The sequence below is a fragment of the Psittacula echo genome (assembly GCF_963264785.1).
Source record: "Psittacula echo genome assembly, chromosome: 8".
Taxonomy (NCBI): Eukaryota; Metazoa; Chordata; class Aves; order Psittaciformes; family Psittacidae; genus Psittacula; species Psittacula echo.
Window position 1 is genome coordinate 24,241,379 of NC_137744.1, and position 105,741 is coordinate 24,347,119.

The following is a 105,741-nucleotide window of genomic DNA, read 5'->3' on the forward strand; positions in this document are numbered from 1 at the left end:
CTCCTGGAGAGGCATTGGGGCTCTCTGATCCAGCCGCCTCGCAGGCTGCTTTTGATAAATAAAGCAGGTTGAGTCTTTTAAGTTTCCCTTTTCAGGATTTCCCCCAGCTCTCAGATAACTCCTGTCCTTGTTCTCCACCTTCTCTTTAATTTTCACCAGCCTTTTAAAAGGTACGGCACCAGGTGGGGAGGCAGGAGGTGAGAAGTGAGGTCTCACTTGTCTCAAAGTAGTGACTGTAGTGACAGGACAAGGGGTAACAGGTTGAAACTTAAACAGGGGAAGTTTAGATTGGATATAAGGAAGAAGTTCTTTACTGTTAGGGTGGTGAGGCACTGGAATGGGTTGCCCAGGGAGGTTGTGAGTGCTCCATCCTTGGCGGTGTTCAAGGCCAGGTTGGATGAGGCCTTGGGTGCCATGGTTTAGTGTGGGGTGTCCCTGCCCACAGCAGGGGGGTTGGAACTGGATGATCTCAAGGTCCTTTCCAACCCTAACTATTCTATGATTCTATGAAAGGCACCAAGGTAAATGAAATTGCCTTGTGTCTTTGCAGACCCCTTTCCCGTCCCCGTCTCGCTGCTGCATGCCCTGCCAAGGGATGCTGTGGGGTCCCCCTCAACTGGGGATGCAGGAACATTGGTGCAGAAATGGAAAGATTAAGTGAAATAAACCTACCAGACAAACACCAGATTTCTGCCTCAGGGACTGAACTGGCTTCCCACCATATGCCTGTGGGGACAGCAGATCTGAGTGGCACACAGGGACAATGGAGCTGAACTCTGCTCCTAAGGAGACTCCAAGGAAGTTTGATGATGATGATCAGGGAGGACAAAACTGCCCACAATCAGTGCAGGAGGTGTCTGTGTCCCTCTGGCTCAGGTCTTCCCTGACCAAACCCAGCCTGCAGTGACCCCGCTACGCACGGGGCCGGCGCTGGGGCAGGCTCACCAGGGTGGCAGGATGCTCTCCGAAGGCAGCGCGATCCCTTCGCATGGGGGGCAGCTCCTTTCGGCCCTTCCAGCAGCGGTGGGCAGGGCCGGGGGGCGGCTGCCCTGCTCTGTCTGCACGCACCCCCTGTGTCGTTCCAGGACAGCGAGCGGAGGCTCCCCGCGGGAGCCGGGGGCAGCGCGCCGGGGACGCCGCCGCGGCTGGTGAAGGTGACGGCGCGGAGGACGGCGGCGCCGGCCAGCGTGTGCAGCCTGGTGCTCGGCTCCCGCAGCGCCCTGCCCCAGGTGAGCCCCCGAGCGCCCCTCGCCGCGCCCCACCCCGCCAGCCTGGGGGGCAGCTGAGGGGACGCGGTGTGCGCCTGGCACCGCTGGCCGGGCAGTGCTGCCTCAGGGCTGCTCTGGTGGTGCTCAGGCTGGGAAGTCCTGTGCCAGGGGTCGGTAACACCGAAACCATGGAGTCACGAATCAACCAGGTTGGAAAAGACCTTCCAGCTCCTCCAGTCGGACCATTCCCAGCACTGCCAAGGCCACCACTAACCCATGGCACTGAGGCCTCGTCTCCACGGGCTGTGAACCCTTGCAGGGACGGTGCCTGCAGCCCTGCCCTGGGCAGCCTGTTCCAATGCCTGAGCACCCTCTGGGGCAGGAATTGTTCCTCAGCTCCAGTCTATACCTCTAATTATCCCCTTGCATTAGCAGTTACCGTGGCTCAGTGGCAGCCCTCAGGGCTTGGAGGGCTATGGCACAGAAGTAAAAAGGCTGTGTGGAGCTGGAAATCCTCCCAGCCCCATCCCTCTCGCCCCCAGCGCTGGCACACTCCCACACTGCAGATTTCCATGTTTGTTTTCTCTGAGCTCTGAAATGGCAGGTCCATTCCTCAGCTTACCAGGAGCTTTTCTCTGCTGTCTTATTGACTTGGAAATGCTGTTTCTTTGGATGTGTATCCTAAATCTCAGCTTCCTCCTAGTGCAAGTGCATCGTTTGGGATTTGCATTTAAGGGGGCTTTTAAGGATGAGCAAAGGGCAAAATGCCCTTTTGGGAGGGGTGAAGTGGCCAGGATGGATGGATGGGGCTCACTGCAGATTTAAGATGATCTGAAAATGATGTTTGCCTTGGGATAGTTTGAAATGATGCTGTTTGCTAAATCAAAGTCTTCTTCCGAAGTATTTTAAGGACAAAAATTGCACTGCTGCTTTTCTCTCCTTTATAAATGTCTCCTTTTTACTCTAGACTGCAATAAAATGGGTAATGCCCCATTTTTTTTCCCTTTCTGTTTAATTTCTCCTTTTCTCTTGCTTCTCTCTCTGTTTTCAAACATTCCCCAAATCTTTACTGGTTTGGGGCGGGGGGGGGATGGTGGCTTTCTGAGCAAACAGGAGGATGAGTCTCCATTCACCAGTGGGAGGGAACCACAACTGTGGATGGGGGGATCACAGGGCAAAACCCACGAAAGCTGCAAGATCGAGGGGCTGGGAACAGTCGGATTTTAAGGGATTTTCTTCCTAAGTGTCCCAGGCTGTGGAGCACAGCGCCTCTTGCCCCCAGCCCCAAACGTCTGGCTGATCTGCAATGTCTCCTTTAGCACTCCCCACCTCGCTTTATTGTTTGGGTTTCATGTGATGGGGACTGTGCTGTGTCCCCAGCCTGGCTGGCCTAATGGGTATTTACCCTTCCCATCAAAAACCTGCACTTTGCTGCTGGATTTCTCTTGCTTTAGCTCCCAGCCTCAGGAAATTTTGCTGTCTTTGTTTGCTAGGATAAAGAACTGTGGCAATCAGAAATGTTCCCAACATGTAGGTATTTATAGATGCATCTAAGTTCCCTCTTAACTTTCCCTTAGATAAACTAAACAGATTGGCTTCTTCCCTCCCTCAGTGTGAGCAGGTTGTTCCAGGCTTGAAATAATCCATGCATTCTTTTCCGAAGCTCTTTTTATTTTCAGCCTCCTTTCCCAGCCGGTGCCGGTGCAGGGCAGGAGCCAGGGCTCAGCGCTGGCACTTCTGGGGTCTCCCATCTATGGGGGCTGCAGGTGCCAGCCCATAGCAGGGAGGAGATGGGGGGAACAGGCAGGACAGGCCTTGCAGGGGACTGTGGTTGGGAGAGCTTTCTCATCCCAGAGGATGGCCATAGGCAAAGCAGGGACCTGGAGAGGAAACAACACTGGGATGGTGGTGTTCAGTGCTGGGCTTAGCCAGCTTTCTGCGGAGATCAGCAGCTTTCCTGGGAACTGGGACCAAGCAGTGCTGGATTGCTGCAGTCAGTACTGCTTCTCTGCGGCAGCCCCTGTGCTGGGATATGGGGGCCTTTGACACAGCAGTGAGCCTGTTCCATGGGATGTCATCTTCATGGCTGAACGCAGCCCTTGTCCCAGCAGAGCAAGAGCATTTCCAGCAGTCCTCTATGTCAGCAATCTGGACCATGGCCTGGGATCAGCCGTGCCTGGGGACAGGCTGTGCCGATGGACCTTGCTTCGCATCCCTCACTCCTGCGTGAAGGCACTAAGGACATTCCATCTCCTGCCCGGCACCTCCTCCTGTGTTGGTTCTCAACAGCCCCGGCATGCAGGACAGCACTGGGGTTGGATAATATCTACACACCCAGCTTTTGCCCACCTCCACAGCGACTCCCTGCTCCCCAGCCTTTGGTGCGCACTTTTTGCCATGGGCAGTTCCAAAGTGGGTTTCAGGAGAACACCTGAAATGGCGAAGGGCACTTGGAAGAACTGGAGAAGCTTTTATAATGGATGATATTTAATGCTAGGGCAGGAGGGCATCAGCTGCAGGGCAGAGCAGCTGCCCCTGGTGCTATCAGCCCAGGAACAAGAGCTCTGGCAGACATGCTGCCACTGATAAAAGGCAGGATGATGAACTGGTTTGTCCTGCCTGCAGTAAGTGAGATTCTGTTATTGCATCCATCAATGTAAATAAGTTTTCTGTTGTCCTGGCTTTGTCCTCATCCCTGCCTGCACAGCTCTCCCCAACAGTGATAGAGCAAAAAGCCACCACAACCTGCTGTGGCCTGGAAGAGAGATGAGAAATAAATTGCCTCTCCACACAAATGCTTCTAGGAACAGAAAGTCTCCTGTCTGCTGGTGAGGATGTGTGTGTATACACTGCAGTGTGCAAATGGCCGCTGTGAAGGAATTGATCCCAGTAAATACAGCAGCAACATGTGCTTCCTGACGGCGAGGCTTTGGGATGAAACCATCCCTCCGTGGGAAAGTGGATGCTCAGCCCTCAGCGGAGCAAGAGCAGAGGGACTCCGCTGGCTGAGGTGCCCCGTGGAGGCGCTCGGAGGGACAATCGTGCCCGAGCAATGGGGTTTGGGGTGTTTCATTTGCTACGTCCTCCATTTCAACCTCTCCACAGGCCCCGGGACTGCTCCGAGGCTGCAGCGGGAAGAGCCGGAGGATGCTCCGCGGCCGGTGCTGCTGGCAGGAGGCTGCTGCTCTCGGAAAGCACCGCGCGGGGAGCAGAGAGCGCAGCTGTGGATATAAAGGAAGGGGAACAATGGTGCTGATGAGCAGGAGTGGTGCCTGCTGCGGGGAGGGACTGCTCTTCCTCTCCACCCTTGCCTGCCGCGCAGTGCGGAGCTGCAGCCGCTTCGGCTTCATCCAGGGCAGTCGCCTGTCCGAGCATCCCCCCCACCAAGGGCTTCATCACTTCACTGCCCAGCTCTGTCCTTGCTCAGCCCAACAGCCGACACTGAGTGACAGCGGCTTTTAACATGATGGAGAGGACGAGCGAGATTACTGCAGGGACAGGCATTCCTTGGAAATCACCCAGTGGACAGGGAACCTCACTCCTGGGGCTGGGGGTGAAGGGGGTGCCACTGAGCCTGCTCGCAGTGTGCCATAAACGTTCCCTTCCCTCCCTGCATCCCAGGATGACACAGCCCAGCCCTGCAGAAATGCCATGGCAGGGGCTTAGGAGCCCTCTCTGCTGCTCCTGCCACTGAAGAAGATGCATCCGTCTGCCCTATAACCCACGGCTCAAGCGCCAGAACTGTTGGAGGAGCTCCCGGAGGATATGGTAGTGAAAGGCAGGCTGTGCACGGCGACCGGCTGTCTGCCGCCCCATCCTTCTCTCAAGTGTTTATTCCTGGTTCCCGATTTGCCTTTGGCCGAAGAGAAGGGCTTTCCTGTGCTCTGCGCCTGGACAGGATAGGGCCGGCGTGTGATGGATGCTGCAGCTGCGGACCTGCCCACTCCGAGCTCCCTGCTCCCCCTGCTTTAGCCCCATCGCTCTGCACCTTCTCTGCAGGGAGAGGGGAAGCACCAGGAGGCCACTCGCTATTGCAAGGAGCATCAGGGCAATGAAGCAGGTCCCTGATGCAGAGGAATGGCTGACAGTGAACGCAGACACCCACCATAAGATTGCACGTGCCCTGCTGTCCCCCCAGTCGTGTTTCTCAGGGGCTGGCAGCAGCCGCAGCCGTCACTGCAGGCCAGGCTGGCCACTGCTTTATCTCAGCTCCAGCTCAGCAGCATCAGCCCTGCAACCCCAAGACCCTGGGAAGTGGACAGTGCTCAAGCAAGGGGAGCACAGGAGTAACCAGCTCCTGGAGGGACCCCCCTTCCACATCGTATCCATGGCCCAGAGGAGCCGGCTGCTGCCCCTGTGTCCTTTGAACTGCTCTGTGCCCACAGATCACTTCAGGGCTCTGCATTCAGATGCTCTCCAGCAGTTTTATGTTTCAACATTGCAGACACAGGCTGCAAAGTCGAAGGGCTGAAGCCAAAAGGGTGTGTGTCTGCAGTAGCGTGTTCAGACTGAACCCTACGTCAGCCCTGCACAGCATGGGCACCTGGCTGGGCAGCTGCTGCCTGTGCCCAGGGATGCTGCTGCTCACAGCAGGGTCAGCATAGGCTGTGTCAGTAAGTGTCACTTCAGTGGACATTTTGGGGTTGAATGGCCTCAACTTTACTGGAGGCTCTTGCTATTCCTGCTGCAGAGATGAACAAGGAGATGCTTAGACCTCAGTTGTCCCTGCTCAGTACAGAGCTTCAGCAAAGGATGAAGAAATCAGAAGAGTCACCAGGCTGTCAAACCAGAGGCTCATGTATGGCCACCTGTTCCTACTCCATCTGGGGACCTTCTGTCCAAAACCAGTGGCAAAAGGAAGATCCTTGGCAGACCTGAGGCTCTACTGGCTGTGCAGCCTATGGAAGCCTTGACAGACACAGGGCTATTGGTCCATCCATTCATCCAAGTCATTGTCATTGTTCTGAAGTGATGTGTGATGGTGCAAGTGCATGCAGTGCTCCCAGTGCAGCGGTGGGAAGGGGACAGTGAGGGGAAGGCTCTGGAGCCTCACAAGTCATCCAGATGAGCCTGGAGTCCATCCATCCATCCATCCATCCATCCGTCCGTCCGTCCGTCCATCCATGCATCCTCCCTCCAGATTCAGGCTGCAGCTTCGATTCCTTCCATCTCATGCCCATTCCCAGGGGAGTGCAGTGCTGGGGCAACACACAGGTATTCACATGGATGGGTTTCAGGCATAGCTCTGAAGACAAGAACTGAGACTGGTCACAGGCAGCTCAGTAGGATTCAGACTGAGCAGGGGCCAGCCCCATCAGTGCCTTGCCCAGGAGCTCCATGAGCCACCGCGCTGTCCCTGCTGGGTCTCTGCCTGCCTTGCTCAGGAAGCTTCCAAAATGAGCCAGTGCATCCTCAGTGCAGGGTCCCCACAGCAGCATGCAGGTCCCTCATTTCCTGCTTCGACTTGAGGGGTGACTGACCACATTCCTGCTGCAACCAAAGCGAAGTGCTGGAGCCTATCTCCTATAGCACAAACCAACCAGGGGCTCGCAGAGTGCAGAGCATCTGTGCCCACAGCAAGGTGTGTGCCACCCTTCACTGCCCTCACAACCACCCCAGCATTAGGGGAGGCTGAGGACACATCTCCCGGGGGCATTGCTGCAAAACAAGTGGCCTCTCCTCACCCTGTTTTGAAGGAACAAACCAAGCTCGAAGGCAGAGCCTGAGAGGCCAGCTGCTATCTGGAGCACTGGAACTGGGAGAGCATCACTGCATCTTAATGGCATTGGGCTGGACAGAAATCAGGATTCTGGTGGCAGAGGCAATACCAGCACTGTTATAAATAGAGCAGCCATGATAACTGCTCATGAAGGGTTTTAGTCTTTAGGATTTGGAGGATCAGTATCAAGTATCTATGCTGAGAGACCCATTATCCCCAGCACTGGTAGGAGCTGAGGGAATTGCATGGGCAGGAGGGCAGCGGATGAATGTGAGTTGGGAATCGTCCCTCATCTGCACTTGCAAATCCGAGCGCCCTTTGAAAGGTGCTCTCTGGTGTGCGCTGCCTGCCCTTGCTCCGCTCTGCCTGCCTGGGGGTTACAGCACGCGTGGCTGCCGCAGTGCAAAGCACCTCAAGCCAGCGTGTGCCCTGCTGCCGGAAGCCAGGGTTTGCTCCAGGGCAGCGCCTGCCAGAGCCCTGCAGCCTGCAGGCGCAAAGCACCTTGCAGGAGCCTTGCTGGCGTTGCACCTAAGGCTTATTCCAAGTACTGAGGCTTGGGCAGAGGCCTCCTATGGTCCGTGGCCTAGATAAGCTCTGGGGCTGGCACCACTCAGGCACAACAGTGCCTGTGCCTGGAGCACTGGCATGGAGAGCATCATGCCTGACTCGCTTTGCTTCCCAGCCTCACGACCAGCTCCCCACCTGCACGTGTCCAGACAATGCGGCAATGTCCGGCCAGGCTGTTCCCCTCCTGTGAGGCGTATTTTTAGAGCAGATCATCTCGCAGCCTGGGCTAGAGCAGGCTGCAGGAGCTGTGGTGGAGCAAGCGAGGGGCACTGCACTGCAGTGCAAGGGGAGAGCCAGGCTGGTCCTGGGCTGGAGTCACTGCTGGAAGCAGGGGCAAGCTCTGCCTGCGGCTTCATGAGCACATTGCAGTCCTGCTCCTGCTCTGTTTGCTCCCAGTCCCTTGGCACATACCCACAGCCAGGTCCCCTCTTGGTGGGGTACATTTTGCATTGCTGAATCTTATAGGGAGTTTTTGCAGGGAGATTTTGTAAGATCTGGGGCTCTGCTGCTGTGGGAGTGCTCCCACTTCACTGCTCTGGTTCAGAACAGGAGTGAGGTGATGAGCCCACTCTCCCTGCTGCTTGCTCTCACTGCAGTGGAGCTCAGTGGCAGAGCTCATGGCCTGGCTTCCTTTGGGGTGGAACTCAACTGAGCTGTGTGCTCTGGCCCCTGTGGATAACCAGTTGCTGGAAACCAACCATCCTATATCCAAACCAAGCCCTGAAGCCAAGACCAAGGGAAATGGCCCGTCATCCACCACATAGGGCTCGTGTTGCTGGTGTGTTGCTCCTGAGGAACACATGCCATAGAATCACAGAATCCCAGACTGGTCTGGGTAGGAGGGACCTTAAAGCTCCTCCAGCTCCAACCCCTGCCACAGGCAGGGACCCCTTCCACTGGAGCAGCTTGCTCCAAGCCCCTGTGTCCAACCTGGCCTTGAACACTGCCAGGGATGGGGCAGCCACAGCTTCTCTGGGCACCCTGGGCCAGCGCCTCAGCACCCTCACAGGGAAGAGCTTCTGCCTAAGAGCTCATCTCAGTCTCCCCTCGGGCAAGTTAAAGCCATTCCCCTTGGCCTGTCCCTACAGGCCCTTGTCCCAAGCCCCTCTCCAGGTTTCCTGCAGCCCCTTTAGGCACTGGAGCTGCTCTCAGGTCTCCCCTTCAGGAGCCTTCTCTTCTCCAGGCTGACCCAGCCCAGCTCTCTCAGCCTGGCTCCAGAGCAGAGCTGCTCCAGCCCTCGCAGCATCTCCATGGCCTCCTCTGGCCTCGCTCCAGCAGCTCCACGTCCCTCTTGTGCTGCTGCCCCAGAGCTGGATCAGGACTGCAGGGGGGGTCTCCCCAGAGCACAGCAGAGGGGCAGGATCCCCTCCCTGAGCTGTGTATGGGTGTTACACGTGTTTATGTGTATGACTGTACCCCGGGAACTCCTCATCCCGCGGCTGGAACCCGTTTGAAGGTCACTTCGGGACTTCCGAAGCGATGCTGTTCCCCTGGCCCATGGGGGGGGGGGCGAGTTGGAACCGTGCGCCTTTAAGAGAGGCCCGTGAGGAGGCTGCGGCCCTGCAGCGCACACGCTGATTGGCTGAGCCGCCGGTGGGCGGGCCGGGAGCCGGGTCAGCCATTCACAAATTTTCGAGCACCGCTTCTTCCGTTAAAGGGGCAGCGCTGGGGCTCTGTGGCCCCACCGCCGGGACACCGGCCTTCGTTCTACCCTGCGCTGCTCAGGTCGCCAGCCCGCGAAGCGTCTCCTGGCGCAGCACAGCCCCGACGAGGCACCCGTATCTCTGGGTTCTGTGAGCAGTGGGAACTGCTGGATGGGTTCTGCTTCATCTGGAAGGGGTGGATTGGAGCGGGGTGGATTGGAGCAGGGTGGAAGAGGGAAAGCGGACCCACAGAGCTCCCTTTCTTGTCCCCCATGCACGGTAGGAATAATGGAGGAAAAGGCATCCCTGGGTGTGTGGAAAGGTCCTTCTGGGCTCGTCTGTGCTGCCCAGGGCAGCTCCAGAGCTGGGCAGTGATGCTGACCTCTTAGCAATTTCAGAGCCATGTGTTGACCCACTCGGAGAATGGGACTGGTTCCTGCAGGAACCTCCTGGTTGGGAGCCCACAGGAGCTGACTTGTGGGGCTTCAAGACAAGCAGGGTGCATTTGGCTGCCAGCCACAGACAGCTCAGGACTAGTGAAAGATGCAGGGAAACAGAAGTCTGGTGGGGTCGCACTCAGCACAACCGGTTGGAGATCAAGGTACAGGTCCAGAAACATAAACCCAACCAATTCTGTTGAAGACACGAGACTTTGGAGCACCTCACTGTGCCTCGGGGTGCTGAGGTTGTGCCCTGGTCGCTATTTCAAGTGTTCCTTCTGCTCCACCAGCCTGCAAATGTGTTTTGTTCCAAAAGAAATGGGGCACAGCCAACGGCTGGGCACCCACGGCCCAGGAGACACCGCAGTGCTGTGACTGCTGTGGCCATGCAGCAGCCAGGCTCCACCTGCACCCACGGCCAGCCCATGATCCAGTGCAGAAGCCTCTGTCCGGTGATGGGGGGAGTGGCTGTGGGCGCTGGAGGCTGTCAGGAAATCCATAACGCCTGCTGCAGCTGAATGCTGCACAATAGAGCCTCCAGGCTCTGCTTTATAGGGAGAGAGCTTGGGCTCTGCTGGAGGGACCTGGTGCAGGTCTCCATCGCTCCTCTCCCCCCCGGCACAGCCGTGGAACACTTTTAGTTGGCTGCAATTTGAATTGCAGAAAGCAGCTGGAGGTGTTTGTTGAAGCCCCTGGTGCCGCTGCTGCCACAAGGAACTGCACAGTGGCACCAGGCAAAGGATGAGGGGCCGTTAATGGAATGAAAATGGTTTTGCCCTGGAGGAGAATAGTTTGTTCAGCAACTGCCCCGAGAGCACGGAGAGCGGAGAGCCTCGGTCCCTTGGTGCCTGGTTATTGTTATCCCAGCTGCACGTTTCCCAGCGTGAGTTGCTGCCAGTGGCCGGGAGGAGCAGCCGCAGGGTTGAGGTGTTTGTTATCATGCTTCTTCCCACTCACCACGACTGTACAAACCCTCCATTGCTCACAGGAGCTGCTGGCCCCTTTTGCCACCAGCGTGCAGCCAGCTCTGCAGAGTGCTGTTCAATCAGTCATAGAAGACTAAGCTGGAAGCGATCTCAAGAATCATCTGGTCCAACCTTTCTTGGCAAAAGCACGGTCTAGACAAGATGGCCCCGCACCCTGTCCAGCTGAATCTTGAAAGTGTCCACCCTGGAGGAATCCAACACTTCCCTTGGGAATAATCTCTTCAGTTTCTTCAAGTTTCCTTTGACAAGCCAATTGGAAGTTGCAGCTTCCTGCTTGATGGGGATCTATGGTAGTGCTAAGGAACTGACAAACTGCGCTGAGTTCAGCTGGCTCCTCTCTTTGCTTCTCATCTCCCTGTGGCTTGCTCCCCTCGCTCATGTACCTCCCAGTGCTCCCAGTCCTCAGCGGGTGGCTGCAGACTCTCCTGCTAACCCCACACTTTGAACATCGGGCAGCTTTTTGCAGATGGTTGTGGTTAAAAAGGTACCTCCCCCATGAAAACTATCACCCACCTCCTCCCCCCGCATAGCAAAGATGATGCCTTCCCCATCTGCACCAGGGCTCAGAGCTCATGCATGGCAGGACCCAGCTCCCAAAGGAGCAGTGAGACAGACATGGAGCTGTTGGACCAGGTCTGGAGGAGGCCACGAGGATGAGCAGGGGCTGGAGCAGCTCCCATATGGAGCCAGGCTGAGAACATTGGGGCTGTTCAGCCTGGAGCAGAGAAGCTGTGTGGAGACCCCAGAGCAGCTTCCAGTGTCTGAAGGGGCCTACAAGGATGCTGGGGAGGGACTCTTCATCAGGGACTGTAGTGACAGGACAAGGGGTGATGGGTTCACACTTAAACAGGGGAGACTGAGATGAGCTCTTAGGCAGAAGCTCTTCCCTGTGAGGGTGCTGAGGTGCTGGCACAGGGTGCCCAGAGAAGCTGTGGCTGCCCCATCCCTGGCAGTGTTCAAGGCCAGGTTGGACACAGGGGCTTGGAGCAAGCTGCTCTAGTGGAAGGTGTCCCTGCCCGTGGCTGGGGGTTGGAACTGGAGGAGCTTTAAGGTCCCTTCCAATCTAAACCAGTCTGGGACTCTGTGATTCCATGAGAGCGCTCGTGTGACTGTCATCTCCGCAAGGAGCTGGCTGCCTTCAGCCTGCCCCGTCTGCTGCTCCTAGGAAAAAGCTATAGGTGCAACAGCCCCCCAGCTCCTGGTCCTTCACACTTGCCTTCCTCTTCCCGCAGGACATCGTGTGAGAGGAAGGAAGCAACAACAGGGGCTGAAATGCCAGCAACACCAGATAGAACCTAGCTCCTTGCTGCCTTCATGCTGTGCAAATAGCATCATCTCTGGGGATTTCTTGACACTTTGCTGAAATTAGCACCTGCAGAAAGAGCAGCTGCCAAAGCTGCATTTAAATCAGATGGGCAGGCTTCTGGTAGGAAGAGGGGAGAGAATGAGAGAACTCTTGGTTTCCTTGAATTGCTTCCCTCCATGAAGACACCTGCCTGGAAATCAGCTCCCAACTCCTTTCGCCCTGTTCAATACCCACATCACTGGGGTGAGATGCCTGCAGCAGCACTGTTCACTGTGCCTGCCCTGCCAAGGCTGGGCACCCCAGTGCAAGTGCCAACACTGTCTGGACTCTGGCACAGCCACTCCCAGTAGCCAAAGCACCAGTACCCACTGAAGGAAACTGGAGGAGTGCAGGGTGCAGATGGCCCTGGCCTCCTCTTGAGCTCAGTAACGCGTTCGAGTCCCACACAGTGTTAGGGAGCATTGCAAGCGGGCAGCAGCAGACAGGGATTTTACTTCTTCCTTTTAGTTCAGGCATGTACAGTTCATTACAAAGCAGTAGCCAAGGTGGGCTTTTACTCTCATGCAGGAGACACTGGCCACCTGCATGTTTCTACAGGGCTTATTGCTCTGCTTTGGTGCAGCAGTGGGAATTAAATGACTCTGGTGGCAGCTAAAATGGGCCAGGGGGGGTTTCAGGAGGAGAACTGCAAGTGAAGAGGGAAGGTCTCTGGTAGAGCTGCAGCAGCTAAGGCTCAAGGCCCCTCCATTGGCCGGTGGTGATGAGGCCCTGGCAGAGAACTGGGGGAAGCAGCAGCAGGTTTGAGGTGATGGAGCGATCCCTGAGGCTGGCCAGGAGCTGGCAGGCAGGGTGGGGGGGAGGCAGCGGTGTGATGTTGGCACTCCAGGGCTGGCACCGAGGATGGTTCCCATGTGGGGATGCCCATTGCATGTGCAGCGGCCCCATGGGCGGGGGTGGTGGAAATGAGCAGGGAGAGGACCACAGACCTTCCCTGTGGAGGATGAACTCCAGCCTCCCATGGCAGGGGAGGGGGACCAGGTGCTTTTCTTAATTGTTCACTCAGCTCCTTATTAAAGCGTTTTTCCTTAACAGGTCTTGTCCTTTTGCTTTTGCACTTCCCCACTAAGTGAATAACTGTGTCCCTGTGGCCCCCCCTCCAGGCTGAGTGGAAGGAGGAGATGTGTCTGGAGCAGGGCAGGTGCCAGCACTTGGGGTTATCAACTCCGTGCGTGCCCCTCCCGGAGCTATCTCCCACCTGAGTCAGCCTCTTCCAGACACAGGTCTCCTGCCATCCCAGGTGGGAACTGCGATGGGCAGGAGGTTTGCAGCCAGGCTGAAGCAGTAGTTTGTTGTGCTTGTGTTACTGGGTCTGGGCACACCTCATTGATGAAGCAGCTCCGAGGTGTCACAAGGTGAGAGGCAGTGGGCAGCCATGGTGGACTTTTACTCTCATGCAGGAAACACTGGCCCCCTGCATGTTCCTACAGCAGTCCCCTACCTCAGCTTCACCCCAGCCCCAGTCCCTCCCCTCCTTCCCACTTCTGCCCTCACTGCTGCAGGATGCCCTCTCTGCACCAATGACATCCTCCACCCCCAATCCTCCCTGGCTGTTGAGGGGGTTCGGCACCTCTCCTGAGCACAGGACCCTCCTGCAGGGCCAGCACCGTGTGCTCTGGGAGATGGCACAAGGAGCAGTAGAAGATACGGAGATGATCCTCATTTCTGAAAGCCTGAAGTATAAAGCTCTCTGTTAATGCCAGCACTGCATGTTTTCCAGCTGTGCACACAAACACAGTTTTTCATTGATTAAAATAACTATGAAGAAGCTCTCTTTGCATGCAGGCATCCAATCCTTCCTTGCCTTAGTGAGCTCCTGGGGTCTGCAGCATCCTGTGGCACTGAGCATTTTAGGGCAGGAGCACTTTCTTACACACAGCTTTTGTCGTCTTCTTGCGCCATCTCTGGGTCTTTGGATAAGTGCCACAGTGTACCCAGGTCCCATAAATGACTGTTCATCAGCAGGAGGCCCTGGGAGCACAGAATGAGGCTCACCAATGGAGCTATTCCTGAGGGGTCAGCTGCAGTGCTGTGCTGGCTGCTCAAGGCCAGCATGGTGGGGACAGGTTCTCTAGACTTGCTCATCAGGGCACATTGTCACTGTCCTATCTTGCAGCTGGGGGAGTCTCAGTGTGGTGCAGCTGAGCTGCTCCATGGCATAGAGCAAGGAGCACCTATCCCGTGGTGGAGGTACCCTGAGCAGCCCAGAGGCAGTGAAGCACAGGCTGTGATGCAGGGGATGGGCTCTGCACCGTGCAGTGGAGACCACAAGGCTTGGGGACAAGGGATGACGGGGTGTCTTCTGAGCCCTCCTGTCTGCCCAGAACTCACCATTTCACTTGGCTGTTTGGGACCAAACGCTTGCAGGAGCACCTCTGTGCTGGGCAAGTGCAGCAGGGATTTGCCATTGCAGTTTGGGGAGCTAAAGAAACAAAAAATGGGCTGGGGCATTTGTTTGCCTCCTCCTGCTGCCCTGCTTGTGTGCAGGGCCGTGCTGGACCAGCTGCATGGGGCCAGCAGGAGCCTGCAGCTCCTACAGCCTGAGCTGGGCTGTTGGACCAGCACATCCTGCAGCTCACCTTGCAGCCCCCTCCTGATTCTGCCTCATTCCTTCATTGTAACCTGCAGGACCCCATTGTGCACCTTCCATTGCTCTTCTGCATAGTTATGTACCATTCCTTTAACTAATTCTTCATCCACCCTAATGTTTATTACAACCAATAAGCATTAGGAGGCTGGATCCAGGTTCTAACTGATCAGAAATGGGGTTTTGTAATGTTCTTTTCTTCCTGCCCCTCAGTTTGTGTGACTCTTTTCTGAACTTCCAGTCCAGCACTAACGTGAGAGAAGTGAGGGGCTGCCTGAGCAGAGCTGGGAGATGGCAGCAGGGGGAAGGCCCAGCAAAGGGTTTCTACACCCCCAACACACCCACGGCTCACTGGGCAATTGCAGCATTCCCAGGGCACTGTGCTAGAGCACACGGCATCTCATAGAATCACAGAATGCCAGGGTGGTTTGTGTTGGAGGGACCTTGAAACTCCTCCAGTTCCAACCCCTGCCACGGGCAGGGACCCCTTCCACTGGAGCAGCTTGCTCCAAGCCCCTGTGTCCAACCTGGCCTTGAACACTGCCAGGGATGGGGCAGCCACAGCTTCTCTGGGCACCCTGGGCCAGCGCCTCAGCACCCTCACAGGGAAGAGCTTCTGCCTAAGAGCTCATCTCAGTCTCCCCTCGGGCAGGTTAAAGGCATTCCCCTTGTCCTGTCCCTACAGGCCCTTGTCCAAAGCCCCTCTCCATGTATCCTGTAGCTCCTTTTAGGCACTGGGAGGTGCTCTAAGGTCTCCCCGGAACCTTCTCTTCTCCAGGGAAACCTTATTTCCAGCAAAGCAGAGTGAGAGCTGATGTGGGAGTACCACAGAGATGCTGCCGCTGGGCTAGCTGCCATGCTCCAGTGTGGACCATGGCAAAGCAAACCCCTCTTGGTGTCACTCTCAAAGCCGGCAGAGCTGCCCACCACCGCGGGGCCTGGAGCCGCCGGATGGGGATGGGGTGTGGGCTACCGAGTCCTGTTCCCTCTGTGTGCTGCGGGCACCCCCGGAACCCGCTCCAGGGAGCGGCCCGACCCGGCCGGGGCGGTGAGGGGACCGGGGCTCCCCACCGGGCGGGGCGGGCGCGGAGGCTCCGCAGGCGCGGATTGGGCACCGGGAAGAGCAGGGGGGGCCGGGCGGGGGATGCTCCGCGCCGCCGCAGGTGCCGCGCTCCCGAACCGCACCGGGCCGGGCTGAGCTGCCCCGGGAAGCGGAGCTATGCTGGCGGCGATCACCGCGCTGTAACCCGCACCCCGTCTTCCTCCTCCTCCTCCTCCCGCCCGCGAGTTCGGGGGCGCCGAGGGGGCGAGGAGGCGGCGGCAGGCGCGGCGCGGGGCGGGGGCCGCCGCCGCCACCCCCCGAGCATCCATCCATCCCTCCATCCATCCCTCCCTCCATCCCTCCCTCCGCGCCGCCTCCCTCCCTCCCTGCCGGCTCTATGGTGTGAGGGCAGCGATGCACAAGCACCATCACTGCTGCAAGTGCCCCGAGTGCTACGAGGTGACGCGGATGGCGGCCCTGCGGCGCATGGAGCCCCCCTCCTACGGCGAGTGGCAGCACGAGCAGTACGGGTACGGCGGGTACGGTTCGCAGACCCTGCCCGCGCCCGGGGGCACCGCGCCCGCCGCCCGCGGCAAGGCCAAGCTGGGAGGGGGCCCCCCACGGGACCCCGCCGCGCTGAAGCCGCCGCCGCCGCCGCCGGGGAAGAGCGCGCCCAAGGTGAACGGGAGCGGCCCGGGCTGGTGGCCCGAGTGCACGTGTTCGACCCGCGACTGGTACGAGCAGGTACGGGCCAGCCCCGGGCAGCGGCTCCCCGGTGCGGGGCGGGTGCGGGACGGGGAGGGCGGGGACCCGGGGCACCCCGGGGCGCGTGGCGGGGCCGTGGCAGCGTCACCCCGGCGGCTCCGCGGGCGGATGCTGACGGTGCCGGCGCGTGGTTGCGGTTGCCGTCGTTGTCGCTCGGGCTCGGCTGCCGGCATCGCCCAGGTTGGCAGCGCTGTCGCTCCCGGGTCGGCTCTCATGGGAGCTCCGCACCGGGGCCAAGCGAGGTCTCGCCTTGCACAAGGTGGGAGTCGGGCGCGGTGGTTTTGGACTCCCCACCAGGGTGCTCGCCGCTCCCGGTGCCGTTGTCCGAAGCCCCGGCGGTGCGGGCGCGTCCCGCCGTGCGCGTTCAGCGCGGGGTGCGCTGCCAGCTGGGCAGCCCCACGGGCTGGCTCCCGACCCGGCACCCGCTCCCCATGGATCCGGTGCTGCGTCCCTGCTCCCCACATCATTACGTAACGCGGCTCTGGTCGCTGGCAAGCTGTGTGCGTTCAGCCCCGATTCACTGCCTCCATTTCTTCCCACACACAGTCGTTTTATTAGTGTTGTCCTCCAGGACCCATTCTCAGGCTGCGTCTCTCTTTCTCCCCTAAGTGGAGAGACCAGTCTTGATTTGAACCCCCAGCTTAGAAAATGGTTGGATCTGTTTGCAAAGCGTTAAAATGGAGGCTAGACCCTGCCTGAAAAACAGTTTACCCTGCTTTAGGGAAAGGCATCTCAATTTGCTGCTTCTGCCTCTTTCATTCATTATCTTCAAACCTCACATGATTTCTTATTGATCCTTCTAATTATTATTTCAAGATGCTGTAGCAGGCAGACACACGGGAATCAATGGGAATTCTCTCCTCCTCTCCCTTCAGAAAACACAACCCTCTTCTTCCCTTCCCCTGTTTTTTTCTTCATTACAGTCTCAGTCTGTAGCTCTGGTTGAAATAATTAGATTCAAAGCTGATGATGTTTACAGAAAGCCACCCAAAACCCACCTTCTAATCAGCCTGGTCCTGCTTTCTGCCTCTTTCTCTGCCACTCTTTGCATCAAAATCAGCCTCAGCTCTCTGTCGTTGGCTGATTCCTGGCAAGCATTCTTCCATCTTTCCTTTGCTATCTATACCTTCCCTCTACCCAGCAGCAAGCTCAGAGAGCTGGGGAGGAGCAGGGAATTGAAGCATGTCTGCTCCCTCCTTTCCACTCCTGTTTGCATGGCAGGCCCGGCCCAGGGCTCCTGTTGCAAGGGAAGGAAGCGCTGCCAGCTGCAGTGCTGCTGTGGCAGGCTGGGCAGGGAGCTCTTCCTGGGTTTGCAGTGGTGCAAGAGAAATCATTGTCTCTTTGTGATGCTGCCACAGGGCTTGGGCTGCTCTGAAGGTGCACGTTGGGAATCTCTGCTTGGCCTCGGCCCTTCTGAAGATGAAAATAGTAATAATAACAATAATAATAATAATATCAGAAGCTCCTCACGCATTGCAAGTGACAGAGGATGCCAGTGTGTGAGGCTACATGAGCATGGCAGGAGCTGCATGTAGAGTGTGACGTGTGTGCTATGTGTGCTGCTTGTATGAGAGCAGACAGCCTTGCTCCCTGGTGTGTAGCAAATGTATGCAGTGAGTAAAGCTTTGCAGCAAATACCTCAGCAACGCTCCCCTTCTGATCCAAGGGTGCCAAGTGCCTGAGCAGTCAGGAATCCATGTTCTTCCCAGTCCTGTGGTGGGCAGAGGGACAAGAGGTGGTAAAATGGCAATGGCTGGGCATAGCATGTTCCCAGGCGGACAGGTTTGGCTCTGGGAGGCTGGGAGCTGCTGGTTCCTGGGTAGGTTTGGCCGGATGCTGTGGATGCAAAGCTGGTTTGCAAAAGCTGAGGAGGCAGCTCCAGCTTTCGTGTCCTTGGGAGCCTTGGCTACCGGCAGGGCTGCCATTTTTCAGGGCTGCCCCTTTAACTGAGCTCCCTGTCCCTGGGAGCGCTTCCAGCAGCACAGGTAGGAAGAGGTGTGGGAGCCAGAAGCCTCCCCAGGACCGCAGGGATGGGTTCGCTCCTGGGCAGCTTCACCACTTCTCATTTAAGCCTTTTTTCTCGCCTTGCCGCTCCACGTAAGCAGGGGAGCGTGCGCAGGCTGCATGCGCGGGGCTGGCCGCGTGCGTGCATGCTGACATGGGAAGCGTGCTCACGGTTGCATATGGTGGTGGTGGATGTTCTCTGACATCATGTGTGCTCACAGACCCCGTGTGCAGCGGGTGGGATGTGCCCACATGTGCTGCCCGACACATGGCATGGTCCCTGCATCCACCCACCTTCTGCCAGCCCCAGTGCCCTCTCCTCCTGCCTCAACCCTGCTCCAGGACACAGATTAGCTTGCTCAGGCAATGCCAGTAACTGAGAACACCTAATCCTGACCGCAGTGAAGGAGGAAATCTCTGAGCTCTCAGTTTCTCATTTCTCTTTGCTTTGCCTTTCCTCTCCCTTCTGAGATCTCTTTCATTTCTTCTCTCTTATCTATCCATGTTCCCTGTTCATCAGTCCCTGCTCCGTGCCCTTGCTGTCATTGCTGTGCTCCATTGTTCCCATAGCCATCCCTCTGGCTGGCCCTGCACCCTCCTTGTCCTCCCTTGCTCACTGATGCCAGAGAGGAGTGAGAGGAGAACTCCAGGCTTTAGGGAAGCAATGGCAGTGCCGCCCAGGAAAGCATCCCTGATGTGCGGCACTAGAGGACAGAGCACTTGGACCACTGAGGGTTCAGCAGCAGCGGACACATTTCCTTCCCACATCCCTCCACAGGGAAGATCCAGCCCTGTGGTTTAATTCACCTTGAGGTCCCTGGTGCTGGGCACAGTGGCTGGAGCCAAGGGTTTCATCAGCGTCTTCATGTCCATGTGTGGCTGGGGCACAGGTGCTTCCTCTAATGGCTGTGGAAGGGGCCAAAGGCAGAGCAGGTTCCAAGCATGTGGTTGGGAAGTGCCCCAGGTCTGCTGGCCCTGCTTGGCCAGAAATGCAGTGTCCTGCTGACCCCACTTCCCGCAGCCCCCGTCTCCCTCTTTGAAGGATCAGGAGGATGCAGAGAGGGGTTAGAGCAGCATCAAAATGAATCCCTGACCATCTACAGGTGCCCAGAGCATGGAGGCTTATGTGGCTCCCCTGGAAGAGGTCATGTCCAGGCAGGTGGAGGAGCGGGACAGGTCCCCCCTGCCCATTTCCAGCAATGAGTTCCACCAGAGGCAGTTTCCTTCCATGCACACACATTGCTTGGTGTAGTTCCTCCTGTGCACTGGGAATTACCTGGAGGAGGTGGGCACAGGGCAGCTCACCTTGTTGGAGTGTGGAGTCTCCAGGTGCTGCTGGATTTGGGGCTCCTGGCTCTTGCGGCAATGGGTGGCGAGGGGAGGACGGAGCCTTGTGGAGGCCACCGGGCTGGGTGTCCGTGTGAGGAGCAGGCACGGCTGGAGGAGAGGAGGGAGGGCGCCGAGGGCAGGCGGGACACGGCTGCTCCGTGGGAAACGGCTGAAGCCCCAGATGTTCCCTGGGGAGGTGCGAGGGAGGGTGAGAGGAACAGGGTGCCGGGACACGGAGGCAGTGGAGGTGGTGAGGTTGGCAGGGTGATGTTGCTATGGCTACTCCTGTGCTATTCATAGAAGAAATTAGCTAAATCTTTGCACTGAAAGGTGGAGGAGGAGGGAGGAGGAAGGCGTTCTCCACGTTCGGAGGGAAGGAGAGAAGCCAAAACAGGAAGGGGGTGAAGTTTTCCTCCTTTGCTCCATGCCTGCACGTGGAGGGGCATTGGGGGAAGCGCCGCTGCCTGCCCTGCCCAGCATCCAGCATCCAGCTCTGCTTCCCTGCAGAGCACCCACACCGCGCCCTGCGCAGCAGGACGAGCTCTGCATCGTGCCAGGAGCACAGGAGACATCCTGTTAATTAAAGGCAGGCAATCTGTGGAAGGTATTTTTGGCAACCTAAATGTAGATACAACTGTAGTGAAACTTGCCCCTTGCGGCTGGCTCTGCCGCTGAACACGGCACTGCTCTGCTCCTGACCACGGCCACCAGCTCGGTCCCTGCTCTCCTTCCACCTCCAGCATCTCTTCCAGCATGTCCTCCCGCCAGCCGGAGTTCCAAAAGGGTCTTCCCTCTCCACCACTCCTCATCGCGCTCCACTCCCTCGTTGTGAGTTTGATTCCCATCCCACAGACCTGTTTGTCACCTCCTCACTCACGATGTGTAAATCTGCGTGTCTGTTCCTAATATATCTCCCTCCATCTGATTTCACCTCTCAGCTTGTTTCTTGGGCATCTCCGTCTGGTGATCCTGCTGTCATCACCCAGTTGAGTTGCTATAACCAGGTTCTCAGCTGCTGTCCTGCCCCCAGCCCCAGCCTCACACCCACTCCTGGCCCCACAGTTCTGGGGGCAGACGAGACCTCTGATGGCCTTGACCTTCCCTTCCTGCCACCCAACTGGAGCCAAAGCCCAGTTCATGCTTTATGAAGTTATTCATAATGTGCATTTCCTTGGGGAAACTCGTGCCTTAACACCCAGATGCCGGGTGAGCTGGTTCCCTTCACCCACCCCAAAGCATCCCATGTCCTGCTGTCACCCATCCCCTGGTGAGGAGGCTCAGATGTTCTCAAGTGCTCCTTCCTAAAACACACTGAGTTTACTTAGGAGTGGACAGCAGTGGCAGGGGGGTTGGAACTGGATGATTTTAAGGTTCTTTCCAACCCAAACTGTTCTATGATTTGTTTCCTTGGTTTCTTTATTCACCTGTGAGACTTCTCCCTCTTCCCCTGTGGACGTGAATCCCTCATACAAGGGTCTGTGTGATTGTGCTTGCTGACCCTTCTGACGCATCCCATTAATATGGTAAGGGATGACATTGGAATTAAGAAAGGGCAGTTGAAGGACTTGATCTTAGCCCCCCTGTGGCAGGATTAGCAGCCGTTTCAGGAGGGATATAGCCAATGTGCAGGGGGCTTGTTGTGAAGAACTGGGGTGGCAGGAAGAAGACCTTCAGCCCCCACCAGCCGTCACTGCTGCTGCAGGATTCTCCCGGCTCCCTGTGGCCGTGCTTTTCCTGGTGGTTTTGAGTGTTACACAGCTGGGACCTGCCTGAGCCCCATCCTGAGCAGCGCGGGGATGTTCCAGCCATGCTCAGCATGTGCTCCAGGGCGGAAGGTCCCACGGGTGGGGTGAGTGAGAGGGAACCGCAGGGGTGGCCCTACCAGAGGTTCCTCCACAAACCCTGGGTGCAGCTGGGGATGGGAGGTGGAAGTGAAGCAGAAGCCGTCACCATCCCTGGAGAGCTGCCTTGCTCTGGTGAGCCCCTCGACAGGGCATGTGCTGGATGGGAGGAGAGGAGCTTCCGCTCCTGCTTTAGCTGCGTATGCTCATTTAGAGAGAGAGGAAATCATTAAGACTAATCAGGCCATAATCAGCCAGGGCCGTGGCTGTGTGTTGGGTGCCTGCAGTGCACAGGGATGCAGGATGCTCTCCCTGGTGACTGTGGTCTCTGGGCCCAGGGAGGGAGTGGGGCCAGCACTGATCTGCACTGGGACATGAGGAGTTTGGTGTGGTTGAGTCATGCGGGGCTCTGTCCTGCTGCCCAAACCCTATGTGCTGCTGGGGGGAGCCGTGCATTCCCAGCTCTGCATCACAGCTGGAATGTGGGAATAGGCATAATGCTATGGGCTGTGCTAATGCTCACAGCTGGTTTTAGCACATGCAAAAGGAGATGACACAGGGATCCCTCAAGGGCCCTCAGTGCAGATCCAACCATGTGCTGTGAACATAAACGAGGGACTTGGAGGTGGAAACCTTTAATACAGCGTTTAACGAATTCAGAATAGCTCAGTTTGAAATGAAGTTCCTGGTTCAGTCTGCAGAAGCTCACATGGATGGGGCTTGCTGAAGGACTGCTCAGGGGGTGTGATTATTTAGGCCTTACATGGTGCTTCAGAGCACCTCGGACCAGGCCCCAAAATACCCTTTAGTCACCTTTGTATTAAGTGGAGTTTGGTTGAGAGCTCTATGGATGGATTTTAGTTTGATTTTGTCCCACATAAACATTTTTCTTAACAGTTTGTTAACTAGGAATTACTGAAGAAAAGGAAACGAGATATTTTCATCCCAGGACCAAAGAAATCCTTATTTTAGTGATGTCTCTTATTCACTCCTTTTTTTCCCCCCCTATACATGTGTATTTGTCAGAGGTGGGGAGGAAGCACGTGAGTCTTTCAGATGATAATAACTCTTCCCATGAAGAAAGGGAATTGAGTCCATTGCATTTGGTGCTGCGGGTCAGAGGGAAGCTCTGGAGCCCAGCAGCAACGCAAACTGGGTCACTTATTTTAGCGGGCTGAGCTGGAACAGGATGTCTGACTTTCAAGTATGAGCACACCGGCCTTAGTGTTTTCTGAATGGAAACTTGGGCTCCCCAGGGCTGCTCTCCGGGGAAGCTTCCCCCTTCCCACTGAGTGAAGGCTTTTCCAGTCCCTGTTCTCTCTAAAAAAGAAAGAAACAAAAGATTAAGAAACAGCACCAAACCCAAGGCTGACCCCGCAGCAGCCGCTTGTGCCCATGTTACGCTGTGGGCACTTCAGTGGCTTTGCCAAAGATCCTTGTGACCAGGGACCTTCCAAGTTCCCTGTTTCCGGGTGGCCACAATGCTTTGAGCTGGTGCTGAAGTGGCCTCAGAGCCTGCCCGTGCCACTGAGCCAGCCTAGCTCTGCCCCGTGCCAGGGCAGCCGGGACTGACACAGACCCAGAGCTCCAGAGCCGGCCCCAGCAGCATCCCCTGGGCTGTTCATGGCACGTTTGGAGCTGTGCAGGAGGAGGACGCGGGGTCAGGCTCAGCCTGTCCTCCCCTCCGTGCAGGCACGCTGTTGGGGGGCAGGTGCCTCCCCCTTCCCAAACGGTGGCACCCAACAGGGTGGAAGGGAGGGGAGGGAGACTCCTCCTGCCCATGAAACTCTTCAGCCTCCACAAGTTTCCTGCCTCTGTTTTCTTTTGCTGCCTTTCCCCATCTTAGCCTGTGGAAACCATGAGGGATGTAGCTCTTCCTCAGGGCTCTGTATCCCTCTGATGCTCCCAAGCATTCTTGGCTCTGGCCACCATGTAAAGAGCCCATGAAGGCAGAAAGAGGTGAGCACAGGGAGCTGTGACAAGGGGACCAGCCCCTGGCAGAAGTGGTGTCTCTGCCCTTGAGAAGGGAAGGGGTAGGAAGGCAAAAGCATGGATTTGGTGCTGAGATGGAGGAAAAACCTTACATCTCCTGAACCAGCTGTGAGCCAGGCTTTGGTACAGGAAGGTATGTGCTGTGTTTGTTAATGGGAGGTGTGTGAGGTGGCTTCCCTGGACATCACCAGGTGAAAGATGATGGGGTCCATAAGCATGCAGGCATCTGGAGGGAGCTCAAAGCAGACTGGAAGGGTGATGTCAGAACCTCTCTGCTCCATGTCCCTGCCTTGCAGCAGTGGCAGACCCATGGCTCATCCTTTCCCTCACCTCGGGCACAGGGAGCTTCAGGAATGGGTTTCTGTCTGTCATCAACCCCAGGCTTCTATGGAGGAGCTGTGTCTTCTTGGGTGCTCCGGGAGGTGATGTTTCTGGCAGTGACTTCATGTGCTCTGTGTTGGTGCAGGAGCCAGCCCCAGTGTTGGGAAAAGCAGCGTCTGTGCAGCAGGCAGGGAATGTGGCGTGGAGCAGATGAGCCTGTGGGAGTTGCTCAGGGCGAGTGGTGGTGAGCAGGGGCTCTCCACGTGTGCTGTGCTGGCAGGATCCGGGCTCGCTCCCGTGGCAGGGATTCATCATTGGCTCAGTGCATCCCGCTGCTGTGTCAGCATCACACCGCTCCTCCGTGTCCTAGAGCCGGTACCTGCGTGTTCACAGCCAGCGCCCAGCACTGCAGGGTGCTGCCAGAGAGCAGCTGATCCCATAGCTGTGAATGCACAGCTTTCTCCATGCCTTCACACCCAGTAAAAGAGAAATCAAAGCAGATGGAGCCGGGCTACAAGCAGCCCTCTGTGTCCACCTTGTTTAGATGCTTCTGTTGGGCATCTCCCTGCTTGGCCTCTGCCTCTGAGAGCTTTTAAAAGGATGTAAAGACTGAATTTCCCTTATCTGCAGAGCCATTTCCTGTTGAGTGTTACTATTCTATCTCAGATGGTGTGAAGCAAAGGATATTACAAGGCAGATTGACTTTCCACTCTGATCCAATCTGGGGAAGCTGCAGAAATAAAGAAGTTAGTACTTGGATTCTCATGCACTGGTACAATGTCACAAACAGTCACCCTGTCCTGTGCATCCCTCAGTGCGTGACACATGGGACACACCAGCCTCCTGTGCAGACCAGCTCTGCACATTAGGCCTGGCATTTGTCCCCTCGCTTGACCATCTAATAGCTTTTTATGACGACATGGCAAGGTGGGTCAACAAGGGCAGAGCAGTGGATGTCATCTACCTTGACTTCAGCAAGGCTTTTGACACTGTCTCCCATAACATCCTTATATGTAAGCTTAGGAAATGTGGGTTAGATGAATGGACAGTGAGGTGGATCGAGAACTGGCTGAATGGCAGAGTTCAGAAGGTTGTGATCAGTGGAGTGGAATCCAGTTAGAGGCCTGTAGTCAGTGGTGTTCCCCAGGGATCAGTGCTGGGTCTGGTCTTATCTAACTTGTTTATCAATGACCTGGATGGAGGGCTGGAGAGCACCCTCAGCAGGTTTGCTGCTGATGGGAAGCTGGGGCAGTGGCTGATACACCTGAAGCTGTGCTGCCTTCAGCAGGACCTCCATAGGCTGGAGAATGGGACAGAGAGAAACCTGATGAGGTTCAACAAGGGCAAGTGCAGGGTTCTGCCCCTGGGGAGGAAGAACCCCAAGGACCAGCACAGGCTGGGGCTGACCCACTGGAGAGCAGCTCAGCTGAGAAGGACTTGGGAGTGTTGGTGGATGCCAAGTCCCCATGAGCTGCAGTGCCCCTGAGCCAGGAGGGACAGGAGTGTCCTGGGTGCATCGGGAGGAGCGTGGCAGCAGTCAATGGAGCTGATCCTCCCCCTCTACTGACCCTGGTGAGGCCACATCTGGAGTCCTGTGTCCAGTTCTGGGCTCCTCAAGGAGCTACTGGAAAGGGTACAGGAAAGGCCACAAGGATGCTCAGGGATCTGGAGCATCTCTGTCATGAGGAGAGACTGCAGGAGCTGGGCCTGTTGAGTCTACGAAGAGCAGACTGAGAGGGGATCCCATCAATGCAGATCAGTATCTCAAAGGCAGGTGCCGGAAGGATGGTGCCAGACTCTTTTCAGTGGTGCTCAGTGGCAGGATGAGGAGCAATGGCCGTAAACTAAAGCACAAGTTTCACCTCAACATGAGGAAGATTTTCTTTCCGTTGCAGGTGGCAGAGCCTTGGCACCGGCTGCCCTGGGGGGTTGTGGAGTTTCCCTCTCTGGAGACATCCCAAATCCACCCTGGACACGTTCCTGTGTAACCTGCTCTAGGTTGCCCGGCCTTAGCAGGGGATTGGACTAAATGATCTCTAGAGGTCCCTTCCAACCTAATGATTTTGTTATTCTGTGATCTCTGGAGGCTCCTGTTTGAGTCCTGTTGCTGGTTAAGTTGGAAGTGATTTTATATGTGGGCACAATCCAGTTGCTGTTGGCCAGGGATGTCTGCAGTGCAGGTTTGTTGTCTGGAGGAGGTACCTAATCCTTGACCTCTGTGGGTTGGTCTGTGCTGGCTGTGGAGGAGGTGAAGCTGTTGCAAAGCTTCAGGATTTCAGCTCTGGAGAGAATATCTTGAACTTTCTGTTCAGTTTCCCCGCTTGGTTCCCGTGTGCCAGACCTGAGAGCAGTCCTTGGGGAAATGAAGCTGTGGCTGCCCCATCCCTGGCAGTGTTCAGGGCCAGATTGGACACAGGGGCTTGGAGCAAGCTGCTCCAGTGGAAGGTGTCCCTGCCCCTGGCAGGGGTTGGAGCTGGAGGAGCTTTAAGGTCTCTTCCAACCCAAACCAGTCTGGGATTCTATGCAATGCCACAGGACAAGGCTCAGCCCTTGGAAGCAAGCAAATGAGCCTCCTCTGTTTGCATTTAATCCCAGCTTTTCCTTTGGTTGAAATTTTGGCAGAATCATCGTATTCTGCAATTCCTACCTTTTTCCCAGGAGATGACAGCAATAGAACAGAGGTGAAGGGTGGTGCCTATAGAAGTCTGGCGCTTGGCTGCCCCCAAAGGACTGTGTTAAGTGCCTGTCACTCATCAGGGATACAGCCCAAGGGCAGCGGTCCCTTTCGGATGACTGCCCAGAGGTGATATCTGAAGGTGTTTGTGAAAGGCTGCATCCTGCTCCCGAGGTGTGTCAGCCGGTGTCACGCAGTGCTGCTCTCTGTCCTGCTGCTCCCTGCACATGCTGCAGTGGAAGTGCTCCAGCCCGTGGGGCTGTGGGCTGCGGGGAGGAGGCTTCCCTCTGCCCTGCATGCAGACCTTGGCAGCTTTAGCCAAGGAGGCAGTTGCCTCAGAAGTGCTCCAGGCTCTCCTGGTGCCTCTGCAGTAGCCTTGCTCTGTTAGCTCCTGGGCTGTGGCTGCCACTAGGACCACCGTGTAGTGCTCAAGCACTTGGTCGCTTGACACATGTGAATGCAAGGCTCTGCTTCTATCAGCCCCCATGAGACCAGAGAGCTCTTGAATCCTGACCTTCAAACCTCATTCCCCTTCACCGCTATTCCCTTTGACTCCTGTTGCTGCCCAGATTTTCCCAGCAGCTGTCCTCTGCCTTGCTGGCTTTGTGCCTGGATCAATCTCTCTGCCTTTGTGCAGTGACCCACCTCGCTCTCCAAGGTCCAGATTCCCCGCAGCCTCCTTGTGTAGCCCTGTGCAGCCCCTTGTGCCTCTTCCTGATGGAGGGAGTTCAGGGCACCTCCAGCTCTGCTGGGCTTTGGTGGTCTTGCTGACGTGTGGTTTGCGCTGTAGGGATTGGACCTCTTCTCTTTCCATTTGTAACCCCCCCAAGCACAAACAGGGCTTACTAAATAATAATAATGTGATGAAGCCATTTAGATGGAAGAGATCTGACAGCCCCCATTGAATGTGGCCTGAATGCACAGCCCTGTTTCCTCCTTGCATGCAGCAGCCTCCTGCTCCTTAGGGCATAAATTACTTACCATTCCCTATAGAATTGAGGGCATGGTTAATTCATCAGCATGGTCCTACTGCCCAGCAAAAAGTGATGACGTTCTCTCCCCTCCCCTGGCTAGCAAAAGGCTCAGTACGTGTGCCTGCCTGATAGCGGGAGGCAGAGGGTTTTCATTTTCAGGCCCTCTGCTTATTTCTGAGTCTTAGGTCTTGCATGACCCTATGGTAGAGTAGGCAGGGTGTACATGTTGGAATATTTGCAAATGGAAGTCAGGGACAATGGCCAAACACCTTCTTGTAGTAGCTGGAATAGCTGGCCACGGGAGGCAAGCAGGGATTTCCTGGTCTGAATTCCTCCTGACCATGTGTGACTTGGTTTCAAGCAGCCACTCACATGCAGCATCTCCTGGGTCCCATCTGGAGCCTGAGTGGGAAATTGTGCTCCTAGCAGTATTTTGAGCTGTAAGAATCACTAGTGTGGAATGGCTGCAGAGGATGCTCAGTGCACAGTGAGCAGGCTAGACAAAGTACTTCCTTAGGGTTCACCACTGTGTGAGTGAGGCAATGTGATGTGTGATTTGTGGGCTATTAGCAATTCAACAAAGAGACTGCAGTAGGGCTCAGTGGAGGACTCAGGCTGGACCTGCAAAAGCCTCTATGACATTATCATACAGAACATTTCTCCCTGGGAGGGATCCAAAGCATCATTTGTGGAGTTGAAGTCATATCATAAATCACAGGGCACGTGATGGGCTACATTCACTTAGACTGCCTCTCCTGCATCCTTCCTGGAAACTCATCTGGTAAGAGCTGACCTCTGGCACATCAAGCTCCAAACATCCATCGTTTGTTAATTGCTGGCAGTAGAAGTGCTGCTTTTTTGCCTTGAAATGTGGAATCCCTTCCTAGAATTGCACTGGGGACTAATAAAAGCCAGTGCCAGGTTTAATATATGCTCTCTCACAAATTATCTAGATTAAACACAAGGACTGTGTACTGCCAGAGAGGGGATATTCCCAGCTCAACATCGCTTCTGGGCCATGGAGATCCCAAGACACTGGACCTGAAAATCGCGATTCTTTTATGTGTGTGGGAGGGGTTTGGCAGTGCTTGGAAGTGGTCATGTCTGCCTGAGCTAGAGAATTAACTGCCATAAAAACTATGGGTTTGTAACCAATAGTTACAGCTGCAGGAAATATCAGAAAGCATCTGAATAAATCAGATTAACTCCCTCCATCCATGAGAGCAAAACCTTTCAGGGCAAGAGTTAAACTATGATCTGGTTGACCCCAAACTCTTCCACCTATGAACTGAAGAGAGTGAAAAGTCCAGAAATATGATCAACTAAACAAGGGACGGTGGGGACTGCCATGCTGGGTAACGTGAGGAAGCTCAGTCCATGTAAACCCAGAGAAGGCCAATGAGGAGGTAGCCTGCTCCTGCAAAAATACCACAGGGGAGGCCATTGGACTCTGCAACCAAACCGCTCTCATTACTGGACAGTGGTTGCTATTAATTGCTGCACTACCCCACACCTTGACTTGCTTGCTTCTGACTCTGTTTCACAGAATCACAGACTGGTTTGGGTTGGAAAGGACTTTAAAGCTCATCCAGTTCCAACCCTCTGCCACGGGCAGGGACACCTTCCACTAGAGCAGTTTGCTCCAAGTCCCATCCAGCCTGGCCTTGAACTATTCTGACACCCTAAAGCAGAGGGCTCACCTCCCCTTGTAGCTCATATCTTTTAGCATTTCCCTGTCTTGCCCTGGCTGTTCTCCACACAAGCCTTGGAATGACAATGCAAGTCCCGGCTCACTCCTGACCTTCCACGCTTTTGCACCACTTGCTATTGTTTGCCCGCAAGCGATGTCGGCTTTGTCATTAATCTGAAGTTTCTCACTTCCTGCCGCCTCTCCCTCACGCTCCCGCTCACACAAGCACTTCCCTTTGCCCCGGGCAGGGGCTGCGCGACGGGTTCCGCCGGCTCCGCGCCTTCAGGAGGTTGTGGTGCTGGACAGCTCCGGCGCGGCGGCACCCCTCCGGTCCCCGCAGCCCCTTCGGGCCTCGCCCAGCCTCTTCCTGCCTCCTCCTGCCTGCTTCTGCCTGTTTCTGCCTGCTCCTGCCCTCTTCTGCCTGTGCTTGCCCTCTGCACCTGTGTCCCTCATACGATATGCAACGAGCTAATGAGCAGAGGGAAGCTGAGAAGGAGGAAGACCCTCTGTCTGGGTCCCCCTCCTCAGGGCTTCTCATAAACCTCACCTCCTAAGAGGTTTAAAGCATGTGTGTGGTGGTGTGGGGAATGAACCGAGGCTCCTGAGCAGAGGGTTTACTCCAGGGATAACAAGGATGAGGGACCAAACACTGCCACCTCTCCAAGGGCGTGTTGGCCCCATTCTTAGGAAGGGCAGCAGCAGCTGCTGGAAGGTATGTGAAGGCTTCAAGGCTTGTCTGCTGGCAATATATCCCTCCCTCCCTCCCTCAGGACTTCCTTCCCTACTGCTCTTATTTCCTAATGTCTCATGTGGATTTCAAATAAGGTTTGGTGCTGGTGAGATTCTGGCCCAAAGCTGGGAGTTCCCAGTCCTCCCTGTCTCCTTCCCAGCAGCCAAGGCCATGGGGTGTTCAGGACACACCAGGCCTGAAGAGGAAATCGATGCCCAGATGATGTGTGTGGCCCTGCTCCAGCCCAGGGCTATTGGGTACCTGGAGGAGAGACAAGAGCAGAGCCTTTCCTGCATTGCTCCCTCCTGCCTGGCCCAGAGGGTCCATGGTGGCATGGCATGGGAGAGGCAGTGCACTGCAAAGGGCTGGGTTTGCCGCTCAGCTTGGTGACATCCCACTTTTGTCTCCTCACAGGCCAGCCCCGCTCCCATTATCGTGAACCCAGAGTCGCTGGAACAAGGGCTCTCTGTAAGTCTCCTGGTTTTGTTTTGCCTCCTTTGAACAAGTGGTGTGTTTTCCCTGCTCAGTGGTGCAGGAAAGGCTCCTTCAGCACAAGGCAGCCCTGGTGAGGTGGCAGAGGAGCCCAATACCTGCACCGCATCCCCACAGCACATCCCACCCTCAAACCTCACTGGGGCTGGGTGATGCTGAACAGAGACAACGCAAGCAGCAAGTGATGCTGGGGACTCCAGCGCAGAGAGGGCACAAGGCAGGAGGCACTTTGAGGGGTACACTGTGGCGTAAGCGGGCATCAGAGGATCAGGGGAAGCTGGGCTGGTGGCAATCCCATTTTGGGGGGATCTTACCAACCTCTACAGCTACCTGAAGGAAGGTTGTAGTGAGGTGGGGTTGGTCCCTTCTCCCAAGGAACAGGGGATGGGACAAGAGGAACCGGCCTCAAGCTGCACCAGGGCAGGTTTAGATGGAGCTGAGGAACAATTCCTGCCCCAGAGGGTGCTCAGGCATTGGAACAGGCTGCCCGGGGCAGGGCTGCAGGCACCGTCCCTGCAAGGGTTCACAGCCCGTGCAGACGAGGCCTCAGTGCCATGGGTTAGTGGTGGCCTTGGCAGTGCTGGGAATGGTTGGACTTAATGAGCTTGAAGGTCTTTTCCAACTTGGTTGACTCTATGTTTCTATGATTCAGGGCTCCCACACAGCCACTTACTCAGCCTCCCATGCAGGGTGGCTGTTGGGGCACCCCTTGGCTTCCTACACTACCTCAGCCCCTGCAGCAGCCCCTCAGGAGGGAGGCTGGGCTCTCTGGCACTCGCTGGCATCACATCCACTGGTGCTCAGGGCAGCAGGACCCTTCGGGTGCTGCTCTCCTCTCCCAGCACAGGCTGCCAGCAGCTGAGCAGTGCTTGGTGACTGTTTGCAGGCACAGTGCATTTGGCACTCTTGGCACAGTGTAAGGATAACCCTGCTCATTTGTTGCAGAGGGTTTGTGTGCTGCCGCTTCCCTTCCCAGAACGTTTGTGAATCGTTCCTGCTGGAGCCGTGGAGGGAGCAGAGTGGCCAGCACGGGTTCCTGCAGCACTAGCACCATGCTCGTGGGGGGCTCCTCAAAGGACTTCAGTTGACAGCTTGCCAGGACTGGGTGCTTCGCACCTGGTTTTCTTCTGATGCAGCAGATTACAGCTGCCTTCCACATTAATGGAGCAGCACTGGGACTGCGAGCTGGGGCTGGTTTGTCTTTGGAGCCATGCTGGAGGGCTGAGGGTGACTTCTGGTGGTTGAACCTTCCTTGTAAAGAACTGCAGATCTCAGCCTGTGGTGGGGTCAGTGTGCACCAGAGCTGAGCTGGGCTGGTTGGGCAGGGCTATGAAAGGCAAGAGGAGCACAGCTGAGACCTCTGCAGCCCTGTATGGTTTATTTATGCCTCGGGTGCTGAACTGAAGTCACCCAGCACTGGGGAGGAAGGTGATGGTGCCTATCTCAGCATGGTGGTCCTGGGTCCAGCAGCCTTGTATGAGCATGGCACAAGAGAGTTGCTGTCCTCAAAGGTTTCCTTCCAAAAATGCATGGCGGGGCAGAGTATTGGTGGTGTTAGAGGCTTTTTGCTGGGCACACCAGCCGCAGGGCAGCCGTGCCCTGCATTCACCTGCTGGTGCCTTTCTGTAGGGGGGTTGGAGGGAGGGACACACCGTAAGGTGGAACTGGGGGAAGGGAGGGCTGTGCTGTAGGTGTCTCTGGATGGGAAGTCTGCTGTCACATCTGTTCTGTACCCTCCCCAGGAGGGACATCGCCTGCTGCCACTGCAGCCACCAGCACCACATCCCCTGCCATGCTACAGCCACGCCGGTCCCTCCTCCCTGCTCATGAGCCTGAGGCCAAGGGGAGGCTCTGTCCCTCCAGGCAGGCTCTCACCAGCAGCAGGGAGCCCGTCCGTGGGCCAGAGGCTGCCTCCTCCCTGCGCAGTGCACTCGCCTTCCCCCTGCTCTGTCTCATTAACTCCACATCCTCCCACCCCCTCTCTCTCCACCTCATTAGCTCCTATCCCCATCCGCCCCTTCTCTGGGCCTTGGCCACAGCTGCTTCTTGCTGTGCTGGGTGGGAGCTCCCTTCCTGCCGCCCCTCGGGTGGGTTTGGCTGTGTTTTGGGGCAGGCACCAGCATCACCCTGGGGATGGCAGCCACCTACACCATCCATCCAACCTCAGCAGCACGTGCCGGGTGGAACCGCCGTGTGGTGGTCAAAAGGCAGGGGCAGGTTGTGGCTGTTGTCTGCTGGGTGGACTGGGGACCACCACCCCGCAGGAGCATGGGTTCAGGGCAGGGGAGACACCTGACTTCGATTCCTGTCAACCCCCAGCCTGGAAACCCTCTTGCCTTCCATTTCATGTCATACCAGCACAGAAATGAGTCCTGCTCCATCCTTTCTTTCCTTGGGGAGCCAGGCTCCAGGGAAAACACACCCCAGAACCTCCCATTCAGTGGTTTCCTAGGTCACCAAAGGAGCCATACCAGGGGTGTGCTGCGGAAGAGCACCCAAAATGATAGATCTGGAAGCATGATTTTTGTACAAACCCAAAAGGCAAAGCCTGTTTGTACAGTGTGTATTTGGAAGGGTTAAAGTGACATCTTCCAGTCTTTAATTACTTAACTATTCAATGCTTTCCTTAACGATAAACAGATGGATGTAGCCTAGTTCCTTCCTGTTCTAGCTCCATTGATTTCATTGGACTCCCTCCTGGGCTGAATTTGGCCTCGGCAGTTTATCAAGAAGTCTGCTCCTCATTTCAGTCTCTGTCCACCCACCTCCATCCCCAAGAGCGTGTGGCTCCAGCAGCACCTTAAGGTAGGAGCTGCCGCACCGGGGCCAGGGCTCAGCTCTGCTGCTGCAGCTTGTGCACCTCAGGGTGCAAGAACCCTGTAAGTCCTTATAAAATCCCTGGTGTATTAGAAGCATCCCTTGAAGGATAAGGACGGGTGCTGGGGGGGATCACCCACGCCAGCTCCGTGTCGTTGCTCACGGTTTCACCCTGGGTGCGTTCTGCGCAGCAGGTCCATAGGAGGAGGATGGAGCACAATTCCCACGGTGGATGGGGTTTCTGCCTTTCCGAGCTGCCTCTCTGAGGCTGAACCAACTTCTTGCTGCCCAGTGTGCATGGCAGCTGCTGCCAGGCAGCCCCAGGGTGAGCACAGAAAGTCACCCCAAAGCCCTTGAGAAGCTGATGCTTCCACAGCCTCACTCCTGGGTGCTCTCTGGTGCCTCACTGCCCAGCAGCGAGCTGCGACCTTCTTAGTCTCTAAACCAGGTCTGAGGAAGCCAAGCGCTTCTCAGGCCTGATCCCAGCCAGCGAGTGCCACCGGAGCCCCAGGCTCTGCCACCAGTGAACAGAGAGGTCACCTCCTTATGCAGCACTGACTCTGCTTTCAGGCTTCAGACCCCTTCATAGAATCCCAGCCTGGTTTGTGTTGAAGGGACCTTAAAGCTCCTCCAGCTCCAACCCCTGCCACGGGCAGGGACACCTTCCACTGGAGCAGCTTGCTCCAAGCCCCTGTGTCCAACCTGGCCTTGAGCACTGCCAGGGATGTTCCCCATGCCCGAGCGCAGCAGGCTCAGCCCCGTGGCCCTGTGGCACCAGGCTGACCAGGAAAGCAGTGTTTGGTGACTGTGCACCCGCTGGCACCGTGGCCATGCACACAGCAGGGTAAGGCCAGGACTCAGCTGGAAGTGCATTTGCAGGTCTTGGTGCTGCAGCAGAATGCGGAGAGGTGAAGGGAGGGAGCTCTCAACCTGTTTTCTCTGGGCCCCTGCAATAGGAGAGATGCCTGGGGCATCACCAGGCACCCTCCACCCCTGGGCCAATTGGCACTGCTGGGCACTGACCCTTCATGCTGGTGCATGGCTGCTCTATCACCACATCCCAGAGCCTGTCCCCATTGACCTAACTGCCAGGTATGGGTAGATCCTGCTCCACAAGCAGCTGCAGGCAACGCTATCCTTCCTGCAGGTGACTTGCTTTTGGTCCCCTGGGCTGTTTGAGTTGGGTTTGAGGAACCTCATCTTGGCCTTCTGAATGTGGCCTCCCTTTTTCATTTAAAAGCAAACAAACAAACAAAATCCCAAAGCAAATCCTGCCTCCATCAAACTGCACAGCGCGTTCCACGTGCACTGGTGCGGTGCTGGCCGCGGAGCCTGCAGACAGCTTGCAGTAGCTCTGGAAGGTGTGTGCTCTTCTGTTTATTAAGTGAGTGTTAACTCTGCAGCCTTCTGTTGATGATTTAAATGTCATCACCATTTCCATGCTGCTCAAAACATGAGAGGGAAGTGAAGGCCAGCAAAGGGGGCCTCTTCCTGAGCCCCCAGGTGGGTTTGCTGTGTGGGAAGGGTTTGGGAAAATATTGCCTTACTCTTTTCCATGAGCAATGATGTGGTGCTCAGGATTGGGGTACACCGGGAACAGCTAATTAGACCCCAACACCCCCATCAGCTCTGCGGGCGTTACACAGGGAGGTGGGAGCAGGGTGGGATCCACTCACTCTGTTGGGGGGATGGAGCCAGCATCTCCCCACTGTGGCAGCCTCAGGCAGGAGCTGGGAGGTGCTGGGAGCACCAGCAAGGAAGTGGGGGAACAGTCTGCAGCAGAGCCAGGTCCCGGCAGCTCCGGTGGGAGCCATGGGGAGGCTTTGCCGTCAGTGAGTGACTGGTATTCAATTTTCCAACGCTGGAACGTTTGCTTTGTTGGCTTGTTCCCTTGGTTACACAGTATATATTAAGTTCTCCATTTGGCTTCCTTATGCAATTAGCCGGCGTTCTTGTTGCATGGATTTTGGAAGTACAATCAGAGCTAAAGCTCCGTGGTCAGGCCTGGCTGTCCCTGACATGCCCGCCTGGAGCAGGCTGCCCCCAGCACGTGCCTCACTGGGCAAGCGCCTGCAACGCTTGTTTTGGGGAGTGATGCAAACCAGGGCCCAGCCGCGGGATGCAGGGAGCAGGGGTGCCCCGGGCTGACCTGCCTGGCAGCGGGTGTCCTGCCAGGGTGTCCCTGTCCCCGCTCGCTCGGTGGGGCTGGCGCTGCTGGCGCGCTCCGCGGCTCACAGATTGTCAGCGTTTCTGCACATCCCCATCCTGTAGGTATGTATGTGCTGTTCCTCTGCGGCCGTGGGTGTGCATATGGCTGGCTGTGTGGCAACTGTGCTGAATGCCAAAGCAGAGAGGACAATGTGTGTAGTAGCGAAGGGTGCCAGGAATCCGAGTTGCTGGAAAGCCGGGGAGAGGCGACGCCGTGCCCCACGCTCCCAACTGTGGAGATGAGATGAGCCTGGAGGCTGTGATGAGGGAGCCTGTGAGGGCAGCACCAGCCCGCGGCTCCCAGGATTAGTCAGGACAGCAGGATGCGAGGAGGGAAAGGCAACCCTTGGCAGAGGGGGAGCCTGCAGCGAGGGAAACGATGTCCCCCTGCCCGCAGGAACACGGGACAGGGCAGTGGTGTGGCAGGAGGTGGCACCAGGCACCACATCCCTCTAATGCTGCTGGGAATCCTGCTTTGGGTTCATCCCACTGCTTCCACTGCTTTTCCATAGCAGGGTCCTGTTTGAGAGCTGACCAAAGCTTTTCCCGGTTTGCTGGGAGGATCAGAGCATCCTAATTTTGGAGTATCTGCATGTGCTGACCCTGAACCATGCCCTGAAATCTTCTTGTGGCTAAGAGGCACCAGGCATGGAGCATATCCACAGAGGGACAATCCTCTCAGCCTATGTTCCCTGGAGCCCCCGTCCCATCTGTCCCCTCTGGACTCTTCTCAACCTCATCCTTCTTGAAGCGCAGTACCCACAACAGGGTGTGGGATTGCTTTGGCCTCACCAGGGCTGAAGTAGGCAGGGAAAGAGGGTGCACAGCCCCATCCCTGATCCTGGCATGCAGAACTGCTCTTCCAGGTGGGCACCCAATTATTCCCATGTAGAAAAACTCCTATTTCCTCTCCCTGCCTATACGTAGGGCCTCACAGCCACCTTGCTGAGCTTCCTGCCCCGTGTCAGATTTAGCTCAAATGATGTTTGCTGTCCCTTCCATCTAACAACACAGGGGTTTGGAGGGCAGCCGGGCTGTGCCTCCACAAGGCTGGAAAGCAGGGAGCTGGGCAAACAGGACAGAACTCACGTGCTGCTGCTGGATAAAGGGACCTGTATCCAAACAAAGCCACCGCAGCTCTGGATTTTGACTCAGAGCACATCAGAAGGTGGCTGCATACGTCCTACAAGCCATCAGTTAATGGGGGATGTAAAATCCACATGAGAACCCTGCACGTTGTCCGGGCACCACAGGCAGAGGCAGGGCTGCATGAGAGGAGAGCTGTTTGTCTGCTGTGCCACGGGTCCCTCTGAGTCCCAGCCCTTCTTTTCCAGAGTGAGATTTGGAGGTTGAGTCCCCTCCTCTCCAAAACTGTTGCTGTAGAGCGTAATAGCTCTGGATGTTCCAGTCGTGGAGTCACGGAACGGTTTGTGTTGGAAGGGACCTTAAAGCTCCTCCAGCTCCAACCCCTGCCACAGGCAGGGACACCTTCCACTGGAGCAGCTTGCTCCAAGCCCCTGTGTCCAACCTGGCCTTGAACACTGCCAGGGATGGGGCAGCCACAGCTTCTCTGGGCACCCTGTGCCAGCGCCTCAGCACCCTCACAGGGAAGAATTTTCCCTTTAGCCCCGCTTTAGGCATTGGAAGACTGTTACAACAGCCAGTTGCTTTGCAAATCTTGCTAAATGTTAGACCTCAGCAGCTGTTTATAGCCTGATCGTGATGACCTGGAGTAAAACTGCTGCCTTCTTTTCCTGTGCACTGTTGCTTATGGGGAAAATGGAAGGGTTTGAACTGTACATGCACCATTTCTTATTTTAGAGCCCACAGTTGCATCCCTTTTGTTTCAAGCCATTATGTTTCCCAGAGCCCTGCTTTGCATGCTGGGTAGGGGAGATTCTGAAGCCTGGGTGTCAGCGCTCTACAGCACTGAGAAGGCTCCACCATGTTTTAATCTGAAGGCATCACAATGTTTTCCCCTCTCACTGTGCCCCACACTTGCACCTTGTTTGCTTTGCACCCAGCTAATTCGGTCGAATAAATCATTCCGCACTCCCTGTTAAGAGTCATGCTCCTGAAGCATTTCAAAGATATAAGCTGCTAAGGGTGTTGATTATTTTTTTCACTGTACAGGGACCGACCCCCTTTCTTTCCTTCCTGCAGCACTGAATTCCCGAGGTTAATTACACACTGCGTAACAAAGGCGTTATTTCTTCTTGTGCCTCCGGTTGTGTTCCTTTTCATGGCTGGGGAAATGAGCCGGGAGAATAAAGGCTTTGCACTGAAGTGCATTAAAGTCAGTGGGCTTTGGCTCATGCCCAGAAAGAAAAGCAGTGCACGGTTTCATTCCAGGGCAGGCTCAAGCGGTTGCGTTTAAGCTTGAAGGCACAGCTTTTAGGTTGGATTCTTGATATTCAGCTGCCAGAGGGGAAAAGCAACTCCCCCCTGGACCAGCACAGAGCCGTAATGCGCTGTCCCCCTCTCCCCAGGTGAACGGCAGTGATGGGATGTTCAAATACGAGGAGATCGTCCTGGAGAGGGTAAGTGCTCTTTACTCACTCACCCGCAGCTTCTGCTGCCTCTTCCCACCCGCCCCCCCCCGGTATCCCCATCTCCGCGCCCTGACAGGGAGGGCCTGGTCTCGGGTCCCTCTGGGGGTGTCGGGCTCTGCCTGCCCCTGGCACGGGGAGAGGGGGCTGGATGCTGCGCACCCGCAGCCCCTCCAGAAGGGGGGGGCCGGGGCAGAGGCGTCTCCCTCGCCTCCCTCGCTCACACCCTTCACCCACACAAACCGGGGGGGGCTCATGGCTCATTGTCAACAGCAGTGCCGGGAGCTCTGCTCGTACACAGGCACCGCTGCCTCCCTGCCGCCAGTGCGCCCAGCACCCGGGCACACAGCCTGTGATGCCGAGCACCAAGGATGGGTTTTCTGGAGAACCAGGGGCAGTTTCTGCTCAAGCCTTGTCTTGTCTCTTGGTACCACAGAGCTGATGGCGCGCATCACACCAGCCGTGCCTAAAATCACCTCTCCCCATGGATGGGTCTTACCCAGGGGTGAGCCAGCACCCCATAGGGCAGACAGGGCTTTCCCCTGGTGCCCAGGAAGCAGCAGGGATGGAGAGGGAGAAGGAAGAGCTGGCCCAAGGGGGAGTTGGCAGGGGGCTGCCCATGGCACCTCTCATCCTCCTCGCTGCCTCAGCGGTGGCTGGGCCGCGCCGCGGGGCTGCGTCGCAGGGGAAGACACATCACTCATTATTCTGTTCCTCTCTGCCTTTAGTCATCTCCCTCCTCCCCTCGCTCTGCATCACGGCGGTGGGTGGACGGAAGGTTATCTGGGGCTGCCGCCTCACCCACCGCTTCCCTGCGTGCCTGACGGAGCCAGCCCAGGGGATCCTGCCGCTTGGGCTGAGCGCTGCTCGCTCCAGGCCCTATTCAGAGGCAAAAGCCTTGTTTTCAGGGATTCTTCAGAGCATCCTTTATCCACAGCAGGCACAAGGTGGGAGCCGGCAGGGCTGTGCAGGGAGGCGGCTCTCATTGCTGCCCCCATTTCAAAGCCTCAGGCAGCGAATCCCTCTCCAGCAGTGAGAGACCATAAGGGAATTTCAGTGCTTATCAGCCGGGCCAGCATGGAACATACCCAGGTCCTTCACCTGGTCCCCAGTGGGATCCAACAGCTCTATCTCACTGCAGAAACATCTGGTGCCTGCAATTGAAGCTGTCCCCTCGCTGGGGTGTTTGGCTCCCAGAGATGACCTCAGTTTATACCAGAACTGCTGGTCTGACACTGTTATTAATCATTGTCATTGCTGTAAAGCTCATCCAGCTCCAACCCCTGCCATGGGCAGGGACCCCTTCCACTGGAGCAGCTTGCTCCAAGCCCCTGTGTCCAACCTGGCCTTGAACACTGCCAGGGATGGGGCAGCCACAGCTTCTCTGGGCACCCTGTGCCAGCGCCTCAGCACCCTCACAGAGAAGAGCTTCTGCCTTAGATCCAACCTAAATCTCCCCTGTTTCAGTTTGAACCCTTCACCCCTTGTCCTATCACTGCAGTCCCTGATGAAGAATCCCTCTCCAGCATCCTTGTAGGCCCCTTCAGAGAGTGGAAGCTGCTCTGAGGTCTCCTCTTAAGGAGCCTTTTCTTCTCCAGCCTGGCTCCAGAGCAGAGCTGCTCCAGCCCTCGCAGCATCTCCGTGGCCTCCTCTGCACTCACTCCAGCAGCTCCACGTCCCTCTTGTGCTGCTGCCCCAGAGCTGGATCAGGACTGCAGGGGGGTCTCCCCAGAGCACAGCAGAGGGGCAGGATCCCCTCCCTGAGCTGCTGCTCACGCTCTGGGGGTGCACCCAGCACATGGGGGGGTGTGGGCTCAAGTGCACAAGGCAGTGGAAGTCAAAGCCAGCCTGAAGACCCTTGCATCACCAGGGGGAGAAGCACAAGCCCCAGCACGCTGCTGGTGCTCGGTGATCCTGGGGAGCTCCGTGTGTCCCTCCTGGTCACTGGTCCCCAGGAGGAGCAGTTTCCCATCACCTAATGCTGCACTGGGGCTGTGGGCAGCCGGAAGAGTGCTTGGCTCAAGCCTGTCTGTGTATGAGAGGCGGGCACGATAGGATGTGACTAAGTGTCAGCTCTTCCGCGTGAGCAAACAAGGCGAGGAGCCATCTGATTTTCAAGGCAGAGCAAAAAAAGCAGGAATTGTCCACTTGCATCAAGCACAGAGCTGGAAGCAGCAGTTGTGAGCATGTCACTGATGGGAATTCTACAAGCAGGAGCGGCGGCACAGGGTCAGGCTGCTCATCCCGGGATGAGCACCTCATTCCAGCTGGAATGGAGCTGGAGATGCAGCACGGCCCCTGCGTTCCCCTCAGGCAGACTTCAGCTCAAGTGATGCTCCAGGCATCTCTAGGAGGAAGAGGAGGCAGAACTGGAGACCCTGCCCCATCCCGCAGCCCCCTCAACCCAACCCTTCACAGTTTGGCATCAGCACTGGAGCTACGTCCCAGGGGCACGGGTGGGCTGCTGGGGACTGGAACCAGCCCCACTGCTCCGCGCACTGCAGCGCTGTGGCTCTGCTGGGGAGCAGCCAGCAAGGGGAGGTTTTCTCCCCTTGCCAAGGACCACCCCCTCCCAGCTCCCCGCCTGCCTCAGCCTCTCTCGGCAGATGTGGTGGCGAGGGAGGTCCTGGCGGCTCCCACTCTCCGGCTCCATCTGCTCCGCGCTGCCGCACCAAGCGCCTCGGCCGGGCGTGCCGGCGCCCTGCGGCCACGCACCCCTCTGCCCCCCGCGCCGTGCCCCAGGCGCTGCGGGTGCTGCAGGGGCTCCACGGCCCGGGCAGCCGCTGCCGGTGGGGGCTGCGGCGGGAGGACCAGAGCAGGGGGTGCCCACGGGGAACGACGGGTGTGTGACTGCCCACAGGGGAACTCCGGCCTCGGCTTCAGCATAGCGGGAGGCATCGACAACCCCCACATTCCAGATGACCCGGGCATCTTCATCACCAAAATCATCCCTGGGGGAGCCGCAGCCATGGATGGCCGTCTGGGGTAAGTACCAGGCCAGGGGAGCAGCCACATCTGGGTATCACCCCGGATCTCCCCAGGGACCCTCTAGGCAGCTCCTGCTCTACTCCCCTCTCATGGTCCATTCCCCACAGGGAAGACCGTGGTCCCCTGTCACCAGCCTCCTGTCTGCAGCCATCCCTCCTCCTCTTCCTGCACCAGGCTCCTGCTCCCATCCTTCCCTCTGTAGCCCCAGACCCCAGCCTTTCCCTTCACCTTTCATCTCCATCAGGGTGGACCAGCCCCACTGCCTCCCCCTTTCACCCTGGGAGTCAGGATCTGGCCAGCTGGAGCATCTCTGGGGTGTGCGTGGATGGAGGCGGGTGGCAGAGGTGTCAGGAGGAGGGGGCTCGGGCTGGTGGTTCCCCAGGGAAGCCAAGGGCCACCCTGTGCCCGCAGGGTGAACGACTGCGTGCTGCGGGTGAACGACGTGGACGTGTCCGAGGTGGTGCACAGCAAAGCAGTGGAGGCCCTGAAGGAAGCAGGCCCTGTGGTGCGGCTCGTGGTGCGCCGCCGGCAGCCCCCACCAGAGACCATCATGGAGGTCAACCTGATGAAGGGCCCCAAAGGTGAACCCCTCACTCCGCTTTCAGGACTGGGGTGCCCCACGGGATGGTGTGGGGTGACCCCTTGGTGTGGGATGCCATGGGGTGCAAAGCGGCACCACAGGGAATGTGGGATGCAAGGTGACACTGCCATGGTGCAGGGTGCCGTAGGGTGGATGCCATGGGGCACAGGGTGTGGGGGCAGATCCACAGTGCAGTGCATGATGGCTGGGCTGGCCCATTGCTGGGTTAGGGGCAGGGTGGGAAGTGCAGTGAGGCAGAGGAGCTGCAGTGCCAGCCCAGAGCTCCATCCATCTGCTTGTCTCTCACCTGCCCTCTCACTTCCCTCAAGGCCTGGGGTTCAGCATCGCAGGGGGCATTGGGAACCAGCACATCCCCGGGGACAACAGCATCTACATCACCAAGATCATCGAGGGAGGCGCTGCCCAGAAGGACGGGCGCCTGCAGATCGGGGACCGGCTGCTTGCGGTAAGCCCCATGCTGCAGCCTTCACTGTGCCGTGGTGCCGGTCCTGACCCAGCGTTCCTTGTGCTGGCAGCCTCATGCCTCTGCCCGGAGTCCAGGGGACATGTGAGCTGGGGACAAACCATGGAGATGGAACCACGTCTCCAGAGCTACTGCGGAGAACTGCTTCTACCCACTGCTGCCTGCCCCCTGCCTGCCCCCCTGCCTGCTCCCTGCCTGCCCACCTGCCTACTCCCCCTGCCTGCCCCCCTGCCTGCTCCCTGCCTGCCCACCTGCCTGCTCCCTGCCTGCCCACCTGCCTACTCCCCCTGCCTGCCCCCTGCCTGCCCCCCTGCCTGCTCCCTGCCTGCAGCTCACACAGCCCCTTCCCTCCGGCAGGTGAACAACACGAACCTGCAGGACGTGCGGCACGAGGAGGCGGTGGCCGCCTTGAAGAACACCTCTGACATGGTGTACCTGAAGGTGGCCAAGCCCGGCAACATCCACCTCAACGACATGTACGCGCCCCCCGACTACGCCAGCAGTACGTACGGCGCTGGCCACTGCTGCGGCACTGCGGGGCCAGGGGGATGGAGCGTGCTGGGGCAATGCTGGGCTGGTCTCCACTTCCACGTTTGCGGATGGATTTCTGCTCCTGATGCCCTTCTCCTCTCCCGCAGCCTTCTCAGCACTGGCTGACAACCACATAAGCCATAACTCCAGTATGGGCTACCTGGGCAGCATGGAGAGCAAGCCTGCCTACCCTGTCCCGCAGCAGGTGACTCCATCTCGGTATTCTCCTATCCCTCGGCACATGATCGGGGATGATGACTTCACCAGGTAAGTACCAGGCATGAGCATCCTTAATCTCTGCTCTTTCTCCTTCCCTCTCTTTCCCCCTCTGGCTGCTTGACCTGCTGCTGGTGCAGCCTCAGCTGAAAGCCTGTCTGTGGGTGTGCAGTGCAGAGCTTGGGGCCCCACAGTGGGCTCCAGCCCTGTGTGTCCCTCAGCCGTTCTCCTTCCCGCTCTTCCCTGAGCCCTGTGCAAGACACATTCAGCTCCCTTCTCTTGCTTGTGTTACAATATCTGGAGCTGTGTCCCAGCTGAGCTGTGCTGGGGACAAAAGGCTCAGGGGAGCACAGCTCTGGATATGAGCCCTCACTGAGGGCATCCCAAACCTCCTTGCACTGGCTGCCAGAGGCACAGCCCTCTTTTCCCTACCAGCACCACTTACGCTGCATGAGCAGGTTTGTTTCCTGAATCCAGGAAATAGAGAGGAGCACGTTGTTCTGACCCTAAATGCAGAGTAAAACTTCTTCAAAGCTTCGTGCTGAGGACAGGAAAGTGAGACCTCTCTGGTTGTGCTCTGCTTGCCTGACCCACAGCTTTCCCTCTCTGCAAAAGGAGGTTGTAGTGAGGTGGGGCTGGGCTCTGCTCCCAAGGAACAAGTGATGGGACAAGAGGAGCCGGCCTCAAGCTGCACCAGGGCAGGTTTAGATGGAGCTGAGGAACAATTCCTGCCCCAGAGGGTGCTCAGCCATTGGAACAGGCTGCCCAGGGCAGGGCTGCAGGCACCGTCCCTGCAAGGGTTCACAGCCCGTGGAGACGAGGCCTCAGTGCCATGGGTTAGTGGTGGCCTTGGCAGTGCTGGTAAGGGTTGGACTGGAGGAGCTGAAAGGGCTTTTCCATCCCGGTTGATTCTGTGACTCTGTGGATCTACGGCAATGGCTCTGTGGCGGCCCTGGTGCAGCACTTGCTGGCAGCCACTAGAGGATGGTGCTGCCGTGCCCAGGGCCCTTTTGTTACTGCTCGGCCACTGTCCCCACCACAGCCCCCTGCCATCAGACAGAGGACAGGTTCACAGCCTTCGTGCACAGCACTTCCCTCACCCATCCCATCCCAGCACTGAACACCTCCTGTGGCCCACCGAGCCCCACAGGACAGCCTCATCACAGTGGCTTGCTTTGGTCATGCATCACCAAGATTGTGCACTGGGACCAGTGAGGTCCAAATGCATCTTATTGGTGTGAGGAAGACCAGTGACACCTCTGGGAAAGGAGCTGTCTCCCAGGAGGCTCCTGCCAGTCATTCCTGAAGGAGAAGCAGAGTTTCAGGCCTGGATCCAGTTTCCTGCAGTAAATCCTGCTACCTGCATCCATGAAAGCACCAAAGCCTTCTCTCATCTGTGCAGGTGACAGCAGTGATGCCCCAGCCTGGCCTGGCGTGTTGCAAAGGATGTTTTCTTGCTCCAGTGACCCAGGAGCACACTGCCAGGCTTCAGGACTTCGTGCTGCCTGCTCAGCCAAATCCTATGCCCCAAGATTCCTGATCTGCTTATGCTGCCTGAGCCCCATTCCTTCTCTGTGTGTCACCGGCCCACCACAGTGGGTGTTCTGATGGTCCCCAGTGTCATGTTGGCTGCAGTCATCACCAGCCTGCACTGGCATCGAGTCTTTCTTATTTTAATGCAGTGCTTGAGCTGGGAGCTGCCATTGTTCCCATCAGAGTTGCTTTTTCTTTTTCCCAGGATTTTTGTGATTCCAGGCAGCCTTCCTGCCTTCGCCTGCCTGTTGTTTGAGCTGTGAAAGGATTAAGTCACCATCGAAAAATGCACGACTTGTGTTGAGCCACGCAGGGCCAGTGGCATGGGGAGTGTGGGGTGCAGGCACACTCGTTGTGCTGCAGAGGTGCAGAGGGGCTCAATCCTCCCTGTCCCGGCACAGCCACGCTGCTCCCGGTGCCCAGGCTTGCAGCATCTGGTGCCACCTCTCAGCCCCATGGTCCTGTGCACGATTTCACAGTGGATGCTCTGTCTCCATCCGTGCTCAGTCCCGTGTCACTTGTGCCATTGCCCACACCTCTCCTGGTTTATACCATCACCTCCTCGGTGCCAATGGCTGCATCACACATCCATCCCTGCTGGTGTGCTGGGAAGCCTGGGCACAGCTGACCCTGTCACCAGCTTCACTGCTCCTCACCTGATGTCTCTCTGTCCCACGTCTGTCCTTCCAGGGAGCCCCGGAAAATCATCCTGCATAAAGGCTCCACCGGCCTGGGCTTCAACATCGTTGGAGGGGAGGATGGCGAGGGCATCTTCGTGTCCTTCATCCTGGCCGGAGGCCCGGCCGACCTCAGTGGGGAGCTGCGGAGGGGAGACCGCATCCTCTCGGTGAGTGCCCCCAGCCTGCCCCAGCACCGGGAACACCGGGACACGGCGTGGCAGGGCCAGAGTGGGTTTGACCCCTGGGTGCCATGGCTGGAACCGGCCGGCTCGGGAGCTGTCCTGCGGCGCAGCGGGCACTGCCCCGGCGGGGCGGGTACCGGGGTTCACCCCGGTGAGGAGGCACCGCGGTGCGGGTGCAGGGGGCGGTGCCGGGCGGTGCGAGCCCTGCGGTGCAGCGGAGCCGCTTTGTCCCCGCAGGTGAACGGCGTCAACCTCCGCAACGCGACCCACGAGCAGGCGGCGGCGGCGCTGAAGCGCGCGGGGCAGACGGTGACGATCGTGGCTCAGTACCGGCCCGAGGGTACGGATCGCGGAAGGGGCGGGGCGGGGGGCGGGGCGTGGGGCGTGGGGGGGCGGGGGCGGGGCATGCATACGAGGGGGCGGGGCGTCCGCTGGCGCGCGGGCCGGGAGGCCGGATGGAGGCACGGATTGGCGAGGGGCGGAGCCTGGGGGGCGTGGCTGTGGCTGATTGGCCGGCGCGGCGGGGCGGGGCGGGGCGGTGGCGTCCCGCCGGTGGTGCGTGCGCGGCTTTGTGCGCGGCCGGGCGGCTCCGGGGCTCAGGTGAGCGCGGCCCCGCCGGCTCCGGGCTCGGCCCCTCCCGTCTCGGGGCTGCGGCGGCGGGCGGGGCTCAGGGGGGGGTCTGGCGGGCCCGGGGCACCGCGAGGCGCTGCTCCGTTGGGTCCCGCTGGCCTCGCTGGGCGCCCGGGGCGGGGGCTCCCGAGGGGATCGCGGGTGCGGCCGCCGTCCCTCGTCCTGGGAGCGCGGTGGGCTCTGGGCACGCCCCGCTGTGACCGCGGGGCCGGCGGCGCTGCGACCGGCGCCTCGGTGCTGGGTGCGGGCTCGTGCCCTGCTCCGAGCATCCCTCTTGCTGTGCGGTCCCGGAGCTACCGGTCACCACCTCCGGCCTGCAGCTCCCTCCGCAAAGGTGCCGGGGGCCGGTGCTGCCCCGAGGGGCAGCCCGTGGCCGCGGGGCCGAGCTGGCAGCTGTCTGCGGACCCACGGAGCTGTCGGGGCTGGGGTGTCTCGGGGGACAGCCCCTACAGGCGATGGGCCCGGAGCTGCGGCCGCACCGCTGCTGTATCCGAGCGGCGCCGTGCTGAGTGCAGCGATTCGAGTCGCTCCAGGGCCCCACTGGTTTGTTCCCCGGCAGCTCTCGTCCTCTCCTGCCAGGGCAGTCTGCTGCCCCTCTTGTGTCCGGGCAGTGCCTGCCGTGTCCCTGTCCCTGCTGGTCCTTCTCCATCCTATGGCAGAGGCCCCTGGGGCATAGTGCCCGTGGTGCCGCTTGGGGTGTGCTGAGGGTGTGGGGTTGGTTTGGTTTGGCGTGGGGATTTTTTCTCTTTCTTTTTTCCAGGAAGCACTTCTTGCTTGTGTATCTCTGGCTCCTTTTGCCACTCGAGCCTTGGCAAGGACGCCAACCAAGAGTGCTTCCTAAATGTCAAACAGGACAAAGCGGTTTGAAACCCCTGTAGACCGCGGCTGAAATGTCAGTGCTTTGTAGTTGGTGGCTTGCCAGGTCCGTGATGGCTCTTGACACGTGCGGGCAGCAGCACCCTGAGGGCAGCCCTCCCGGGAGGCAGTGGTGCTGCTGTGACACTTAGAATGTTGTGTCTTGGGAGGTGACCTCAGCACTCTGGAGGCTCAGAGGCCTGGGAGCCAAGGGAAAGTCTCCCTGGTATGAGCCCCTTGAGCAGGTGAGGCTGGGTCCCTTTGAGGGGACGTGAGCTCCCAAATGTTTGCCTTTCTATGCGCATCATGTCTGTGGAAAAGAGCAGGAGAGCTGGATCATAGAGTGCTCAGAAGGAGGAGATGCTGGTGGAAAGTGGCTTTGCCTTTGCTGGCAGGGAGGACTTCTCAGAGGATGGCACCTTGTCTCTTTACACATGAGCACAGACAGGCCTTGCCTGTGGGGTGCTGGTTGGGCATTGGAACAGGCTGCCCAGGGCAGTGCTGGAGTCACCGTCCCTACAGGTGTTCACACACCGTGTAGATGAGGCCCTCAGTGCCATGGGTTAGTGGTGGCCTTGGCAGTGCTGGGAACGGTTGGACTGGATGAGCTTAAAGCTCTTTTCCAACCTGGTTGACTCTGTGAGTGCACAAGTGCTCTGCATCTGACTTCTCGGGTCCTGAGGGAGCAGAGAACCTGCTTGCACAGGTCTTGGGGAATGAGACCTCCCTGTGGCAGGTACTAGGAGGGGAAGCAAGCAAAGACAAAACCAGGGAAGGACAGAAAGAGGGGCTGCATCCTGCCTGGTGCAGAGCCTCTGGCTGCTGCTGCAGGCCATCAAGGAGGAGCAGGCTGCTCCCTGTGACAGTGTCTCTGAGCAGTTGTGAGCACTTCTCTCTCTGACCACTTCTCTCTCTGACCTTTACCTGCCACTACCACAACTTCTTGTGTTTGGCAATTCCCTCTCCTCGTGCCTCATAGAGCCTTGGTATTCCTCACCTGAGAAGAGAAAAACTTGCAGGACAGTATTTCTCTGAGCAGCCTCTCAAAGGGAAGTGTCAGGACCATGCAGTGGCTTCTTAGAGCCTCCAAGCTTTCCCCATGGCCATGCTGCACTCTCAAACCCTACCCATCCATGAGCCTATGCCTGCACACGCATGCCCCGTGCAGGGTGATGTCTGTACTTTAACCCCACAGCAGCAAGGTGTGTGGGTTTGGGGTGGGGAAATGCTATGCTGGGGGGAAGGACGGAGCTGGGGTAGTGTACGCAGGTGGAGCCTGTGGCCAGGCATCCCTGGGCAATGCTGACAGCCTGGCCATGGGCAGGCGTGTTGTACACCTGAGAGAGCTGGGCATGGGCGTGAGGCTTCATCATAGAATGGTTTGTGTTGGAAGGGACCTTACACCCCCTCCGGCTCCAACCGCTGCCACGGGCAGGGACACCTTCCACTGGAGCAGCTTGCTCCAAGCGCTGTGCTGGATCAGTCCATCTGCAACCTGGGCAGTGCAGAGTGGCTGAGGGTGGAGCAGGGTTTTTATGGAGCTGCCCAGTGGGCGCAGCCTGCGTCCCATCCCTCCTGGCACGTGGCACGGAGCCGCCGTGGCACCGCTGCAAGAGGCACCCGGTCACCTGCTGCATATTTGTCGGTCTCGATAAGTGTGTCCTGAGCACGTCCAGCTCCTGGGTCCTGTGGGAATGCCGAGGAGGTGGGAATCAGCCCTGCCTCACCTCTGCAGGACATCTCCTTCCAGGCCGTGGAGGCAAAGAGGCTGTGAGCCAGGGAGCAGAGGCAGGAGCGCTGCTTGCTGGGGTTTATCTGCTGGTGACTGCTTGGAGGCTGCTCCAGTGTGCGGATAAGGGGTGGTGGCAGCGAGGAGCATCCCGTACTTGCTGCTGGGGTAGCTCTGCCTCCCCCATGCTGGGGTTTGCTTTCGGGGCTGGCTGCGCTGTCCTGTGCCCTCCGCAGTCGGAGCAAGCACAGGTTGGGAACTCCTTGGAGACCCTTCCTCAGAGACCCTTTGCTCTCTGGAGGATAAAACCAGAGCAGCCCCTGTGTCCAGCTGTACCTACTTCTAGAGCATGCTCCTCTGGGATGTGGGACATCCTAGGGCAGGATGAGCTCTGCTGCAGATGCTCTGGTCACCCCTGTGTGAGGTGAGAGGTGTGAAGTGAATCTCGCCTCCCCTGCCAGGAGTTCCATCAAACCCTGCTGCTGCTTTGGTGTCGCACTTCCCTTTGCCTGTAAAAGAAGCCTTGCCTGTGCCTGGCCACTTCTGTTTCCTCCTCGGCAGGGAGGCCGGCCGGGCAGTGGATGCTCATGGGGTGGCTGGGGTCTGGTGACCCTGCTCAGTGTGTGGCACCCCTGACATCTCATGGCAGGGAAGGGGCTTCCCGTGGAGCCTGTCTGCTGGGCAGGTTCTGTGGCTGTCATCCAGCTGGGCTGTTTCCAGTCTTGAAGCAGAAATGGGTCTCTGTGGGTCGGGTGCAGGAGGCGGACGCTCAGGCAGGTCTGGCTGTAAGGGTGAGGGCTGGAGGGGCCGGAAGCAGGGGCTGGCTCTCAAGCACAGCCCACAGCGCATTCCTTAGCCGCGCTGTTGCTCTGCGGGGTGCAGCTGCTGTAGGCCCGGCAGCCGCGAGCCCAGCCCCTCTGCTGGGGCTCCGAGCACTTGTCTCTGCCCCTGAGCCGCTCAGCTCCTGCCTCCGGACCACAGCCGAGCCCTTGGGCTGTGGACAAGGCTTCTCTAGGCAAGTCTTACAGCAGGGATGAGGCCGGTCCCCTCGCTGGGACGTGGGGCTGGAGCCATGGGATGCTCAGGCAGCAGCCTCAAGGGACCCGGTGCCGGCTGGGCTGTGCTGGTGCCCGCAGCCACCCTGGGCTGCTCCATGCTCAGCAAGCGTTCCCTGGCCGGCCCCGGGGAAGCAGAGCTGGTGCCTCCACCCTCAGCCCGACCTTTACACAGGCTGAAGGTCGGGCTGGCGCGGCTGCAGGCGCCGGCGTGGAGGCTGCTCCCATCCAGGCGCCCAGCAACAGCTTCCAGAGGGTCCTGGCTCCTTCTGGGTCTCTGCCACGGGGATGTAGGAGGAAAAGGTGAATTCCTTCTCCCTGCTCCCCTCCCATGGGCCAGGCCCGTGCTCTGCTTCCTCCCTGCCCGTGGCTGCTGGGCAGAGGTGGTTGTGAATGCTGTGGTTGTGCCGTGCTGCTGCAGCCAGAGGGTGACTGGGTCCTGCGGCAGGGGGGAAGCGTCTCTTTTGTCTCTGCAGGGTTTGAACTGCTCTGTGGGTCAGTGGCTTGCGGAGCCCTGCCTGGTGCTTGCTTGCTGTGGTGGTGGAGGGCTCGGCACCCCTGGCCTGAGCTGCTCCTGCCAGGGTTTGGGTCCTGATGCAGTGCCTGGACTCTCCTGGAGTGCTGCGGCCTCTTTGGCGTCATGCAGGGGCAGGCACAGGCTCATGGGGAGATGCCCATGGAGGGGCTCGAATGGCCTCTGTCGGCACTCGCCGATATGGGGGCAGCTGCTGCCTGCACTGACCCCTCCTCCCTCCCTGCAGAGTACAGCCGCTTCGAGTCGAAGATCCACGACCTGAGGGAGCAGATGATGAACAGCAGCATGAGCTCCGGCTCTGGCTCGCTCCGGACCAGCGAGAAGAGATCTCTCTATGTCCGGTAAGGCTCAGCCCCTCCTGCCTCCCCCCTTGCTCCAGGCAGCCAAAGGCGGGTGAGATGGTGCGTGCATCCCCACCGTGCAGGATGCAGGATGAGATGGTTCAACCTTTGGGCAAGTGTCTCAGAGGCCAAGGAAGCAAGTGCGATAGGTGCATTGAGGGGCCCAGAGGGTGCAGCAAGGAGAGCAATGCTTCTGCACTGGTTTGCTGGGACTGGGTGCTCTGCACTGGAGAGCCTCTTCTGAGGGCTGCTCTGCTTTGGGAAGTGCTGGTGTCTCTACAGAGCCCTGGGCAGCTGCTGGCCAGGCTGACCCACTGGGGACCACTGGGAAATGGGAAGACTGGGCATCCAATGCTGCTTCTGCCCCACGCAGCTTGAGGCAGCATCTGGGGCCCTCTCCTCGAATCACTCCCTGTAACAGGCTTCTCCCTATCTCCTCCCACCATTCCTGCAGCAGGATCTGGCAAGAGGGGAGATGAGCTCTTAGGAGGATTATTGCTCTGAGCCCTCAATGCGCGCTTGGTGCAGAGCCAGACGCAGGGCAGGCAGCGGTCGAGCAGCTCTGACTGCTGCATCCTGCACCCTGCTCGCTGCCTGCCTCCTGCCACCAGCACAAGTGAGGTGGCAGCTAATGAGTAATTCTAACTGGGTAATTAAAGTAATCCTGTAAACCCTCCTCTGCCCAGCCTGTTGCGGGTGGGGGCTGGCAGTCACAGGGGATGCCTCTTCTTTCCTGTGAGAAGGGTGACAAGGGATGGGGCAGCATCAGCCTCAGCCTGCATCTCCCACTGCATGGCTGGGTGCTCCATGCAGAGGGGCTTCAGGCTGTTGCTGGACCTAGTGCAAGCCTGTTCTGGCAGGAGGGGAGAGCTGCAGCTCTGGATTCCTGCAATTCACCACTTCCTGTGGGGCTTTGCAGGCATTTTGCTTCTTTTAGCATCTGAGGGCTCTGTGCTGGGGGTGCGCAATGAACCGGGTACCATGCTGAGTAAACATCATCTCGTTAGTCCTGTCCTTGCTCCCCTGCTGTCTCATGAGCAGCCTTGTGGGTGGAGCAGGGTTTAGGCTGAGTCCAGCCTGATGGAGTCTGTGAGGCTTCTGTTCCCTGCCTGCGTGTGTGCTGTGTGGATTGGGGCATGCCTGTGAGCCAGAGAGCTCCCGCTGCCTCCAGGCTGCTCATAGCACCTTGCATCTCTTGGTGCATCCCTCCATGTGGCTTTGATGGTCTCCCCAGCACTGCATCCCCCTCATGTACAGCTTCAGACGGAGGCTGGGCAGTGCCTTGCTGAGGGGGTGATCCCAGGGGAGAGCTTTACCCCAGCATGGTCCTTCCCATCCCTCCTGGTCTCAGTGGCTGCGCACCCTGCAGGGTGCTGGTGCTCCCTGCCGTGCCTGGGCTGCCCGGCTCCCCTGGGCGGGGTGGTTTCGAGCACAGTTTACCCGAAACCTGCTTTGCTGCTGCGCCGTGGCCAGGACACCAATTACAGGACAGAACTGCTTGAGTCAGCCCCGCGCCGCTCTGTGGCACCCTGCGTGCCGGAGCTGGGCACCCCCGGTGCTGCTGGAGCCGACTGCGGGTGCCGGTGCTCGCGGTGTGCTCTGGAGCTGCAGCAGCACAGCACAGGCAGGGATGAGGCAGGTTCAATGCTGCTGCCTGTGCCGCAGCAGAGCAGAGCCCGCTGGCACTGGGGCCGTGCCGCGTGGGGATGGGGTGAGGTGGGCATTGTGCCTGGGCACCAGGAGGGTGCTGTGGGAGTCCCTGGCGCTGCTCCGCTGCCCTCCAGCCAAACCGTCTGCTCTCCTGGCTGCTTGTATGTGCTGCGAGCAGAGCAGAGCAACCATGCTGCTGCCTGGCCCTTGCACCCTGTGTGCCGCAGGGAGCATCCAGGCACAGCGCATCCTGGGTGCTGACATGGTCTGGGTCTTGTCTCCAGGAGCATTGTGCCTTGGGGAAGCGAATGCTTTGTGCATCAGCTTTGCAGGGGCATGACCCCTGCACAGACCTTGCTGTGCTGCCCTGGGATGCGGGTGGCTGCTGGCGGAGGAGGCAGGAGGTGTGGGGCCAGCGCTGCTCTGCAGGACAGGGTGTGAGCAGGCGCCCTGCAGCCAGCCTGCTCGGAACCGGCCTGACCAGTTCCCGGGGCCTTGGCTCGTGCTTTGCTTCCTGGCTCTGGCCTCGCAGGGGCCTCCCGGCCATGCACAACCTTATCTTTTGGCCAGGAGCTGCCTGCGAGGGTTGCTTCCCTCCAGCAAAGCACCCTGCGGCGCTTGGGTGCGGAGGGTCTGAGCACGAGAGCTGCCCCAGCCCTGAGCAAGCTGGGAGAGGGGGAGTGAGCTGGTGGCTGGATGTATGTGGACATGGGGCTGCATCAGGTCTTGTCCAAAGAACCTTCCCCAAGCCAAGGAGCAGCCCCTCTTCTCCTCCCCATTTAAGACTGGCTGCACTGAACATTGAACAGTCCCAAGACGCCTAAAAGGTTCCATTGCTCAGCGCTCCCCTGGCGGCACTGGAGCAGGGATTGGACCTGAAGAAGTGCCCTCCACAGAACGTGACACAGGGTCCCTCGTCCTCCCCTTTGCACCGTGTGCTTTCAGGCCCCCTTACGAGTCCAGTGAGCACAGCAGAGGCTATCCCTCCTGGCTGAGGAAGGCTCATTAGTGCCAGCATTAAGGCAGCAGCCAGCCAGTGTCTGTGGAGCCTGGGCTCATGCTGGACTGGAGGCAAGCGGAGCCGGTGTCCCAGGAGGAAACAGAGGGATTGCGCTGTCTGCAGTGGTGCTTGTAGTGACTGTTCCCTTGGTTTGCCTTGTTGCGAAGTTGCTATTGCAAAGCAGACACTGAGATCTGACATTAGAGAAATGAATTACATGTGAAACCCCCGAGAGCAGCTTGTGCGTGTGAGCTGCGGTGGGGCGTGCGATGGAGCCTGTGCAGGGAGGCTGTTAGTGCTCCTGGAGTTAGAAACCAAAAATAAACCTTTTCTGAGGCTGGTTGGTTTAATACTGGAGATAATTTTAAACTAAATAAACTGTTCTTGGGGGAAGTACTTGGGGGTCTGAAAAGGATCAGTTGTGGAAGCACATATATATATACCCTCAGCTGTGTTCCTGGGCTCAGGACTAATGTATCTCTGGACATATCCCTGGAGAGGGGCTTTGGACAAGGGCCTGTAGGGACAGGCCAAGGGGAATGGCTTGAACCTGCCAGAGGGGAGACTGAGATGAGCTCTTAGGCAGAAGCTCTTCCCTGTGAGGGTGCTGAGGCGCTGGCACAGGGTGCCCAGAGAAGCTGTGGCTGCCCCATCCCTGGCAGTGTTCAAGGCCAGGTTGGACACAGGGGCTTGGAGCAAGCTGCTCCAGTGGAAGGGGTCCCTGCCTGTGGCAGGGGTTGGAACTGGAGGAGCTTTAAGGTCCCTTCAGCACTCAACCTTCCCATGATTCTGTGATCTGCTCCTCTGCAGAGCCCTGTTTGACTATGACCGGACCCGGGACAGTTGCTTGCCCAGCCAGGGGCTCAGCTTCTCCTATGGGGACATCCTGCACGTCATCAACGCCTCTGATGACGAGTGGTGGCAAGCCAGGCTGGTCACTCCGCACGGCGAGAGCGAGCAGATCGGGGTCATCCCCAGCAAGAAGAGGTGAGTTCTGTCAGCAGGAGCGGTCACACCGATGCCTCCGGGAGCCCTGCAGCCCTCGGGGCTCTGCTCAGGGTGGGATCTTGCTGTGGTCCCAGCCTGAGGGCACCCTGGCTGCAGGCTGGGGCTGTGTGCAGGGGTTCTCTAAAGCTGAGGGAGACGCCAGGGGAGGAGGGAAGCACGCAGCCCCCACTGCGGTCCTTGTGGGGATGGAGAGCCGGTGTTGGCCAGGCTGGGGCTCCAAGTGAGGGCAAAGTCACAAACTCAGGCTGCTCCTTGCATCCTCTGACAACCTGCCTGGCTCTGCAAGCCACGTCCCATGGGGTAGGAAGTCACAGGGAGCAGAGGAACTGGCTGCCATTGCCTTCAGGTCTGCAGTGCCAGACCCACCTCTGTCCTCCATCCGTCCCTCATAGGAAGCCTGGCTTGTCCTCATTCCTGCTCCCGCAGACACTGGTCTTGGCCAGACTCCAGGTAGCAGCTCCACATCCATCCCTCTCAGGGAAGGAGCTGCCCTTTGTCAATAGGGCCACCACCCGAGCGTGCGCAGAGCCATCAGGGGAGCCAAGTGGGCAACACAGAGGATGCCCATGTGGGACTAGCAGCTTTTTTGCCCTTTAACCTTGATCAGGGTGGAAAAGAAAGAGAGAGCACGGTTGAAAACGGTGAAGTTCCACGCCAGGACTGGCATGATTGAGTCTAACAGGGTAAGTGCCAAGTGGGGCTCAGTGGGGCACCCAGAGCTGGTAGCTAGTGGGGGCAGCCGGAGCTCCCAGTGGGGCAGCTGGAGCAATCCCAAAGAGCAGCACTGAACCTGCCCCAGAGCTGCATGTGCTTGTCATGAATCCTCTGTGGCTGCAGGGGGTGAGCAGAGGAGCCCAGGACGTGTGTGAGCACTGGGGAAGAAGCCCTGGTTGGAGTGGTGGTGGAGCAGAGCCCGTCCCACTGTGGCCCATGGCTAGGGGCTGACTGCAGGCAGCTCATGCAGGTGAAGGCAGCTGCCCTCACCCCTCACACAGAGTGCTTTGTGAGTGGACAAGGAAGGGAGAATGGCCTGGCTACCCCTGCAGAGCTGCTCATTGCCTGTTGGCTTCCCAGCATCCCTACCACATGTTTACTCCATGCTTAATTTTTTTCCTGCATTACAGTTTTCATGTAATCTCCATTATTCCATTGAGGGCATCCGCCCAGACCCTGCTCCTCATCGTCTCTTCATTTTAATTTCCCCCCCGTGTTAAACACCGCTGTTTTCTCTGTCCTCCATCTCCATGTTCTTCAGTCGATCAAAACGAAACGTAAAAAGAGTTTTCGCCTCTCTCGAAAGTTTCCATTTTACAAGAGCAAAGAGAACCTGGCCCAGGAGAGCAGCAGACAGGAACGTAAGTAGCAGCTGGCCAGAGAGGGCAATGCAGCCCTCAGGTCCCCTGCCTTGGGGGGAGAGGTGTCCTTAGCCAGGGGTCCTGGCTGCTCTGCAGCCGTGCGGCACCAGGGACGGAGCGGAGCTGGAACGGACGCTGCAGCCGCAGGCTGGCACTCTCTGTCTCTCTCTCATGTTCAATGTCTTCATCCTTTCATTCAACTTCACACCTGCCTGACCCCGCTACGCCTCCCTCCCCTCCGCTGCGGGCTCTGCTCCCTCCCTCTGCCCACCAAGGGCTCTCCTGTCCTCAGCTGCCACCTCCTGCAGAGCTGCTCCTGCCCCTGCCAGGCCTGAGGAGCTGCAGGGGTCCCGGCCGCCCGCCCCCAGCTGCCCTAGAAGTGACCTGCACCCCCCACCCCCTCCCCAGAGCCCTTCCCTCAGGATAAACCCCGCGGATAAAACCTCACCTGCAGCTGAGGCGCATCTCCGGTAGCTGCAGACCCTGGCAGCACCCGGGGGATCCCAGTGAGGGCAGGTTCCCCCCCACCCTGGCGGCGCTGGGGCTGCTCACCAAACCCAGTGCCTGCTCCTTCCCGATGCTAAACTGCATCCGCTCCCTGTGCACGCACCCGGAGAGCTGTGCTCCTCACACCTCAGGGCAGAGGAGCCGGGCTCTGCCCCGGTGCCAGCGCAGTGAGCACATCCCCTGCACACCAGTGGCTCTCCTGCATGTGATGCAGAAGCAGGAGGTTGATGTTGGGCTGCTCCAGGGGCTGCCCAATTCTCTCTGCTGCCCGTGCCAGGCTGGCACTGGCTTCCAGTGAGCTTAGCAGCCAGCAAGAGCTTCTGGCCTGTGGTAGAGGTTAAGTCTCTGTGTCTGGGTGTCTTGTAGTGCCTGGACGTGCCTGGGCTCCCGCCAGCTCCGTGCTGGAGCAGGGGATTGCTGGGGCTCTGCTTTCAGCCAGCGCAGGACAGTGACTTACGGCACAGGGATGGGGCAGGCAGCACTTTGCCAGCCCATGTCACAGTGAGCTCCATCCTCGTGTTGTGCCGCTGCCCACCCCAGCTTGCAGCAGAGGGTCCTTGCCCCATGGCCCCGCAGCCCGTGTGAGCACTGCTCACACATGTCCCCGCCATGCCCTGCAGGGCAGGCTGTGCGGGGGGGCACAGAGCCGCTGCGCCCGCTGCTGGCCCTGCTCCTCAGCCACTCAGTGCCAGCAGTGCTGCCGTGGCCCTCTGCCCTCCCCAGACCCAGGGTGGCCCTTGGGGGTCATTGGCAGAGGGGTAGGCTCAGTGGGGAGGGGGGTCCAGCCCTGTGAGGCGAGGCGTTGGCAGCAGGCTGATGGTGTCAGCTCTGACTACACTTAACCTCACTTGCAGTTGCAGCTCTGGGCCGTTCTGCACTCCTGTCACTAATGCTGGTCTGGCTCTGTCTCCCCCATCCCTCTGACTCCCCTCTCCTGCACTCTCTTCTCTTCCCCCTCTCCCCTTTCTCGCTGTCTGTGAAATCAGGACTTCCCTGGGTTAAGTGACGATTATTATGGAGCAAAGAACCTGAGTAAGTGGAATTTGGATGCGCATCGCTCTCTCCGTCGCTGGCATGCCTGGTGGTGCCTGGGCACTGCGCTGCCCCGGGACGTTGCGGGGCTGGAGGAGCCGCTGCTGCACGTGGGAAGGGACGGGGCCATTTGCTTGGGATGCTGCTGTGCCCTGAGTGTGCCCAGCGAGGGCTGCGCTGCTCCTCAGCTTCCTCTGCTCCTGGCTGGGCTGGCTGCTGGTTGTAGCGCTCGGAGCTGGGGAGCTGCTGCCAGTGTAGGTGGGAGGTGGCCGTGACCACAGCAGGTCTGCTCTGAGTGGGGAGTGATGGTGTTTGGAAGTGTTGCTACCATCCCCTGGGGCACCACGTACCCAGAGCTGCAGAGCCGTGTTGGCAGGAGCCCCTTGGTCCTCCCGGCTGGTTTCGGGTCCAGGGCAGGCAGTGGCCAGCAGACCTGTGGGGCAGTTGCAGCACTGGATCAGCCTGAGCAAGCAAAGCCCCAGACTCCCCTCTTGTCACTGTCCTGTCTCTTTGAGTCCCAGCCCCAGGGGTAGGCTCCCTCTTCCCCACCTCTGTGCTGGCATGGAGCTGTGCCTTCCCTGTCCCTGTGTGCATGCTGCACCTGCTCCCCCTGCAGCACCTCCCTGTGCCCTCCCATCCCATCCCTTGGCCTGGGAAGCCCAGCACCAGGATGTGCTGCTCCCATGTGCCAGGTAGCCCTCTCCTGGCACCCCGGAGTAGCCGACTGTTCCCTTGCACATCCCTGGTTTCCCAGCAAAGGGTGGGAGATGCTGCCCATGCCCATGCAGGTGCTGGGGTGGGTGTTTGGGGTCAGTGTGCTGGGTGGCAGCCGAGTGCCTGCTGCCTGTGCCCCTTCTGAAGGGGTGTCTCTGGTTCTTTGCAGAGGGTGTGACATCCAACACCAGTGACAGCGAGAGCAGCTCCAGTAAGTGCATCCTGCCTGCTCTCCCGGCCCCTTGCACGTGTGTGTGTGTGTGTGATGTGTTGGCACTTCCATCGTGTCCTGTCCTGGTGGTGTTTTTGCCCAGAGGCTGGTCCTTCCTGCTGGTGACACCCAGATGATGCAGCCAGGAGGAGCAGGGGCTTGGGGCAGGAGGGATCTTGCCCATTGCTCTCCTGGCTTCAGGGCTCTGCTCCAAGGCTCAGTGGTAGGTTCCCATCCATGGTGGTCCTCATGGTGCCTGCTGTGGGAAGCAATGGCCAGAGGTCAGGTCTGTAGCATAGGCCATGTAGCATCTAAGCCTGTACAAGAGCAGCAGGGTCCAGCTGCAGGGAATGCTCGCCCTGTCCCTGGCAGCTCCTCTGCATACCCGCAGCTCATCCACCAGGGCAGATGGAGCATCCCAATGAGCTCTGAGCCTGCAGCAGCGGGGGGGTCGGGGCATTGGGGCTGGGCAGCGCTCACCTGCCTGTCCCCGGCTCTCTTGCAGAAGGACAAGAGGACACCATCCTGTCGTACGAGCCAGTGACGCGGCAAGAAAGTAAGTCCCAGCGCTGAGCTGCGTGTGCCTGCTCCAGCATGGGGGGCCAGTGCCACCTCCTCTGACCCCGCCACAGCAGCACCACACCGGGGAGCACAAGGGGAGGTTCTGTTCTGTTGGTGCAACAGGGGCCGGGCACGGCACCGCCCCGTGGGGCTTTCACTTTGTCATCAGCAGACAGTGCTTGTGAGCTGCCCCGCAGCACCAAGGGAGGGATCCAGAGCTGAACCTGAGCTGGGTTTTAGTCCCCAGCTGAGGACAGGGTTGTCCTGTGCTGCCTCGGCCAGGTCGCTGCTGCAGAGCAGCTCCCCCCGCCCTGAGCTCTCAGCAGTTGTCCCTGCTCGATTCTCCATCCCTGCAGGCTCAATGGTCCCAGCCTCGGTGGCCTTCCCTTGCCAGAAGCTGAACCAGAGCCTTGGGCTCCCATTGCTCCCCCAGCTCCATGGCAACCTCACCCAGTTGTGTGGCTCCTGCCCACGGAGCAGCTCTGCTGGTCCATGTCCTGGAGACCCAGCGCGTTGCCCAGGGCCATGCGGGTGGCTGGGGTCAAAGGGGAGGGAGGTGTTGGTGGTGACCAGGAGCGGGGCGGACGCGGCTCAGGCTGTGGCTCCTATCGGCAGTTCACTACGCGAGGCCGGTGATCATCCTGGGGCCCACCAAGGACAGGGTCAACGACGACCTCATCTCTGAATTCCCACACAAGTTCGGCTCCTGCGTGCCCCGTAAGTCCCTGCCCGTGCCCGCGCCGCAGGAGGGGAGCAGGGGTGGGAGGAGGCCGGGAGCATGGGGCACGCATCGCGCCAGGCTCACCCCTGGTGCCCTCTGCGCAGACACCACCAGGCCCCGCCGTGACAACGAGGTGGACGGGCAGGATTACCACTTCGTGGTGTCCCGGGAGCAGATGGAGAAGGACATCCAGGACAACAAGTTCATAGAGGCTGGGCAGTTCAATGACAACCTGTACGGGACCAGCATCCAGTCAGTGCGGGCAGTGGCGGAGCGGGTGAGTGGCCAGTGGGACCGGGACATGTCCAGTCCAAACCCAGATGTGCCTGGCAGTTCTCCTCCTCTCCCCTCAGTGAGCAGAACCTAAGGCCACTGGGAGCTGTCTCTTGTCTCAGGGCTGGTGTTTCATCTCTGTGGTCCTCTCTTTTGTAAGCACATCGGAGCAAGCTGCTTTGTGCACTGAGTAGACTGTGTGGGAAACACTGATCCCGACTGTCTCCTTTCCAGGGGAAGCACTGCATCCTGGATGTGTCTGGCAATGCTATCAAGAGGTTGCAACAAGCACAACTTTATCCCATTGCCATTTTCATCAAACCAAAATCCATTGAAGCTCTCATGTAAGTACAGTGCCATGTTCTGTGCCTCTGTTCTGTGCTCCAGGGTGAGCAGCTCTGGCACATCAGGGGTTGGCATTTCTGCTGCCTCTGCTCTTTAGAAAGCAGCAGAAGTTGCTGCTGGTGCTGAACTTGTCCCTTGTTAAGAGGAGCTGGGCCCATTGCTGTCTCTATGGTGTCCCTCCACATCTAATGGCACGGTGCATCCAGGCTCCATGAATTGCTGTGGCCTAAAGCATTTCATTCATCCCAGAGAGGATTATCCATGGGAAATCTAAAGATGTTCCCAAATGTGGCCCGGTGTAACCTGAGCACAGCCAGGAGAGGAGTATTCTCTGTGGGGAGGCTGTCGCTGGAGGTGCACTGTGAGATCAGAGGAGACTCTGCCGGTGCCGAGGGGCCTGGGTTTGAGTCCACTCGTGTGCTATGGTGGAACGGGAGGGCTGTCGATGGGCAGAGCGGTTGGGAGCCAAGGCAGCAAAGAGCGTGCGGGGAAGGGTCCTGCCTTGGGGTTCTGGGCCCTGCGCAGCTCCTGGTGTCCGGGGGTTCCCAGGCCCCCAGCTCCAGGGGTGGGTTTGCTGCTGCTCCCCACTGAGGAGAGCTGAGCTGGTTTCTCACCCGTGGCAGGGAGATGAACCGGAGGCAGACGTATGAACAGGCCAACAAGGTCTTCGACAAAGCCATGAAGCTGGAGCAGGAGTTCGGCGAGTACTTCACAGGTGAGCGTCCTGAGCCGGCTCCTGTCCATTGGCCTCGTGTTCCAGCAGCTGTGACCTCCCTGCCGGCACTGTCGCAACCACAGGGTCACGGGAACGCGTGCGGCTTCATGGAAGCAGGACAGAAAGGGCGCTTTGCCAGGAGGGCTCTGCCAAGGGGCAGCTCCGGGAGCAGGGGGTAGGAGTTAAACCAGCTCTGGAGGAGGGCACAAGTCAGGCAGAGACTGTGAGCACTTAGTGCCAGCTTTAACAGCATCCCCAAGCCCCCTCCCCAGGCAGGGGAGGGCAGCACAGGCTGAGGGCTGCAGGAAACAGAGCTCCCTGCACAGGGGAAAGGGGTTTTCAGAAGAGAAAAGTGTCATTTGCAAGAGGAAGGAGAAAACGAGTGACGTGGTGGAGACTGCCCCGAGTGACTGCAGAGCCTCTCCCATGAGCAGAGCCAGTTCAGCTGGCTTCTGAAGCAGAGGGGCTGCCTGGCACTTTGTGCCTGCAGAGGCGAGTGGCTCATGGCACAGACATCCCTGGGCATTAAGACACTAACATCTGCAACATGATTAGATGTGAACAGGGCAGGGAGAGGGGCAGACACTGATCTGTCACCTTTCCTCCAGTGCAGTAACTGTTTCATAGAATCCCAGCCTGGTTTGTGTTGGAAAGGACAGGACAAGTGGTGATGGGTTCAAACTGAAACGGGAGATTTAAGTTAGATAAAAGGCAGAAGTTCTTCCCTGTGAGGGTGGTGAGGTGCTGGCACAGAGTGCCCAGAGAAGCTGTGGTCCCCTCCTACCCAAACCATTCTGTGATTATATGTGCATCTTCCTCCCTTGTAGGCAGCACAGTGAAGTGCTTTGTGTTGAGCCCGTACTAAGCAGTGGGACTGTTGCTGGTCTTTGTGCGAGTTCCCAGCCACACAATGCCCTTTCCAGCCAGAGAGCACTGCGATTCCCACCTGGCTGCAGAGGAAGCAGCAAACAGGAGGAGCCCTCAGCAGAGGCTGCAGGGGAGGGACAGCCCCGGCCCCTCGGGGCACACACATGGGCTAATCCATGCGAGGGCTCCAGTCCCCTGGCACCCTTTGCCAAGCTGATTGACTGCCTGCTGTGGAGAGCCCTTCCCGGGAGTGCTCTGCAGCGGGATCAGCTCTTGCTAATCCCCTTGGACACGCTGGGTTAACCCTTGGCAGCGGCGTGCACCCATCCCAGCTCCTCTGGTGCGGGTTGTTCATTCACTCGTTGGCCACGCCAGCACCAGCCAGCCCCTTCGCTGCCCGGCTCACCCTGTAGCTACCCCCTGCAAAAGCCCTTCCTTTGGCTGGTGGTGGGGAAGGTGCTGCCGGATGCTCAAGATCTTGCTTGTTCTCTCCTCTCCAGCCATTGTACAAGGAGACTCTCTTGAAGAGATCTACAGCAAAATCAAACAGATCATTGAGGACCAATCCGGGCACTACATCTGGGTCCCGTCCCCAGAGAAACTCTGAAGATGTCCCCCTCCTGCTTCCCTGCGAGCAGAAGATCTCTCAAGTCCCACCTCACCCGAGCCCTCTGCCCCGAGGGGGGGGATATGAAAACTATTCCTGCCCCTTTTTTAGATCGTCGCAAAATTGAGTTTTCTAGTCCTGTTTCTTTTGTTGGGATGAACTCATCTCATTCATCACGTGACTGTTCCCGCTGTTCCTGCATGGACCTTCCCACTGCTCCATTAGAGACAGATGAGAACCCATTCAAGGTCGTTTTTTATTACTATTATTATTATTATTATTATTATTATTAAATCAAGAATCGACATGGGAGGAGGTGGCTGAGGACTAACGTAAGGAACGTAAGGAACAAGAGAAGCGATGGACTCTGAGCACATGAGCTAGTATCAGAGCTCCAGGGGCATTTTTCCAAGTGTGACTGTCGGGCAGCTCTGAACAGTGCGACAGAAAGGCAGCAGAAAGCATTTTATTTATCTGTATATGTAATTTATATATAATATAGAGAGAGATATTATATATATATTATATATATATATGGACGTGGACTAGGAAACCGGAGGGACCTCTCGTGAAAGGTACCGCGTTGTTGCAAGGAGCTCTGGGCTCCTGTGCCCCAGCCCTGGGTGAGGGGAGTCCCCGTGGGCAGGAGGAGCTCAGCTGGTCCCGGGCGCCTCGAAGGTGGCTCCAGCCAGGCCGGGTCCATCCCTCGCCCTCGGCTCTCAGGGCTGGGGGTGCAGAGCAGCACCGCGAGGAGCAGCTGCTGCGGAGCCGGCCCCAGCAAGGGAATGGATGATGCTACATATTAAATTGCACATTGTTTTCCACACCACGTACGTGTTTGCATGAGAGGTTTCCTTTTGGTTCTATTTTTTTAAGCTGATTTTAAACCAAAACCATGTTGTGTTGCTGTGTTGGCTGCTTTTTGGTTTTTTGGTTTTTTTTGGGTTTTTCCCACTGTTCCATTTTTCTCTTGTTAATCATGAACTGAATGGGTATAAAATCAATTTTTTTAACTTACTTTTTTAAACTGGCTTTCTTGTAAATAGAATCCAGAGCGACAATGGTTAGTTAGGAATTACCATACCGGCCACGTGGAACAAATGTACTGGCTGTCCTCTGTTGCTGCGGGAAACCCCGGACGTTGGGCTGGCCCTGTGCCTGTGGGTGCAGGTGAGGTGACCCCTTCCAGCTTGGGGCAGCACACTGGCATTCCCTCTGCATCAGCCACGGGCAGGAAGAGCCGCAGCTGTGCCTTGGATGGACACTCACACTTCCCACATCAGAAACAGAATTGAAGAGCTGCTTCCCTGCTCTGTGCCACATTCCCAGCTCGGCAGCCTTCCCAGGGGAAGGTCCATCCTTCCCGCACAGCAGGGATGGCTCCGGCTACTTTGGGAGCTGGGGCTCGGCGGGTGAACACGCGGCTGCTCTGCCTCTGCCACCTGTGCATGAATCCTCCTCCTGACACTGGGCTCTGCTCCCACTCTCAGGGTCCCCTTATGAGACCAAGCTGGGTGCCCTGTGGGGCAGGGGCTGCAGAGCTGCACCCGCTGCTGCACTCCCCTCAAGGGAGGCGACTTCACTGGCCCTGAGCTGAGGAATGTCTGGCTTTGAGGACAGTGGCTTCCACATCATGGGAAGAGCCTTGTGTGAAGCTGTGGGGGAAGTTGCGCAGCCTTGGAAGAAGAACAGTGTTGGTTGGTACTTGTAGCACAGGGAGAAGAGCTCCCACCTTACAGAGGACTGGTGAATGCTGTTTCTTAGTCACAGTGCCAAGCACCAGAACAGAAGAGGTCACCCTATGAGCAGAGCAGGTAAGTCTTGGCCCTTCCCTGTTTTACAGGGATAAGTGAGGGGTGCTGGTCCCCATTCCTGGTGGCGGTGGATATAAGGGTGTCGGTGCAGCCACACACAGGCCACAAGAACTGCTGTAGGACTCTGTACAGCCCGGGGAGAAGCTGTTCTTACTCCTCCTGCATCACACGGAGCCATACAGGGGCCCAGCTGTTTCCCGGGACAGAAAGTGGTGCCGCAGGCAAGGAGGAGGATGCTGGCGTGAGACTGACCCTACATGAGGAAACTCGGCAACAGATTCCTGCCCCGCTGGTCCTGCCTCAGCTCCCAGTGTCAGCCCCTGGAGAAGTGGAGGGGGTGAAGCAGAAGCCCTTGAATTGCCAGGGACACCGCTCCTGCCTTCTTTTTCCTTTTCTTTTTCTTCCTGTCTCCCTCCCATGAAGTCACAAGGAGAAGAGGATGTACTCCATGGCATAGCTGAGGGTATCGAGTCGATCAGGACAACGCTTGTTGGTTACCAGTGCTTCTTCCAAGGAGACCTATATTTTTAATAAACAGAGAGTTACAAAGAACTCTGTCTTTGAGACCTTCTTGTTGAATCCTTCACTGGGTGCTGGAGCTGGTTTCTGGTGCTGATCTTAGCGACTCTCCAAGCTGCTCTGTTCATGCAAAGCAGTAACAGTGGTTTAAAACAATAATAAAATGCTTTTTTTTGTACTGTAAGGTGGTCACTGAGAACCTGCCTGAAAGGAGATGAGATGGGAAAAGAAAACCACAAAGGAAGGAGTGGGCTTGTCTGCTTATTTACAGCCATAACCAGGCCACTGAAAAGCTCTTCTAGGTGAGTGTTTGTAACACACATTGGCTCCGGTCTCGGACCATAGATGTATTTTGGGTCAGGGCTTGTCTTTACAAGGGGACTCTTCATCAGGTACTGTAGCAACAGGACAAGAGGTGATGGATTCAAAGTGAAACAGGGGAGACTGAGATGAGCTCTTAGGCAGAAGCTCTTCCCTGTGAGGGTGCTGAGGCGCTGGCCCAGGGTGCCCAGAGAAGCTGTGGCTGCCCCATCCCTGGCAGTGCTCAAGGCCAGGTTGGACACAGGGGCTTGGAGCAAGCTGCTCCAGTGGAAGGGGTCCCTGCCCGTGGCAGGGGTTGGAGCTGGATGAGCTTTAAGGTCCCTTCAGCACAAACCGGTCTGGGATTCTAGTCTATGTATTCCAGCTCAGGCACAGCAGCTTTGTAGGGTTTAACATGGTGGTTAGACACAGGGAGCTGAGAAGTTGTAATGACAGTATCTTTTCCTGGTACCTCTGAATGCAGAGACCCAGAGTGCTCACTGGAAGAAGAATGCAGTTCATTTGGTGCTTTATCATTGAGCTACTTCAAAGGGGAGAGGAGCTTGGGGGTTTAACTCTTGAATTGGATGTTCTGGTTTCCTTTCAAACTGCACAGAGGAGGAGTGAGGTTTTAGGGGAGCAGGGGTGTTGTACCAAGCATGGGCATGGAGACTGCAGACAGGTCACAGTTTATGAAGCTCATTAACCCGAGAGCCACCTCAGTTCCAGTGCACAACCTGAAAAAGCTTCAGCCCTCTTCTAATTACCTTCATTTCACTTCAAATAGCCACACTTAGTGCTGGCTGCCTTTGATGACTGTGTGTAATTACGGCTGCACTCACTGGGCAAACATGACCTTCTCCTCTGGTACAGTGTGACACCTTCACCTGTGAATGTGCTTGCTACAACTGAGAACTGGTGGCCAGACCAGCCCCTCTTCCTGTGCCTCCAGAATGCTCAATGCAGCCACATTCCTTGTGGCTGCGTGGTAAAAATACCCTCTCCCTGGACCCATCCCCCAGGTCACTTTGCATTTCCCTTGTGCCTCTAAGGCTGTTGCTGCTCTCCCAACAGTTAAGAAATCATCAGATGGAGGAAAATAGACGGGACATAAAATACAGCCGGGGAAAGGGGGGACGTGTGTGAACTGCTGCCCCCGAGGGCCCAGCCGTGGTGTCACAAGCAATGAGGAACTCTACAGCTGCAGAGCTGTAGCTTCCTTCCACACCGATGTGTCCATCAGAAACTGCTGCTGCGATGCCACCCTCTGGAGCAGCCTGTGAGCACCGCGGGAGGAGCACCCAGTCTCAGCCTTTTTAAGCCAGCAACTGATTTATATCCCACAGCCATCTGAGGTGGGCTACTGAACCATAAGGCAATGTTCAGCCTAGCAAAATGAAATAAGCCCTGGACCAGCCTTCACTGACACACGCAGTGCACAGGCACGTGCAAGCAGAGCAATTGCAGGCAAAGTGCCTGTTGGGAATGGTCACTGGAAATCCAGCTAATTGAGGTCTGATCCAACTAGGAGAAGAATTCTTGTCCTACTTAAAAGCTATGGAAAATACTAACTGTGACTGCTGTGTGACAGTTGATAGATCTGATCTAGTAGTTAGTTTATTGAGTTCTCATCAGTGAATCTCGGAATGTAAAATATTTAATAAGTACAGATTAATTGGTGGTCAATACTATTTACTATTTATCACTTAAGCCTACAATATGTATCTTAAATGTGCCATGCATGCAAAAAATGCCACTCACCAAGCCATGGATGCTTGGTGTCAGGTAACAGATCTCTCAGCCTCGAGGGGTAATCATGAGAGGTGGTCCTGCTCACCAGGAGATCGCTGATTTATGTAGCAAGGCAGCTATGCCATCCAGAGGAGATGCCTGGTCTTGGAATACTTTCAATGTTCTCATTGCCACTTCCTACTACAGCCAGGTATTTAACTCAACCTGTTACACACGAGCAGACTCATCTCATGAAAAAAAGTTAAATATTTATTTCTAACTGTTAAATACCTGCAGAGAATGAAAACTATTGCCCAGAGGAAAACAATTCCATTCACTCAACAAAGACTTCCTTAAAAGTACATAGCTTAATTACTAACAAGAAGATCCTGGCTTCTCTTGCACTGCTCCCGTGACACCACGCTTCTGCAGAGCTGATGGCCTCTTTCATCCAGCAGAACGTTTCCAAGGGACACTCCTGTCCTCCTTTTTGCAGTTGTGACTCTCATTATTCTTGCTCGTTTGAAAGAAACCCTTTTGCTCTGTCCAGTTTGTCCAGAACCTCACTATAAAGACCAATCATCTGGAGAACATAAGCACCATAGTTGTCAATAAGGATGGATAAAGTTCTATCATTTAACTAGATAATACAAGAAAGCAACAGGGAACAGAAGCAAGGGCACAGGTGGGATATTACCACCAGGTTCTAAACCTAAAACTGATGTCAAGATTTTGGCATAGGTTTGAATATGGTGGTTTAAGAAAAAAAACAGTTAAATCAGTGCAACCTGACAAAGGTAGGTTTATTTATACTGCCATAAAGCATAGTTTATAGTTGAGTCTTATGTCAGGGAATAAACCCACTCACAGAACCATAGAATGGCTGAGGTTGGAAAGTGATCTCAATTCTTACTGTTCTTAACGGGTGTACTTAACATGGTACAAAACCTGTGACCAGCTCTTGACTGCCCAGCTCGTGCATAAGAGACTGAATGACATCTGCACACACCAGCTAGGCTGAGCTGTGCTGCAGTCTGGGTAGGGACACCAACCAAAAACCATAGAGAAGGTTATTTGTGACAAAGTAACAAGCGGTGCCATTGCTTTCTACAGAGATACTAGCCCTGAAACTTCTCCACCACCTGTAGAAGTGGCTAAGCTACACCTGAAAAGATAAGCTTTAATGATTATATTCACACCAGCTTAAACCCTATTTGTAAGACCTTAGATTATACTAGAAACCAGGTCTGAATGTGTTCATACACCTGATCTAAATAAAGTGGTACAGCACCTTGACGTTAGTGAAAGCAAGCAACATACAAGGGTTCTCCTATGGCCACAAACAGACAGAAGTTGATTTCCAGACAGGCATTCACATGACCCTTCCAGTAAAGGCCACCTCATTACGCTTTCTGATATCAAAACTTTCCTGGCCTCACTTTGAAAAACCCTTTTAGCATCAAGCTATCCCAGAATATTTAGGTACCATGAAATTCTGCAGTGGTTTCTTCAGGCAGATCCGTATCTAAAATTCAGGCCAGACCTTAAATCCCACATCCTCAAATCCATCTGCTTACACTTACTTACATGGCCTTCATAGGTTTTCTTCAGAGATCCTAAGTGACTGAGGAAGCGCATTCCTAATCCACACCACTGCTCAGCTTCCCTACATTTCCCAACGGTATACTGAAATATTCCTGTATTCCATGCTCTTGTCATCAACCAAAGGATCTCCATCTCTGGGTAAGCATCCTGGAGTAATAAAGAAGAAGCAATAGCTCATCAGAAAATAGACTTTTCACTTTAACCCTGACAAGTCAAGAGTGCATTAGAGTGGGAAAACAGTTACATGGGTTTTCTCTCCTAAGCAAAGGGCAATTCCTTCAGAGTCATTCTGTACTTCACAGTTCATCTGTACTACTGCCAAACACCTTGCTTCCAACATGGGTAAGTCATGTTGCAATTACCTATTGGTAGATCAGAAAATACAATTCTGTGGGACTGGAATGAAAGCTGCCTCTGTAACTGCAGAACAGTAGCAATACCCTACAACACTTGAACATGGTGGGGAACTGATTCAGCTGGAGAAGGGAAGGACAAGAAATTACTGATTTGTCATGCAAATCCTTAAGGGGAGGCTGAAAGGACTTCTTTTCTCCTTTGATAGATACTTCTCATCCTAAGTAAGAGGACCCAGAATGAATTTCTGAACTAGAACATCCATTTCTGAACAGGAGTTGTAAATCGTGAGTGGTGCACCAGCTTTCTAACTGATAATGGACTAATGTGATGCCCCAGTGTCCTCCTCCTATCACAGTACCAATTAGTACCTGTTGCCATGAGCAAGACTGTAAAAGAAGGCGACCCAGTGCTGTAGAGTTTTGCTGTTGTATCAGTCCACATTAACATTTCATTTGTAGCCCTCAACAAGAATATTATCAAAATTAGAGATGAGGACTTCAGTGGAAGGCAGGCACGAATGTGGGGACACTGGTTTTCTGGGAAGTCAGGAACAACATATCTTTATGCCACTTTCATAAAGAAGAGACATTCAAACCTTAACCAAAGGACCAGCCATGCAATGGAATGAAGCTATGAAACATGGTATTGGTTTACTAGTCTTGAACAGGAATACTCCTTAACTGACTTTTACCTATCAAATTTTAAGTAGAACTGTCTAACTTCCTCAGTACAACTGGCTTCACTGTACAGCATTTTGCTTCAGGCTTGAAAGGAGCAGCAGAAATGCTTAAAGAAAGAATGATTTTACTCTCCATAAACCTGTCCTCACAGAAACAAAGCACGTAGTACCACAGGAACCAACAGCTCAGGTCTAGGAATCCAGTTCTAGGTCATTTGGATGAAACAATAATGTAGTAAGTTCCCAAATACATTTAACAAGACAGAGCTGAGAACAAAAGCAGGTCTGGAATCCAGATTTTATCTGGCTTTAAACTGAGCTGGAAAAGTAATCTGCATTTAAAAAAAACCCCAACATATTCAGCGTGAGAATGTCGAAGCAGGAGGAGGAACGAAGGGATGTCTCAGCTGCAGATGTTTCTAAAATAGGCACTGAAAATTTGGCCTTGAATGTCTCTAAAAAAGCCCTTACAAAATCTAGGGAACTTCATAATTTAGTCATAAATATCCAAGAGGCATTTCTTTTGAGGTGTCAGTGTATCTTCTACTGAAGAAATCTTGGCTGCTCAACACATCACACCATGCACTGCTCACTCTACTCATCATTCTCAGCCTGATGAGATTTGTTATTTTTCATGTGCTCAGGATCATCCCCCAGCCTCTTGTTCTCCTGTTCAACTCACTGTGCTGCTGATTATGCTCAGACCATCTTCAAAGTAGTCCCATGCCTCCTGCAGTACACAGGCATCCAGGTCTGTTAATCCAGTTGGTAAAGAGAGATTTATCAAACTATGTAAGCATTTGCTGAGAATTGAAACAGAGCAGAAGAGGAAAGATTAAATACCATGTGCACAAACAGTTTTTAGTATCAGCAGCACAGTAACTTATGTCTCTGATTGTTACACAGACAGGTCCACCCTGGTGCATACTACATTCCCATTATTCAAGCAGAAACATACATTTTCCTAGCATCAGATCTCATTCATGCAAACTATGCCAAAAAAGAGCCAAGAGAAGCAAGCACTTCATGAGTTTCATTGCTAGGCACTAAAAGTAACACAGAAGGAAAGAGAGAACATTTCTAGAGTGCTACATGTAACAGCAAGGAAAAAGTATGCTTTCTAACTTCCCCAACAAGAAGTAAGAGTCAGCAGCCTCAGAAAATCAGTAATAAATACATGGCTTCTGAAAAGGGGTTTTTCCTTCTCAACATGAAGGGAGAAGAGCAGTATTAACAGTTGCCTTTGCCCAGGGGTTACTGCAAGGAACTTCGAAAGGAGAAAAAGGTCCTTTCTGGGATACAAATAAGAGAGAAGGACATGTGCCAGGTTGGTTGTCAGATTCCGTAAGGTACAGCTGTTAGAGAGCCAGTTACCCAGCAAACTAATGGACTGTGGCATCGCATCACTAACTTACAACTCTTGGCTTTCTTCTCAGCACTTAATTTCTCTTGTTAATCATCTCTTCATTGTCTTTGAAATACCTAGTTCACTACTACCAGGGTACCATTTGAAATGAACACCTTCCTCACAAGAAACAGCCAGAGACCTCCTCTGGATAAAATTTTCATTTTCCTTCCTCAATAGCTTCATTTATGGGAAATAAAGCTGTCTCAAAAAATATGCCCAGGAAGCAGCTCCCAGTTAACACATTAGACAGTCATGACTGAGAGGTACATTGGTTGGCCAGCAAGAAGTGGAACCTTGCACATAACTTAAACCCCCCTTTTTCCAAATGGCAGGCCTTATTCCCTGTCAGCATCTTCAGTCACAGGCTCACGGCAAAGCTGCGTGGTAACACTCACCTGAATTTCTCAACATCAATGACAGTCTGCTTTCTGTGAAGGTTTAATGCACTCTTGAGAGCTTTCTTACACAGTACAGGATACCGAGCTGGAGATTCCATTGCTAATGCTTAAAACCAAAAGGAAATTGAGAAGAAAATTACTGGAGCCAGACTTTCATCTCACTGGTCACTAAAGTACAGCATGATGCCTGCTTGTGATAAACAACTGCAAAGAGACGTGTTGAATGCCTGGGCTGGTCACAAGCTAGTGACCAGTCTACTACTTTCTTACTGTGCAGATTATCAGTGAGGACTGTAAGGCAGAAGCACAGTGCATTTCATAAGTACTCCCACTACTGTTTACTGCTGGTGCAGAAACCCAGAAATATTGCAGGGGAGGGTGTCTAACGTCAAGAGTTTTGTTTGTGTCCTTGAATTGGAAAAACTGACCTGATTGGAAAAACCAGGCAGGGGTTAGGATGCCAGTATAGTGCTTTCAAGCCCAGGTGTGTACTCTCTCAAGAGAGAGAAGTAGGTGTTCATGCAGTCCTACAGAATCACCTCCAAAGGTTTGCCATGGTACTTCTAAATTTTACTCATCTTCATTTGATCCTACTCTAGATTCTCAAGGAGGCATGACTAGGACTTTGTGATGAAAGCATGATGCAGTATAGAAAAGTGCTATTTACATATTGACGACAGTAAGTTGAAACTGTGTATCTATCTGAAGTCCACATCTTAAACCAACTTAAGCCATCGATCAGCTAGGGTAATCGTCTGGCCTCTGCCAGTTTGAAGCTTGTAAAAGCTTTTCTGAATAATCTTTTCCAGACTCACAACCTACTCAAATGTCTCAGGGTCCAGAAATGGAAGGATGTCAGAAATTTCTGGTTCATCATCCATGCAATACAGCCTTTCAAAATGCAGATCTCCTTATATTGCTGAGATCCTACAGCAGCTTTGCTTCAGGACAACATACATATGGTTATACCCGTTTTCTGGATGCTGCACAATATCTGATAACCCTGGTCTCCCCAAATGAAAAGGAAAGAGCAACAAAAGTTGGTTCATTACTTAGAGAACTATGAAAGCACAAATGCAGCCCTTACATGCAATAATTTCTAGTGTCTTGACCTCTATTTGTGGTTGCTCCCAAACTGACTCCATAAGGTTGTGGAGTGCTGGATCATTCAGTTTGGATCTTGCTTCAAATTCATAAAGCAGCAGCAATGTGTCTGTTGGGTCTTTAGCAAAATCTCCTACAGAAGAGACAGAATTACCTGAATGTAGTGATTCATTTTCTTAAAGGCACGTGGTGTTCCAACAAGGTATAAATTCTGCTTCCGACAGGCAGGAAAACCATTAAGGTACTCAGATTTCACAGTAGAGCAAGTGGAACTCTGAAGCAGGCTCGGATGGAAGCCTCAGATGTCCAAAGCAAAACCCCACCATTATGCCTCCCCCTCAGTAAAAACATCTGGCTTGTCCGTAAGTAGCTAAATTCATGCAACCACCCCAGGCAAGGTAACAGCCAGCAGGAAACCCTTTTATCATCTGCTTCAACACCCTTCAGCTGAGACAGCAATTCCATATGTCCTGTACTTTTCATTAATACAGTGACTAAGTTTAAGAGTTGCATGTGCTGAACAGACACACGCTGTCACTTACCTGTTAGCTTCAGAATTTTCCAGATCTCCTTGCACGCCTGGACGTGCTGAAGAGCCCGACTCAAAAGCTCCACCTATTTCACAAAATTGAAGAAGTTATTTTTGTCATAGCTCTAAAAGAGAAAGGAATGTACATGTCACAGCAGGAAGGATCTTTATACCCAGCTATAAAAGAAATTAAGAACCAGCCTAATTAGAACATCATCTACCCCAGTCACTTTTCTTTTTTCAAAGACCTCCACAATTCAGACAAAGCCTCTTCACACCAAGTATTCCATTGATCCAGAAAGAACCATCCAGGTTCTTATGAAAGATCATTTCTTTTACCTCCCAAGCATAATATAGTGCTACTGAGAGTGACAAACCCCTAAATCCCACACCACAAACTGCTGTGCATTGCACCCCACAAAATTTCTACCACAATCGCTGTACAGCAGACTTCCATGCTTCCGTCATAACCACTTACATCTTCCTTCATCTTGCCACAGTAAGTGCAGCACCCCAAAAAAGGATGCATGCTTAAAAAACCAAACATAATTGTGAGCCTTATCACAACCAGACTGGTTACTACTTTCAGCAATGGCATAATCCTAAAGATGCAGTAATTATCTGCCTGACCAACCAATGCTCAGCACCAGACTCCTTACAAAACATTTTAAGGTAAGCTTAAGTTCCTCTAAGGGAAGGTACTGCCATGACCTTTGGTTGATAGAGATCTGTTCAAACTCACAGAAATCTACCATTTATGATTGTCTGGAAAGCACGAGGTGCATTAATACTAATGAACTAGGTTCTCCTGCTTACATTCTTAATCTTCGGATGCTGGAGAGGGACTCTTTTATCAGGGACTGTAGCGACAGGACAAGGGGTGGTGGGTTTAAACTGAAACATGGGAAGTTAAGGTTAGATATAAGGAAAAAGTTTTCCCCTGTGAGGGTGCTGAGGCACTGGCACAGGTTGCTCAAAGAAGTGGTAAATGCCCCATCCCTGGCAGTGTTCAAGGCCAGGTTGGACAGAGCCTTGGGTGACATGGTCTAGGGTGAAGGCGTCCCTGCCCATGGCAGGGGGTTGGAACTGGATGATCTTAAGGTCCTTTCCCATCCAACCCATTCTGTGCTTCTCAATATCCTGTTCTGAGTAAAAAAACCCTAAGACTTCAAACTCAAAAGACAAAAAATGCTCCCTGGTACCTACAGCAGCAGTTACCTGAGCACTGCCCTACCTGTTCAGAAGGTGGTACTGATTGTCTCCCCATTTCCAGATCAACTGCAGCTGACATTAACAGGCATGTCTTCTGGGCAATTAGAACAGCTTTGTCCGAAGGACAAAACTGGGACAACTGAGACCAAAAACAGGGAAAGATAACGAGAATTGAGCCCATATAAAGCAATTTCGTCATGGAAAGATGATTGCTGAGTCTCTCCTATGACACTTTCAGTAACTAGTCATAACTATATAATCATACTGCAATTTTACTTGCACAATTACACAAGAAGATTAGATGTAAAGCGTGAAGCAGTGTTGGAGTCCACTCTCTACAAATACATACAAAACTGACAGTGTTGGTACAAGTTCTGTCTGGAGATTAGGGCTCGAGCATTTGATAGGTTTGTATTAATGATACAGTTTTCAAGGATCAGAATCCATTTATTTTAGAAAGTTCTCACTGAAGTCCAAGTTTCTTATGATATTTTTAAGCAACAGAATGTAAAGTATAACAACAAGTCAGATTCTTTGTGCTAAAGTACTCCGCCTTCAGAGCCAAGGAGATACCCGATACATAAATGTAAATTCCAAAGATCCGGGCAGATGACTATTCCTCAATCAGAGATACTATCAACAAGAATACGTACCTTGAATGACAGTAGGAAAAAATCCCTCATCTTTCCAGGGCAGCCCCTGAGCTGTACAGCCAAGTTCCAAGCTAGCAAAGACATTAAAAATGAAGGTTAGATTACAAATCTTCAGCATTACAGGTATGCCCATCCAATCCCCAGTTACAGGCAGTTCATTCTACAATTCAATGGGCAGTAAGGGGGCTTTTATTGCTCTCAGCAGCATGGCTTTTTAGGCACTGAAGAAAACCATTATTCTTTCTGTTTGCCTGATTTTAATTTACTTCTGTAACAGTCTTGGTAGTGAAGGGCTAAGAGAAAAATGGTGAACTCTTCAGAGTTGTATCATGGACAGGCACAATTCCTGTAGTGAAGGAAATAATGTATCAGCTCTCCCATCAGTCAGACCATGTGTGAGTCTTTGTCTTGAGAACTAACTTAAAACATGAGCCATACCAGACAGTTTCAGAAGTCAGGAAATGCAGCAGAACTTTCAGACTAAGGCAGGTGACAAGTTTTATAAATCTACTACATCCTTAAACACTTCTTTCTCCCTCAAGGTCTGGCTGAGTGGAGGTGGAGGGGATTCAGTTTAGGTTTTGTGAGTGCCAACCTACCAACTTTCCTAAACCAGTGAGCTTCGAGGACCTTCATGTCCCCTGTAAATTTTTCATCTGTGAAAGACTCAGCAAGTCTCTTGTGAGCTGCAAAAAATGCGTTCAATAGATCAGTAGCACCTTCTGAGCAAAAGAAAAACATTTCCAAGCCTAATAACTGCACTACAAAACAGAAGTTTCCAAAACTCCCATGTAATTCCTGGTGAAGAGTTATTCTTACAACTTATATCTAACATGCTTGACCAGAGAGGATATAAATACACCGAAAAGCTCCTCAAATAGCATTTTAGGTAAGATAGGTAAGGCTGCCAATAAGTTCTGCCTTTTCAAAGTTTACTGACACTGAAGCATAATGCAGAGGAGTTTTACTTAATTACAGAAAAAGTTGAGCGGTTTTAAATTGAATAACAGGTTTGAGGCCTTTCTGCAAGGAACCTGGAATTCATTCAATTCTAGCCTTCATACTCTCCTAGTTGCAGAAGGAATGGCAAGTGTATCAAAAGCTCCTACAATCTCATTGACTTACTTGTCCAAAGATCAGAAAAGATTTAGGGAAAGTAAGTCTTTCTTCTGATGGAGGAAAGGCCTCTGTAAAAGTCCTGTACCTCGTAAACAGACAATTCTTTTTCAATAGGCAGCACAACTTTAAAGAGGAAACCCATTTTGACCAAGCCTCTCCCACCATTCAGCAGTTTGCAGGTTTCTAGGCCTTCCAGGGCAACAAAAAAAACAAACCCAAACCATTACCTTCATTTAAAAAATGCTCCCTTTTGAACAGCAGGAACAGCAAAGTCACCACTGTCAATTAATGTCATAGAAAGTTACCCCATTAATTCAGTTTACAAAACCAAACTTCTTCCTTCTGTGGTAGCCCTGCTGCTAGAGATACTAACCTTGTCCCTGCCAGTGCACTCAGAGCAACAGACTGTCACTTGAGGCCACCCAGGTTGTGGCTTGTGCCCAAATATCTGTTGTTTGCATGCATGGCCTTATGAAGGATTAAAGGGAAACTGCCTGGAAGAAACTCTCCCTTTGCCTGACAGAAGCTCCCAAGTACAGGCTTTTCTAGAGTTTTCCCAGTACCAGCCTGCAAGCTTTCCACAGCAAAAACCTCTAACACTGAGATCCAACTTCACAGCACTGTTGAATCTCCAGTCTGAATTTCTACTGACTTCACAGGGAACCTGGACTGAAATAGGGAATGTAAACACTTGGTTGGTATGGACCTAATCATATAAGAAAATGTTCACAGATGGAAGAACTACAGAAAATGTAAAGGGAACAAAAGTGTACCCAAGGTCAAGTAAGTCAGCATCGAGTTGATATCTTCATCTCTAGGATGGAGGAAAAATTCAGGTTTAGAAATTGTTCCATTAAGTATCTTACAACAGAACACATTATTTATGTTGGAATACATCTCCATAACTATGGATATAACAATTCTCCCCCTGACAAACACCTTGGGCATTAGAAACTTTCACCATTTGAAGATGCAAGAGTACTGAAGGACTGATCTGCAGCAGTGAAGGTTGTTGTAGAAATGCAGTAGGAGATTTTGTCGGTGGTTGGAGCTGCAGGTTAAACTTCAAACCCCGCTGACACTGCACTGTTTCCTTAACAGTCAAAATGCTGCAGTACAGCTCTCCTAAGCTAACACACCATTTGCAAAGTGGCTGCTCCTCAGCAAGGGAGGTCCCGCTCTGAAGTTCTCACTCAGAACTTCAGAAAGATACCACATCCCAGTGTCAAAGTGCCTTAGGCCACCTTCCCCATCAAACACTCCTGACATTCTTACACATTAATGAAAGTTGGAAAGTCATCTGGGTGGACTTTTTACTAGCACAAAAACTGATCTCTTGTTTACTCTGCAAGAAAATAAGCCCAGCAAGAAAATATTACCTCATCTGTACAACATATCCACCCATCAGAAAATGATTTTGAAAATGGACTCACCTTTTCTCTTCATTTTCTGCCATGACCTTTGATAATGTAAGACGAACCAAACATCTAAATATGAGGAAAACAAGCACGGAAGAAACAAGACTTTTTTTTCCAACAGTGTGCTTTGTTCTAATTTTCCAGAAAGGATCCCACTTTTCTTCCATATGCTATCAGCCCACGAAACTCACAGAAGAATTCAAAGTGTCAAACTGAGAATATTATACTGTTTCTCACCCTATTGCCTTATTCTATAAATCACTTTATTAACCCATGGAACAGTAAGTAAATAAATGTACTTTAACACAGGTTTTAAGCAAATAAGGGAATAAATACATCTGTCACAGTATTTGCTGTTCTAAACATGATGGAGTATTTCAGTAAGATACTGCTCCATTAGATGATATAAACTGGTATTTTCACCAAATATATCATTGGAATCTCATTAGAGTTGCTGTTGCTCATCTGTTCACAAGGTAATCCTAAAATTCAGAGCAACCAATGCTGTTTGCTTCAGGACTTGGAACACTGGTAGATATCAAAGTTCAGGCTTCAGATACATCTGCATCACCAAAAAGACTGACAACTAATCTTTCTTCTACTGTTTACCACCTTTCTCAATATAATACAGTCTTTTTGAAAAGAATGCAGAAAAAAATATCTTTGCTTGTAAATACATTCAATTCTCACTTTAAAGCTGCAAATAATTGTCGGCAGTCTTGTAAATGTTCAGCCAAATACTCCAAAGCTTTGATAGCCACAACTTGCTGCTCATTCTGAAAAGAAATAAAAAAACATTCCTTGGATAAACTGCATTACCTCAGTTACTACCAAAAAAACCCCAAACCCCCAATTTCTACTCTACATTACACAACACATTTGAGTACCTTGGAAGCATGTAATACTTCAAAATGCATGAAATACATTGAAATACTAAAAGTAGGCCAGGTTAGAGCTGTCCTACTTATAGCAATAAAGCAAAGACAATGTTATCTACCTCTAAAGCAATTTGGGCAGCTAAACTCAGGAGGTTAGTGCCTGTGTTTTCCTCCCCTCTCAGCTTGTCTTCATGTTGAGATGACTTTTCTGCTAGCTTCCCCATTTCAATAACTGCTTCCACAGCTGAAATAGACATAGGAAACATTTAAATGTCTTTTTGTAGAAGCAACTGGAAGGTGTAAAGTTCCACTGCTTTAATGAGGCGTTAGCAATGACTTCTGAAAGGCTGTAACATTTTTAATATGAAAAACCAAGACAAGAAAACCTGACCACAGCAGCACTTCCCCACAATTACGTGTTTCTTCCTAGAAAGGTGCCAAAAGGCTTTTCAAGCTCCTAATCTAAGGAAACGAGGATGCCATACAAATTAAACTAGCTCACATCCTTCATTTTGTTCTGCTAAATAACTGTCACCAAAGACAGAAGACTTTCTCTAATACATTGTCTGGGCATGATCCCAAGCTCCCACATCTTGGCTTATAGCAAGTGTGCTGCTGCTTTTATGTTCACACTGTACTGTGATTCCCCCTCTATAGTATGCGAACAAATTAAGCTGTCATTAAAAAAATGTATAGAGAAGAATTACTTGGCACAGAATTCATCAGAAAATAAGTTCTGCACGTTACTCTGTGTTCTAAGACCGTAGTTCTTAATTTTCATTACTTCAGCTAAGATTCTCATTAAAATACGGAATAGCAGAACTCATTATCAAGAAGTATACGGAGATATGTCATGCTGGAATTCATCTCAGTAATTCATGTATTTTCTGGTAACTTCAGGCTCTACTTGTCCAGAGAAACTAAGAGCAGCAATAATGGCTCTGTTAAGGTTCATTTAGCTCAGCATCGGTTTTTTTATGTTGTATATGCACATATAAGAATATTAGAGCCAGTAAGTCTACAACGCTCACCCTGGGATGCTGCTATAGCTTCTGCCCATGAAAAGGTTAGAAACTTCCCAGCCAGAAGCTCCATCCACACAGTATCAGCAATGGCAATGGACTCCTCATATTATATATTGTGTGTACAAAGAATCCCACTGTCAGTTGAAATCTACAGCCTGACAGTTTCAGTGACTCTACAAACCCTTCTTCTAGCTACCCTCTATGGTGTTTTGTTCAAGATGAACAGTCCAAATCTGCTTGGTATTTTCTAATCTATTCAGGACTTCTGTTCCTCATAGTGAATTCCTTATTTTCCAAGTTCTACCTTTATTAGTATCTTTCTCCATCACTGCAATTTTATAGACACTGAATTTAGTAAAGATGCTGTTTGGATCACATCTCTCTGCTTCTTTAACTGCCTCTTTAGCCTATTCACAGAAGAGATTAAAGGAAATCAGTACAATGGCACTTAGAAATCAGTAATATAATTTGCAATAGAACAGAGCTAAAAAGATAAACAAAGTGACTTTTCAGCAGGGCCTGTTGAGGCAGGACGAGGGCTGCTGGGTTTAAACTAAAAGAGGGAGATGGATGCCGGATGTGAGGAAGAAACTTTGTACAGTGAGGGTGGTAAAATCCTGGCACAGGTTGCCCAGAGAGGTGGTGGATGCCCCATCCCTGGAGACATTGCAGGCCAGGCTGGATGTTTCTGAGCAACCTGGTCTAGTTGGAGATGTCCCTGCTCATTGCAGGGGTTGGAGTGGATGAGCTTTAAAGGTCCCTTCCCACCCAAACTATTCTGTGATTCTAAGATGAAGTCCCAATGACATAGTTACAAAAATAAACCCAACACAAATAAATCAGTATCTATACATATGCATGTACCTTGTCAACTTGTTTCAGGTGAAGATAGCAAGAAGCCATGTTCCTCTGCAGCTTAGCCAAGTTCTGATCTATCTGTCCAGGGGTGTAGAAACTGACAGAATAATTGTACCAGTGAAGAGCTTCGGAATAGCTTTTTGCCTGGGGAATTACAGCCAAACAAACAAACACCCTTACTGGGGTGATCAAACTGTCTAAATTAGGATAATCAAATATATTACACTGCAAGCTTTCTCCTAGAAGAGTGATCTACAGGTAACATTCACTGTAGAACTGCCCCTTTACATCTTCCTACTCTTCCCTTATCCTGTGGCCATTCTCAAAGACAGGACACTGGAATGAATGGGTCATCCATCTGACCCAGAAAGGACATCCTTAGGACTAAACACAAAATAGAACTACAATTTCAAAAGTCCTCTCTGTTCACAATACAAGGCAACTGAAACTAGGAGAAAAAGACAAAAATGGTTATCCCATTTAAATTGAGAACTTTGATGGTACTCTGCTGGACATGGTACTCCCAACTATAGTTCCAATTCGGACAGAGAGTTTAGTCTGAAAGAAGGAGGAAAGAAGCTGTGTCATCAGCAAAGTTCCTTCATGATTACACAGAGGAGAGGTAATGACATGGTATGTTTTGTCTTTATATTCAAGAAACAAGCATGTGACAGAAATACAAGAGTAGAACATGAGCTCATCTCCCCCAAATACTGAAGGAATAAGAAGGTATCTGGTTTTGAATAACTGAACTTATATACACTCACAAGAAGAATGTACATGAACTAAGATACAATGTGAGCATCCAAAACTACTTTACAGAAGCTAAAAAGAAAATCAATGTACAAATAATAACAGCTCATGGTCCTTAAAGAAGCAACCGACCACCAGAGAGTTAGAAGTGTAAAACAAACAGCTCAACGTAAAGAACATATTCAGGTTTTTGTACCATTCTCAGAGCAGAACCAGAATGCTGGGCTGCACAGGTTCCTTGGCTGATCAGTTCTGGTCATAACTGTTCCCAGGTACAAACCTAAAGATGAGGCTACCTGAAACTTGATGTTGTAATGGAAAACAGCACCCAGCTGGCTGAAAATAAAACTACTGCCAAATGGAACAGGATTCTTAGTAACAGTTTGCACTCCCACCAAAACCAGACACACCAAACAGGTCAGAAAAAGCAGATCTTCATTTTCAGTCATACAAATAACGCTACTGTTTGGTCCCAAACCTCATAATGTTTGGCAGCCATGTCCCACAAGATGATGTGCAGCCGGTTCAAGGCTTCAGGCAACAGCTGTTTCCCAGTATAATAACCTGAAAAGATACTGCAAATCATCACTTTACAAGAAATTTTAAGAAGCACACTGAGAAGCAACTAAGAACTCTCTGAGAAAGACTGTCCCACAGCCTACAACAACCTTGTAACAGTCTTTCAAGGGGGACTACAAGAAACCTGGAGAGGGGCTTTGGACAAGAGCCTGTAGGGACAGGCCAAGGGGAATGGCTTGAACCTGCCAGAGGGGAGACTGAGATGAGCTCTTAGGCAGAAGCTCTTCCCTGTGAGGGTGCTGAGGCGCTGGCACAGGGTGCCCAGACAAGCTGTGGCTGCCCCATCCCTGGCAGTGTTCAAGGCCAGGTTGGACACAGGGGCTTGGAGCAAGCTGCTCTAGTGGAAGGTGTCCCTGCCTGTGGCAGGGGTTGGAGCTGGATGAGCTTTAAGGTCCCTTCAACACAAACCACCCTGGGATTCTATGATTCTATGATATAATAAAGAAACACCAATCCAGCAATAGTTCAGCCAAGACCCAGTGCTGCTGCTGGGGAAAATCAAAGAAACAAATAAACCAAAAAAACAAAGCCACAAACAAACAAGCAAACAAAAAACCAAACCCACACCAATACAGTGGGTAAAAGAAAACTGTTCTCATGCTTGAACAGTGCAAATGTAGCTCTTGCACCTCCCTGGATGTTATATAAAATAGTCTGATTTCCAGCAGATCTGACAGTCAAAAATATTACAGTGTTACAGGTGCAAGAGACCTGAAAAAGGAACTGTTATTTAGGTGCTTAAAGAAGGATATGCAACATGGTTTAATACTGACAGAAATACATTGGGCTTAAGAGACAAAGTATTAACATTACACAGAACTCTGATAAATATTTCTAATCCCACATGTATCAGCCACACACAGTCTACACTAAGAAGGAACAAGACTGAGCTTTACCATGACTGTCATTCATGATGGAAGTGGAGAATTGCAGAAGAAACATAACGGAAAACAGACACAAATAGAAAGAAAGACGAGAATAAGCCAAAATAAAAGTGAAAATCAGAATTCAAGATTTCAGTCAACTAAATCCAGCTTTCAGTAAACAGCTGCAAAAGATGGATACAGACCTATAATAATTTCTTCAACCTTCTGCTTAGCAAGCAGCTCTCTGTTACTCTGCAACAGGAACTCGATGTGGAGCAGGGTAATTCTTCCATGGTTAGATGAAGATTCAAATCGTTCAGAAACAGACTTCAGAAAGTCAAAACCAACTGATTCCCTATTCACACAGATGCAGTTTTAAGAGGCTGCACAAGAAGAGCTGTTAATTTTCCATTCTAAAGAGTAACATATTCACGTCATTAACACTACTGGCAATCACACAGAGTGAGTTAAGGTGTGAATTTACTGCAGTTCATCTATTTAGTTCTAACTTCACATCAGCACACACTTGTTTCACAGTATTCATGAGAGTTTACTCCTCACAATGAAAGAGTAAGAATTTACTGCAAGATGGAAGCATATCCATAAGCAATCATGATGGATCATTCAACAGTGTGAAATGTCAACCTCAAGTTGTTTTGCAGGAACTTGTTCATCCTTACACTGTTTTCCAATTATTCTAGGACTCCTTCTTCTGTGAGGTTTTATTTAAAAAAAGCATCAATGTATAACAGATGTTCTTTGCTTATAAAAGAACATCATGAAGCCCAAATAGTGTGTTCACCCCACTCAGTGATGCTCTCATACCTTCCATGCTCCAGCAGCAGTTTGGCAGTATTCAGACAAAAGTCTAAAGACATCTCATGGTGCAGGCATTCTGCAACAGCTAGACAGAAAAGAGCAGTAGAGATTACTTATCAACCTGGACACTTACCTGCTCAATTTACCATTTACCTCTTACAACTTCTTTGGAATAAAACCCCCAATGTAAAAGTTTTAAAACCAAAGGAAGATTAAAGCATGTCTATAGTGCTTTGAGTTTCCTTTCACTGTACAGTTCTTGTAGTACTACAGAAAGGCGACAGACTGAGAGCCCAGGAATTCTGTCCCTGTGTCTCTTTGAACAGGAACAGCAGAGGCATTAGTAGCACAAACTTTTGCCTCAAGCTGCTTTCCATCAAAATGACTCATCCTCATCCAGCAGGAACCACTTAAGATTGAGGTCAGTGCTCACACTGCAATGGGAACTACTTAAGCCTAATGCCTTTAGCATCAGCTGTAAAATTGAGTGGTGCTGATAAGCAGGTATCAGTTTTAGACCAGTCAGATACAGCTTAAAAATTGCTAGACTGTGCTGCATGGTTAATAACAAGATTTAGATATTTGTGGCTTGGATGAGATCAGAGAAGGAACACACAGGACATGACTGTAAGAGCTGTTGTTAAAGGAAGCATTTCTAAGGCACCTGTGTACAAATGCACAATAGAAGGTTTTAGTCAAATGCCTAAAACTTGGCAGAAGCCTTCACTCAAGAGACAGAGAAGCTGCAGTGCATGGACTGACACCCTCCTGCCAGCCACACATGATAGCTCATTAGTGAACGTGCTTCAAAACTGACTGAGTCTTAGGGGTACTAACATAAGGTGAGCATGCTGTGATAGACAGCACCGTGGCTTCACAATTCAAATGGCACAACAGAAGCCAGCTATTGCAGTGGTAAGTTTTGAACAACTGTCCACTGGAAAGCTGGCTGAAATTCCTCAGGAGCAATGTGAAATGGAATTCGCAGTCCTGCTGGCCTGGCAGCATCCAAACCATTCCGCTCTCTGCAAGAAACTCTTCATCTCATCCTACATTTATTTCTCATAGGATTCATTACACATCTGATGCTTTCCAACCATACAGAGCCTCTCTTCCTCAAGATTTCATTACTTATGGAAATACATTTCTCCTTTCTATATTAAAGTCCCTCAAAAAACTTTCTTCTCTCATGCCAATGGAAAAATCAGTTCTCTTCAAATGACAAGTTTGAGGGATAAGGAGAAAAGAGCTTATTTGCCCTAGGTAAATTAAACTGGTAACATGGGTTTATAACAACACACTGCTCAGCACTTGATGTCTCTTGGCCAAAATCTGCAAAATCACACACACAGCATAGCAGTGCTTCACAAGCCTTTCTTCTATGCTGACTGTGTGAGAAACAATCCAGCTTCACCCCTCCTGAGTAACCTGTGGCCTATGTCTAAAATAAGCCATACCTTTACATTGCTGTATTTTCACTGTCTTCATTCTAAGAGGCTTCAGAGTATTCCCTCTTCCCTATTTCCAGCAGATCAGCTTAAATCCCAACAATAATAAAGCAATGCTTAATTCAAATTTACATTAGCACCTGTATAAATGCTCTGTGAACACTGACTACTAGGTCTCACACTCCAAAACCAGAGCAATATTTAGCTAATGAAGATTCCTCTAAAACACACCAGAAAGGGATTTATTTTTTCATCTTTTCTATTTACAGCTTGAGCTATTTCTTGGCCCTGGCACAGTACGACCTTCATATGAAGCCTATACAGAGCCAGGATACCTGAGTTGATATCTTCATCTGATGCTCCACTTTCAAGAAGGATTTTCACTTTCAAGAAGAGCCCTGCTGGATGCAAACCCTCCTGCACAATGACAAACAACACATTACTTGGACAGCTGGTTGTAGAACACAGATCCCATGAGAGTCCAGCACATTCCTAATCCACACAAGTATCAGGAAATCACAGAAACTCCACTGTATCCTTTTTCTGGTCTAATAACGGAAACAATAGACAGGCAACTGGTAATATTTTCTTCTTAAATGCAATGTGCATCTGTATTATTTATTGCTATACTGTTAAAAGACTATAAGGACAATGAAAGCAAGAGATACATGATTCCCATTTTGTTGTTGCCCGTTTCCAATACTTTTAAATAGAAGCTGAACAATACTGAATGATAGAAACATTTCCTGCTTTTCTATGTGTGAATTGGCTGGATTAGTCTGGAATTAATATAAGCAGGATTCAAAGTAGCTTATAATAATACAGAATTTAGGAAAGAATGGACGCAAATGGATATAATGAAGCCTGTATGCTACAGTTCTCCTTGAAACACTGCACATTTCAGACTCTAGAATAAAAGTTTTCTCCTAGTTTTCCACCCTCATACAAAATCAAAGCACACGTTAGCAAAAATGATTATAAAAACACTTCCACCTCAAAAGGTTTTGCAAAAGTAAATACAGTAAAACCCGCAGAGGGCTCAGGTACTACAGTAGCGTTATTTGAATGATTACAATACATTGTCTTTTATCCCGATCTCAAGAGCACATGCATCATCATCTCTGTGGAAGCTTTAACAGCATGTAGAAAACTGAATTTGAGCTTTCATTTAAAATGGGATTTTGTACTGCAAACTTGTTTTGCATGAAACAGATCGTGGAAATTGTAAAATGGCCAAAGACAAGCACAAAACTTTCAAATTTAAGTTACTCTAACCTAAGGAGATAGAAGCACAAAATTAATTCAACTCTTTATATGGGAAACAGAATCTGTGCAAGAGCAAGAAACCTCACTGCAGGGACTGCTTAGATATATATGAACTTTCTTCAGGGTAGCTGGTATGTTTACACAGCTCATTTGTCAGGTTCCAGAAGAAACACAGTCATGTTAGAAAGGTGCAATAGCTAACCGAGTTGTTTAAAATAAGACTGATGTAGTAGCATGGCTACACAGCTTTCAAAACTGAACACTGTTTGGCACTTAAACATTTGTATAGATAAGATGGGGACTCAAAATGTAGTAGAGTTCAAACCCCTTGCTTTGGGTTATAATGTGCCAGAGAAATTTTACTCATATCATTGTCAAAGGACCTCATTATTAACATGAGGCACCAAGACAGCTCTACGTCTACATGCAAAGAAGTATTTCTCCATTAAAAAGCTGGGAGCTCCAAAAGATACTTATGAGTATGAAAACCAAACACAAAGCAAACACACGTCCATCTGATGTCAAGGACAAAATTCCATTCATGTGGTCCATATTACTGTGTTGATAAATGCTTGAGTTTCAACTATTACACACTATAAATACAGTAACACATCACTACCTGATTTGCCAAGCTCACAGCTTTCAATGCCTTGTCAAGATACAGATTGCAATCCCACTCAAAATAGGCTGTAGCCAACAACCGCAGCACTTTAGCCTGGAAAGAAAAACAAACTGGAGGTTTAAATGCCATGTGAAGAGAAAAAAAAAAATATAGTCATGCATGAACATACAGATAGATACAAGACTTAAAATATAAGATCATGAAAAATAAAAGTTCTTTGAGTCAGAAGAATGCCTGTCTGGTATCAGACGTGTCAGGTGATTGCTCAGTTCTGAAGTGCATTCAATCTTCAGCACTGCAACTCACACAGGACATCAATCAACTAGAGTTCAGAGGAGAACAGAAGGGTGGTGGGAAAATCAGAGGTCTGGAAAAACAGAATGAAAGAAGAAATTGGAGGAACAAGAGGCAGAAACTTCACTGAGATGAAAACAAACAAACACCACCATCACAAAGACATGTGATAACTGCCTTCAAATAAGTGATTTATATAAAGAGGGAGAGATTAAAATCTTCTCCATATCCACTGTGGGTAGTAAAAGGAGTAATAAGGCCTACGAATGTGGCAGACAAACATCTATCAGAAATGACACCGATGTAACTGATGATGCCTTGAAAGAAGAGGGGAAAGAGAAGAAGAGATGGCCATTCAGGCTCTACTTCAGCCTTACTCTCTACAGTTTAATTTCTGTGAAAAAGTAGATTCAAATGTGATTTAAGGGCACCCGTCAGTGACTGAACTCTCACACTGACACTCACAGCAACTGAACTTGCAACTCTGCCAGACTTCCTAGCAGATAGTACTAAAGAGGAGGCCAAAGGATCACTGGTCAGGTTTGGCACAGTAGAGGCTGATGATACAGTGCAGTCAGGGTAACAAAATCCTGCTACTGGTAAAAAGCAACCTCTCTTTCTTACCTGCATTTCTTTGCCAAGAGAATATTTCATGTCCATCTTCCCAATGTCATAGCTCTGGCTATCAATGATAAGCAAAAGTTAGAATTAAATGAGAGGACAGAGAGAAATTCAGCCAGTCTTCTGACATGGTGCAACATTCTTGTCCTTTCCCACTTCTTAACCAGTTAGAAGCCACAGAAATCATGCAAACTGATCTCAGTACTCACTGGAGAACAGAAAATTTTGTGTTCTTTCTAAATCCTCACATTAAAAATTGTACTCCATCACCTTTTCCAGCCTCTGCACTACCTTCTGCAACATCTGGTCAAACATTTCAGTAGACTTTATCAGTTTGAACTATAGCGGGCTTGAAGAAGGAAGCATTCTCAATCTCACTTGACACATAATACAGTCATACACAAAATTATACATGACCTGCTCTCAAGATCACAGCAAATCAATAGCAGAGACAGAAACAGAACCTGGAGCCATGATTCCCCACTCTTTGCCTGGAAGTTAAATGACAGCACAAAGGACCACCCGGGAGAAAACACACTGGTAATTCCACAAAAGCAGATTCGATGGAAAATGCTGCAAATGAAGAACTGGTAGAAAAACAGTAACGGATTTTTTTCCTAACGCAATATATCCTCAGTCCAGGAAAGTCGGAGCCCACTAGATGGAGCCACATCTCTTTCTCCAGATAATTATGTGCAACTTGGAAAGGTTATTTCCTCCTCAAATTCTGCCATCAGCACCACAAGAATAAAACAGCATCTCCACAGCATCAGCTTTCTAAGCATTTCTACAGATGCTCTTTGACAACATACGTGACCATAACTATTCTGAATTTGCTCTGTTGCCATTCATTTTTTCTGACTATTTGAAAGAAAAAGAACAGGAAGAAATAAAAACAAATTTTCTGAGCTGAGGCTGTGGCCGTAACATGAGGATACTCCTCCCCATACCCTACATTTTTTCTTCCTTAGTAGTACCTCGTTACTTATTTGGATCCTATCCAAACCACCTCTAACTACTCCTTTTCACCTTGATGTTTCATCAGACAAGGACTTACTCTCAATGAAGCACCTCCTTTATGAGAAATTCAAATGCTATTTCAAACAAATCCATTTTAAACCATTCCAAATAATTTGTCCTCTCTTTTCCAAAGTTTTCAAATCCCTTTACTATCATTTATGAATGGCACAAGAACTGGGAACAGCCTCTTCTCTTTGGAAGAAGTGTTAGGGAGAGAATTGACAAGAACCATGGAAAGACAACTTTTGTTCTAATGACATGAAAATCCATGTGGACAGCAGATATGAATGTTAGGCATCAGAATAAGACAGTCACTACATACCTGCTCAGCTCATTTGTTTCAGGTAAAAACTTGTATTCTCACATTTTTAGTTAAACCTCTACTTCTCCCTTGCCCCTTTCCCTCCCCCGACTTTTTTACATCTCAAAAGCAGGATTTTGTTTGCCTCTGCACACTACCTGAGCCAGAAGGAGCTCTGTTCATACCTCTTCAGTTCATAGGTTTCCACTCCAAAATTGTAACAGAGGATTGACAAGTAACACGTCTGTAATGAAAGACTCCTCTTTCTATCATGTTCTCACAGAAACATCATGAGAGCTCTTTAAAATGCACTTTACTTCAAAGACATATCCAGTTACCACTTCAGACCTTATACAAGGGGATACTGAACATGACTAAAACGGAGTCATAATTGTGTGGGAAAGTGAAGCATCAGTAACCAGTCCAGAACATGCAAACCAGCAGGATTCTTGAAGCACATGAGGTAGAACAGTTCCTCAAGAAACCATGCTGAAGGCACTAGAGCTGTAAACCAAACAACAGATGTTAAAACTTGAGAGGGGAAAACTGGAATATTGCAACTTCATTTTTTTAAATGACAAAAGAAGCTTCCTAGAGTTCAGTGTTGTACTTCTCCCATGGAAGGCTCCTTCCCAGCATGTCTCTTTGGGGTTAAAAATACCTCATCCATATTACAAGTTTTAGGAGAAAACTGGTTTTGAATGCTTGTCTATTCAGAGCACTGTACTTAATCAGTCAGCCCTGACAATGTCTGTTCATAACAACTTGTCTTTCCTCTGAAATGATTTGCAGCTGTCATATGTTGTCCAAAGAGACACAGAAAATACATTTTATAATGCTAACAGGCTGCCATTATTTACATCCATTTTGCCTCCACAGTAACTTGCTTTTCCAAGTATAAATGATGCTTCTTGCAAGTGACTCCAGATTTCAAATCCTCAGGCAAGAATGAGAGAGGTAGCACAGCATCTTGCTTCAAATTTGTTGTTTATCACGTTTCAATCCAGAGACAAAAGCACAGGTGCAGGAGGCATGAACCAAACCCCCATCGCTCTCAGATGTGAAACCCTTATTTTCATTAGTTCATTTGTGAATGTTCTCTTGCCAGAGCAGAAAGGTCTCTGTACTGAGAGGGTTCCATGCAATAATGCTGTAGGCATACTGTGGCATATCCCAGACACTTACCTGCATGCTTGGAAAAGATGTATTTCAAATGATAATTAAAATCCTATTTCAGTGAATGACTGTGTTCCAGGTGTCAAGCCTAACACTAAATATCCCCAGAAACCTGGCACCTCTCTGAACAACAAGCGTTTGGAACAATTCCAGCATTACACCTACAGGGCAAGAGGTCACAGTTACGTTTCATAGATCACTGATGACCCACAAGCTGCAAATCCTCTCCAGCTGCTCGGTGGTACCATAACACAACCACCTCCTTGCGATACTCTGCAAGGCCTCTCTGGTACAACAGCAGCTTAGAAGGATCAAGGACTGAGGGCTACCTAGTGCTCAAAAAGGTTCAGAGTCACTCAGCCATCACCAGCTCTTCCTTCCTCCTCACTGTTTAAATATCACTCTTTAAGCCAGAAGTAAATTGCATCGCTCATGATCAGAAACCCTCTCCCTGTCTGCATCAGTGCTCCTGGTTTGTGAGGAGCATTCATCATGAGAAGTTTAATATTATTTAATATTATTTAATGGAGGAGTTGAAGCAGAAACCATTAATTTAAACTGAAACAATACAAAGATGCAGTGAGCTCTGCTCTGCTCTTACAATTCAAACCAAAGCTGGATCCCTGCAAGTGCCTCAATGCACTGAAGAGCGCCTGCAAATCACACAAAAAAAACCCCAGCCCAATTTAAAAGTGGTTGAAGTTGAATCGATTAAAACCCAATTAAACTCCAACCAGATTTCCTGTAATTCCCTTTCAGAATCCAGATCTACTCTTTACATTTTATTACCTGTACCACAGAGACAGGAACAAAATGTTTCCTAAATATTGGGACAATATTTAAGTAAGCAAATAAAAATGCATGTGGGGAAGTTTATTCTAATATAAACATATTAGTCTTTTATCTTTACCAACAAAGAACTCATCTCTATATGCTTGAGTTTATTTCTCTGGACCTTGTTCTGTGACATAAGAACTACAAAAGCCCTCAGTTTAGTGCAGTGGGCAGCCTCCATTCATAGCTCTACAGCTTCATGAAGATGAAGATTAATGCTGAGAGCAGTGACAGACTTGCATATCAAAAACTTAGTGACTCAGCTCTTCTCTTGTCCCATCTATCTCCAGACAAAAGTTCACGTGGGTCCAAGTGAGGAAGATGAATATAAGATCAAGCTGTAAAATGCAGCTGGTTCTGTACAAGAGTAGGTGACACATTCAATTTAGACATCATTTTACCCTGCTTGCTGATTTGTCTTCTCTCATTCTTTAGGGAAGAGTTTATCATTCTAGTTTGAATTATAAACTATGAGGAACAACAGCAACCAAAAAAAATAACTTCGAAGAAAAAAAATGCTGGTTTCATGCAAAATTTTCAGTAAGAAAGTTCAAATAAGCAGACAAGCACAGAAGAGAGAACACGGTTCAGGGTACTTTCCACGGCATATGTCATTCTTGAACATACAGAGACAAAAGCAAACTTGCCAAGTTTGGAGTGATAAAGAAGAGATTATTTCACTTACCTCTTTTGGCAATTTCATCAACATATCTTTGCAGCGCTGCACACACATCACTGCTTTCTGAAAATCCCCTTGAGCAACTCCCTAAGAAAGCAGTAGAGCATGCTAACAACCTGTACTGAGCAACACGGCTTTGAAATCCACTAAAATACTGATTCTCTAAAAGAGGACTTGGGTTTTTCACATTCAGTAAGGCCAGGTTTGGGGTTAGATATCTGTCCTTACAGTAATTCTGTATATTTCTGTATCTTGCCAGGTGATAAAAAACATCCAGAAAACACAGCAGCCCCTAGGTAGTGTGGAAAGGCCAGATGCATAGAAGAATTGGAATCATACAATCACAGAATCCCAGCCTGGTTTGGGTTGGAAGGGACCTTAAAGCTCATCCAGCTCCAACCCCTGCCACAGGCAGGGACACCTTCCACTAGAGCAGCTTGCTCCAAGCCCCTGTGTCCAACCTGGCCTTGAACACTGCCAGGGATGGGGCAGCCACAGCTTCTCTGGGCACCCTGTGCCAGCGCCTCAGCACCCTCACAGGGAAGAGTTTTTCCTCAGTACCTAATCTTCCTCTCCCCTGTTCTTTCCGATGTTAAGGTGTTAAAACAGTTCACCAAATCTTAAACCACCTCTCCAATAATTTAAGGTTCCCTTTTGCCTCCATGATCAAATTAAAAATTCTGGCCACTGTTTTGGCTGCTTAGGGAAGCTCTCCAGAATTTGGAGACAGTCCTCCTGGATACTGAGGTCAGTGCCATGACCAGCAAATGCAAGTAACTACGTTTTCTATTTACACTCTTATGTCTGCAGTACTCTGTAGCATTGATAAAATACTCAGAAACTTCAGTCAGGCACAACAATGCCTCATTGTGGTGAGTGTCCAAAGGGACTTGCCTTGCTGTGCACATGCTATGTGAATGCAGTCTGGGGGACCCAGGCTCTACACCAGCCCTATCCCCTCCTTCAGCCAAGCACAGGACACCTTTGGAACTGACATATTTCTGATTCAGAAAGGCAGCTGTTTTCTAACAGCCATGTTAGCCAAATCAGAGAGCAACAAATCTGAACTAGCAGAAATGACTGCAATAAATGAGTCAAATTAAAAACCATTACATGATTGCAACACTGGATGCAAACACAAGGTCTGCTATCTTACATCTAAGTGAAGGAAACATATCCCTCAGCAAGTCCTCAGTGCCAAGTATTCATACATCTAATAACTGGGTCGGAGTTTCCCTCTATACCCCTTGTGACTTATACGGAAAACTGGGAAGAACACATACTGATTCAGCCTGATAAGAAAGTACTTTGAAGAGGTTCTTCTCCACATCAGCTTTGTGCACATGAATATCTGCTTCACCATCGCTCCCCTCAAGTAACTTTGCATACAGTTTTTCTATGCTCTGGAAAACAAAGTGCAGCATCACCCATGGAACCTACAAATAGATGTGTTTATAAGAAATCAAAACTGGAAAAGAACTTACACTCATGGCAATCTCCAGAAACTCATCAGCAAGATCAGGCTTTCCAATATCTATCCATCCTTTTCCAGTTTTCATAGACATCTGAAGGAGAAAATGATATGTACTTTCTGAAAGTAGTCACTTTCAGGAACAACTTTCAAGGCAATGTTAGATCTCATCTCGCTGATGCACATATCTGAAGTAAGAGAGGGCTGTTTCACCTCTCCACTTTCTGACAAGCACTTCTCATGCCTGAATGAAGTCCTGAACACTTAGATGCAGCGTAAGACATGGTGCCCTATTAGACAGTAAGATACTGAAATAAATGAATGTGCTGCTCGTTTAACATTTTTCCATATGACAAAGCTGCCAACTGCACTGGCTCAGCAAGGTATCCCTGTGATAACACAGGCTCTCCCTTCAGCGTGTCTATTCCCCAGAAGTCCATTTCACTGCCCTTCCAAAGCAACCCAAACAGGGTTTGAAGGTTTCCCGTGAGGATCAGCTGTACTTCACTGCTCACCCATCACTTGCCTTACCAAAATCTGTCTTCGGATAGTTGCCTCCGAAGGATCACTGCCTTCACAAAGGCACACCAACCTGCAGGCAACAAACCGTACTGCAAGAAAACAGAGCAGACATTCCTGAGTTCACTGTTCCTTTGGGGGTTTTGTCCTTCAGAAAGTCAGGCTCTGTGTAGCTGAAAGACTGTTTGCTACTTTAAATTACAAGAGAGAAAATCTGAAAGCTTCAGGAGTCAAAGCACTCTGACTTTTAGCCAAGTTGCTTAAAACAGCTTTTCAGGCAGTAAAGAAAACAAACATATTCTCAGAATCACCTATTAAACACTTTAGAGAGAGTTTAAGTTAAATACACGGTATTAAAAGACTTAATTACATTGCAGGTGCTTACAGGAACATGTCTTGAGAGCCTCAAAATAGCCCTCAGCAAGACGGAAATGAAGTTTAATAATCTTTACATTTTCAAAGTAAAAATATTTCCAGGCATTCCTTCTACATCAGGGGTGGAAAAGACATCACTTAATGTATTTGAAAAGCCTCTCCCTGGCCCTTCAGCTGTGACAGAAGATCTGAGAACATTACACTCTACAATTACTACTTATTTTGGGTAAACTTACCCTTTCCCTTTACCTGATAAAATTTATATAATGCAGATTATGCCTAATTTTGACTATAATCCCTCAAGACAAAATTGCAGGCCAGATATTGCAATCCTGCAGACCCACATACAGAACAGGAAAAGACCAAAAGCTCACTTCTGCTTCCCCCCAGCCCTCCTCCAAGTAAATCCACCAGCTGTGTACCTGGCTAAGGCAGGGAAGTAAAAGAGGATTTAGTTTTTCTATATGATGAGATAGTTACACTAAATAAACAATATCATTTGATGCAAATTAAGTGGCCAACGGTCTAAAATTTGTATCTGTTTTTTCCATAAATTTTTAGATTAAAACCATAGCATCAGAAGGCAAATTACAGCTTCTTTTGGTCACATCACCTCTTTACTGATGCCGGCATGGAAAGGGGGCTAAGAATACCAACACTGAACCTCTGTCTCAAGACCACTATTATATGGGGATGCTTCTTCCTAAACTGTTTACACAAGGCCAGCTGCATATTTTCCTCTGTCTACACCCTATCTGCAAAGATCCAAACAGGTCTACAGTACCACATGTATGCCTGGCAGCAAAGAGTTTCCTTTTCATGCTACAGCACACAAAAACAGATTGAGGAAAGTATGGAACACGTACGTACGTTTAGCTCTTTGCTCATCACTGACAACAGAACCCGTGTGTTTGGTCACAGCCCAGTTCCACAGGCTTATTGCACCCTCTTCAACCTGAGTAGGAGAATTCCATTAGATTCAGTTTTGTCCTGGATTTAGGTCACATGGAAATTTACTTCTGGCAAAGGAGCCGTCTTTCATGTGTATCAGTAATAACCTGCCCACGTGTTTGTGCAACTCCCTTTTACATTGGAGTCAAAGGTGTGTTTTCCATGAAACTGTTCTATGATCCCGCAGGGAGATCTGGGACAGTGACCTGAAAGCAGGCATGCTAAATAGACCACACACAGCATTCCTTCAGCTAAAAGTATGGATCATTCTTTTCCATAAATCCATCACTGAAGGAGAACCCAGTGCAGCTGGCAGGAAGCACATGCTCTTCTCACAGGGATATTCCATCAGATCCATTCAGTCTTTTATGAAAGGCTATTTCACAGCAAAACATGACCTACCCATCTGGGACCAAGTTTTCCCACCAACATTCGCAGATACAAAATGTGTGTTAACAGCACATTACTAAACCCAACCGATTCACTGGCAGCTTTCAGGACACATCATGGACATTTTGAACAAGCTTGGAAAGCTCAAACATTCTGGAAAAGAGCTCCAGGCATTGTATTGGGATATGCAGTACAGCTTCACCTCCTTCGCCTATCAAAAAGAAAACTAGGTAGTTTAATTGTTTTAAATACCTCCATCAGGAAACTTAGCAAAGAACAAAGGCTACTGACTATATACTCTTGTTAAAAAGATGATTCAGTCTTACATCAAGGCAATAAGATCCTTTAACAACCCACCTTGAAGGGTTGCACTTCCACCACTTCTAATCCTTGTCTCTGTGGCAGATCTTGCCTACAAATATGCTCTTGCCTAACCAGGAGTCATCTCATGGCTCCTTTAATTGGAGATCAGATTACCAATGAATGATTTCTCCTTTCTTTCAAACTGACAGCCCAACTGATTCAGTAGGAATTGAAGGTCACCACTTTTATGCTCCTGTATTTCTTTATAGGCTGCATCAAGAATTACTTTGTTTATTAAACTTGCAAATCTGCCCTGCTCCTGTCACAAACACACAACTTTTAAAATCAGGCTTCCTTTGACAATAATCGCTCTGAGTTAAATCTCTTTCCAAAATACAATTACGGAAAAAAAGGCTGGGCAATATCTCACCGGCCTTGGTTTTATTTCAGAACCATGTGTTGCTCTTTTAGAGAAAAACCTTCTGAAGCTGACATTTGCTATTTTATATGAACTCCTCTAGAAGAAACAAAGAATCCCAGACTGGTTTGGGTTGGAAGGGACCTTAAAGCTCATCTAGCTCCAACCCCTGCCACGGGCAGGGACCCCTTCCACTGGAGCAGCTTGCTCCAAGCCCCTGTGTCCAGCCTGGCCTTGAACACTGCCACGGATGGGGCAGCCTCTTCCTCAGGCACCCACTATTGATACTGGAATTCACGCATAGGGTGACAAAGACCTCTCCCCTCATCCAGTACCAACACCTCAGTGCTCAGCGCTCCCTGCTTGTGTTTGTACTTGAAATTACAACTAGACACTACTAGAAAAGTGAAATAAAACCGCTCAACATCACTGAGGTACCAGTAACGTTTCTCGTTATTATGCACTTTCACACCTACGATGAACATGGTGCATGGGCAACACTTTCCACTTTATTTCGGCCTTCCAACGTCTCGGGTTGAAGAGATGCAAACCCCGTTTTGTTCACTCTTCCACAGCGCTGGAGCCACGGGTTCAACCGGGCCGCAGAGGCAGAGCCCCCGGCCACCAACCTGGGCGAGCGCTGCCGCATGCGGGGAGGCTCCGTCGGGCGGGCCGGGAGCCCGCGGCTTCAGCTCAGCCGCTCCCCCGTCCTGCTCAGGAACGCTCCTCGCCGCCTGGAACAACTCCTCGGTGAGGGCGGCGATGCGGGCCGGCGCCTCCTCCCTCAGCAGCTCCCGCACCAACCCTTGAACACAGGACGGGAGGGGGGGGGAAGTGAGGCAGGGCCCAGCGCGAGCGGCAGGGGCCGGGTGCCAGCCCTCGGTACCTGCCAAGGCCTCCAGCCGCACCCCCGCCATGCCCCCGCACGCCCCCTCCGGCGGCCGCCACTGCGCGAAAGGCGCAGGGCATGCCGGGACCGGCACCACTGCCGCACCGAAACCGCGCTTCCGACGGCTCCGCGCTCCGATTGGCTGCGCGCCGCTGGCGCCCCGCCTCCCCGCCCCGAGCGACAGGCTCTGGAGCCAATCGGGCGGCGCGGCGGCGGCGCGGCTGGTGCGGGAGCGGTGCGGTGGTCGCGATGGCGGCGGGGGGCGAGAGCTCCAGGAGCGGTCGCAGCGTGGTTTCGGGGCTGCTGAGCACCACGCTGAGCGGGCTCAACAGCGACTCCTACTGCGAGATCAGCCAGTACCGCGACCAGCACTTCCGGGTGCGCCCGCGGCGGGGCCGGGATGGGGACGGGGAGCGAGGCTGGGCAGGGCCGTGCAGGGAGCCGGCGAGCGGGGGGTGACCGACGGGGCCTGGCGCCGTGCTCACCCCTCTGCGCGCTCCCCTCCGCCCTCAGGGCAGCCGGCAGCTGCAGGAGAAGTCCCTGAAGGTCTCCTCTACGCTGTATGTGGGTAACCTGTCCTTCTACACCACGGAGGAGCAGATCCACGAGCTCTTCGCCAAGTGCGGAGACGTCAAGAGGATTGTGATGGGGCTGGACAAGATCAAGAAAACCCCCTGTGGCTTCTGCTTTGTGGAGTATCCTTTGTGGTTCCCTGACACAGAGCCCGTCTGTGTGGTTGCCACCTCGGGTTCCTCCATAAGCTCTTGCATGGCCAGGGCACATGTTCACTTTCTCACCTTAACTTTAGACCTGAGCGGAGTAGCAGGATAAGCCATGGCAGCATTCCCAGGCAGAGGGTGCACGCTTGTACAAGTCATACCCTGAGCTGCCTTTCTCTCCTGTGAGGCCTGCCCCTCGTGTTCAAACTCAGTCAAGTTTCACAGAGCATAAGAAAGCGTTTTACAGGTTTCTTGCCCTTAGCAAAGCTTTGACATGTTTGTTTCATCTACTCTAGAAATAAGCAATCCTAAGCTACTTCTTGTCTGTGCAGGTACTAGCATTCACGTTCAGAATCCTTGCTGTGTGGGGGCTATTTTTAGTTTGGGCTTACATGAATACAGTATTTGATCCCATAGAGAAGAGCAGTTAGAGAAGGAAAGGCTGGAAGGCAAAAGTTTTCTGCCTCTCAGATACAACAGTTTCCTTTTATTATCCTTGTACCCAGCAAAAGAGTGTGCTTATTTCGCCTTATAGTATGCTCCAGGTACTACACAAGAGCAGATGCTGAGAATGCCATGCGCTTTGTCAATGGCACACGACTGGACGACCGCATCATTCGAACTGACTGGGATGCAGGGTTTAAGGAGGGGCGACAGTATGGAAGAGGAAAGACTGGAGGACAGGTAAAGGCAATCCCAGTTCATACCTTGAACTTGATCCCCCTCAGACTGCTAGTTTTGTGTCATGCAGAAGAGTGTGTAGGCTGTGAAGACCTGATGATGAACTTTAGCCACTCCCAGGTTGTTTCAGTAACTGATGCCTGGTGTTAAAAGCTAGCAATGGAACTTAAGGCCATTTCTTTGTAGGACTCCAAACTTCCTGCAATGCAAGCAGAATGGCACCTACATTCAAGCTAACATTCTTAAAATTATGTAGATTTGCATGGAGGGGGACAGTGTAGCTACGAGGCTAATGTCATCATCCAGCAGGCTGCCCCAGTGAGGAAGTGAGATTCCTGTGCAGATTTGGAGAAAAAATATCCTCGGTGTAGGGGAGAAAATACCCTGGAAGCCAAGCCTAGCAATCCAGAAAGCAGGATCGTAAAGCTGAATACAAATATTTTGGGATCTTGTTTGCTTCTTGTCCAAATTAAAGACCTCAGCCATCAGATGTATCCTCACTTACCATTTTCATCACAATTACCACCTTTTTGGTAGATTATTTGAAGAGATTTCAAATGAATCAAAGTACTTCTAACCTGAACTTTAGTTCTCCACCAGCTGAGCAAGGACGGGGTGATGATCCTGAAGCCTAGCAGGAGACAGGCAGTGCAGGGTGCTAATGCCTGTGTTTCTGCTGTGCCCCAGGTGCGAGATGAGTACCGGACAGACTACGATGTTGGAAGAGGTGGCTTTGGCAAGATCGTTCAGATGCAGAAGGCGAGTCATCAGCCTGCAGTCTATTAGTTGCCTCATGGATCCTAGCTCGTAGAGGGCTTTGTCCTTCCAGAGCTAGCCCTGTTCTCAGATTTTGGACTGGGTAGGGAGTGAGATCCAAGTTCCAGCAAAAGGTGACCCTCCTTCGTCTGTGGATGTATGTGTATTCATTCCTCTTCCTTCTGGGCTAGAGAGGATGTTCTGTGCTGGTACAGGACAACAAGGGAAAAAAATGGAGGATTCTTGGTGAGAAGAAATTCAGCATGTCCCACACACCTTGTGCTAGGATAGTCTTCACATTGCAGCTCTGCATGTGGCTTCCTTCCAGCTATGACTGCAGCCATGCATTCTCTCATGTGAAACTTAAAAGCTTACCACCGTCAGAGCCCTCCAGGTGCCTGGGCACCTTCTGCAGGTAGATAAGAGACTGGGGTTTCTAATTTACAACCTCACCTGCTTACAAAGCAGTATCGCTCTTTGGCTGAGAGAAGTGGAACAAGGTATTATCATCCTCTTGGAGGTGCTTGTCTGCGCACTTAGCCCCTGGGTTGGTCAGGGCCTGCAGAGCATTTCTCTTTGTGATGCCCGAAGTGCTGTGTGGCTTTTCAGATCCTCAGTGTTCGTTGTGGTTTTGTTAAAAGTGGTTTGTAATGTTTTAAATAAACAGTTGGAATGTATCTGGCTGAGATGGAGTTAATTCCCCCCCTAGCAGCCCTGATAGTGCTGGGCTTTATATTGCTAACTAGGTGTTGACAGCACACCAGTGTTTTGGCTGCTGCTGCTGAGTGCTCCCCAGCATCAAGGCCGTACATCCAACATTCCCCCATCACCAGTAGGCTGGGGCTGGGCAAGATCTTGGGAGCGGACAGGGTCAGGACAACTGACCCCAACTGACAAAAGGGAATACATTCTTCCCTGTGAGGGTGCTGAGGCGCTGGCACAGGGTGCCCAGAGAAGCTGTGGCTGCCCCATCCCTGGCAGTGCTCAAGGCCAGGTTGGACACAGGGGCTTGCAGCAACCTGCTGTAGTGGAAGGGGTCCCTGCCTGTGGCAGGGGTTGGAGCTGGATGAGCATTAAGGTCCCTTCCAAAAGAAACCAGTCTGGGATTCTATGATATTCCATGCCATATGACATCTGCTCGGCAATAAAAGCTAAGAGAAAGGAGGAGAGGAGGGATATTCATTGTTACTACGTTTGTCTTCTGGAGCAACTACTATGCTTGCTGAAGCCCTATTTCCTGAGAATTGTCTGGATGTCACCTGACAATGGGAAATAAAGAATAAATGTCCTGTTTTCCTTTGCTTCTGCACACAGCCTTGTTTCTGCTTTATTAAACTGCCTTTACCTTGATCCACAAATTCTTTTCCATCTTAATTTCTTCCCCTCTGTCCTGGGAGCAGAGGGGAGCAGCTTGGTGGGCATCTGGTGAGCAGCCCAGGGCAGCCCACTGCTGTCCTTTTTGGTGCCTAACGTGGGGCCTGAGACAAGGGCAGTTCTGTACCCTGCGGGCTGTAGCTGCAGCAGTTACTCAGGAGCAAGCCTTTGTGTGGCTCACCAAGTTTGTTGACTGCTGACTTGGGAACATGTCAGTACAAACATGGCTCTGTGCTTTGCCCTGGCACTGGTGGCCTTGCTGTGTGGAAAGGATGAGGGAATACATCTCCCTCTTCCTACCTGGGATTCATGTGAGTGGTTTTATTACACAGGCTCCTGAGGTCCTTGCTCACCCTTACATAAGCCGTTTGATACTACTAACACGCTATGGGGTTTGTGGAATCTGGTGTCATCCTTGGGTGAGGCAATACTGCAGCGTGCCCTGAGGAGGATGGTCCCTGGGTGCAGGGCATGCAGAAGGGTTTGGGCAGATACCACCTCTCACAGCCTGGGACTCCATAACTGAACAGGCAAGTAACCCTGGCAAGCTGCAGGGCCAGCTGACAGGAGCGTGCCTCGTCTACCCCTGCGAAACCAGCATCTTCTAGCACTGTACTGGAGCTTGGCCTGTGCCTCCTGAGCCACTGTTCAGTACTATCACAGAACTGTGGTTAAGACAGGGACCCAAACCACCTCTGAGTACCCTGACAGACTGGGGTGCAAACTACATCTGAGAACATGATAGTAGAGATTGGGACCCAAAATGCATCTGAGGACACCAGGGTAAAGATAGGGGCCCAAACAACAAATTTGTCCCAGTAGTGAAAAAGATAGCGTGGACAAGGAGGTCAACAGGTCCATATCATCAGTAAGAGAGGAGGAAGAAGAGGAAGGGTTTGACCAAGCAGCTTGTCCTTCAGACAGGAAACTGGAGGAAGAAGTGAGGGAATTCAGACAAGAAGCAGAATCTGCCTGGTCTCTGACCTCGCCAGAACTTCGAGACATGGAGAGATTACAGCTGCCAGAGGGGTGAGTGGATTCCTGCCTGTCACCAGGAGCTGCTCATGAAGTGTATGGCTGCTCTGAGGAAGACAAGTCCTTACTTTCCACACCAGCAGGTTCTAGAGCTTTCCCTATCCTATTTCCTGTTCCACAATCAGAGGAGTGTTTAAAGCAAACCAAGGGCCCAGTGTGTGCTTCAGAGCAAGGAACCAGGAGCTCCCTCCTCTGTGTTTCTGACGGGCTTTCTTCCCCTTTTCAGAAGAACGTGACTGAAGATTCTATTCTTTGGGCCCAAGCAGCGGACCAGAGGAGATGAAAACTTTCCTGAGCTGTTGCCAACAGCTGGGCAGGTAACTCCAGTGGGGAAGTGAAATCCTGCCTGTGAACTGGGGTTGTATTATGCAGATAATTGCAGCTGCTCCCTGCCCAGTAACGTGTAAGCATAATTTTTCAGGCATTATCTCATCCAAGACAATAGAAACAGTTGCACACCCATCCGCAGCCCAGGCACATAATTCAATTCAGTTTAGCACTCTCCTTAGCCCCAGGTCTTGATAACTGCGTTCACATTTAGGTTGTTGAAATGTCTCCTACCTGTTTGTTCTGGCAGTCAGGCTGCGGCGCCCATACAACTGTCACAGACTTTGAGGGAGCTGCATGTTCGGTCGTCAGGAGGTTGAAGCAATGACAGCACTGAGAAGAGCCCGTGATGCAGCCTGCTCCTGAGGTAGTGGTGGAGTGAAAGGAGCAGGACACTGACTTAAGAGCAAAATCTACGAGCAGTCGTCTGTCCAGCCTGGCAAAGCAGCATCAGCACGAGGTCCCCTATGGAGAATGTGAATTACAGAGGGAATACTTGCCTGGGCAAACAGCAGGGAAACAGGAAAAGTAAGGAAGATGAGGAGAGGTCTCAGCCATGAAACTCTCAGATTGACAAAGGAATCTGTTGTGTTTGCTGTAGGGAAAGGTAAGGCAAGCTTCAGTTTGCTCCTGGAAGAGCCTGGTGTGGCCAGCTGGTATCTGACAGAACATGGAGGAACCTGTTGAGGCAGGTGCCTGGGCTGGTTTACGACTGCAGGAGGCATCTGTCCTTGATTTTGTGAGATGCTGTGATTTCAGCTTTACACAGATCTTACTGTTCCATTCACTTCAGTCTGGAGGAAGAGTGTCTCCTTCAGCAAGTCCCAAACCAGGGCTAGCAATCTGTGCACTGTTCCTCTTTCAACATAACCTTTGCAAAGAGATTTGTGCTGATTTGTATTCAAATACATGTATTTGCTGAAAAGAATCCACCTCAAATACTACAGCTACAGCAAATGTCAGGATCCCTTCCTCCTCCTGCGACAGTCCCAGGCGGAACCAAAGAGAGATGAGAAAGCTCACAAGTCAGTAGGTGCTCACAGCTCTCTGCCTGTGCTGCCACTGGTAGCTACCCCCATGGCCTGTGCTGCACCAGTCAGAAAGGTGTCCTTGCCAAGAAGGTTCCCAAGGATGCTGGCCCTGCTCCTGGCCGAGGCTCACTCTGTGCCTTGGAGACTCAGGCTTCAGGGCTGCCTTCCAGCCACCTTTCACCAGCACACAAAGGTCCTATTATGAGAGAAATCCCTTTGTCCTCGCATTGCTAGGGCAGTGCCAAGCCAACAGACTGAGACCTGATGAGATGCAAGAGAAACAGGGTGCAGCTTAGCAGCAAGCACATGGCTGCATCTCCAAAGCGTGCTGGAAGCAGAGGCCCCATTTCCCTGGCCAGCAGCCATGCTCTTTTTGTAATGAGCTGAGTTCACGCCAGCACCAATCAAAGGAGCTTAAATCACCCTTCAGGCTTCCTGAGGGATCAGGAATCAGACTCCAGCGAGTTTCTGCTGGATCCCTTGTGATCTGAGACATAATTCCTCCCAGACAGAGAAATTAATCAAGCGGAGCAGGTTGGCCAGGAAATGATGCTTCTCCTCAGGCTCCTCAGCCACGGTTTCTCTCAGGGACACCACACTCAAAGCCACCTGACTGGGGAGGCTGCCTCAGCACCTTTCAGAATCCACTCTGATCCAGGAACAAGAGCACACTTTAGAGGAATGGCAGCATGATTGCCATGGTGCTCCCCAGCCACTGGTGCCCTCAGAAGATCCTGATCACCTTCCTCTCCCACGGGTGTCATACAGGATCCCACCCTTTGCCCTGCACCCCAGAGCCAGGCCCACCATGCTTGGCATCACAGTGCTTGGTAGATGAGGTGGACTGCCTTGTCCTCCACCCCACAGAAGCAGCAGACCAGCTCATGTGGCTGGGCACTGTCATACCCCGGGAAATTAACCATAGAACCCCAGCCTGGTTTGGGCTGGAAGGGACCTTAAAGCTCCTCCAGCTCCAACCTCTGCCACGGGCAGGGACACCTTCCACTGGAGCAGCTTGCTCAGAGTCCTCTTCCCAGCCATCTCCTCTGCTGCCAGAGCCACCATCGGCTCCACGTGGGGCGCTGGGGTGGCTGCACAGCTCCAAAGGGTGTTGTGGTCCATGCTGGCTGACCTGGGGCCCTTCACCCAGCCTGTGGCACCCACATGCACTGCACCCGAGGCATCTCCAGCCTCTCCATCCCTGCTGCACCATGACCCTTCCTCTTGCACCGCCTGTGCCGCCTCCACTGTCTCCTCTCCATGCTGCTCATCTCCATAGTGGGGAGGGTGCGGGTGGGATACACTGCGAGAAGGACTCTGGGAGTCCTGAGGGGCACAGATGCTGGGCACAGGCACATTGTCATCACTGTCACCACAGCATTGTCAGCCCCGGGCCGGGCTGGGACAGAACCTGCCCTTCTGCTTGTTTGCAGCATGGGCAGGGAGCAGGACCCGGGCCACTGGTGGCAGCCCTGGGGAGGCAGGGGAGGAGAGGCAGGCAGCAGGTCACGGAGCCAGGCCTGCAGGGGCAAAGCGAGGGGAGCATGAAGGGGAGATGAGGGAGCTGCCATCTGCTGTGGCAAGGGTGCAGCCTCCTGCCAGTGCCTAGTGCCAGCAGCTGGGTCACAGTGAGCTGAGGGGTTGGGACCTGCCTGGAGACGGTGAGTAAGGAGCAATAGGAATCTCCCCAGCACCGCTTTGATCTCGCGGGTCTCCCCTGGGCGGGCAGGGTGCAGCACTACAGAGCACTGAGCGCTTTGCTCTGTCGCACCAAGGACCCCGTCTGCCCCGGGGACATTCACTGGATCCTGAGGCTTGGGCCCTGCTGATGGATGCATCCCACTGCGAAGCTCTGCTCCCCTGGCTGGTTGCCTGTGGGGAGGAGGATCTGAGGGTACCTGCTCCCTGGTCCTGCAGGGAAGAAGGCAGTTCTTTAACTCCTCATGGTACAGCGTGGACCAGCAGCCTGTTTGAATTCCCAGAGGGAGCATTGTGCCTACGGCTTGGGCCAAATGCAGCTCCTGCCAACAGCCCTTCAGCTCCCCTGTAAACCAGAGCAGGTGGCAAAATGGAGATCACGAGTCAAGCCTGGCTCCCAGGGGAGCCTCCCGAGAGGCACCACAGCCAGGAGGAAAGCGCAGGAGCAGGTGCCAGCCCTGCCTGTGCTCCTGCCCGTGCCTGCTCTGCACAGTGGGCAGCAGTGGTAGAGGCACAGGCAGGAGAACAGCTCCAGGCTTGCCTGATTCCCTGCAGGGCTTCTCCAGGAGGCTGAGGGGCGGGCAGCAGGCAGAGCACAGCCTGTGCCCTGGATCTGGGTGGAAATTCCCCTGGTGATGGGCAAACCGCAGCCAGCTGTGTGCAGGGATGGAGAGCAGGCTCTGCTGATTGCTGCCTTGCCTCAGCACAGGGAATGGCCCCTTCCATAGTGGCACTGGAGGGAAAAACTCACCCTGCAGCCCCAGCATCCAAGAACCTTCACCTGGAACACGCTTCCCTTCTGGCCCCTCAGCACAGGATAGCCCCTGGTGCTATTGGCACCTTGCAGGCCACACACAGGCTGGCACAGCGGCAGCGGGTGCTCCCTTGTGCCAATGTGCTCGGGCTCAGCTGGGTGCTATTCACAACCTGCTGCTATGCTGGGATGCCCCATCCCTGGCAGTGCTCAAGGCCAGGTTGGACACAGGGGTTGGAGCAAGCTGCTCCAGTGGAAGGGGTCCCTGCCCATGGCAAGGGTTGGAGCTGGATGAGCTTTATGGTCCCCTCCAACCCAAACCAGTCTGGGATTCTATGGTTCCATATACAATAACGCCAGTGGGGCCCAGCAGAGGCAGAGGTGCTGCCTGGTGAAGGATGTGGATGCAGTAGGCAGGGGGGGACAGGGTCCCTCCAGGATGGGGCTGGGGCAGCCCCCCCCAGGCAGGGACCTGGTGGTGGACAGGGCTGCTGCCCATGGCAGGATGGCACCAACTCACTGCACTGCACCAGCACAGTGCCGGAGGGCTGCTCCCCTGCTTGACTGCTGGGGTGGGACCTGGGCTTCCAGCACCCTGGCCATGTTCAGAGCTCTGCCAGTCCCAGTAGGTGCCCAGGTTGGGACTGGTGCTCAGTGGGATGGTCTGGCGCCAGGCGTGGGTATGCCTGGGGCACAGACCCACACATGGCCATAGGCATGGGTGTGCACACATGCACGAGGACCCAAGCACAAACGCATGGGGTGCTGCAGCAGTGCCAAGCCAGGGCAAGGGCTGCAGCCCTGTCACAGGCCATTTGACCCCTGGGCTTGCACAGCAGCACCTGAAGTTGGATGCAGGGTTCCAGGGGGATTATGGGCTCATGAGCTGCCCCAGCCAGGAGATACCCACCCGGCAGGACAGCGGGACCAGTGCTGCACACTGCGCGCAGGCATGAGCAGGGGAGCTGGAGGGCCTGCCAGGAGCCAGGGCCAGGAGCCCGCCGCCCTCGAGGGCTGCAGCCTGAGCCCCTGGCAGGGCATCCTGTGCCACAGCCCCTTCTGCTGCGGGCACAGCCGCAGGGCAGGGCTCAGCTCCAGCCTCGGGGACAGGCAGAGCTGATGGCGCGGGGCTGACCGTGCAGTGACCTTGCCAGAGAACAGGGAGCTGCCAGACCCACGCACGATCCATGTGCCCTGAATTAGTTTAGTTTGCAAAGTAATCCATCAGGGCTGACTTAGACCAGAGCAGAACTGAGGAATTATCATCTCCCACGGCTGCAGCCCAGCTCCTGGCACGCTTCCTCGGCATTCCTCTGCCA

General features: G+C 52.9%; 3 protein-coding genes across 8 annotated transcripts; 2 read left to right on the forward strand and 1 right to left on the reverse strand.

Moving 5' to 3' along the window:
- Positions 1–15,969: 15,969 nt before the first annotated feature.
- On the forward strand, positions 15,970–61,846 carry DLG3 (discs large MAGUK scaffold protein 3; the record flags this gene model as incomplete). 6 transcript variants are annotated; one of them, XM_080625072.1, is made up of 21 exons in its annotated part: positions 15,970–16,299; positions 30,290–30,343; positions 37,882–37,932; positions 40,802–40,926; positions 41,341–41,510; positions 41,839–41,975; positions 42,351–42,495; positions 42,632–42,791; positions 44,964–45,120; positions 45,373–45,475; positions 50,166–50,280; positions 53,741–53,917; positions 54,546–54,621; positions 55,194–55,293; positions 57,716–57,757; positions 58,263–58,313; positions 58,934–59,035; positions 59,144–59,316; positions 59,547–59,656; positions 60,281–60,372; positions 61,740–61,846. In XM_080625072.1, the coding sequence occupies 21 exons, from the start codon at positions 15,970–15,972 to the stop codon at positions 61,844–61,846; spliced, it is 2,577 nt and encodes an 858-aa protein (XP_080481198.1). The 6 variants fall into 6 exon arrangements, with proteins under 6 accessions (XP_080481198.1, XP_080481199.1, XP_080481201.1 ...); XM_080625073.1 differs by lacking the exons at positions 30,290–30,343; positions 55,194–55,293; positions 57,716–57,757 and adding an exon at positions 56,787–56,832; XM_080625075.1 differs by lacking the exons at positions 15,970–16,299; positions 30,290–30,343; positions 37,882–37,932; ... (6 more) ...; positions 45,373–45,475; positions 55,194–55,293 and adding an exon at positions 56,787–56,832 and having other exon boundaries at positions 50,210–50,280.
- Positions 61,847–66,394: 4,548 nt separating this feature from the next.
- TEX11 (testis expressed 11) lies at positions 66,395–96,085 on the reverse strand. The gene is made up of 27 exons (XM_080624687.1): positions 96,045–96,085; positions 95,788–95,963; positions 93,967–94,051; positions 92,734–92,813; positions 92,216–92,296; positions 92,015–92,134; positions 90,738–90,818; positions 88,201–88,286; positions 86,725–86,782; positions 85,804–85,899; positions 84,254–84,335; positions 82,477–82,555; positions 81,855–82,006; positions 80,685–80,770; positions 79,460–79,597; positions 77,383–77,468; positions 76,708–76,761; positions 76,048–76,088; positions 74,755–74,841; positions 74,156–74,226; positions 73,525–73,641; positions 72,304–72,376; positions 71,745–71,894; positions 70,655–70,763; positions 69,534–69,654; positions 67,798–67,962; positions 66,395–66,793 (listed from the first exon to the last, which is right to left on the reverse strand). The coding sequence occupies exons 1-27, from the start codon at positions 96,073–96,075 to the stop codon at positions 66,719–66,721; spliced, it is 2,580 nt and encodes an 859-aa protein (XP_080480813.1). The 5' UTR covers positions 96,076–96,085; the 3' UTR covers positions 66,395–66,718.
- A 147-nt stretch (positions 96,086–96,232) lies between these two features.
- On the forward strand, positions 96,233–98,880 carry LOC308224623 (nuclear cap-binding protein subunit 2). The gene is made up of 4 exons (XM_080624754.1): positions 96,233–96,425; positions 96,561–96,742; positions 97,312–97,450; positions 98,135–98,880. The coding sequence occupies exons 1-4, from the start codon at positions 96,297–96,299 to the stop codon at positions 98,231–98,233; spliced, it is 549 nt and encodes a 182-aa protein (XP_080480880.1). The 5' UTR covers positions 96,233–96,296; the 3' UTR covers positions 98,234–98,880.
- Positions 98,881–105,741: the final 6,861 nt, after the last annotated feature.

Bases quoted from the DNA above. Each gene is read 5' to 3' on its own strand.
- TEX11 (XM_080624687.1), bottom strand. From the start codon at position 96,075: ATGGCGGGGGTGCGGCTGGAGGCCTTGGCAG. The intron at 82,007-82,476 runs GTATGAGAGCAT...CTGTGTGAATAG, and splicing joins CTGCTGCTGGAGCATGGAAG to GGAATCAGTTGGTTTTGACT. The intron at 76,762-77,382 runs GTGAGAATTGAA...CCTCATATTTAG, and splicing joins CAATTATTTGCAGCTTTAAA to ATGTTTGGTTCGTCTTACAT.
- LOC308224623 (XM_080624754.1), top strand. From the start codon at position 96,297: ATGGCGGCGGGGGGCGAGAGCTCCAGGAGCGGTCGCAGCGTGGTTTCG. The intron at 96,426-96,560 runs GTGCGCCCGCGG...CTCCGCCCTCAG, and splicing joins ACCGCGACCAGCACTTCCGG to GGCAGCCGGCAGCTGCAGGA. The intron at 97,451-98,134 runs GTAAAGGCAATC...GCTGTGCCCCAG, and splicing joins GAGGAAAGACTGGAGGACAG to GTGCGAGATGAGTACCGGAC.